The sequence below is a fragment of the Lathamus discolor genome, chromosome 9 (genome assembly GCF_037157495.1).
Source record: "Lathamus discolor isolate bLatDis1 chromosome 9, bLatDis1.hap1, whole genome shotgun sequence".
Classification (NCBI taxonomy): Eukaryota; Metazoa; Chordata; class Aves; order Psittaciformes; family Psittacidae; genus Lathamus; species Lathamus discolor.
The window spans coordinates 10442753-10586931 of record NC_088892.1 but is presented as its reverse complement, the minus strand read 5'-3'; the positions used below and the strand labels follow the sequence as shown (position 1 = coordinate 10586931).

The following is a 144179-nucleotide window of genomic DNA, read 5'->3' as shown; positions in this document are numbered from 1 at the left end:
TAGAGAAGAACTTGTTTTAGATGCTTAAATTCTGACAAATCTATTAAAAAGATATTTTTACTCTGAGCTGCTTTCTACTGAAACTTTATAAAAAGGGATTTATTTAATTTTCTAAGTTGCAGTATATCAGAGACTTTAAAGCTATTTGCTTCAGATTTCAAAAAGCAAATTTAATCTTTGCAAAGGTGCTGAGGTTTGTGAAACTCTGTGCCATTGTTTAAATTTTTGCTGAGGGGTGATAAAGAAAGTCAGCTTTCTACTAGGATGTGCAGTGAGAAACAGCGTAAGAAGATCTGCGGTTAATATACATTAAAAGTAGTATTAACTCCAGGTTTGTAAATCCTCTCTGCTATTCCTATATATACATTCCTATGTAACCATCTCTTTTAACCATTTGAAATGTGGTAGTATGGAAAAAAAATTACATTTGTTTGCTACTTTAACAAAAGAGGACTAAATTCTATCCACTGTTGCATTTAAAATGAGACATTCAAGCTCAGAACCCCCCTGTGGACAAGAAAATGTATCCTGGACTAATGGTATCACTCATGTACTGAGTATAATTACTATGAGCTGTTTGCATGTACTTTTTGGGGGGAATTTGATACTACTGTACACAGGTCTGTTGCAAGTCTGAGTTAGAGTGCCTGTTTCTCTAGTTCAAGCCATAAGGATTTAGACAGCTAGTACCTCCAATTTCATAAAAGAGCTAGTAATGCTTTACTCATTGCCAGAAACTCATTTTGAGAAACAAGAATGAAGGCAGAAATATTTAAGCCTTTGACCTGTGGGTTCTTAGATAATGACATAAGAGTACCATTCAATTTTTCCCTTTATAAGCAGGCCAAGTCCTGTCTCTGCTCTTGGGGAGGTATTAAAGAGCGTCCTTAGGTACAGTTTTGATTAGTGTAATTGTTGCACTGGTGTTGCAAAAAGGTTCATCAAATGAAAGATGTGCCATTTGTAAGAAAATCTGTCACAGGAAACTGATGCACATTTATCAAACTGTACAGGGAGCAGTAGACTCACAATAACAAAATAAAATAAAATTTTAAAAGGGAAATTAAATATAACAGACCCATATCATAAAATCATAGAAAAACACTCACTCCTGGAAGTACTCAGAGGATTGCTAACTTTAAAGTCAGATCAGCTTTATGTTCAGCTGAAGTAGAACTCAAAATGTGATCTTCATTGAGCAAATTGATGTCTGCAAATGTTTCTTGTAAGAATGACCTTTGCACATACAGTTAGAAGAAGCTAATCCATTTTCATGGTGATGTGATTTCTTGTCATTCTTTTAACTCCACACAGAAAACTCTCAAGACTCATTGGGAAATTCATGTTCTCTGACAGGGTTTTAACTGGTAAAAAGGAAACCAGGGAGTTCATGCATATTTTTTTCAACTGGTAGTTCCGAGAATTTACAAATCCAGTCACTTATGTGGCACTTTTTGTGGAAAAACTCTTTTAAGGTAAAGGTTCTTCACAGTAGAATTTACCTTCTGTTTGTGCCAGAATACTCCAATAACAGTTACTCTGTTACTTTTAAAGCCATTTATCCCCTAATCTACTACATTTGGTTAAAATTAGCTTTTCTCACAGGTCCCTCCCCACCCTAAAGCTTGTAATAACCTTTCCTGGAAAACCTGACAGAGAGCTGCCATATTGTAATGCAACAATTTTGATCCAGTTTCTGTTATTAAGGTAGATTCAAAAATTCTATTAAAGTGGTTAGCACTTCATTTGGGGCAAAAAAAAAAAAAAAAGGCAGGCCTTCAGCCTATTAAGTCAATTGATAGATGTTTAAACCAATTCGGTAGGTGAAATGATTTCTGCAATACTGCACATGCAGATAACAAGTAACTTGGTCTTGAAACAACATTTCTACAGAATGTCCGAATATATTTAGCTAAACTTTTTCATGCCTAAAGTTGTTTTGGATCTAGCGCCCAGCACACACTTGGCATTTGCTGACCTGAACATGAGCTGTAAATCAAGAGAAGTTGAAGAATTCTGCCCTGAAGTAACTAGTTACTTTGAAGCACTATTTTTCAAAGATCTCCACAGAAAAATGTTAGCCAGAAAATACAGCAAGTGTAATAAAATTACAGTGTAATTACGGCTTTATAAAGTCATTAGACTGAAAAGAATTGTTGTCAAATGTGTATGTTTAAGAGATTAAAACCCACTTACAGATGATCTGTTAATCAGAAGAAATCTTTTCTAAGTTCCAGATGTTTAAAGTGAGATGGGTATCACTGCATATGCAGTAAGAAACATCCATGTGAACTGAGATGAGTAGCAGAGGAGCACCTTTTGTCATCTAATCCCTTATATTTAATTACAATAAATTTGGCAAGCAAGTTTTATCCCCTTGTTCTGAGAAACAAAACTTCAAATAGATTATATATATATATATATATATATAAAATATGATTATATCAGTCTGAACGTCAAGGGTGCTGAATTATTAAATTACTAGCTATGACCATTTCCTTTCATTCTTCCCTTTTTGGTATGTCTTTTTGGCCTAACTAAGGCAAAAAGCCTTGACTTCTAAGCAAAAATTTAAATTGCCTCCCAGTATGGGCTACAAAGTCTGTTACCATCACACCAGCTCTGCCTTTATATATTTTCTATATTTAGTCTGAGGAAGGAGCAATCTTTCTGATTTGTGCAAAACACAGCAAAATGTAGTCTTGATTCGTGAATGGGTTAGGTGCTGGTAAAGAGGTCTACACCACTTTGAATTCCAGTTTCAAATTTTATAGCATTCTCATTCTTCTTTTGTCTTTTTATAATGCAAGCCACTATTTTTTGGAACTAGTACAAATATTAACAATTCTCCGTGCAGAATGATTTAATTTTCTTTCATCAACAGACTTAAACAGAATTAGAGTAAAGATCTGAAGTAATAACATTTGATGTAGTAACATTTTACTTTTGAATTCAAGCCCCGGAGACTTTTTAATTTGATAAATCTTTCAGTTTCTAGTTTTTCAACAATTTATCCCAGCCCATCCTTTGATAATTTTTTAGCAAATGAATCTGTACATGTTAAAAAAAACAACCTGAAACTTTGATGGCTCACATTAATCCTAACCGCTTCGGGATTTTTTTTTTTTGGCAAATACCAGTTGTGCACCTGCCATTTTGAGTGAAAAGATATCCTGTTTCTGATCAAATCAATTTAGAAGCTGTCAACTTATAATTCCTTGTGATATATGAGCTATATAAAACCCTGATGCTTTCAAGTAATACTTCAGAATATGAGTTGCTGTTCTAAAGACAGATAGTCATAATGGTTTTGATAGAAACCTTGAAGGTATGCTGCATGTAGAAGTTAATGCAGGAAGGTTTGCCAAGCCAGTAGAGAGAAAACGTGTTGATCTTGAAGTCCAATATTGGGAATATTTTCATATCACCACTGTTTTACTGAGGTGATATAGAAAAATGAACAAAGATCCATACAAAAATATGTTAGGCACAAGGTCCTAACAGCATTTTACCTTTTTAAAGTTGATTTTAAGTAGAAGTCAATCTAATAATTTTAACCTTAAGTATGCTTCAAGACTGAATTCACCTGAATGAACTGTAAGGAGTGGTATTTTAGTCTGTCTAAAATATATAGTACGTCTAAAAAATATTTTATTATAATTTATATTTAATAAATATGTCTAAGAGTTTGGAGGGATTTAGCATCATGGCTTATCACTGACCTATGTTGCAGTTGCTCCTACCTGCTTTAATGGAAAACAGAGTCTCATTGTGAAGGAAAGGAAATTCAGAACCAACAAAGTTCCAGAAGTCACAAGTACACTTTCAATGATTATTTGATCAATGTCAGAACATAGATAGATCATCTGTGTATACATCACCAGTGCAGTAACAAAGAACAGCATGATAAATACAACAAACCAAGCACACTCAATTCAACAAGTATTCTGTAGGCATAATGATATACATCTTTAGGTGACTTCTGTATTTTGATGGAAATGTATTTTCTAAATTTTATTTTTTTATGTATTTTCCTCACTATGTATGGGAGGAAAAAATACAAATAATGTAAAGAAAACTGAAATAGCAAGAAATGAAAGTTGGTGCCACTGTCAGAACAATGGATGCTTCAAGAAGTAGAATAGGGTGGGGATATGAATAACCTTAAAAATTAAGTATGTAGTCTACTTCTAATGCACTGGAAAGCTGGAAGCCAGCATCTGACTTATACTATCTTCTAAACAGTGCCAGGGCTTGCAACAGGATAGTTACATTTCTTTCTCATGAGGGCAAGCAGTAGTATTTATGAGTATGATAAAGAAACAATTCTGGAGGGTTCCTTGCAATTGTGAGTTAAGAGATGCAAGATCTCTTTTGGGAATAAACCAGAGAAGTCTTCAGAATCAACAGTTATCAGGCTCTTTATCTCAAGCTCGTCATTCATGTCACCCACATAGGACAGTGAAGTTGAACACAGTGCTGATGACTGATTGGTGATAGAGTAGCTGTTCCTTTTAGAGAAATACCTGACTATAATGTCTATGAGTAGATATTTCAAGGATGATACTGAAGGTAAGAAACAAGACTTAAGGATTTACAAACAACTCTAAGTAACTAGCGTTAAGCCAATGACTAATAAAACTTTTCACTGAGTATGGATAATTTTTTTCTTCATAAAGCCCTCTAGAAAGTATTTTATTTGAGTGGGTGTTCATGTTCATGGCCTGTGTTATGATTTCTTTGGTGGAACAATCGATGAATGCACCTCTGATTGGCACTTCCTTAAAGCACAGGGATTTAGAGCAATTTTTACAAACACATTCATTATTTTTCTGGCAAAGATTTTGTCTGCATCCTAATCATCTACTACCTATTTACTTATTTATTTCTGCTAAAGGTCTGGCACCTTTTTTTCAAATTAGAGGAAAAAAGGCCCTGTTGGGAAACACAGAGGGTTTTCAACATTCATAAGTGTTTGATGTTTGTGCTAATAGCTTGATATTCCTGTGCCCTTCAATTAGTTAATGACCTTAATATATTTATACATGCAAGAGAAGGAAACAGAAGGTGATAAGCAGTACGTGAATCTCTAAATCACAGCTTTAAAAATATGTCTCTTCCTTTCCCTATATAATACATTCTAAGAATTGAGAGGTGTTTAATTTCAAACTGAGGGAAAAAAATACAGTAGTTAAGCATGACTTATACCACAATGTTAAGGAGACCACAGCATTGTAGTACTTACCCTGAACTCTTTGAGGAAAAAATAAGATTTTATTCTTATAAAATTCTTATAAAAGTAGCTTGGGCTTTATGTCAGTGTTCCTGAAGATATTAATAGTGTGCTATGCAAGCAAAGTACTGCTCAGGTGTTATTGAGGAATTAAAGAATGATTCTCAAAAGCTTCCTAGTTCTAACATAGGGAATACTATAGATATTTCTTTAAAAGTTTTTCCAAAGAAAAGCTATAATTTTAAGCTAACTGTATCCATACAAATGACAATAATAAAAAAGTTTCAAATATGAAAATGTTGCCCCTTGGTTTTCAAGAAGTGTATTCATAATTTTTGTTTGGTGCAGAGATCCAAACAAAAGTTCACTGGATTCAGCGAAAAGATTTCTATAAACTGAAGATTATTATGTTATAGAAAGTATTTTTAAAATATTATTCACAGAAATATACCTATTTTTTGACATGTCACCAGGACAAGAAGCCTGATCTAACAAGATCAACAAGTCTGCTCCTAAAAAAGACTTTGCCAGGTTATCATATCCACTGGACACCTTTATATAATTACAATAAGAGTTACTATGGCTTTGAGAGTTCTTTTCTCCCACATTAGATTCATACATATATGCAATTTCTATGAAATTGTGCATTGATATAAGGCTTCATGGTACATTTGAAAGGAGTTAGTCTTTCAAGCATGTTAAATGCAATTCAAAAGATATGCTACTTCATGTAGAATCATTCATTACAATTCAATGAACCAAAAATATGTAAAGGAGGAAAATATAACAATCTTGTTTGTAATATTTGTAGAAATTTTTCTTAGAAGGAATGGGAAAGTAGGACTATTTATAACTTCAGGCTGCAACAAGGATTAGATTTCAGTATGGTTATACATTATAAAAAGACCTGAAACCAACAAGATACAATCTAGGAGCACACATAGACAGTTATACTTAAGAGGGTGGTGGAAAAAGGAAGTTGGAATCAAAAGCACCAGAACAAATTATCTAAATAACCATTTTTTTCACAAGTCAGCATCACTACTGAGAAGAACTGGAGTTACAACACACTGAAAATGAATGCAAGTCAGTCACTCAATGCTGTTGAACGCAAAGCTTACTTACTCTCAGAGAAAAAAATACAAACCCCCAAAACCAAAACAAAACAAAAACTCCACTGTTCTGGTTTTGGTCAGGATAGAGTTTGTTTTCTTCCTAGTAGCTGGTCAGATTTCAGATTGTCCCGTCAGATTTTGAGTACCTCCAAGGAAGGAGACTCCAAAACCTCTCTTGGCAATCTTTTCCAAGTGTGTTTCTTTCTGTTCCAATTCCAAGTGTGTTTGATCAGCCTCACAATGAAAAAGGTTTTTTTCTAATATTTAAGTGAAATTTCTGGTATTTCAATTTTCTCTTGTCCTGTCACTGGGTGCTGCCGAGAGAAACCTGGCTTTGTGACACTAAGGTGAGAGACACCAAATTTTTTGAGTATGTAATCAGTCCATTGTTACAGAAGCATTTAGTGTATACAGAAGCATTTAGTGTATACCTTGGCCATCTTCGCTTTTGAAACCTAAGACACATGGACTTGCAAGAATCAAGCAAACTGGATACAGATGTATTCTTATATTGTAGCTATGTCTGTCTTCTGCTCATAATATTGATATTTCTCCATTCTATTTGTTAACAACCAGTCCATCACCCATAATATGTTGTGTGCAAATTAATATAGTTCTTTAACTATAAACCACTGGACATTCGCTTAACTAAATTTTCTCATTCATTGTGGACTTTAGTAGCAATCAAGATATTCAAATGGAGTATTTGCTTACATTTTTTCTACATCCTAGTATTATTTCAATGAAAGTGTCCCGCTGTTTCCTACAATATTTCAGTGTTTGAGGCAAAATAAAATCAGCAGACAGCAATTTCACTAATAATTACTGTATAGTCTCTTGCAGTTTTCATCACTGAAACTCTTGTATGTAATCAGAAAACTGCCCATTAGCAAAGAAAATAACTCAGAAAATGTAAAAATTCAGAATTATGCTTTTTTCTTTTAAAGATCTAACAGACACTACCTTTTAGCAATAACAGTTAACTTAATTCAGACACACTCTTATGTTTGCTCCATCCTGTTGCGGTACAATGTATTGAAATACCACGGTTTTTTACTTCTTTATAATCTCTGTGCACACAAGGATGTCACTACCCCCCATTATTACTGTAGAAACACTCATATATCCAAAACCACTACCAAGAAACACAAAAAATTCAACCACCAGTTACAAATAAAGCACAACATTAATTTGAAAAAACTTGTGCCCTGCACTTTCAAATATGTTTTTGTTCATGGTTTGTATTATTCCTTCCTGACAGAACCTTAACCTTTTCAGGTGTTCCTACAATGGTACGAAACCCCTCCTAAACCCCAACAGTCTTAGATCTCTCTGCCTCATTTGGTAAGAAGGCTACTCCTAAAGTTTGTATGAGCTTGTATAAATGAAGCATGTGGAGGTCATTCTGTCTGTAGAGGATTCTTTCTGCCTGTTCCTGTCCCCCATCAGTATATGAGTTGAACAGGCTATGACTGGGGATCTCTAGAGGATGCTAATAATGACTGATCAGCTTTGTGGATTTTCCCTCCAGTTTAATCATCACACTCTTAACATTGCCTCCAAGGACTGGACAGTGAGGGCTCTCTGCTGACTAGCTGTGCCAGAACTGTTACAAGATAACATTGAGACAGCTGACATTAGCCTGTCCCTTAAGTCTCCAAAGTAGGGTTTGCTTTGGTTTTGCTAGTCTGATCTACAAGGAGAGTTATAGAATGTATATTTATGTAAGTACACATACACAAAGTCAATAAACAAAATGCCATTACATAGTGCTGAAGTTTATGTAGATGCAGCCTATTTTTGTTGAAGCAATGAAGTTTATTGTGTATATTACAAACAACTTCATTGGTCTAGCTTTTTTCTGCTTGTTCCATAGGCGGGATACTTCAATAAGGGGTGAGCAATACTGTTGAGCTGGGTTTGTGCTACTGAATACTGTTCACCACATGCTTACTTGCATACTGACTTGAAAATACGGGGTCAGAGAAGCACTGTAAATTGTTTCAGCGAATCAGTCCCAAATCTGTTTGTACGAGTTTATGTAAAAGCAGGTGTATGACAGAGAGCTCTTTGGAAGTGCATTTTAGTAGCGAACTGGTAGTGGAGTGCAAGTGGTTTTAAACAGATGAAAATTAACTCGCATCCTTTTTGAGTCCAAGATAGCTCTGATAACTTGAAACTTTCTCATACAGGGAATTTTATAGTTTCCAACATAATAGATCCACAGGTTATCTCAAATGCAAGTATGAACCTTTTTCAATTGGTTCATATTTACTGCTCTCTTATCCTACCAGCTGTTAATGATCTTCAAATCCTGTTGGTTGAATGGCTTTTTAGGCTGCTGAACATTCTGCAGGATTAGGCTTATTGTTTTTTGACAATACTCAGACGCGTCTATTGTCCCATTATACTCTTTTATGCAATAAAGGCCATCTGTCCATCTTTTTCATTTTCCTGGTTCTCGAGCTTCGTCTGAAAGTGACACAAGGCAAACATAGTTTTGCCTTTTAACAGTAGCTGTGTGCAAGATGATCACTATAATATTTTAAATCTTTTAGGTATTAATATTAAGTGGATTTACATTGAATAGGTCTGTCTAATGGATCAGCTTATTGTATTCACTGACAAAGTCATCCACATGAAGAAAATGCTATTACCTGTACAGCATTCTAACTCTCTTCTGAAGAGGAGCCCTTCTTAACAGTCTTTTATTCTCTTGATGTCGATTATAAATCATGAGTAGTCTGACCTCTGCTGCACATTAGCACTAAGAACTTTCTAATGGTTAGCTCATAATTATGCTTCTTTTTTGTTTTCCTTTTTTTCTTAGTTAAAAGTTAATATTATTTCAGATCTTCTAATTCCCCAGGTAATTTATAAAGACTTTCATGTGGGAAAATTAATTTTGAAAAAAAAAAAGGAAATAATTTCTAGTGTTTGTCTTTCTCCTAAACAGTCTCCTCTCCATTAAAGTCCCTTTCAGTGTGCATTACCTAACTGATTTTATGCTATCTCATTTATCCCTAATTTTCATTGACCTGCAAAAAAAGGAAAAATAAAAGATATTACAATAGCTTGATATCACCTGGCTTGAACTGTCTGATTTCTAGAAACTGGTAAGCTGCAACTGTGATCAGGTTCCTCTATTGGCAGGCAGGTCTGAAAGCCCATAAAGTGAATGAGAGTTCTGACTCCAGCACTGGTGATAGTAAGATTTCCACAGGCTGTAGGTTTCAAGAGTCTGGGACGTTCTCATACAGACCCACAATAGCCTGTAATAACCTTGAATAAGTGGGCTAGGTACCTCTATCAGATTTGGTTCCTGTTTTGAGAGTCCTTCATTTTGAGCTAGCCTGTGAAGCTGAAAACCAGCAGAAGTCTTTTTGTACAGAAAGTGACTGCATAGGGCAGCCAGCAAGTATTTTATGTAAAATGTGGAAATAACTCATAGGACTGTGTTTTGTTTAAAATATGCAGGCTCCAATTCCATAGGTTCTTTCACCACACACACATCTTTCAAATGAGATTTTGGTAGGTTTCCTAAAGAGTTAAACAGCTTCAATGGTGGATACAAGAAGACCTTTACCCCACACCAAATCAATTTATAGTATTGTAGCCCTGGCCAGGAAATTTGGAGGTAGACGTTTGAGTCTCCATAGGATCAGGTATTGATATCTTGGGTGAGTTATTTCCCATATGTGCCTAAGCATGGTATAACAATGCATGCAAGGAAAGAAGCATTGGTGTCACATTCCATTTTCTTACTGCATCTAGTTACAAAAGTTCCTGACCTCCAATTCAGATCTTGTACAAAGAAAGAGAGAGATGGTGACTAGGAATGTGCTACAATGAAGTATTAATATTGTTGAAAGACATATACTTTTCTTCCACCCCCCCTAAAATAAAATCAAGAAAAATTGTGAACAAGTAAATTTATCTCCCATTCAAATTTACAACCAACCCTTAAAAGGACTGTTAAAATCCTTGTCATCTCTTAAAAATCTATCTTTACTGGGAGGAAACCAGATCCTTCTGAAGTACTTTAATGAAAACATTAGTGAGAAAATAGCACTTGACAAAATAGCCTAAAATCTGCTCCTGATTGCATGTACTCAGCTCAGAGGAAAATTAGTAGAGATTCCAAAACTACACAAATCAAGCAGAGATATTCAACCAAAAATCTCTCATACTGCAGTGAGTCACTTTACTTCAAGAACTGACTTGAACTTCTCTGCATTGTGAGCAGAATCAATCCCTATTTGAAACTAAGAAATCTTTTCCCATTAAACTTTCATTTCAACAAGGGAGATACTGTCAGAAATTTTCACTTTTGATAGATCAGCTTTTACTGACCCTCTGACCTTCTTTATTAATGCCCTCCCCAACTAAAAGCCTCAAAAGCAGCATATTCTCTATCAGCTTTGTTGACTGTAATTTCCAAGTAACTTCACATAAACTCTAATGAACAGTAATTAACACATTCTCTTAACTCGTCTTAGAATTTTATGTTGAACTCAGGCAAGCAGCAAGGACTATTAACTTTTATGAGTGTATAATGACAGAACAAAACCTCCAAATGTAAGTGACCTCCAAGATTTGTTTTGATTCCCAGACATTAAGAAATAAATAACTAGTTCATTATATCATGCAGGGAATTTATTTGAGCAAATAAATCAGTCTAGGTTAATTAAAAGTAAAGTCCCAACTTCTATAAAATTTGGCCTCAACTGTTATCCAAGTTCTTTACGATCAAACTGGTAACAAAATTTTAAAATTCTAACTCCCCAAAAGGATGTACCTATACAGAAAGCTCCCATTTCTGCTTCTCACTTAACCTTCCGTTAGTTCTCTTGGACTAACACCTTCTAAACTTAAAATGCACTATGTGACATTTAATTGTTCTAACATTAAAAAGAAATATGTTATCTAAGGGTAGATAAACTATTAAATCTTTTGGCTTCTAACAATCAAGGCACCAGAAATGCCATTGTAAATTCCTGCTTATATGAAAGTAGAGAGAGTATTCCATATGTTATTTCATCTTCAAACAGGGAAAAAAATATTTTTAGTTCCTATTGAAGGTTAATTTTGTGCTGTCATAGTTCCCTGATCAGTGTGGTGGGTGGACCCCGGCTGGGTGTCAGTGCCCACCAAGCTACTCTTACACTCCCCCTCCTCAGCTGGCCAATGAGGGAAAAATACAATGAAAGGCTATAGGGTTGAGATAAGGATGGAGAGATAACTCGGCAACTGTCATCAGAGGGAAAAAATAGACTTGATTTGGGTAAATTAATTTAATTTATTACCAGTAAAATCAGAGTAGGATAATGAGAAATAAACCCAAATCTTAATAAAACCTTCCCCCCATCCCTCCCTTCTTCCCAGCCTCATCTTTACTCCCCATTTCTCTACATCCCCTGCTGAGTGGCACAGGGGGTTGCAGTCAGTTCATCATATGTTGTCTCTGCCACTCATCCCTCCTTACTCTCTTGCCCTACTCCAGCATGGGGCCCTCCCATGGGACACTGTGCTCCAGAAATTTCTCCTATGTGAGACTTTCCCATGGGCTGCAGTTCTTCAGGAACTGCTCCAACATGGGGTCCTCCCTGGGCTGCAGATCAATATCTGCTCCACTATGGACCTCCATGGGCTGCAGTGGCACAGCCTGCTCCACCATGGGCTGCACCACAGGCTGCAAGGGAATCTCTGCTCTGACACCTGGAGCACCTCCTGCCTTCTTGCTCACTGACCTTGGTGTTTGCAGAGCTGTTTCTTTCACATATGCTCACTTGTGTTTTCTGGCTGCTGTTGCATGATGGCTTTTTCCCCTTCTTAAATATGTCATCCCAGAGGCAGTACCATTGTCACTGATGGGCTCAGCCTTGGCCAGCACAGGTCCAGCTTGGAGCTGGCTGACATTGACTCTTTTTGACTATGTAGCAGCTTCTCACAGAAGCAATACCTGTAAGCCACCACTACCAAAACCTTGCCACACAAGCGCGATACAGTCAGCTTATCACATTTTCAGAGAAGTTCATGAGACAGGAGAGAGGAGGCAGTGGATGTATAAGTGTGAAAGAAGTAGAGAATGAAGAGCGATGCTTCCTGAAGTGGTAACTCATTAAATTAGCGTAGGCATAATGTAAAATGTGACTTTTGAGATACATGGGATAACTAATATGCTGGAGGCATTTACCTGTCTCATTTGGCTGTGAGAAAGGGGACAGATGGTTTTGGCTGAATAACTTTCAGAAGCCTAAGGTTGCAGTTAGATAAGAGAAATCCTGCCCAGGTTTACTGGACTGTGTCTTGTCAGAAGCACTGATCAGAACCACGTGCTCCATAGCTTATTATATACATATTAAAATTCCATATTTCTTCATTTGTTCTTGGGCTGTGAATGTGATTTTCTGTTAAGTTCATTCTCCTATATTCCTTAATGTGACTTTTCTACCTCACACTAAGTGTCTCTGATGACATGACATTCACAGCTTCCCTTCTGAGAAAAATTCCACTTAAGACAATTATTTTTCCATTACTGGTGCGTTGTTATGGTAATGAAAAAAGTACGAGCTTTCTGGGCCTTTTGCATTTCTACTGGTAATTTCTGCTTGAGAGTTTATTGCAGGACAGAAGCTCCTGCTTCTTTTTTTCTGCCTCACCCTACCATTCAGACCCTATCTCCAAAAAAACAGCTGACTTGATTGAAATGTTTTTGTGCACTGCTCATCTTTTAGTATAAACTCTTCATCTCTATAAATTCTTCCCATATAGCAATGCATCACATTTTTCTGCCAGTCGGGCTAAAAAATATTTGCCCAGGAATTGCTACTGGTTTTCTTCAATTCAAGTAAAACTTCTTAAAGTTAGTGGGAGATTTGCATGAGTACAGACTGACTATAACTGAGCAACAGTTTGAGAGATTGACCCGTACTGAGATTGAAATCACAGTTCTTTAGCTTTTTCACTACATGTATATAGCTCATATATTTTGTTATACTTCTTCCTACAGATAACAATAATTTTACCATCTTACAGCTGGGCACCCGCACATTACTATGGAATTTCAAAGCAGTCTCATACCAAATCCACATGAAACTTATATCTTCTTTAATGTATTCCAGTCTAGTTCTGAGTAATCGAAATCTTCTATTTCTATTTTCCAGGACTTCTCCAATATTTTATATTTTATTTGCTTATCCATTTCACAATGTAGCTGTTTTTTTCTTGGAGTTATCTATGAACATTTAAGTAATTAATTTATTCCTTGTAACCCTTCCAAGTGCAGTCAGTAACAATCACATATCAGTTTCTGTAAAGTCCACTTTTTCTGTGACAAATCTTCTGCAAAGAGCATACCTTCCATTGCCAAACCAAATGCAGATGTACTTGGCTATAATTACTACAGGAACATAAAATGACTAATAAAAAGAAATGACTGAATGAAGTATAATTATACTTAACAAACTAACCTGAAAATTTCATTTTCTCATTAATGAATACATTGAAATTCACTTACACTGCATCTTCCTTTGGTTTTCTGGAAAATATCAAGTATCATCTTCTGAAATTATGTGAGAAATGGTGTTTGTTTCCTACACAGAAATGTAATTTGCTCCCCAAACCATTTCATGGTCTTTGACCTCAGATGAGTGTCCTGAACATGGAATTTTTCCCATTAACTCTTTTACTGCAAATGGAAATATCATTCCCTTGCTGTCAGGCTGTTAGTGCCAAAGGCTATATTCTAGCTAGAGCTGCACAGAGGCAGCTACTGGTAAGGGGAAATTTGCAAGTATAATTCTGTTTTGTCACCACTCAAACCACTGAAAACAATCCAGCTAAGCAAACAGAATAACTCTTGGGGAAGAGACAAGAGGTGAAAAACATCTAATGCGTACACTTGTGAGCTGAGTAACATGCAAATCTAGGGTCTACATTTAATTAACAACATACAACTTCTTTTTAGGTCACCTTTGGCAGAAAATCCATTTAATACACAAGAAAGAAATGAGCTTGAGAGAGCGCTGCAAAACCCCACTCTTCACTAGGTGCATTGGGTTTGTGTAGCCAGCTTTTGGTAGCGGGGGGTGTACAGGAGTGGCTTATATTAGAAGCCTATAGACGATTTCCCTGTGTCCAACAGAGCTGGCTCCAAGATGGACCCACTGCTGGCCAAGGCTGAGTCAAGCAGAGACAGTGGTAACATTTCTGTATTAAGAAGCAGAAAAAGCTGCCATGCAGCAGCAGCCAGGAGAGAGGAGTAAGAATATGTGAAAGAAACAGCTCTGCAAACACCAAGGTTGGTAAAGAAGGTGAGGAGCTGCCCCAGGTGTCAGAGCAGAGATTCCCCTGCAGCCTGTGTTGCAGCCCATGGTGAGGCAGGCTGTGCCCATGGAGGTCCACATTGGAGCAGATATCGACCTCCAGCCTACAAAGGACCCCACACCGGAGCAGGGGGATGCCCAAAGGAGGCTGTGACCATGTGGGAAGCCTGCACTGGAGCAGGTCCTTGCACCCTATAGGAGGGACCCACACTGGAGCAGTTTGTGGAGAACTGCAGCCCATGGGAAGGACTCATATTAGAACTGTGTCCCATGGGATGGACCCCACGCTGAAGCAGAGGATAGAGTGAGGAGGAAGGAGTGGCAGAGGGGGAATCAGGGATTTGGGAAGAAGGGAGGGGTGGAGGGAAGGAGTTTCTAAGATTTGAATTTAGCAGGGCTTTGCCTCACTGCTGTCTTGGCCAGACATTGGTGTTCAGTGCACTTATACACAATCCTCTTTAAGAAATGTGCAACCTCTTTTAGTCAGTAAGGTTTCTGTAGGTGCAGGATTCATTTACACTGTAGGACTGGAGCTGTGCCCCTATAAAGGACACATTTTTTGAATTTTCAGGTTCTAAATCTCCAGAAGCAGATGGGTACTTGATAATGGTTGACTATGGCAAGGTAGCCTCCAGATTTTTCATAAATTCCTCACTGCTGGTAGGACCTGGGATGTTGGTAATTGCCTAGAGACTTCCTGCACTGCTGTGACACTTTATAGCTGTGTGTTTTGCACACTCAGTTTTTAGTTTCTCCCAAGGTGTTGAAAATGCTTTCTGCCTACCAGTATGGAAGGACATGTAGGTGTTAATCCTGCTAGAATATTGTTTGCTTTCAGTGACTCTGTAATTCAAGTTGCTGCTTCCTTTTCTTCATTCCTAATGATGCAAATAGAATAGGGAGGAGAGCTGAATGCAAAATTATGGATGTAAGTTTTGACAGATGTGCAAATGACAGATTTGTCTCTTTGATCTTGTACTTTCAAAAGTCCCGTGTTTCATTTTTATTGGTAAAATGGCTATAGAAAATCTGGGAAATTTGAATTCTTGTAATTGCATATTTTTTGCCCAAGAAAATAATATTCCACCTCTTTACACTGATGTTGAAAGAATTCTCAAAGGCATTTGCAAGTGATCTTAGAATATTTTAGAATCTGACTCAATCCCATGAGACAGGCTACATTTTGAAACGTGAATAAGTGTATACCTCAAACTGCCTTAGCCCAGATATTGGTATTCACAATGTGGCAACAGGGATTGGAAATAGCATGCACGGATCCCTTTCCCCATATCTCTGGCAGGTGGCATGGTGTAAACTCAGCTGCTTGCAATTCTGTTCTTCTTTCCATCATGGATTGTCACCTCTGCAGGAGACTAACTTTAATTCACATAAAGTCTTCCACATAGTAAGGCCCCAAGCAACTAATAACTTCACCTGTGGCTGTCAAGCAATTACCAGTTTTAAGGACAATCAGGTAAGAAACAGAATTAACTCAAATAAATTTCTTGCTTAAAAAAGGAAACAAAAAGAACTACATCTTTATATAATCTTAGACTTCTGATTCTCTTTCTCCTCTCCAAAAGAATAGTTTTCAGCAGTAGGCAGCACCTATATAATAATTTAAGTTTGGTACTGAAATCAGTGACATCAAGAGTTCTGGTTGCAGGGATCATTATAAAGAATTTCCCCTTCTTTGTCATTATTACAAATAACTAGATGCCAATGTCTTAGCAGTAACAATGATTCACAACTAAGAGACTGAGGCTCTTGGAAATCCTAAATGTGTCTATCATATTTTCAGCCATGACCCTGATACAGTAGTAAAATGTTAATAGTGTTAGGAATAATTGAATCCTTGCCTTATTACATATGGGCTCATTTGAAAGCTCATTATTTATTTGGCAAGTACTTAGCATAACAAATTAATCTAAAATGACACATGAGAATAAAGTAGGTAACTCAAAATGAAAGCCAAAATCAAGATTAAAGAGGTAAGATCAAGCTTATTTATATTGAACACTGGCAAAATGTTTCGATAAATGAAAGAGTTTCAAATGACTGTAGAAAACTAAAGAAAAGACAGAAGGCCACAGATAAAGGTGGATTGAATTGCAGTTTGAGAATTCATTCATGGAAGAAGGGTACAATGTTGGAGAACATACAGAATCTTTTTGCATTTGTTTAGAAAAGCTACCTGGGAACTTATCTGCACAGATGTCCTAGTTAGACCATGCCCATAACTTTTCCTGTATTAGCATTATCTTCTCTGAAGTATTGTAAAAGAGACAGAACTTAATCTTTGATTCTTCACTATGTGTTCTCTGTAGTTTCATATAAGAACAGGTGAAATGACCATAGATGTCTCAAAATAGATGGCTATGCAGGGTAAAAGACAGACATGCATGTCGTTGGGGAAGGGAAGAGAGAGAAGCGGAAACAGATTTGGGTGTTTCACTATTAACATGGGCAAATTTGAGTACACTTGCATGTTGTAGCTACATAGCTGGTGGATGGGGCAGCATCTTCAAATAGGCTTCAGGGTATTTACTGCTTTTTTTTTGTTGTTGCTTGTTCACTTTATTTAGGTCACAATTCCAGAAAACGTTTAAGCATTTCAAACAGGTAAATCCTCCTATGGAATTAAAAGTTAAGCACATACTGAAGAACTTTGCTAGTTCAAGGCTTTACTCAGAAAATGCCATAAATAGGACACTGCAGCCATTTGTGTGAATCGGCAAGATTTAGCTCTTTGAATTCCTTGAACACTGGGGTATAGTTTTCAGACAAGGCCTTTGCTTTTATTATGAGATAGATATAGTTCATTTCAGGGAAGTGCAATACCATATGTTACTGCTCTCTAGGCCACGCGGTATAGAACCATATGGAAATGAAGCACATAAACTGTATGTGAATGCATAGCAAGTTAGAAGGATGATGAATCTTTTAATTGCTGTTAGGATTTTTTGAAATTAAAAAAAAAAAAAGTCCTATATTTATCTGAAGCAACAGAGTTTGAGAGAAAAAAAAGGGAAACTGTTGCAATTTAAAGTAAATAAAGTGTGAGACCATATAAGCACAGAATAAAAACATGAAGGAGTCATTTTAAAGACCTCAGCTCAAGCAATGCTTTCTACTCAGTTCTAACTGATTGTAGTAGACATGCAGTACTGCATTAATAACGAAAATTAGCAAAAGGGTGCAACTTTACATAATGAGTCACAGCAAACCCTCTCAGCACAATGGCTTTATAAAGACAGAATGCTGTGAGATAAAATTAATAATTTGCTACAGATGTTTTATTTTAAAATTAAAATATTCAGCAACAAGTAATTTTGGAATGAATATTTTATTCTTTAGAAAGAAGGTAAGAAAAAGCCCCCATATAACACTCAATTGCATAGCTTCAAATACATTGTAGGTTCACAGCAGTTGAAATGTTAATTTTGTAATGCTGGCATTCTAAAATGTAGAATTTCAAACACATGTTTCAAAGTTTAAGCTGGCCACTGTCAGAATCAAGATGATGCATACGAATTTCTTTGTCCTTGCCAGAATGTAAAGTGATGCAACTGCGTAATGGAAGAAACAGATATTTTGGTTTTCGTCACTGTGTAATATGTGGCATTCTGAAGCATTTGCACTATGTATGCTATTAGGCAAATCTAAGTTTTGCAAAGTAAAATTAATAAAAAATGTAAATTTTCCCAAATTTCCAGTGACTCAGTTGTGAAATAGAGAAAAAAAACACATAACTGTGGGTCAGATAAAATGTTATGAAATTAGGATAACGAATTTAGATAAATCACTGAAAAAGTTGATTTGCAGCAGCAAAAGACCCATGCATTTCATTGAGTGCTATTATAGTTTTATCTTTGACCAGCCCAGGAGAAAATCTGCAGGAAATTCTGGGCAGAATGAAGAAGGATCAAGAGTGGCATTCCCACCAAACAGGAGTTTTGAAGACCATTTTGCTTACTTCCTCCATGACTAGGGATTTGGATCAGACATGCTTACAAGAGCTTTATTTGTATGCAAAGAAGCCTCTATGAAAGCTGTGAATGTCTGTGTTATATCAGAGCATGTTCCAGGAATAAATGGGAAATTTACAGTTTGTGGCAGCAGTAAGATATATCTTGTAAGTGACAAGTAATACTTTATTTTCAAAACCTAAAATTTTTCTAGTAAAGTAGTACTTTTCAAAATATTGGTGATTTAAAATATGTGCTAACATATAAAATGTGATAATTAATATTGTCCAGCATGTTAATATTTAAGGCTTTTGTATACAAATTTATACCCATTTGAGGTTTTAGATTTTAAAGAGTTAAGAGTTTGAAAAGACAAGAGAAACTCGATGTTTATCACTGGCAACCTGTGGTATGTAAAAGAAATAATGATATCATTTTCTTTTCTGAAAGTAACATTTCCTTCTCCTTGAGTTGTTTACTTCTCAAGTGATAAACACAAATACCTCATCTGGTACATTCAGCCAAAGCAAGTGGAGAAAGTGGGGTTTTTTGTGATTTCCAAATACCATAATACATGTATATATAGTGTTGTAAAAAAGGTTAAGTTAGGGAGGGAGGAGGTAGTGAAAAGAAGCATGTACCATAGGGAACTTTGCTCTGTTTCCACTGAATTGAGATTTGCTTGTGGATTCAAAGTGGTTCAGTGGTGAAAAAAAAAATGTTTGTCATATTGGTCATAATAAAAGAAGACCTGAGTTTTAGATTATCAGGGTTCTGGTTTTGGCTTGGTAAGGTGGCAAAACTGGGGCATAAAGACACTTCCACTGCATTGACTTTACTGTCTTAAAATAGAACTTCTGTTGATATAAACCATGCTGTACTGAATCTTAGGTAAATGTGAATTAGTACATTAGGCAAGTTAATGTTTTTCCACTTTTCTTGTACATCAGACACATGAGTTTATTGATTCTTCTTTATCTGCCAGTATATGACTGAACCCATATAAGGAGTATCTTTGATGGAACATAATTAATGTATCATTAATTAATGTATTAATTATTGGCCAGTGGGAAGCACGAAGAAATCCAATGAACATCCTGACCCTAGTGTAGACTAATGTGGGGCTGGAGTAAATGCATATAATCTACCACAGGTTTTAAAATATGTTTTGTTTAGTCTGCAATTCCTTTCCTTTATGTCAGTGCCAGATAATAAAGTACCTCAGTTGGAGAGCTGTGAATCCAGTTTTCTGGCCTTGTTATTTTTCGAGACACCAACATCCATCACTGGTTCCAATTTTAAAAGGAAATGGACGTGCTCAGTAGCCAGCATGGTTTTCTGCTACTTGCTATAGCTTACATTATGCAAGCTGAAAAATTAATCATGCTTTCTGCTTGTTGCATGCAATCGCTATATATCATACTATGGGGATATTAGAAGCTACTGGAGTTGGAAGAATCTTTGCTTCATCGTACTTCTATGAGTACTGTTTTCATACTGTTTCATGATGCTATGCTTACTGAAGAAATTAAATGTTATAAAACTACTTTCAGTAGCACCTTGGGGTGACATTAGAGAAATAATTGTACTAGCCAGTTTTGAAATCCATCGCCATAATAATCCACATATGTGTTTTAGTACTTGTAATATTTTAGGAGTGTCAAATGCAGAACCATCACAATGTACATGTGTTCTGCATATTTAGTTAATCAAGTACAATTTAAACTTTCTTTCAATGTAAAAATATATTAAAAGCTATGGATAGAAAGTCCTACAAAAGGAAACCATTACGTCTTCTTTAGTATGCAAGCAGATAAAGGAATAAGCTGAATGGGAATTATCATGTCCTACATTGATAATGAGAGAATAGTGAAATCCCAGTTATGGTGCCCCCAGTCTTCATGTTAACTATTTACATGTTCATATTTTTGGTGATGAAACAATTGGGCAGAGACTTCAGCAAGTGAATGCAAATGGAAAAACAAAACAAAAAAATGGAATTGGGATGAAAAATGAGTACAATGATAAGAAGATGATGCAAGAAAGGATGAAAAATGAGTACAATGATAAGAAGATGATACAAGAAAGGAGCTCAAGAGAAGTCAATTTCCTACCCTAAATTTGTTAATAAGGAAAGACAGCATTTCTCCCTTGATCTTTGTGCAATCCCTTTCCTGATATTTGTGAGGATTCTCTGTGGAAGGCATGTAATTTTGGTCCGTGTCATTCTATGAGACTGCTGCTTGTGACATGTAGAGTGCCATTCTGTGGTTATACTTCAGCTCTGGCTTTCTTATCTACATATCATATAACTTCTTTGGGTTCCAGTCAGAGCTGTGCCATTATTGTAGCCCATTTGAATTATTCTAGAGATGCCAGTCCTCTGAAATTTCTGGGCAGGCAGAGCTGTTTGGAATTTGCCTTGATTTAATTTCACTTTAATTTAAAGATGACAAATGCCCTTTAACTGGTTCTAGGAAATATTTCCAGCAACTGCAGTTACTTTTCAAGCCCAGGTTATAGAAGGAATCAGTACAGTGCGTTTTCTAAAAGATGCCACATTGGCTGAAATCCTCTCTGTCTCTGAAGAGTAAGTCACAAAGCATTAAAAATATTTTTAAACTGCTTCAACACATGCTTTTATTGTGAACTGCTGGAAGAGATGGAAGTATCTGAGCCAGTTGGTGGGAACAGTGCCCTCCTACTTCATAAGCATATAGGGTCCAGGTTCAGTTTGATCCAGCAGTCATCAATAATGCATCCAGACACTCTGCTATAATATGAGTTTTCACAAATTTTACCATTAAATCCTGTCTCTCATAAAAATAGCATGCAATATGTAATTAATGTTGTAGTTTTCTAGCTTTTGGTCATTTTTTCCTGGTACTTGGAAGCCTAGACTGTCAGGTGTCCAAAAAAAGTCTAGTAGTCATATGCAACTAATCATAACTGTTGTCAGGATACATAGACTCATGGAATCCTAGAATGGTTTGAGTTGGAAGGGAACTTAAAGATCATCCAGTTCCAACACCCTGCCATGGGCAGGAACACCTCCCACTAGACTAGGTTGCACCAAGCCCCTGTGTCCAACCTGGCCTTGAACACTGCCAGGGATGAGGCAGCCACAGCTTCTCTGGGCAACCTGTGCCAGTGCCTCAGCACCCTCACAGGAAATAACTTCTTCGTTATGTCTAATCTAAATCTACCCTCTTTCAGCTTAAAACTGTTAGCCCATGTCATATCCCCACATGCCCTTGTAAAAAGACTCCTTCCAGCTTTCTTATAGATTCCCTTTGGGTACTGTGAGGCTGTTACAAGGTCTCCCCAGAGCCTTTGCTTCTCCATGCTGAAGACGCCCAGCTCTCTCAGCCTGTCTTCATAGGAAAGGTGTTGCAGCCCTCTAATCATCTTTGTAATCTCCCCTGGACTCACTCCAGCAGATCCATGTCCCTCTTGGGAGCCCCAGAGCTGGACGTAGTACTCCAGGTGGGGTCTCGTGAGAGCAAAGTAGAGAGGGAGTATTTCCTCCCTTGACCTGTTGGGCACAGACATACTGCATCAGACATACTGTGCAGGAACACATGCTTATGCAAAATAACTGTTAATGCATAATTTCTCTTACTGGGACCACAGAGGCCCCAGCAAGCCCCAATCTCCCACATCCTTAGCTAATACAGAGTAGAAGGTTACTTCTTTTATCATTCTAAAACAACTTTTTGTGCTGCTTTTTTGCAGCTGTTAAGAGTTGCTTAGTGGGCTAGATAGACAGGCCATGGAATAATTCAGTTCAATTTTGAATTCAGTTCAGTTTTGAAATGTTTAATTGTAACACTAAGATGAAACTGCTGAAGTGTGCGTGGTCTGTTGACAGATGCTGTAGAAAAAATAGGAATCACTTAAATCAAGGTGTAATTCATAACATTTAAACAAATTGACATGTTTTCAGGACTTTGCCGTATGTTCCATGTATTCCAGAAAGGGTCTTGTCGGTCCCTTAGAGATGTGACATAAACAGTTCGGGATGATTCTGTCTATCTTTCTTGTCAAGGTTCAGACACTGATCATCATATGCTGGAGATACATAGAAATGTCTGAAAAATTAAATGAACATACACTCTTTTCAAATCTATGTTTAAAAATGTGACCTGCCCAAGGGGGTTTTGAAAGGAAAGCAGGAAAGCATGCCATCCTTACCATCTCCTTCATTCTGCTTTATGTGGAGAATTCCTTTTATTCAGGGCTGCTAATGTGAAGTATAGACACCATTAATGCAATATGTGTGAGACCTCTCTATCAAGCTTTACTGCAACTAGAATTTGTTCAACCTAAAATATATTACTTAGCCAGGAGAGGCAATACTTAATCACTAGTAATAGTAGTATCTCTTTTTCTTCATAAATCCCCTTCCATGAAAATATAAGCTGATTTAGAACATAACGTTGCTTCTTCACATGTGGCATTTTCTTGCCTAATTGAAAAATTTATTTTGTATCTTGGCTTTAATACAAATATTTCCTGCTGAAAGCTATAGAAGCATTTTTATATGTCTTTCTTGAGAATATTGTGAATTCCAAATTATATTTGCTTACAATTGTCAGAACTGTGCATGAAACAAAATGCAATATAGGGTGCCTTATCAGTTATCATCCTTTATTTTGGTGACATACAAAAGCATTCTGCTGTTATTAACCACTGTTGCCACCCTGAACTTCAAACTTTTAAGAAAAATTTGGAGCAATATCATGAAATGGGAGAATTCCTGTAAAAGAGCTAACCAGGCAGTGCTCTACTGCACGTTGAACGGTCAAGTGTCAGCTGAGTTTTCAGATGACGAAGGCATTACCTGTGCTGGGCAGATGTGCGTTGCGCTCTTGGTCTTCAGGGTGACAGGTAAAGGGAACATCCAAATAGATACACCTCTATTTTATAAACGTAGATGAAAATCCTTTGATTCTGGTTTGGTTTGGGTTTTTTTTGGTCTTTTTTTCTCTCAGTTATTGACTTCTCTTTCTCCACAGGAAAAGTAACTGAGAACATTAGAAATAAAGAGGATAAATGCAGCAGAAAGCATGAATGAATTATGTAACGCAGAGAAAGTGAAATTCTTCAAAATATGTCAAAAAGATGGTTGTACTGCACACTCCCTGTTTTGGAGACATTAGCTATTTGCCCATACTGTTGACTTCAACACTGGTAGAAGATACTCTTTATATTTGGTTCTAGGTATTAAAATTATGGAAGACAGTCTGTGATTTCAGAACATTCAGTAAATAGCGATGCTAGTTTAATTCCTGCTTACAGGATATTAATCACACTGATTTCGATTGCTCAGATATGTAATTGTGTAGCTAAATCTGAGCAGTTGTAAGGCTAACTGTACAGTGTTGCTTGTCAACACAGAATTGCCCTTTTGTTCATGATTGTGTCTAATTTGCAGTATTTTTAAACTAATTGTACATATCAATAATTTCTCACAGACAGTGGATTTTACTCTTGACGACTTTGAAGGGTGTGTATGAAAAAAACCTGACCCCCTTAAAATGGTTGAAGTGGAAAAAACTAAATATTTTATTTTAAAGTCTTAAACATTACATTTAAAAACATTGTTTTTAAAACAGGAAAAAGAAACAAGCTTCAGCAAACTTGTTCATTAAACTTTTGAAATATTTTCTAAACAGGAATTGTCTGTGAACAAAAAAATAGTGATCAACTTAGGACTTTTATTACTTGATATCTTATAATTATGTTCCAGAGTTCGAGGATTCCAGGTGAGAGAAACGACACACAGATGTGGCAACTGAGACACGGACTCCAGTTGTGGTGGAACCGAAATCCTTTATTGAGTGAGCTTGCAGGCTTTTATAGACCCCTGTCTAGTGGTTAGTAAGGGTTAGTACTGGTTAGTTCTTTTTGATACTTTTCCATCACGCAACATCATATGCTTTTTCCAGCCAATGGCATTACTGACCATGTGCCTTTTCAACCAATCACATTATTGTCCATGCACCTTTGCTTGAGCAACTATTTTTAACACGTTTCCCTGTTACCACTTCTTGCTACATTGTTACTTCCCATTCTCCTTGAACATACATTCTTTGTCTTGTCTTAAGCAACTTTCTGTTTCAATATTTACAGTTCTCAGAAATTATCTTGGTGTTCTGTCCTTGGTTCCTCTTGACTCCCATGGTTTGCATCTGATGAGGGTCAGGATGTCCGTGTTCTGCTGGCGCAGCTTCTTGTGCAACATTCCCCACAAACAGAGAACTCACAACTAGTTTATTAATATAGGAAAATATAGAGATACTAGCAGATACAATAAATATACCTTTGATGTTTGGTTATATTACCAACTCCAAAGACCATGTAATGACGATCAGGAAATCAGCTCTGAGAATCATCATCACAGTGCAAGGTTGCAGGCTCAACCTTAGCAGGCATCCCTGCAGAGACAAGATTGACCTGAGTGGTATGAGGTTCTGCCTCTCTGCATCATATGAGGCTCAGATTTTTATACTAACAAAAATGCACATTCATTCTGATGCAGGAGGCCAGCCTACTTCGGAAGAAGTGGCCAGCAGCATCTAGAAAGGGTAGTGACTTTTCTGGGGAGTCCCAAAGCAGAACTTTTTGGGGAGGAGCCAAAGCTAGAACTTACAGGGAGCAGCCAAAGCAGGACTCTTTGGGGAGGAGCCAAAGCGGACCAACAGTACTTTTCTATCTTTGTGTGTTTCACCACAGACCTGTTGTCTGACACAAATATAAAACCAGAATTTTATCAGATTCATTAAAAAATGGTTTATTCCTTTTAATTTCAAAACTGATAAATGCACATTTATGTAAAATATACTGCATACAGCAAAACACAACCATTGCCAGATAAGTTGATCTCAAATTTAATTAACAGCATTTAATGAACAGCATTTAATTAATAATACAACCATCAATTCAGTGCTGTTTTCTAGTAGAAAATTCTCATGCCCCTTCGGCTCATTATCCTTTAGACTGCTATCTTGTGTGTCTGGCATTTTAAAAATAATATCTACTTGCCCCCCCTGCCATTTCATGCACTGTTAAAGCATGGGTAAAATTATATTTGTTTTACCTAATTTGGCAGTTACATTTCAAATTTCACTCCTGATTTCTTGTCTCTTGCTTTTGTTTAATACCACTTATTTTTATTTTCAAAGATAATGTATATTTTTCCTTACTTTCCTTACCTAGAAGCTCAAATGCACTTATAGTGGTACACGTATTTTCTTGTCATCATTACAGTATTTCAGCTGGTTTTTTTTATAGTTGTTAACATATCCCAGAAATTTAACGATCTGATAACAGACTAAGGTGAACCTGTATAACATTAAAATGGAAAATTTATGTAGAATGAAAGTGCTGTTAAGCATGCATTTTTTAAGCTGTTATTCTCTTCATATCTTTTCTATACTTTGTACCCTTCCTGATGCTCACTCTCCTGATTTTTTATGTTTATTGTGTTAGGGTGGTTTTGTGAAGGATAAAATAATGGCTGAGAAGCCATAATTAATACTTTGTCATTCATTTACCCTTATGCCCATTCAGGAGAAGGAAGAATTTCTCAACTGATTGTTTACCAATTAAAGCCAAGGTACATTTGCACTGCCAGCTTAGTACAGACTAGCATTGGTCCAGAGCTCTCTGACAGCTAATTTATTAACAAAGTACTTCATTGACTCTCTTAATGTTTGAATGAACTCGCTCTTTGCACTTCTTAATGAATAAAGGCACGGTCTTTATCCCACAGAACACTTTGCTTCTGACTGATAATACAACTGAATATCAAAGACAGAAAGGCTTATGAAGCTTTTTTTTTTTTTTTTTTGTGAAGTATGAGAATAAATAAGCATGTGTTGAGGATGTTCTTTTATTTTAAGCTGTTTATCATTTTCCTTTTTATATCCCTTTGGCTTTGTAGTAGATATGAGTCATAAGGAGAAATAATGAAGGTGAAAGCTTGATTTGTACTTTTGCAGAGGTGTGACAGAAGCTGAGCTCTATCAAAGCTGGCATCTAGGGCTTGGGAAGGGCAGATGAATAGGAAATAAAACTAGTCAGATACAGAGGTAAAGGATTAACGATGAAGGATTAGAATGTCAGGAAAATGTAGGCAGTAATCAGAACAAATTAAATCTGCACTTACGTATTTGCAGGTGTTATGTGCTGTGTTTAGATGGTATGCTTTAAAGAATACATCTTAGTGGACAGTTACAGTGAAGTCCTCTGTGATGAGATCAGGTGGCATGGCTAAAGCAACACGTAAGAAGAATTATTATACAAATGGTTTGTAGTAGTGACTGGAATAATCAGTAGTAATGTCTGTGAAAATTATTTCAATGCAAAGTCTTAGTCAGGATCTTCTCTCTGATATCTAAATAGAATTGACTTTTCCTTTGTGTCAGCTTGTGTTTAATTAGTGCATGCAATTTGATCACTAATATAATTGATATGGCATGATCAGCATTTTTATTCCTGGTGCCAGAATTTACATATAAGACAGAATTTTCCCCAGCAAATCTTCGTCAAATAGCCTAAGTTCCTTAAAGGTTAACTGACTTCACTATACATCTGTGAAACTCAGCTGTGCTGGAAGCTGTCACTGATTGACAGTTTTCAGTCAAGAAACAGGCTTCAAAATTAGCAGCTACAAGCAAGGTAAATGAAATGAATTAATTAAGACTTCATAAATCTTTTAAAATTACATATGTACTGTTGTATTTTGTTTCGGGTAGAACTCCACCTGCCTAGTAGCCCAATTACACAGAACTGTGATGCTGCTGTTTAGCTTCCATTCTGCTATAGCTGTTTGTGGCAATAACCATCACAGTCAAGGCTGCAAAACTGTTATATTTCCTCTCTTCGTCGTGCTCGTAACTTCCATTTTGAGCTAACATTTTCCACGCCTGGTCTCTGTTCTTTTTAATGGACATTTTTATACAGTGCTCATGGTCATCACTAAGATGTGCATGATATAAGGATATATCCTTACAAAAAAATTAAACCATGACAGTAACTTAATCTTTGACATGATAAACTTTGTATGAAGATAAAAACTAGTGGACAGGGGTCAAGACTTTGGAGCATAAAGGAATTCTGTGCTTGGACTGTGACAAGTTGGCAGGAGTTTACACAGGAGATGAGGAGTTGCCCTTTGCTATCTTTGTGAAATGTTCAGCTAAAATAAAGCCTTTCTTAATTTCTTTGGTCCTTTTTGTTTATAGTACACTGCAAAATATGTTGAACACTCAAGCGCACAGCTCAGGTTTCTTATGCTCACAGCTTGAGTTAAGGTTTGCTTAATTGAAAAATCACTCTTAATGTGGTTATGGTGAGAGAAATAATAAAATATTTGAGACATTAAATCTCATAAGGCAAATGATTTTGTTTCTCAGTAGTACAGATACAAAATTGTGGAGGTGTTTTTTGAACACCTCATTCTACTTAAAACATGTAATTTAAACCACCTTGAAGTGGAGTTTGCTTTTCAAATGCTTAGCATGACTGCATACATTTAAAAAGGAAAAGAATCTAAAAAGTAAGGTTCTGTGCATAATTTCCTGTAAAGCTAAATACTTAGCCTTAGTACTGCAGAAGGAGATTTAGACATCTTAAGCAGGTTTGTTAATACATCCGTGGAAGCAGAAAAGATTTCTTTGGTGAATGTTCATCTTTGTTATGTGCAGTTATTGCATGTGTTGGAGCTATACTTGATGATTTCAGAATTCCAGTGCCATTGCTGCTGAAAATTAATGTGTTGTGGTTTTTGAACTTTAGTATTTGAATTGTGTTTCCTTTATGTTTGAAGACATAACTACTGTTATGCCTCACTACCATTTCTAATAAATGGTTTTAGTAGTCTGACCTTTAACATCAGTGTCCTTCTATGGAATTTTGATTTGGTGTAATTAAGTAATAATTTCAAAGAAGTGAATTTGATTACTGTGGTGTAGGTTTCCTCTGTTTCTTAAGAAGCAAAATTGTGATGAATAAAATATGTCTTTACTACTTAAAACTTTTGCAATAAAAAAGAATGAGATTTACATCTTACATCTATTGTGACTGATAGATCATTTTAAGAGGCATCATCCCTATATTATAGCCATGGAATCTTGTAAGTCTTAATCAAGTAGCTTCTCCTTACCTCTAAATAAATTTTTGGCATAGGGCTATATTTTACCTTCTTGCTATATTTTTTATAGATTATTTCAGGAATGAGTTCCTGTAGAACATGTGGTTGGACTATTTAAATCAGACACTATTTCATTTGTAAGTTAATACAGTAAGACTCTCAGGAACGGAAAACAAAATTTACATCATGAGAGGCTCATTAAAATAATGAGGGGAAGCAGAGGCCAAAAAATTGTGGACAGTAGTAGCAAAATAAATGGTTTAGAGACTTAAATCTAAAAAATATAGTTTAGGCCAAATGATTTCAGGAACAATGTGATGAAATTGAAATTTCCATAAGCAAATAGCTGTACTGAGCTCATATAAATAGGGATTGTGGGAATAAACAGATTATTCTGCCAGTGAGCCCGAGGGTTGCGCTCTAGATCCGGGTTGTGCCGAAGATTCCGAACCCCGTGCTGCCCCGGCAGCGCTCGGCAGCCGATCAGTGAGCGGGAGGCGGAGCCAGGAGCTTTCGCGGGAGATTTAAACGGCTCGAAGAAGTGCAGGGGGTAGGACGTGGCGTGCGTAGGGAGCATTTTGTGTTCCTCTGCGCAGTACTAAGTGCCCTAAGCTTCTGCCGCAATGGCGTCGTCTCGGCTCGGGGCCGGAATCACCTTGTCTGCTGAAGTGTCCCATGAGAAGTCATCAGTGCTGGTAAGGATGGAGGTATCAGTACAGGGGTGGCCTGGGATGGGCACCTAGGTGCTTCTTCTGGGGAAAAGGCTAGCACCTGCACATAAGTGTGAACGTATTGAGGTCCTCTTGTGACAGGTAGCAGACCTACAAGAGATGGTGGATAGACTGATCATTTTAAGAGGTGTCATACCTATATTATGGCCATGGAATCTTGTAGGTCTTAATCAAGTAGCTTCCACTTACCTCTAAATAAATTGTTGACATAGGGTTATATTTTGTATTCTTGCTATATTTTTTATAGATTATTTTAGGAATGAGTATACATATATGTATATACATATATAATACAGTTGTGCAGTATTAGAGGAGCTGAGACAGAGATAGATATGTGAGTTTGCAACCATGTACCTACAGTGGATGTTGCAGAGGCTAAAAAAGTCATGGAGAATGCATGAGGTGCCCTGTGATTGAGGAAGGCCCATATTATTCCCATCTACAAAAAGAGCAAGAAGGAGGACCTGGGAAACTACTGCCCAGTAAGCCTCACCTCCACTCCTGGAAAGGTGGTAGAGCAGGGAATGGAAAAAGTAGTAGTTTTGGGGTGGAATTAGTGGATTGATTTGAAATTATAACCCAGGATTTGTTCAGAAACTAGTTGCTGAGCTTGAGTAGGAGGATTGTTGTAGAGGTACTGATAATGATGCTGGAACTGTGTGAAAGATAGGGGTGCTTTCAAATTTTGTATATTTGTTTAAATTTTAAGGTGCTTAACTGGGAGGAATCAGGCTCTCTGAGTTGTATCTAAGTAATAAATGAGAGTAACTTTTCACTGTTTTAAGTTACCAAACCTGACTTTGTTTCCCAGTCAGTTCTCCATCTCGTTTGCACTGGAATCCTTTAAAAACTTTAGATCAGTGTTTTCTAGAAATAGCTCACTTGCAAAAGATTACTTTCATAGGATGTGCACCTGCTCATGAATAATGGTGCTGGAAGTGCTATAGAGCTCTGACAAAAAGCAGCCCCATTCTCCACTGAATGAACACATTTCCTATCCAGGCTGTATTAAGCTAGTCCTCCCTCTCTAGTTTTCTGTGAATGAGCTCCAGACCAGCTAGCCTTCACAAGGCGTAGCTGCAGGAAAGAGGAAAGGCAGCTTATCCCACACAGCTGCCAGCTTTATTTAAAGGGAAATACTGTAACAACACTTTGTTGATGACTGTGCTATGAATCTGATGTTCCCTTGCGTTTTCTTTCTGCTTTGTAATAATTATTCAGACAGCCAGGCTTAACATTCAATAGATAAAAACTATTGTTCCATGCATGTATATTCTGAAAATGGGCACTTGCATTGTAATTATAATTTAAAATTATCCTGTTTGCAGGTTGAGCTTATATTTGCTTTAAAGGTAAATCAGAAGAATCTGAAGAACCATCTGCTCACAAAAAGCAGCCAATGAAATTACGAAATTTCTCCTTTGTACTTCATCAATCAGCTAACCAAATGTGCAAGTAGATAAAGGGAAAGAAATCTGTTTTGAGAAGGGTTTTGTATACTTATGTGAGGAGTGTTAATATCACATAAAAAAAAACCAAACAACCCAGTGGGGATATTGTCTTAGAGGTATTTGGTATTTATGGTATTTTAGCACCATTTCCCAAAGAAAAGGGGACAAATGAATAGCCAAAAGGCCAAAACAATATTAACCCTAATTTTGCTTTTCTGTAACTTAGAAGTTAAAAATATATTTTTTAGTTGTTTTTTCAAAGAAAAAAATGCCAAAACACGGCATACATTCCATAACTGGTCTCTGGAGGTGATAGTTTTGGAGAGGTGTTGAGGGTTCCCAGCTCTTTGTAACCCTTGGCCACTGTTGGTATCATTTTAAGTAGAAAAGCAGTGGTTCAAGGATGTTGGCTGTTGGAGCCTGTGGGTTTTGCAATGCAGGAGAGGCATAAACAGGAATGCAGCAAGACCTGTGGAGGTTTGTTCTCAGCACACAGTCTACAGTCAAGCTAATTCTTAATTTAGGATCTTGAATGCATGACTGAGCTTCTAGTATGCAAGGCATACTTCATGGTAGTTGTCATTACTATTTTTTTTCTGAATGCAGTTTATCCCAATTATTACTTAATGCACCTTTCTGTTTTCAGCAGATCATAGCTTTATCTTATCTGGAACTTTTTATGCTTGCTTAAAACCTCTTCTTTCTCACCCCTGCTCCCTGAAACCTCATTTGGATAGTTACAGGTTTTGTGTAAGCTTTACTCTGAATTTGTTGCATTGATGTCTTTGACAGTGTTCTGCATTTCAATGGTAAAGGATATGTAATGCATAAACATCTAAAGATTTTTGCATGAAAAGGTATTTGTTATTGTAAGTTGGTTCCATATTCATGTCCACACTAAATGTTTCCTTGAAAGGGGACCGAGAAATTGAAGAATATGCACACTGCATACTTACAATCTCTTTCAATAGCAGCTTAAATGATTGCTGCGGGAAGACTTAAGTGTTTTTTCCTTATTTGTACTACGTGTCCCTTTTCTCTCTCCTCCCCAAGTGTAGACTGAAATGATTGAAAACAGTCTTGCCCCCACTGCATCAATAGAGTTGACCTTCATTAGAATTATGCTCTGGTCCTTCCTAGGTCTTTTATAAGAAAGAATTTCCCTTATAAGCAAAAATCAAGAAATTAAATTCATGAAAACTGATTTTTGACTTTAAGTGTCTAATGCAATGTTCAGATGACACAGGATTAACAGATACGGCTAGTGTTATAGTTGAGCTACCAATATAGTGCAGTGTTGGAAAGTTTATCATGAATTTGGGATATACAAGTGAGATACTTTAAAAGAAACAGAAGTATTGGTAATCATTCATGAATATATGGGTGGAAGGGGAATTAAACCTTAATGACAGAAAAACCCCTACTTAACTTGAAGATTTGAGAGCAAGTTCACATGGGAGTTTACAGGTACTTTTTGTAGGACCCCTAGGAATTAGGAGGCTTCTTTTAACACTTCTACAAATTCAGTTGTTAAAAGTGACTATTCATTTCTAATGATGGATCTTGACAGCTTTTTGAAGGGACCAACTCTCAGAATAGGGAATTATGGAGGAAAGGAAATTAAAACAAGGTGGCAGGTGGAGGGTGTGAAGAGTGATTTGATTGCTGTTTGTACTGCATTTGTACTCTATTAACTCAGGCTTAAGTGCTTCTGCTGGAAACCAGAAATGATTCCTCTCTTTCCTTTTGATGCATAACCTGGCTCCTAGGGTTTGTATTAGAACTATAATTTGCTTGCTTGCTTTTTTTTTTTTCTTTTTTTTAATGTATTAGAGCTTAAGCACAAATAAAGAATGAAATTGGGACTCCTCAGTCCATCCCAAGGCCCATCTCTGGCTTTCTTTGGTCTCCCTCTCATCAGGGAAAAACATGACATATTTCCTAGCACTTCTTAGAGTTTCAGTAAGCTCTTAATTACTGAAAAATATGTAATACTCTGATCTTGCATGATGGAGTGCTTTATAATGGCTGGTGAAAGGGGTTACAAGTAGTCTCTAATGGTCTCCTGTATGTCACTATGAGCTTTGTAGTCATCAACTCTTTGTTTTTTAAAAAACCTCATGGATCTAACCATATTACCCTTCCAAACCATGCATTCAAATCCTCATTCCCAGCCACTGAAGGAAAAAGACATTTTATTGTATTACTGTGGTAGGAGTGTAACCAGCACAACCCCTCCTTGTTCCCCTGTCACCTCCAGTTAAACTGAAGATCCTGGGGGCGATTAGATGAAAAAGCCAAAGAAAGAGAAAAGACTGAGTATATTTCTTAGTCCCTGTGACTTTGCCACACTGGAGTCCAGTCCTAGCTGTGTGCATCTACTTTGTGTATGCAAATTATGTATGTATACAGTATATCAACAAGCCATTTACAATGGACTAGTTATGCTGAATTTGGTTTCCTACTGCAGTCCACAGGGAATATGTGTAGGCATATATGGATCAGACTGAGTTTGTCAGTGAGACCTTAAGACTCACTAACCTGGAGCCTGTCTTTCATGTTCAATAGATGCTGTGCTTACATTGAACATACATTAAGCACATGATGATCTTGACTGCCTCAAGAGCCAGATATATTTGATGAAGTTCATGGTTAGTTACATCTAGCAAATGAAAATGGGAAAAACTATAGTGAAGTTTCTGTTAATGGGACTCCATGCTTAATCTGCTATTAAAATGCATTCTTCAGGATTAACAGTCTACTTCTGTGCTGTACTCACCCCTCTCAAAATTACTTGAATCACTGAGGTGTATGCTATTTAATATCTCCAACTGTCAAAATTCACTCAATATCTATCCCATCATACATGAAGTTTCAGCAAAATTGAGCAGTTAACCAATAAGAACTCTGAGGTGGTGTTAATTTTATTCAGAAAAGGTTGGTAATAAAGGAAAATGACTTCATTCTAGAACCCTTATTTAAATAAGGGTGTGCTAGCTCCAGTGACATGTCTGTGAGGTTACCTCTCATCAGACAGTGAAAGATGGAAGTTACAGGCCTTATGATGTACAGGAAAGGATAATTTAGGGCCCATCAGCAATCCTATTGAAGCTGATGAATATTTGCTGTTGACTTCAGTAGGAGTTGAGATAAGGAGACCTGTGTAATTTATAGTGAGTTTCTTAATGCATGCAGTTTCCTTTTATCTCTCATTGCAATTACATTGATCCAGACATTAGATTGTGGCATGCTTTCCTTTATTAATGAGTAGCTGACCTCAGCAAAGATTTTTAGCCCATATTGACTTCAAAAATGCCATTTTATGCAGCCTATAATGCGTCTGCACTATCTTGCTCTTCTGCTAATGCTCTGGAGTATTAGACAAATTAGTAATAGTAACCTTTTTGCCCTGTGATTCTCATCTGCTTAATACTATTGAATTTGGAAGGAGAAAAGACTATTATAAGTTTAGAATTTGAAACAGCACTGGGTATTTTTTTTAGCAAGGTGGACTCTCATTCATCACTCTACAATCCCTGGCTTAATTGTTATGATAGTATTAATTTATTTGGATATACTACAGATCCGTAATAATGCCCTAAACACCTTTCTATTTTGATTTGTTAACTGTTAGTGCTGTGCCATTACTCTTACTGGGTTTGTAAACTGACCCTCTAATAACACTGGGAAAAAGCATATGGTGGCTAACTAATACGTAATTTTCTTCAAGACCCATGTATTTTAAAGAAGGTTTTGTTTAAGGGAGTAACTTCAAACTGTTCTTCAGATTTAATAAGTACTGTGTGGAAAGGTTTGATTTGGATTATTGTTCCATTTTTCAGGGTATTGATTTAAAGCTTTTATTAGGTTGACTAATGACATGGCACTAGTATCTGCATGAGACTTGAGTCTAGGCCTTGATAAGAAAATTTGTTTGATTTCTGAAGCTTTAATTTAAAGCATTAAATACCATGCTTCTGCTGAAGCCTGTGTGTAAGAATGTCTCAATAAGACATTCCAATGTCCAAAACCTTACAGGTCAGAGGAGCTAGAACACAAGCAAAGGTTGGAGTATTCATGCTCCTGTTTAAAACAAAGGTCTGTGTAGCTTCATCAGAGGCCTTGGCAGCACTTTTATAAAATGCTCCTATTAAAATCCCTATGGCCTAGAATCTTGTCATTTTATTTTCTTGCTCAAGTGGAGCAGATTAAAATTCTCTTCCTTAAAAATATTCTTTCCAAGTAGTTAGTAAACAATTGTGTTTGTTGTATGAAGATCCAGGAATTATAGTGCATATCAAACAGTTCAGTGCATACCTCTTCAAACTGATCATAGTAGAACATTTGCAGTTTTGACTAGAAAAAAAATGGATTCAGAGATTAAGTTTACAAACATGTATAACATGATGCTCTTGGACAGAAACAAATCAATCTACCTGTTGCAAGTATCCTCTAAGTTATGATGTATATTTTTTTTCCACTTATTAATCGTTAAAATTATAACATTAAACATAGTAGTTGAAATTATTGGCTAACTTAATGTTCTGCCTGACCTTCCACACTTACTAAGATAGGACAATTGCTCAGTTTTTAATGAGCACTTTCCTGGAATGATGCCTTTGGGATTAACAACTTGGAGGACATGTAAAGAGTAATGCAGGATAGACAGGGCTGTGTGTCCAAATTTATGTTAAATGATAGAAGCAGAAAACAAATTCAAATTGCAGTCAAGTGAAATTAATTGAAATTGGCTATTTGTGTGCCAGATGTCACACTGAACATTTGGAAGCTGTGGTAAATATGACCCATTATGGTAAAAAAGGTAGGATTGATGTCTGCCAGATAATACATTTCTTCTTTTGGGGGGAGCTGTATATTGTAGAACTTCTTTTTGAGGTTAAGCTCTGTTAACTTGGGAAAAGCTGGGTTTGAGTGATGTATTTGAAAAGTGCTCTCAATTTGAAGGTGTTGTCCCATCCCTAAGTTACATAGTTTTTTAGTTTTTAGTTGAGATATGTAGGAAGATGGCATAAGGTCAGGATCATCAGCATCTGGCACAGATACTGAAAAGAAATGGGTTTGTGCTGTAAGATGACTACAGCTCAGTCAACATGCTTCTCCCTTATGTGTTCTAAGAATTCACTCTCATTCTGCGAGCTGTGAGGAACAGCAGCAAAGATGTTTCTGCCATGCTCTAGACTTGGTGAAAGTCAGGAGCCTCTCTCTGTCCTAGAAGCATGGCAGTGATAACTGACAGTATCTTTCTTCTCCTAAGTCCTGCTGAACTTCTAGTAATGTGTTAATGTCTAAATGAAAAAGAAAAAAGTATGATCTGGTACAGCACCTTGATTTACTGCTGATCCCTGTTTCGGAAGGATGAGTTGTTTCCTGAGTTAATTATATTTTTCTCTCAATTAGGTCCCTACTTTAAGCATTTTAAAGGCAACCCTGCTATGATTTAACTCTTTTATACTGTTATAGTGGTTTTAATTAATAAGGGTAATGCCCTGGATCTACTGTATACTGTCTGAAATTATCTCCTGGAGATCAGTTCAGTTACATTCATAAAAGATGTAGTTAAACAGCTGTGGTGAAGCTTGTTATTACTGACACATTAGCCTTTCCAGGCCTTCTCTTCATGTGGAAAAGTAGCCAGCTTCTGGGTGGAGGTTTTACATTCCAAATGTTTACTTAGCATAAAATTCACTCATGTGAAGGATTGCTTGGGTGTGACAGATGGCATATTCTGCATGATGTAAAAGTATTTTGAGGGCAGAAACAAATTTAAAGAAGAAAAGCTGAAATCCCCCCCAAACACCACTGTTATTAAGTGATTGGCAGATTATTTCTGCCCACAATTTTTTTTTTTCCTTTAGAAATTTTATGGGTTTCACACAGTTCTTTGTACTTACTTTTATTCTTCTCTAGAAATACTAGTGCTTGTCACTTTGTGGTTTTCCCCATTGTTGTGCATTGCATGCCGTTCTGTTTAAATTTTACTTAGCTTGTGCACATTCTAAGTAACTTCTCAGGCTGTATCTAGCTTCTGTCCCAAATTAAACACATCAGGCCAGAGGGAGTCAGAGCAAATAGATCTGAAGTTGTAAGTGCTGTTATAGAAACAGCAGTTTAAAGGGATCTGATCAAGTTGTTTAGTCCATCACATGTGCAATACAGGACATATTACCCTTATTCATGTCAAATGATTTCCTAGTTTGTTCTTAAATATGGTAGCAATGGAGATTTCATGTTGCTTGAAGGGAATCTGTTCTATTGTTTAGCAATTCTTGCCATTAATTTTTTTCCTACTTAAACATACATATTGCTTGCTTTTCTTTCTTTCTCAAATAGGTAAGAAATAAAGGTTATATCCTTTTTGTTTAAGCAGTCTTATGTACTTAATGCGCATTAGCTATTGCAATTTGTAAATAGAGACCTTATCGTTAGAGAGGCTTGGTCTGAATTCTTCCCATCCCTTCCATGCTAACAGGATTCATACAGCATTCAGGCACAAAGTTTTCATTACAGCATGTTAAAATTGGTTGATTCAGACTTAAATCTTAAACTAAAACATTGTTCTTTGAAGTGTCAAGACCATTTATTGAGCATGTTGTCCTGCGTTTAGCAGTAGCAGTCATGCTTCTCCTTCTTAGTGTCTGGTGCAAAGCTGTGTTTTTGATTTTTTTTTTTTTTTTTTTTTTTTTTTGGCCTGGGAACAGTGTCGATAATGCCGATGTTTTCAGTTGCTGCTCAAATGTTTGGTCTGCCCAAGGACTTTCTGAGCCTCATGCTCTGCCAGGGAGGAGGGGAGGCCAGGAGGAAGCAGAGACAGGACACTTGACTCAAGCTAGCCAAAAAGATATTCCATACCATAGCATGTCATGCCCAGGATGTAACAGAGAGTTACCTGCAAGGGCTAGAACTGCAGGGTTGGACAAGGTATCGGTCAGTGCTCGTATTAAACTTGGTTAGGGATGTTAAAGGTAACGTGAAGGGATTCTATAAGTACATTGCAAATAAAAGACAAACTAGGGACAACGTGGGCCCTCTATGGAAGCTATAAGGAGAACTGGCTACACAGGATTTGGAGAAGGCTGAGGTTCTTAATGACTTCTTTGCCTCACTCTTCACTGGCAAGTGTTCTGACCACACCACCCAAGTCTTGGAAGGCAGACACAGGGACTGTGAGAATGAAGACCCTAGGCCCACTGTAGGAGAGGATCTGGTTCGAGGCCATCTTAAGAACCTGAACATACACAAGTCCTGATGAAATCCATCTGCAGGTCCTGAAGGTGCTGGCAAATGAAGCTGCTATGCCACTGCCCGTCATATTTGAAAAATCACAGCAGTCGGGTAAAGCTCCTGACAACTGGAAAATGGGAAATATAACCCCCATTTTCAAGAAGGAGAAAATGGATGACCCAGGGAATTACAGACCAGTCAGTCTCACCTCTGTGCCTGACAAAATCTTGGAACAGATTCTGCTGGAAGGCATGCTAAGGCACATGAAAAACAACAAAGTGCTTGGTGACAGCCAACATGGCTTCACTAAGGGGAAATCCTGCCTGACCACTCTGGTGGCCTTCTATGATGGGGCTACAGAACTGATGGACAGGGATAGAGCAGTTGGTGTCATCTACCTGGACTTGTGCAAAGCATTTGACACTGTCCCACACAACATCCTTGACTCTAAATTGGAGAGACATCAATTTGATGGATGGACCACTCGGTGGATAAAGAACTGGCTGGATGGCCGCACACAAAGAGTTGTGGTCAATGGCTCAATGTCCAGCTGGAAACCAGTAATGAGTGGTGTCCCTCAGGGATCAGTGTTGGGACCGGTCTTGTTCCACATCTTTGTCGGTGACATGGACAGTGTCTCCATGGACATGGACAGCAAGTTTGCCGATAACACCAAGCTGTGTGGTTCGGTTGATATGCTGGAGGGAAGGGATGCCATCCATAGGGACCTTGACATGCTTGTGAGGTGGCTGGTGCCAACCTCATGAAGTCTAACCATGCCAAATGCGAGGTCCTCCACCTGGGTCAGAGCAATCCCAGACACAGCTCCAGGCTGGGCAGAGAAGAGATTCAGAGCAGCCCTGCAGACAAGGACTTGGGGGTGTTGATTGATGAGAAAATGAACATGAGCCAGCTTCAGTGTGTGCTTGCAGCCCAGAAAGCCAATGGTTTAGTGTGAGGCGTCCCTGCCTGTGGCAGGGGGGTTGGAATTAGACAACCTTAATGTCCTTTCCAACCCGAACTATTCTATGATTTTATGATTTTTCTTATATTTGAAGAAGCCAGGTAAGCCTCAGCTACTTTTTTTTCCAAATAAACAGCTAATTTAATAAGATTAATTTTAGTCTGTAACCCTGTGTCTTATCTGCTTAGACTATGGCAGCTGTATTAGCACTACCCTTGCAAGTATTCAGACTTTTATCTGTGCTAAATTAGCAATTCTTTTGAGGAAAGTAGCCATTTATCTGATGTGGTTTTATTGCTAGTAGATAATCATAGACAATGTCACTTAATAGTAGCTCAGTTGTCCATTTTTAACATTTATACTCTCCTGCAAAACTTCATATGCAATACTGTAGATTCTTTCCTCAAATCATCTGGTGGCATCTCCACCATATGCTTCCATGGAATACAAGCCTGTCTGAAGGTATTGATTTGTCCTTTTATTCTGCACACACCTGCTTGTGTGAGGCACTAAGTGTATTTCAGTGAATTGTTGCCCTGTTGTGAAACTATAGGTTGACAAGTCTCTATAAATGAGTGTTCAATGACATTACAGCTCTACCATTAGACTCCTTAACAGATGTGTATATATGTCATAATTTGTATAAGGGTGCTATTTTAATTGGTAAATTTCTGATTAGAGGGCATTAATAATAAATAATGTTTCCCAACAAGGGTGCTCAGGTCATTAGTTAAGTCATGACTATAGCTTGTATTCATAAATCACAAACTCCTACAGCCCTTTTTTCTAATATATATGCAGCATATTATTTGTGATAATAAAAACTTAAAACATTTGCTAATCATCTACTAACCTTTCATAAATGAACCCTTGACCTGAACAAAGATTGATAGATCATTTTTCAACAGATTATTTTTTATTATTAAAAATCGTATTTTCTACAACATATGTTTTGCTGAATGGTGGTAGAGTGTTGAATGATTTACCTCAGCCTTGTGGGCCTATTGCAGGCTTGGGAATACAGTGACTTGCATCACTCTTTGGAGAGTGTTTTGCTATCACTTTCATTGTTCTTTTTCATAGCTCAGCTAGTTTTTATTGGCTATGAAATATCTTTCTGAAACTGAAATGCCTTTAAGGAAATTTTCTTTTTTACTCAATATTTTGGTTTAAAATAGAGATAACATACAAGCTTTTATTGTTAATATCCAAAGCACACTGCATGCATGGTTTTAATAACCAAGAAAAAAAGTCTGCTAATCTTAACTACTCACACTGAAGTTACATAAATAAATACCAACGTGTTATAAAGATACCCTGTCTTGTACTTAAATCTGTCTTTTGCCAGCTGAGAAGAATTTGAGGGATATTTCACTGAATGTCATGCTTAGTACCAGCTAGCTCACTAAAAAATCATGATACAGAAATCTCAACAACTTGATTTTTTTTTTTTTTTTTTTTGTGTTGCTCTGCTTTGACTCTTGACTGAGACCAAACACTGTGCAGAGTAAAGGTCTGCTTCTTAGGTAAAATATAACAGTTGGCCTTCCTGAATAAGTTATCACTGGAAAAATAAAAACATTATTGCTCTGAGTATTGCTGCAGATGTTCTTGGTAGATATACCAGTGATGAAGGTGCATTCCAAAGGAAATCTGTAAGATGTAGTTATATCACTCCTTGTTTGGAGGGCTGTAGATATCCACAGTTTTCTTCATGTAAATGCCAGCCTCTTGTTGAATCTTGCCCATTCCCTTATTAAAATGCTCTCCATTTCCCTCACAGAAGTATGTTTCTTCAGCTAAGTTTGTTTCCCTTGTAGTCACCAGATCACCTGGTTCTGCTCTGTTTTTGAGTTGCTTGCTGTCTATAGACATCTTTTTCCTTTTGTTGATACAGAGGCACTAGGTCAGCCTTCAGGAAATAAGGGAAAAAAGAAAATGCCAATGTTGTAGTCTAATTAAAAATCAATCCAAATAATCTGATGGCTTGCAGTAAGAATAAAAATTGCTTGTGGTATATATCAAGGATCTAAATATGATGATGCCCTGGAATTATACATTTATTTTCTCTCTGATATTGTAGGATTGTGTAGACTACCCTAGCAATAGATTTTTAGGATCCTATTCATGTTCTAAGTCCAGTGGCTTCTACACAGTTAAATGGGGAATAATTTGGTTTATTTTTCAAAAGAATGTTGCTTTTTGAGACTGTTGAGTCATTCCTAGTGGACATTAGTGGGAAAGGGGAGGCTTACAGTTAGAGAATGGCAAGGGAGAGGCAGAGAGTCACATAGAGCAGGGAAATACTTGTGCTTCTGGGAAAAGACAGACAAATGTGCACTGTTTTATCTCTTCAATCTAAGCTCTTGGGAATAAGTATCACCGTAAAGCCAAGGAGTTATGGCAAAGATATAAACAGGCACTGACTGTGCCTGACTTCTGCACTGCATAGCAGTGCTGCTTTTTTTTTTTTTTAAGGTGGAACAGACTGTGATATGGTCACAGAACTCGGGGGGATGGGGGTGTGTGTTAAATGTGATTGTGTGGGGATGTCAGTGTTATGTGGGTTCTTATCACACATTAAGATTTGGCAGAGACAAGGAAGAAATGGTGTAGAAATACAGCTGTGTTTCTGATAGTGATACAGTTGGGGTATCAGCTGCACTGATTTGGGTGAGAGTTAAAATCAGAATTTGAAAACATCCTATTAGAAGTCTAAACGGTGAGTGAACATTAGATTTTAGCTTAATTTATCTACAGTATCTTTAAGGCAACTGTAGATTTAGCTGAATTTTGGATGCTGCAAATTCTATCAGTATATGTGGATGGGATCCCTTGTAGAAAGGATCATAGAATAGAATAGCTAGGGTTGGAAAGGACCTCAAGATCTAGTTCCAATCCCCCTGCCATGGACAGGGACACCTCACACTAAACCATCCCACACAAGGCTTCATCCAACCTGGCCTTGAACACCGCCAGGTGTGAGGAGCACTCACAACTCGGGATGATCAGGATAACTCATTAGTTGTATGGCAGTGCTGTGAAGACAGATGGCACAGGAAAGGCGCTCTGCTATCACAATGGTAGTCTCGAAAGCTTTTCTAGCAGGAAAGTAATATGCAAAATTAATGTTTATTCTTAAACGCAGTCTTGAAGTTGTTTCCAACTATGAGAGTCCAACCATGCTAGTGCATGTTCATACCGGCTGTCAAATCCTTAGTACTGCTCAGTCACAAGGCTTCTCCAAACTAAACTTTGAACTGGTACTGTTCGCCTGAGTGGCTTTAGGGCTTTAGTGGCTTTAGTAGCTTCTGCTAGAGGGAGAAGCTACCTTTGTACATGCAAAAACCTGATTTGAAAACTCTGTGTAGAGCAGTGGCCTGCCATGTAGTAGCTGAAGCTCAATAATGAGGTAAATAAACTGGTACTAGTATGAACTCAGAAGGGAAGAGATTTTTAATCTTTCTTCTTTCCTGAAACTGAAGGCATAACATGAGGCGTTGGATAATGTGAAAGTTACAGTTCTTCAAGGAAGTTCAGTGTTAATTTTATTCATAGAATCATAGAATAGTTAGGGTTGGAAAGGACCTCAAGATCATCTAGTTCCAACCCCCATGCCATGGCCAGGGACACCTCACACTAAACTATCCCATGCAAGGCTTCATCCAACCTGGCCTTGAACACCGCCAGGGATGGAGCACTCACAACCTCCCTGGGCAACCGATTCCAGTGTCTCACCACCCTAACAGGAAAGAATTTCCTCCTTATATCCAATCTAAACTTCCCCTGTTTTCCTTTAAGTCTCAAGTTAAATTGTTATTACTAATAATATAATATATAATTGTGTAATATGTATTAAAATATATAATATAATAATGCATAATAAAATATGATGTAGAGTTGTACTCAGCACAGTGCAGAACAGAGCTAATGAATCAAATACAATTTCTGCCCTTGAGTTCATTTCTTGAGTGTTAGTTCAGAGATCACTATGTGGCATGCTATAGAGCTGCTTCTGATTCAACAAGCTGAAGTCCCATTTTTAGCATTTGAGATTAAAGCATTTGTTTCAGTGCTCAGTTATTTCAAGACTGAAGAAATTAGCTTTCTGATTGAGAACTCTGAGCTGACACCATACTCTAGTTTTGAAGTTACTAGTTATAGGCTACCTTAAGTGTAATGTATTAGGTCTAGGAGTACTTTTCTGAGCACTTTGGAAATTCGTCAGCTGATATATTGCCATACTTTGCATCTCTAAGTAATCTCAGTAGTATATAATGTACCATGTGCGTGGTGCATATTTCAGTATCTTGTATTTGTTAGAGGATAATATATGTGCATCACTGGATTTGTGTATACTCAACCATGATACATTCATTTCTGAGCAGCAGTATTTGAAGTATGTTCTCAGCAGACGTTGCATAAATAGTGAACTGAAAAGCGGCCCGAGAGCAAAGAGCTGAGATATAATATCAGTGTGCTTGTATTCAGACATTTAACTGATGAGTAATGAGTGATTTAAAGGCTTTTTGCACTTCTCTCCTGAAAGACTGGAGTAGGAGGGAGTGGAGGGAGCACAAGCAATCCAAGTGTATGTTCCCTAATCTCTGGAGAGTACACAAACCTATTAGTAGTGAAGCTAAATTTGGAAAGATTCAGGTTCATTTGCTACACTAGCTGTTTGAGTTTTTTTATGACACCTCAAGTCATCTGCTACTTTGTGCTCATATCCATCTCTAGAAAGTAAGGATGCTGCTAACACGGAGCCTTTGAAGGCTGCTGAATGAACAGGTGATACACTGATAAGTCTCACTAAAGCAGAGGGAACACATCTGATCATGCAGTTTGTTGCAAAGACTATGTTCTCAAAGATCCTTTCCCCAGAAAACACACCAGAGAATGTGTATCTAATTCTATCTACCAATGCTGAACTGCCTTTTTTTGCACTGCTAAATATTAACAGACTGACTTATCCTAGGCTGGCTCATCGCTGTTTATGCAGACACGTAATGTACATAATGGTACCTTGGAACAGAAAGCTATGTACTCCTGTCAGCCTTTTGCTAACAGTGCTGCAGTAAAATGAATGACTTCAGTTCCCTGTTCCAGAAAGGTCATGCAAATGAATAGCTTTTACTGAGCTGATTTGATCTGCATTGTATGAAGTCTTTCGAAGAAGCTTGGTCAGGCTGAACAGTACAACAGGGTAGCAAGCGCTTTTCTGTTAAAATTGCCATCTGTCTGTTGTAATAAAAAAAACCCACTTTGTCATGATGACAATGACCATCAGCTCTCCTGGTTTTTGCTGTTATTTCCAACCCTTATTCCTTTAACTCTTGGGTATAAATCATCTTTAATGCTCACTAACTACAGCACATGTCTGGACGTATAAAATGCTGATTATTAAATTGTTTTCTGTAGTCTCATTCTGCATGAAAGGCTACTGTCTGCTGCCTCCAGTTTAGTAAAATATTTTCCTTTCAACAGGAAATTATTTGCTTTTTTGTATAGAAGGAAGATGAGATTACTTTGTCATATTCATGTAATACTGTGTTCATCTGGGACATTCCATATCTCCTTGAGTTTTGTGTAGCACAATGGAAGGAAGATAAATCGGCTTCAAACTATTAGTCTAAGATAGTGCTAAGAATGAAAAGTGGAATTTTCTGCTTTGTATAAGGTATTGCTGTGTGAGCATTTTCTTTGTCTTGGTTTGGTTTTGCTTGTTTGTTTCAAGCTCTCATTACAAGTTCTGCAGCAGCAGCCCTAGCTTCCTCCTGTTCCATATCCTTCCAGTAGAAGCTTCTTAACTATGGGGTGATGAAATGTAGGCACTGGGTAGGAACTGGCTTGTAAGCCATATAAACTGTTGTGCTTTTCCACGCTGTTATTTGTATTGTGCTATTTATTTTTCTTGGTCTTCCCTACACTACTCCTTATTACAAACCTCTCTTCTTCTTTCTTTGCTCCATCAGGAGTTTGCACCTGCATAAAATCACTGCCTCGTACATACTTTCAGCACAGAATCTTGTTTGTTTTACGAGAAAACTGGCAGAATTCAGCATGACTCACCATGTCCAATAGCTTCTACAATTTTATCAGTTTTCCTCTATTTGCCCTTTTTTCCTCTCTGATCTCTTTTTTTTACCTTCACCTTCCTTTTCCTTGTCTGTCTTCATTTACAACTGCAAATCTGCTTTACTACTTTACTCTTGAAACAACAACAACAACAAACTGCTCACAACACTTATTGTTCTTTAACCATTTTCAGTAGTGTTCTATTTGAAGCTGCAACGAATCCCATTTTCACTGTCAGGAAGCTGTGGTAAGCATTCTGTGCATCTTAAATCTTCACCATGCTTTTCTGCTATTTATCGCTTTATAGGATGGAGTTAAGCAGGAGCTTTCTATCCAGGATTTGGTATTTAGTCCATAAGCTTCATCTTCAGTTGCTTGCTCATCCTCTACAGGTGCTCTCAAGGTGTTCTCCTCAGCCAACAAAACTGAACTGCAAACTTTTGTAAACTGCTTACAAAACCTAGTTCTGTCCAGCCAAAATTCTTAGCAGGTTCTTGCCTTTTAATTTCATGCAGCATCCTCATTTCTAGGCTTGACACTTTTATGCATGTGACAGTGTATTTTGTGCCTTTTTTTTTTTTCACTGTATTGCCACTTACTCTGCTGTTCCACGGTGTCTTTTGTTGTACTAAGCGTACAGGACTTGCCTTTACTTTCATGACTCAGCAGTCAGATCAGTAGGTCCCTATATCGTATGTATTATAGCACCTGGGCAGTTAACAGTGGTAGAAATACTTGTGTATTATTATGTCGTAGTTTAAACCCAACCACAAACCTCGTTCACTCACTCCCCCTCTTCTTGCCCTCCCTCTGCTCCTGGAGGGACGGAGAGGAGAATTGAAAAGAATGCAACTCCCACGGGTTGAGATAAGAACAGTTTAGTAACTAAGGGATAACACAAATCACTACTGCTACCACCAATAATAATAATGATAAAGGAAATAACAAGAGGAAAGAATATAACACCTCAACACCAGCCGACTGATAACTCGCCCCACTCCCCCCAGCCGAGCACCGACCGATACCTCGTCCAACCCTGCAGTCCCTCTAGCCCTTCTGGGTCCCTCCCAGTTACATCCTCGGCATGACGTGCTGTGGTATGGAATACATCTTTGGTCAGTTTGGGTCAGGTGTCCTGTCTCTGCTTCCTCCTGGCCTCCCCTCCTCCCTGGCAGAGCATGAGGCTCAGAAAGTCCTTGGCCAGACCAAACATTCGAGCAGCAACTGAAAACATCGGCGTTATCAGCGCTGTTCCCAGGCCAAAAGATCAAAACACAGCACTGTACTAGCTCCTAAGAAGGAGAAAAATGACTGCTGCTGCTCAACCCAGGACATATTATTATTTCAGTAGTCTGAATGGTGCAGTAGGTATCTTCTAGTACATATTTGAAGGGAAATACAGAATTGTAACTTATTCCCAGTCCAAAGCATTTAAAGGCAATTCTACTTTGAATTGCTGTGTCCTTCTAGCTCATTGACCTGTATTGCACTACATTGCACCAGTTATGCTGATCCTAGACTGTAGCTGTCTGCACGTAAATGTTTTAAATGTGGAAGAAGTACGTGGTTTTAATGTGCTCATCCTTATCTGGCCTCATTATAGCTCTCAATGTTTAATGATGGCTCTGTGTCTTACCAGAATCCTAACCAAGAAGCCAGGTCAATCAGGTCAGTTGTGATTTACTTTTTTGCAGTTTCTATTTATAAATTTTACTGCTTTTTCCTTTTTTTACCTGTAAATTCATTTCATGTTTGTTATATTTTTTTAGTTTTCCATCTGCTCCAAATGCTTCCAAATATTTTTCAAATGCCCCATAACTTAATTTCACAAAAGAATACTTTTAGTGATTAATGATGCAGCAGTCATTCTTATGCCTCAGTCCTTAGGGACAGTGGCTGTAGGGACACCAGAACAGCACTAATGGGACTTAACTGAAACAACTCAGTTGGCAAGACTGAGAAACAAGTTATATTTAAAGAAAGCCTGCAACCAATGTAAATTATGATGCCCCACCTGTAATATCCTGCAACCTAACGTAAAATTTTCAGTGGAAAGGACATAATTGAGATCAGGAGTACTCTAACATCACAAATAGATAGCATTATATCTAGTGATTGAAAATCTGGCCATGAGGTCTGAGATTTATTTTCTTTCTTTCCCACTCCTCCCCTCATGGCAGAAAACATCTTTTTAGCATTTTATTTTTCAAATTATTTTTTGTTTTCATGTATTGGATGGCAAGTGGGGAAACACTGCTCAGTTAGAACACTGAGAAAAGCTATTTCTCAACACAGACTAAAGTGAGACTATTGCAGCAGGTGTCACCTTTTTTTTTTTTTTTTTTCTTTCTGGCAAGGGTCTTTATTCCAAACTCATTGTTTTCTGCAACTTCCATCTCCCACAAATATTGTCAGCTACTGAATGGGTAGGCATCTTCCATTGACTAAATCTCCTGTTGAGCAATGTGTGGGCTTAAGAGTGTCACAATTTAACTCTCCAACATGATAAAAGTTGACATTTTCTTTTCGCACACAACCATTAGGTAGTTTGTGTGAACTTGTAGCAGCACGAGTGCTTGTGAAGTTGATTAACTGGAGCAGATACCAAATGTACCTTAAAATTACCCTGGAAAAATGCTTTACTTCTAACCTGGATCAGTTTGTCCCATCATTATGCAAATGCTTGTGCTGACATGGAGTGGGTGTAGAAGAGACAGATATCTACGGCAATGCTTATTTTGTTAGCAGCTTCACCTGTTCATTGAAGTATGAATAAGGTGAGGAGTTCTTTTTTTAAATCAGAACTGTTCTAACTTGCTATGAGAATGAAACTAATGCTGCTGCCTTAACTGTTGTTAAATAAGTGTATTTGGAGAGGAATGTACTGTGGTGAAATTGAAGTTTCTTCGAAGAGCTTGGTCACCAATGACTTCTTACAAGGGAAATAATTGATATGTTTCATGTTAATTTGGTAAACCATAACCTTTCATGTCATCTCAAGCTCTTTTTAAGTCTTGTTGTGTATTTTAATTCTTCCTTGCCCCCTAAAAAACAAAAACAAACAAAAAAAACCCAAACAAATACTAAACCATTTGCCACTGGATCTCCCTGCTCATATTTTGGACTTTAGATCAGTTACTGCTCACATTCATTTACTACTGATAAATCTTCATTAACCTCAGCAGTGTGCCCTTTGATCCTGATACCCTGAAGAACACAGGTATAACTTTATCTTCTGTCTGCCTCACTCTGCCCCTTTCCTCCCTTCCCCATTACTCGTACAGCTGACAAGGCTGCCAGTATGTGCATACTACCTATACACTTTGAAATCCTGAAGTAGGAATTTCTGTTATTGAGACCCTTTTCTCAACACTGATATTGTTGCGAGTGTCTGCGGTGTTTTCCTTTTGTAGCGACTGAAAATTAAAGTTCAGTGAAGAGCTCTGAAAGCACTAAGGGGGTTATTCTTTGAGGTCTTTATATGCCTTAGGCTCGATTTAGCTTGCTTGCACCATTCTAACTGAGAATAACAGTGACATAGTGAGAAAAGAATCAGGCCAGAAGATGTTAATTTACATTTTCAGCTTCAGAGCAAAACACAAATGTGCTCTTCCAGGCAAATGTTAATAAGCTTTTGGTCTTTAAAACTGTAAATAATTTATGGAGGTTCTACTGCGTTTGCCATGTTTCAGAAGTCTAAATGTTAACAATTCTGCATTATAAAATAATTCAAAAGCAGTGAAAATGGATGTAGCAGTAAATAAAATGTGCATTTTGACTGTAAAATGTTAATTAAAATTAATAATGATACTAAGAATAATAAAATACAAATCAAAACATGAAAAAAGATTATCACTTCAACATTTTAAAATGGCAGCTTCAAGTGACAGACTTTGCTTATCTCCAAGTTTCTGCTAAATGTTTGCAGTTGTCAACAGTTATTGAGAGATATAATGGATGGCAGAATTCTGTATTATTTCTAGTGAAATATCCTTGACCTAAACAACTCCCTGTAATTACTATCTAAAATTATAAGTCTTTGTGACATTTCAGTGTTTTATTTCTTTTAAGAATGAGAGAATAAATGTATTTATTCTCTAGGTGCAGACTTTATTTAAAAGCATAAAAAATAAAAATGGAGAAAACCCATCTTGTTTAACTAATACATAAGTAAAATCTGGCTCTTCAGTACTCCAAAATTGGACTTGTACCTGCTGTTATATGCCAGGGTGAGTAAGGGTGATGTAGTAGCTCTGAGTCTTTTCCAGCTCTCCCTAAATTGTTAGAGTGCAGCAAATATTACAGCATTAAACCTTTTATCAAGTTTGGATTTTGGGTTTTTGTTACTATTATATCCGGAACAGTTAGAGCATTATTTATAAGTATCTGCTCGTTTCAGACATGTTATATAGCATTGACACTTTATTCATGTGAGTTCATGTGCTGTTTTATTATGATTTTGGACGCCTTTTTCTAGTGTCATGTTTATACAATATAAATTTGGTGTTGTAGAGTGAAATTGCTAATTATTGGTCCCTTTTTCAACCAAATTATTTAACCTTTGTACTTGCCCATGTCCATCAAATAGGCTTTCTTACAGTAGTAATCTGGTACTCATGGTACATCAGTACAGAAGTGCAAGGATGGAGAGTGTCAGATTGTGGAATCCTGCAGTCAGATTGTGAAAGAAACTGACTGTAGGCTCCTGTAGAAAAACTGGCTTATAGTCTGGGTATAAACTGTGGGTTCTGGTTCTTAGTGTGTCTTGTCTCACCACCCCCCTCCTTAAAGATTCCTCTTCTCCCTCCCTGCCCCCCCCCCCCCCCCCCCAGTGTAATCAGACACATAGGGTTTTGTGTGCTGGAGGCTTTTCCCTTTTCTTACTTGTGTCTGATAGTGCTCACAACTGAAGAAGCATAGAGGGGATAGTAAGCAGTGTAAGAAATATAAGCCATTTAATTGGGTGCTCCTAAAAGTCCTGCTGTTTCTCTTTGCCTCTTGTACAGGTAAATAATAAACAGCTGGGGTATGTTACAGCTTTACAATTTTGTGCTAGGTATTTCTGAATTAAAACTGACTATAATAAATTTGGTGTACATCCATATATATATATACACATATAAAAGTGTCTTAAACCTAGCTGAAGATTAGAGATTGTAAATGTACAAACTAGGAGGGACCTTTCATTGTATCAAAATTGTGGCTTTGGTTTAATCCATTTGCTCTTTGGTAGTGTCCTCTGGCAGGATGCCAGTTCGGCAGATATGTATCTTATGAACCATTATTTGCTTGAAAAAGGCTCAGCTGACCTTAAATTATACTCCCAGGACTTAATGGATTTAAACTTAACCCTGGTTTAACTTTAGAGTGAAAATTTCACAATCCCAAATTTGGAAGAGGTTTTCTCTTAAAAATAGTGTTTAGAATGTTAGTGGAAAACCTCTTGTTAGAAAGTAGTATTTTTCTAAAGGCTGTAGATGAAATTTAGATTTGGGTTTTTTTGCAGTCATTAAATTATTCAGAGTGATTGATAGCTTCAAACAGATATAAACCTTTTTGTTCCTGATTCTTCAGTAATGAGTCTGTGTGCTACTCAGCCAGTTTTTTACTTGGATTTATTCCACTTTATGCAAGTTCCTTAATCTAAATGTGATATAATATTGATTATACCTGTAAACATGTCCAGGAAAGAAATAGGTATGTTTGGCAAGAGTTAACCTGTAATGAAACTGTTCTGAAGGGGCTTAATTATATTTTAACTGAGAACTAATTCTAATTAATTTCAAAGTTTTTTCCAAAACCCTCCTGTTTCATCAGGATAAGGAAAAAATGCTTGCTTGCAGGTTTTTTTTTTTTTGTTTGTGAGGAAATGCCTATTTCTGAAAGCTTTTATTTTATTTTTTTTTTGTGAATCAATACACTTTACAGGCTTTCTTGTTTTCAACATCCATTCCTTTGTTAGTAACCTTTTGAGAAGAATTTACAAGAAAAATCTGCATTGTTAGTGTGAATTAATTTTTATTCTGTGTTGTAAAAGTATGTCATGTTTCTCTGTTTGCTTTCCTCTTGGATTTTGGAATTTTGCTACTTTTGTAATTGCTATCACTCAATACCAAGAGCAGTGTTCTGAAACTTGTAAAACTATGAAACTACAGCCTCATGTTTTGAAGAGGTTCATAATATGAACTTATCAGGTCCTCAGGTAGCATTGCAGTCAGCCTGCCAACTCATGTCATACATATTGTTGTATCATTTATTGAAGTCAAATGAAACCAATACTGTAATAAATTATGGATTTCTATAGGTGTGTAAACAGTATTGTGAGCATCTGGAGGTATAGGGTACTAGTGCTCGCAGCTTCTGATAGCTTGCATGTCCTTCAGCATAGGATTGTAGCTGAATGAAATAGTTATGTCTGAAATACAAATCACAACAGTGACTAGGTAGTAATCCTTTTTTTTACAGAGGCCTAATTCCTTACTTTAGGGATTTTGTTATCCACATTCTGAATAATTTGCAATATACCTTACAAAGGAGGATTCAATGTATGCACTTGAAGAAAGCAGCTGCCATGAATGCTTGAAAAACCACTTCTGATCCAGTGCCCTTCTGACTTATTTTAGAGAAGGTGGCACCATCACTGCAATTCTTCTTTTAGTGATGCACATCTCAAGTGCATTTTTTTCCTGTTTCTCCATCTGCCAGTGTTTACTGAAACAGACATAGCTGATCAAAAATATTTGGGATTCAGTCACTTGTGAGCGTTAGCACCTTCCCAGCTTTTTTGTGAATGCAAAATTGTGTTCTTAGAATAATGTAAAATTGTGTCCCTGCTGATTATTTTTTAAGGTTTTTAGAGAAATCTAAGTCTTTTTTAGTTTCTATTTTTCTCTTTCTTCTATATATTCTCAGCATGAATTAAAGGCTTAAGTTGTATCTTTGAAAACAAATCTTATCCTCAGAACAAACACAACATGCTGCTAGCATGCAAGCCTGTCCATGGTACATTGCCAGGATGCAACAACCCAGGGAGATGGGTCCTGGCTGCAGTTTTGGTTATCTTAGAATTACTATGGGCTCTGACTGCCTTTTACTGAGAAGTTTGCCAGTTAAGCTCTGATACTACACTGAGTTAAATGAACCAGAATCGCCTTGTAATTGTAAGGATCTTGTTGCCTGGCATCATGACCTGCAGTGTGGACTGTGGTCTTCAGTTTTGTACAGGTTGGATCTGTCATTCCCTTATTGACACTTTTGTGATATCAAAATATCTGAAGACTGAAATAGCTCAAATTATTTCATATAAGCACTCTGGTAAATGACTGATTTTTTCACTGTGTGTTAAACATTCACTGCTTCAATTTCATTTGCTGGTTAATGAGCATCCTGCTTTATATTCCTACCCCCTGCAGGCACATTTTGAACCATATAAGAACAGAGAATACACTTTTTCTTTTGTGGAAGTGAAACGGTGCAATTAGATAGTTTCTTTTAAAAGAAGTCAGGTTTATATATATATATATATATATATATTTGCCAGAATTATAAATATATCTGTTTATATAGACATATGAGATGAGTCTTTTGGGGAGTGGACATTAATCAAGGTCATATTAGACAAAACCAGTTTGAAACACGAATACTAAAAGATCTAAGGCTATTCTATCAGGACTGCCCTTCCTATGCCCCTGCCTCCCTGATGGTTTCATTGAGTGCAACAGAAATGTGATGAAACAGCTTTAGTTCTGTGTGGGTTTAGAAGAATCTGAAATAAGTAAAATTTCCTGTTTATAAAGAATATAATTTTATAATTATATAATATAATTATATAATTATAATAAAATTATAATAAAATATTATTTACTTGGTTCTATTTATATCCATATAACTAAACAATTACCCAGGGTAATGCAGAAACTGCTTCAGACATTAAGCTCATTTAAAATGGTGGTTTTTCCTGGTAGTTTTTAACTTAAATGCTTACGAAAAGGTTTGAGGGGCTTCTTAGTTCTGACTTTAGTGTACATTGGGAATGCATTATGAAGTTTTATGAATGACGTCAAACTAATGTAAATCAATTAAATTTTCATATGGAGAGGATAAATGATGTCTTGATTTCTGGCATTTTACAGGAACATTACACAGGCTTCACCTTAGTGAGTTTTAAGACATTAATTCTGTGTAGGATTTGTTATGTTTGTAAAAGTGTGCAGTGAAACTTAGCGTTGGGACCCATTTTCCTTTTTAAAAAAAGTAGCTCTCAGGCTGAAAAATAAGCAGTACAAAGTGCTTGTTGCTTCCTTTTTCAGACATAGAACATTTATACTTAGCTGTACCAAATCTTGAGGCAAGTCACATCTACCTACAAACAAATATACAGATCATAGAATCATAGAATAATTAGGGTTGGAAAGGACCTTATCATCTAGTTCCAACCCCCCTGCCATGGGCAGGGATGTCTTGCACTGAATCATGTCACCCAAAATATATTATGCTTAAAAAAATACATTTAGGCTGCTAGATGCTATTAAATTAATGACAGTCTCTTAAGACACTGTAGATGTCTTAGAGATTACTTTTATCAGGGCCTCATTGTTACTTATCTCAAATATTTAACCTCTTTTATCCTTAGTATTTATAAAGACTTTTCCAATAAATAAAATGTTTATAGTGCAAGGTGATGTTTACACTGCAAAATTACAAAACGTATATTTGTTATAACACCAAGGAGTGACTTATCTAGTTCATAAAATAAAGAATGACCACATGCTTTATGCAGGTCAGAGATAATGCTCAGCAAGTATCTTTGCTTCGCAGTCAATTCCACAAGAGGTTTCCTAAAATTCCTTATTACAATGGAATAAATCACAGTCTTAGCTTTTTCATACTCTGAATGGGTACTGCTGCTTCATTTATCTATACAATTTGCCTTCCATAACCAAAGCTTGCTTCTGTCAATTGGTGATAATGACCCCATTGGGAAATGATTGTAGTTTTTGATATGCATGGTTGATGTGTAGCAAAGAGGATAATTGTGTCAGTTTGGGTTTTTTCCATACTTCTAAAATTAACAGCAGACTATCAGTCTTGTCTAATATACATTTACTTCTACACTTGCTTCCTATCAATGCTTTTGGTTCTCTACAGCAATCAACATATCACTTCAACAAGCAAGTTGCCTGCTGCCTTTCTACACTGCCTCTTTCCTCTTGCTTGAAGGTTATTGTGGTGGTTAAGGTGATGGCTTGGTTAAGATGACTGGCCCTGCCTTAGCCAGGGGGTTGGAAAAGATGATCTCCAGAGGTCCTTTCCAACCCTGACAATTCCATGATTAATACAGCAGCAGCTACACACTCATTCAGTTAAATTCAAGGCTTATTGCTAAAATAGCAATTTAGTAATATTTTGGGTTTTTTTAATCATTTATCATGTCTTTATTTTCAAAACAAAATGTTTAATAATGTCTTTCTTGTTTAGCAACTTTACAAGGGAAGCTAAAGGTGGTAAAATCAACTAGAAAAGTCAGAATTTGTAAGTTTTTCTGTTTTATGAAGAAATCACATGATACTCCCAATGGAGGGAAAAAAAGGGCAGTAAGAAAGAGATCATAACATGTTTGTGTAACAATGAAATTGGTTTCTTGGGGTGAAGGGAAGCTTCCACTTACTAAATCCCACCACCCCCATCCTGAAAAAAATCTTGTACAAGAATAGGCTATTTTCAAACACTATTTCTACAACGCTGCTTATGTGAGTACTTGTTCTTAATTTATCTTCTAGCTGGTATTGTGCCCCTGTACTCTGTACATAATGAAGGGTAGAGCCATGAATAAGGGGCAGTTATTCTTCAGGTTGAAGACAGCAGAGAAAGTGCATATTTTTTCATACTGCAAAACACTGCATTGAACAAGGTTCTTAGCATGGTAAGTGTTGATGTGAGCGAAACAGAGCTAAATATATATTGCTTCTACCCAAACAAGCTATAGCTATTCCTATTTATGAAAGCTGCTTTTTGCTGAGATACAAATTGTCATGTGGGTGAGCTCATGCAGTGTTATTTTTCAGATGGAACTGACACTATTGGTATGAGGAACACACTCGTGCTTTCTAGTGCCTCCTGCCTCTTTGCTGTCTCCTCTCTCTTCAGCCATTTAATGCTTCTGAAGAGTTTCTCTGTAACACTGCCAAAGGCAGTGCTTTTGTGGATTGTCTACGTTATAATTGCCAGCCACAGAAAGCTAAAGCTGTTTGGGCTACTGTTCTCTGGCACTTTACATTTTAATTTCATATTTTAAACTGCTTTGTTGCATGCATGAATAGTAATGAGACAAATGAATTTCTAAATATTGGAGTGGTTTTGTGTCTCTTTTTTTTTTTTGTAGTGATGGGCTGGATTCCACTTAATCAGTGTCTCACTGGAGTGGAACAACGTACATGTTCTGTGATAACACAAGACTGAGGATTTTTATGGCTCAGGGCAGAGCAGGCAATGAGTATACTTGCAAATCTTGTGGGCTTTGATCTCAGTTATAAGTATCTTACTTCACAAGGCCATGTAAAATACGCAAGTTAGATGGGGTCTGATTTTGGCATCTCTCTGAAAATACATTACCCGGCAGTCATGAGAATTTATCTGTTGCAGCAAATACATGAACTCTCTGGAAATAGTTGATTTATATCCTTTTTGTAAAGGCGTCTATTTCCCCATTCCTATCTTTTAAAATTTATTTGTCTACCCTCCTTATTAATAAGTCTGCCATCTTTGCATACATGGTATTTATATAATGAATATATATTTTAGTATCACAGCTGGGAAGAAATGCTTGTCAAGCCTTTTAGTGACCGCAGAATTGTTTTGCACTGTCAGGATTTCTGCTGAAAGTTAAGCCTCCTTGTTATGGAAAGCTTGTACATGCAAGCTGGGAAGTAAGGGGTAGCTGCTAGACATTGTTTTCTTGTTGGCTTTGGTTTTGTACAGAAACTGAATTGCATAAACAAAATGAGTTGAATGAACTTCTGGTTGCAGTGATGGACAGTTATTTCACTCCTATTTGACCCATACCTTCTTCCATTTCATTAGTAAATACATGTAATTATAAATTTAGTTCCAGATTTTGGTTCATGTGGACAGTTACTGGTGATATATATGTGGTGACAGGTGCTGGTTAATTAAAGATATGTGGTTCAGACAAATAACATTGTTTCCATTAAATGCACTTACTTAAATCTGTAGTTGGCTTTTCCGGATTGATGTTATTTAGGTGGAAGCAATGGTACAGCATTCACATTCCTTGCTGTAAATAAAGAATCTTCAGCCTTGCAAATTCCTCTTTAATTTAGATCAAGCTTCACCGGCTGCTAAAGGCAGGAATAGCAGCCTACCCCAGCTTGGTGGTTGTCCCCAGGAATAGGTCAATGAACTTCAGACTTCTTCAAGGTTAAATGTGTATTTCATTTTTATATGAATTCTGTGCAGTCTGCGCATTCTCTCATGTGACAGGCACTGTGAAGTAATAAACCGTGTTTTCTATACAGGTTTATTAATTTACAATCAGTATAATATATCAGGCAGGCTGTATTTTTAAAGAACTAGAGCAGGTTAACTGGATTATTTTAATAACTGAGTGATTTCTGACCTCACCCCGTCTTGGCTAAAAATATTTATCAAAAATGTTGCTTCTACTGTCAACCTTTAGTTGTGCAAAGCTTGGAAAAAAAGTGATTCAATGTAATAGATGTCTATCAAAAATAGACTTCAGGAAAAATGCATGCATCAGTAACATTTTATTTTACCAGGAGCTGAAGATCTATTTTTCATACAGTGTATCTAAATGAAGAATCTTCTGCCATAAAGAAAAGCAAGCACAAATGTGTGTCATTCTGTACACATTGTTCTGCAACTGAGTACTATGTAATTCTAAGCTCAAAACTTGCTCCTTTTTAATTCTATTGTGAATTTCTTAACAGGTTGAAAGAAAAAAAAAACTCCACTACCACAAAGGTGAATATATTGCATATTGGGCTGCAGCAAAAGGAGTGTAACCAGCAGGTTGAGGGAGATGATCGTACCCCCTCTGCTTTTGTGAGACCCCACTTGGAGTACTGTGTACAGTTCTGGGGTCTTCAACATAAGGACATGGAGCTGTTTGAGCAAGTCCAGAGGAGGCCACAAGAATGATCAGGGGCTGGAGCACCTCCCATATGAAGACAGGCTGAGAAAGTTGGGGCTGTTCAGTCTGGAGAAGAGAAGCTGTGTGGAGACCTCATAGCAGGTTCCCATGTCTGAAGGGGGCCTATAAGGATGCTGGAGAGTGACTCTTCATCAGGGACTACAGTGATAGGACAAGGGGGAATGGGTTTAAACTGAAATATGGAAAGTTCAGGTTAGATATAAGAAAGAAGTTCTTTACTGTGAGGGTGGTGAGGCACTGGAACAGGTTGCCCAGAGAAATGGTAAATGCTTCATCCCTGGCAGTGTTCAAGGCCAGGTTGGACAGAGCCTTGGGTGACATGATGAGGTGTCCCTGCCCATGGCAGAAGGGTTGGAACTTGATGACTTTAAGGTCCTTTTCAACTTTAATCATCAGATTTTTCAACTGACAGTTGGTGATTATTTGACAATCAGTTGATTGATTGATGAATTGACCATTTGATGATTTGAAAGAGGAAATACTCGTTTCTGTAACCTATTTTCTAATTGCATGTATCAAACTCATTGTAGGGATATTAAATGGTAGAAGTAATTTTTGAGAATAGGTTGTTGTAGTTACTTTGTACTTCTTCAAAGACTGAAGGCCCAGTTGGAATACAGCTTAGCAGGGAGAGGAGTAATGGCATCTCCTTTGGAACTGAGTGTCCCGCAGGTTGGTATGATTTTGTGACCAGAGTTCAGCTGTTACTTTGGAAGATAGATTCTGCTGTAACAGAGCAGACTGTAGATCTCCATAGCAGTTAGGTGATGACAGTTCTCAGCTATTTCCTGTGAAACATGGTTATGATACTAGAGCCCTTTTCTAGAAGCCACAGTAAAATAAGCAACTATAGATTACATACCAGTTAGAAGGTTAATCTATGTTGGGTGCAGTGTGGAGATGAGTAATACTATTCTGTATGCAGTGTCAAGTACAGTAATCTATGTTCCCTCTTTCTTGTATATTCACCACAATTTAAGAGCCAAGTTGCTGTTCAGTCATTTGGCTAATAAGATCTTTAGCAGTGTGCCTGGGACTCAAATACTGGTTTATATTGGAACAGAGATCTTTCACTGGCAGAAAGAAACTAGTGGCTTCTAGTTTTCAGAGACCTAATTATTGACATATTGAGAATTTCTTTTTTATATCTTAAGTTCTTTCATTTCTGCTTAAGTAGTTAAATGTCTGCTGTTCTAGAGAACAGCAGAGAAGCACTGATTTTAACTTTATAGTGTTCATGGGGGCTATGAAAACCTCTCTCTGCTGCTGTAAGTATTTATTCATATAAAGTCAAATCAGACCAGTAGAAGAGATTGTTCTCAAAGAAGCCAATGGCTCATGGAGTGAAATGCAAGGCTAGGCAGGGCTGGGATCTGAATATGGCTTTCTTATTATTGAGGTGAGCCTTTTAATCTGTAATTTAGTGGTTATTGCAGGGCTACTAGAATTTAAAAGAACAAATGCGTAGAAAAACTGTTAAGAAATCTCATACATCAAGTTCGCATTTTCAGATGGCAATTCATTTTACCTTAGACTTTAACTGAAAGAAGAATTATAAGCCTTTTTTTAGCAATTGCAACCTTGAAAAGAGATGGTGGTGTTATTTAAAGGGAGACAGAAACAAACCCTATGTGTTAAGGAATAAGAATTTGCAAAAGTTGGGGGTTTTTTGTTGTTTTTTTTTGTTTTTTTGTTTTTTCTTGCTAATTCTAGCTAAAGATAGCAATAGGAAAAATATAGCACTTTTGCTTTGACAGAAACTCCAAGGAGCACTTACCTTCTGGGATGACTTACAATAAGTAATACTAATATTACCTTATCCTAATAAGTTGATTAAATATTTAAATGATTGACACAGGACTTCTGTGTTTGCTCTACGTTTGGATCTGTTGTTCCACTTCTGAGTTGTGCTGCATGTTCCTTCTCTTTATGCCTTTATGCAAGCCATTAAGTTGTGAATGAAAAAGAATGTGACACTGAGTCCTGAAAAGATCCAAGGAAATGATTGATTTTGTGCACAGCTGTAGATATATTCTTTTTCAAAAGCATACATGTTTCTAACTGGGTTGGGAACTTCAGAAACGTGGGCCTGTCTCCTTCTTCTTTCTCTTCAGGATTCAATTATCTGGTGATGGTTTATTCTAGCACAGACCCAAAAAGGTCTTTAGGAAGCTATTGTTCCTGTAATGTAAATAATGACAGTTGCCTTCTAATGAGATCATAATTTAAGGAAAATATGGAAATGTGGTAATTCTCACATTCTTGTTAATGGCTTGGAAGATGAGAAATATTAATTCTAAGTGTGTCTTTTTCTGGTAAGTTTAAGAATGAAAATAGCTTCTAAAGCTGGCTTTTATTTCTTTTCAGTTTTCTGTCTATGGACTTACAGTTTGATCTTGCAGTTCACATGCAGAATAAATGCTATGGCAGATGGATTTTAAACCTATCTACATTTATTTACTTTTTTTTTCTTTTTGTCAGGACTTTATTTTGTTCATGGAGAAATGCAGAGTTTGGACTGGTTAAATGTGAGTATGAAAAAATTAATTAATTTTTCACCCTTGCCATAAAGAATTGGGCAAACATCATTATTTTCTGCTTGTATGTGCCTGAAATCAGTGATTCAAATGAAATCATCGTATCCATCATGTGGAAAAGTAACTGTGTACATATTGGGAGATTGTAGTTGGAGTATATTAATGTTGCACATCAATGTAGATAGAAGTTTTTATCTCAGAACAGGTATGATACTATCAATATATAGTTTCCCCTTGTGGAGTCTGCGCTCTTGGAGGATTATATTCTTTGATTCTGTTACCGTAACAGTGCTTTGTTTCTCTGCACAATGGGTTTACTGAGGTAAGAGATGCAGCTATCTGACATGTAAGAATAAAAGGTTTTAAAGTTTGTTCACAGATTTGGAATATTTTTGTTTCATGTACAGGAGGATAACTGCTGTTTTTGCTTTAAAACCTCTTGTTTCTGCTTGCTTTGGCTTATCTATGACCAGGCACAGTAAGGAGTGCTAATCATTTTACTTATGTTAGATGAAAGAGTTAGCAATTAGTATGCATGAATTGGCTATAGGGAATCCTTTCATTAGTGTTATGGGTTTGCTTGTCGTCAATTTCAGTATTCAGCCTGAATAACCCTTTATGTTTGTTGTCCTTCATTAAACATGACCCTAGATGTCCCCCTTTCTTCATTTCAGTAATGATTTCTGGCAGAAAGCTGAAAAACAGCTGAGGCTATAAGTGACTGCTGTAGCATTTGGCCATTAGGGAAAATCACGAGTGTCTTAAATGGAGAATAATGGAATATTGTTTCATACATATAGATTTCAGCTGAATCTGTGATGATGTGTGACTTGGTTTGGTCTTGTATCAGTGTGCTAAACAACTTCCCGTATGGCACTGCAAACAAGGCTTGTAGATACTTCTCTGCGTCTCTCCCAGACCTTGAGTTTGAGTGGTGTCAGTTCTTTTTCACATTAGATTTTGTGCTGATAACTCTGTTTATGTCTTGATGCATCAAATACACATGGAGTTTTCCTGCCTTTAAGGTTCATAAGTGATAATCCACATGATCTGCTGCCATTCCATTGAGTCTGCTACCAGAGCACCTAACTGGTCTTAGTGTGTTTAGTACTTACATAGGCAATTGCTCTTTGACTACCAAGGCATAATGTTAGAAGTGATAAACCAGAGAAATCCTTGAGGCATCAGGAAATAGAATGTAGATTTTCTTTGCACCTTGTTATATATATAAAGTGCAAAGAGTATTCCATAGATAAAGCACCTGGATTTAAAGAAAAAAAAGGCACTCCCACTGGAAAAACACCCAAACAACCCCCGCCACCCGAAACAAAACAAAAAAGCCCTCCAAAACCCCTGTAAAAACACACACCCCCCCCCCCCACTATAGTTACTTTTGCATACAATATTCCTACCTGGAATTTCCTTTCCTCCATATTATTTTTTCCCCACATTTATTCTCTTTTACTGCCACACATTGACTTGTTTTTGGACTGGTAAATATGGAAGTGATCTGGCTTCTATTAGGTACTAAAATATGTAAACTGAATGCCTGGTCTGTGAAACTGAATGATTGACTGATACCCTTCATAACAGGTTGGCATCATTCCTGGAACCGCTTAGTGATTTGATTGTGCTCATTTGCAGAGTAAAGCACTATGAGACATAAAATATGTCCCCTTGGAAATTAATTTGGTCTTGACTGTCCAATCTGTAGTCAGGCAAAAACCTCTGAAACCTGTGTCATACTTGCTTGTCTTGCATATGTAAGAGCAGGATAACTGTTCTACAAATATCCTTTCTCTACTGGTGCTTCATACTCTTACTGCATTTTTTGTTGTTTTGCCAACATACCAATGTCTTGTTTTACACAATAATTTGAAATAAAAGTAAAATCAAAAACCCAACCTGCAAAACATTGGTTATAATTAAGACCACACAGCCTATATTATTTAGCCTTCTATGTAAACAGAACAGAGCTTTCTGCAATTGAATATCAATTGTAAATACAAATGCAGCCCTTTTCAGCCCTGCTTCTGTTCAGAGCCTTATAAGAATAAGAATCAATGTTCTCCACTGGGACAAGAATGTCTCATTTTGTGTCTAATATCTACCTCAAGACATTGTCTATGAAGGTATTTGAATGTATTGATGTACATGTTTACATTTGCTTCAGAATTCATGAAAACTGAACTTGTTTTATGTTAGTGTCATTGGCTGCTTTTCTGTGTCACAAAGGCATTATTTTACTTCAACAAAGATTTTTTCTTTAGTGGTAAATTAGCCTGTGGTAGAGGAATTCTTCCCTTACAGGAGCACCTCCTAACAGTCTGTGATTAAACAGTGAAGTTTCAAAAGTAAGTGTATGTATATCGGTGGGTGACAAGCAGCTGTAATAAACAGTGAATATAAGGTAGAAAATTATACTGCATTTCAGTGCTTGTTCAGGGAAATGAACAGTAAAAGCTTAAATGCCCAAAGGCATAGACACATGAGCATGCTCACACAGAAAATCTGAGAATAAAGTTACTCTACAGGTAACTTCAAGATGAAGCTATTTGCCTCTGGTTTTCTTCCTCTTTTTACCAGAGAAGACTTCAGGAACTCCATAAGAAATAATAAGGAGATTAGTTAAACTTCAGAGGGCTCTAAACACTGTTCACATGCTTCATCCTTTAATGACTATCTTCAAAGCAGCAGTGGCATCTTCCTCTCAGAAGAGGCTTTGTGAAGTCATTTTTTAAGCAGTGATCAGGTGTTTTTCTTTTGATATGCTGGTCAAGCAGTGATTCTAAATGCAGTCATTTAAGATTACAAGCCTCATATCAGACCACTTTTGAAGTCTTCCCATTGTTTTCAATGACTGTGGGATTAAACCATTTATTAGGCATTCTTCATTCATCCTTAAATCATATCGTTGACTTCTGCCTTCTAGACTCTGCACTGTTAAGTTCCTGCTTCTTTTGCTCTGTGTCTGCCTTTTCCTCATGTTTTTCTGTCTGTCCTTTCCTTCTGCCAGCCTCTTGCTACTGCAGGCGTTTCCAGGGAAAAGCTTAAGGTAAAAGACTCCTCTTTTCTATTTGCTAGCACTCTTCTACCATATTTCAAATGGATTTGATAGCTAGCTAATGTTCAGATAGCTTGCTAACAAACTTTGAATCTGACCTTTCAGAAGTATGAGAGCCAGCATGCTGCTTATTGCTAGATATCCTTGTACTGAGTTAGTGACAGGCTTTGATCATACAACAAGGATCACACAAATACAGTGTCTAGAATGTTTCTTTAGACCGGAACTTTAGATGTCTTGCTTTCACTACACTTTCCAAGGCCTTTGTACTCTGCTCTTAACAGACAGTAAAAAAAATAATTGCCATTCCCCTAAGTGTAAAATCTTTTACAAGAAACCAATGTCATTAAGTGCTTGTTATGTTGGCATAGTGATCTTTTTCTGGCACTTTTTTCAAGATACTGAATATGTACTATTTTGAACACAGGTATATACGTATGTGCTCACTCAAGTTCTACAGTACAGAGACATAACACTGGTGTGTAAAGTAACTTTAAGAAAAAATGAAAGCCGAATAACTATAGTTTTATAGCAGTTCAATTTCTTACTAACTTACTGTAACCCTGAAACTAACTCATTAAGAAACCTTTTACCTTACCAAAAAAGCAATTTTTTCTTTTACTATTTCAATTAATCTCAAATGTAAATCATTGCTGCAGTTACTGCTCTTGCAGTCACATGTTAGAGCATCTTATCTGTTAGACACTCAGTTGTGCATTTTTTTCTTCTTTCTATTGTTTTTCATAGAATCATAAATCCAGTACTGTAATGGGTGTAAGCACAGATTATCTTGGGTGCAGCTACCAGAAAAGTGGGTCTGAAGTACAAAAAGGTCAGGTCTGGTGTGTTAATTACACCATTTTAAAGTTAGGTTGTAATAAAATAGTTAGATATACTTTATGTGCAGTTAAAATGAAACTTAACCAGAGACTAGCAATTATGAGTAGGGATTTTGACCAGGAAAGTAATCTCAAACTGAAGCATTGTATGAAAAGTTGTTTTTAAATTTCTTTTAATCTTGGTCATTAACAAATGGATTTTCTTTTTTCCCCTTCCTCCTTACAAACCTGTTCTCTTTGACTGTTTGGGGGTTTATTAGGATTTTTAGGCAGTTTTAAGGATTTACTGATAGCAGAAGCTAAATTACATAGCTTGGAAGGGGTTTTATTAGATTTTACACAAAACAAAAAAAATGTGCCTATTCATATTCAAATCTTTCCCATCAGTCCATTTCCACCTGTCTTGTATTTGAACCTCCCATTCTATCTCTGTACCTATTCCTGAGACTACTGATCACAACTCAAATTTCAGGATTCTAGATTTGAGGGGAAAATATACGTTTGAATTTACAAATGTGGGTTCTTTCCCTGTATTTTCTTTGGGTCAGTGGAAGAGTCTGAATAGAATGCTTGACTCACAAGATTTGAAAGGAATTGCATTTCAGTGGATTGATGAGACTTGGCTGGGGTATCAGCTACAGATACAAGTGTTCATTCTGTTCTCAGTCAGGAAAAGAAACTGGATGGCAGCATTCAGAAGCAATTTTTCTTTGTTGATATGAAGAAGTAAGTATGTGGCAATCTGTCAAGGGCAAGCTTGTGGAAATCAAGTAGTTAGGCTGACAGATAGTATCAGAAAAGTCATTATTTAACAAAAAAATTGTGTGAAGCTTTAAGATACAAATATTATCCCATAATCCTACTGTTGGTAGTAGATCATGTAAAACAGCCTGTGTAGTATCTGAGGCTGCAGCAACAGCAAGAACATGTTTTTATTTCCACTCTTCAATAGTAAATAGTGATTAAAGCCAAGCAATGTTAGCAGGTTTTGACTACTTTTTGCATCAAATGTAAAGAAGGAAATGCTAGAAGGTTTCTAGACTAAACCTGACTCACAATAAAACATTTGCTTCCTAGCAAGGGTTCTTACAGAAGATGAAGATGAAGAAAAGGATTAATTCCGTCAGGCCTACAGAAAGCTGATAGGAAGCTGATGTAGTGACAGGACAAAGAGATGGCTTTTTCAGGATAACGCAAGACTGAAACTTTGAAAAACCCAAGGTTTTATGTCAAATACCTTTGCATAGCATGTGCTCTACATTTTATTTACTTTTTTCTCATTTTTTTTAATGCTACATATAACTTTTGCAATTTAATTAAAAAAAAAAAGAAGCTCTTTGCAGTTCACGTGACAAAGTATCTTGTGTATAGTGGGAAAATGGAATCTTAAGGGTTACTGTACTGAAAAATGGAATATTCAGTCATTATGAGCTAAGCAGTTGTGATGTATGTAGCAATGGGAGGGGAGAAATAAGGGTAAGAAAAATACACATTCTGCACTATTCATTTGTCCCTTAAACTTTCTGTAATCCAACTACATAGTGCAATGAAGTTGCAACTGGATGGTACCTTCTGCATCTACAGCTGTAATTTCAAATGGGTGCCAAGAAAGAATATTTCAAGGCTGTTTTGTTGGAGAAATCTAAAGATTATGATAGAACTATGAAAATAAGAGGAGACAATGAGAAACAACTTGACCCTAGAGAAGTCATCAGTCTGTTTCAGTAGAACTATGAAACACTTTGATCTAGAAAAGCAGTTGTAAACAGCAGCTGTTGAGCACATTAATAAAGAAAATAAACTGTTTCAAGTGCTACTTTAACTTAGTTATTTTGTTAATACTAATGATTGTTATTACTGATAGCTCATGAAATCAGGCCTAATTAATAAAAAAAGATTTTTAAAAAAGCCTTTGAAAGCAGAATTCTAAAACATAGTTTTAAAGGGGAAAAGAATTCCTTCACGCACCCTTTCTCACTGTTGATTTCTGATGCAGACTCAAAGCAAACTTCAAAAAACCTAAAATGCCTTTCGAAAAAATAGAATCCTTGACTCCTGGTGTAAGGTCAGCAACACTCATGTCTGTTGTGAGATAATTAACTCTCTAATACCTGGAATTAATATAATACTTTGCAAAGTATGCACTTACAAGAACAGATGGGGGTGATTAAATGGTGGCTTATTATTCAGTCCCCTAACACCAAATACCATTGTTCGATTTTAATTTAGTAATGTTGGAGCTGTTGTGTTTGTATGTGTTCAAATTTTAATTACAATCATTTCCCATGTCTGATATTTTCTTTCATTTTTAATACATCTGATTAGTGCTTCAGGGCCTACTACCTCACTTTCACCATACAAATGAGGTTTAAACCCTTCAAGGGTTGCATTATTCATTTTTTGATTGTTAAGGGACTCGGCTCTCTTATTTGTTCATTAGAGAGTATATTGCTTTGAATCTTCTTTACTAAAAATTCTTTAAGGTATTGAAGGGTACACATGTTCAAACCTTGTGCAGGATTGCATGCTACTTGCTTCAGAGCTCTGCTTTAGAAAATGTGTGGTTTTCAGTCTCTGATTTGCTGACTCACAAGCTAATGCTTGTGTCTGATTTCTAAATGTTGCTATTCTGGTCACTGCTAGATACTAAAATTATGGCACTTTGCAAGGTATAGATTTTCAACAAATCTAGGACCTTTGAAAATCAAGCTGTGAGGGTGTAATCTTAAAGGGTTGTTTTGGAGTTCCATGTTTGTAGCCTGAATATATGAAATTATATTAATAATTAAATTTTAATGGCATTAATATGTGGTGACATAACAATCCTGGCTTGGGGAAGACACATTACCTGCTCTGCAGCCTCTTATGAAACTTTTAGTAGAGGGACAAATAAACCACTGTCCAGAAGTTCATATCCTGACAGTCTCTAAATTTCGTTGAGTGAGTGAGTTGGATCAATTTGGCTCTCAACAAATTATTTGTAGCTAATCATTTCAGAAAACCTTGAGGATATTGCTTCTCTATTGTTGGTGACTTTTTTTTTCCCCATATGCTTTTATACTTCTGTCTCGTACTGCAGAAGAGATCAGTGCTTTGTCACTGTGTTTAGAGCCAAGTGTTCTGTTACCTGACTATGATGTTTATCATTGGTACTGGACCTTGTGGTTAACATTGTAAGGACAAATTCAGGGTTTGGGCAAATTAATTTACTCAGTAGTTTGCAATATTCTGCTTCCCAGTACTACCTGTATAGGCATTAATGATTTTTGGTCCTGTTGGTTTAAGTCTCTGAATATTGCACAGCACATCTTTAGCCTTTCGTGAATAGAGCTCTTGCAATACATTAGTCTAATCCACCCAAAATCTGCTAGTACAAGAGAGTTCTTCAGATAATTCTTGTAAATTGGTTTACTTATCTAATTAAACAGATTCTGGTTAAGGATTAAATGAGCAAATTTTTATAAAAAAAATAGAACTAAATAAACTCATGTTTTTAATTTCAAAAAATTTATGGTGCTCTTTTAATTATTGCAGTAAGGAGCAAGTAGCTGAGAAATTAAAAAGCAGTAGCCAACTGGTGAAATAGCTCACACTTTCTAAATGGACTTAATTTGAGCAACTTACTTGGAATATATTTAGTACTAAAACTCTAGAACAAAGGTAATTTGTGGGTTACTATGTTTGTTTCTATGCAGTTTGCATTTCATAAAATATTTAACTCCTACTGTCTTGTTTGCTAACATAATTCTGTTTGGCTATACAGGTACTCTTATCTGACTATTGCTGTAATGCACTGATCAATGGTTGAATACAGTTTTCAAATGTGATGAAGTATAATCTCCAGGCTACTTGACAATGCATAATTTGCCTTAAGTGTGATCAAAGTGTATTTCATTATAAATTATAACCTAGTAAAATGTTTAGAACAGTTTGAATTAAATTGGTGAGAAGAACAGAGGAAATAAAAAAAGGCTCTTCATCAGTAACGCTTTTCAACTTAACCCTACTCTCTAAGGTCCCATTAAATAAATGGTAGTCATCTGTTGACCAGATATCTCATGAAAGCACTGGTCAGGAACGGTTTACTTTAGGATGCTAGAAAACAATTCCTACATTTCTTGTGGAAGCTGTCAGTTACCATAAATCAGCGAGATGTATCATGTCCTGAAATAAGTCTTCTAGCACAGCTATTATGACTTGAATAGGGGACCAAAATATGCCCCTCTGTGCACCTTTCATTGCATAACATGTCAGCAGCTGGAAAAATGTCAATCTTGTGGAAAAATCCAAAACACAAAGAATCAAAATTGGCAATAAAAAGCCTCACAGACAGCCTTTATGAAGTACAGGAGTGTACAGTACAGGCAGAGAGTAAGTGAAAGTAGACGTTTGACCAAATTATGGCATTTTAGTTTATTATTAGTCTTCAGCAATCTACATCACTTAATTCACTATTCCCCCTTTCTTGCCCTTCCCCCCCAACCCCCTTTTAAAATTTTATTGGACAAAGCCAAATGTTTTCAGTGAAGTCAGTGTTGTATTTTTTGTCACGTTGCTATGCCTGATGTTTTGTTGCCTTCATTTTTAAGATCATCTTTTCTGCTGAATCACATGTCATACCATAAATTGTAGTTGCTGTTGGTCATTATTTCCACTCAAGGTAAATTTCCATTTTTAATGTTTTCTGCCTTTTTTTCCTGTGCTTGCAGGTAGATTTTCCTAAACCAGATCCCTTGCAAGCATATAAGCCCCTTTGAACAGGCAGATCTTGACCTGGTGCGTGTGTACTAGGTGGCTATACTGGATGGCTCAAATAGAGGGATTCCTGCCGAAGCCCAAGCCTGGAAAGTGAGCTTTCAGCTCACTTTGGAGTGGGAAATGTACATTGTAGGAAAGATCATAACATAGAGATTTAAGGTAGCTACTGAAATGTAATCAGATGAGGCTAAGTTTGGCTTAGCATTATCTCTGTTCTATTTACTGTGTCAGATTGTTGATATAATTTCTTAAGGGTGAGTTTGAGACAGTAATGATTTAATTACATGGTACCTGGAATTAGAGTCAGAAGTTTCAGCATTCTTTAGAGAGAAAATTGAAGGGTCAGACTTCGAAAAAGTGCTCATATTCTGTCTCTCTCCTACTCTTAAGATGCTTAATGACAAGAAGCTGAGCTTACTTGACAATCTGCCGATTTATTCAGGTACTAAAATAAGAGCTAAACTCCTTTTGAAAATCTGGCCCTAAATACCAACACTGTGAGAGCTACTTATGTATTTAAAAGGCTTAAAAGTCCAGGAATAGAGAGTTGTGGATCCTTTTGAAGGAAAAAGGTAGAAACTATGATATTTGCCCTGTTAAGTGATGTGCTCAGCTTAGTTTTAAAGGGAGGGAAATTGGCCAGACACTCTAGTGCTTATTCAGTTTCTGTGCAATTTAGGGATTCTTCTTGGACTTCCCTGTAGGTGCTTAGGAATTTCCTATCTGTATTCTCAGTTCTGTGCTATGAGAACAGGTAAAATACTTCTTATATTTTGGCAGAACACTTAACACTGGAAGATATGAATTCTTTGCTGGCTTGCCTTGACACAGTTGTTAAAATTATTCAATGCTACTGAATGCTTGTCATCTTGCTTACACCTACATATCTGTTAGGGTAAATATGTTTTAATCTGACAAAAAAAAAGAAATTACATGAAATTTTATTAGTGAAACCTATTTTAACTAAGAAGTGATCCAAGGCTTTTAGCTGTCAAATATCTATGCATACTTCTTTAAAACACTTAATTTTGAATCTTGTCAGTAAGATAATCTTAAAATAGATGTTTCTGTTGGCTAGCTCTGTACTTTTCAGTGTAGCTATTTCTAATTTGCATTGTTGTGAGAGGCCAGCCTAACCTAGTAATTGTTGTCATAGTCTCAACTACACCTCCAAAACCAGTGATCCTGCTTTCTGAATTGGAATATATTTAATATGGCTCACAATCTCTTTGGAGAGACCTGCAATTTAGTCAATATTTTATTAATATTTGCTAAAACTCATGCCACAAAGTGAAGCAATCATAGAATATAATAGAAATAAGTACTTCTTCATAATCTAAGACAAATATGTTGTCCTTTAAGTGCAGCACTTCAAATGTGACTTAGTTGTGATACATCCTTGAATTTAAACTGAACTGAATTAGTGCACACACTAATCTGAAAGGTTCAACAAAAAAAAAGAGTATTTGGTATATATACAGCTGACTGGAGAACAGTAGTTCTGTTTTGTGGAAGACTTTATTTTTCACATGTATTTTCTTTGTGCGACCCAAGTGTGTTGAAACTCTCTGGGAAAGAAAATGGTGTTCTAGTTTGAAGCTGTTCACTTGGCAGCCTGCCTAGGAGCTGTCAATGTCAGGAGCTCATGCTTAGCCTTCCAGGTCATCCAGGCTTTCAGCCCACCAGGTGAGCTGCTAGGAGCTAAACAAGCAAGCTAGTGAAAGGAACAGAAAGAGGTTTTGCATAGAAAAATGGTTTGGCACATGAATCTGGAAACATTACTTAGAATCTGTCAAACACTGCCAAAATTAAACTGTTTAATGTGACATTTCAATTCAAATAACTCAGTAAATGCCATAGAGTAATATCTTTTTTTTCCAGACATCTTTAATTTTAGTTTCATCTTGTACTGGGGAAGGCTATAGAAGTGTTACAATTCTTACTGCATTGATGCAGTTTAGGCCTAGCTTTTGATTTGTGGATTAGCTCTACTTGTAGAAGTGGACCAGGAAAAGTGTTTGCTATTCACACACTGTACTTTTACAGCATATACAGAGAGGCATAGCAGTAAACCAAAATACTCATCTGTGTTTACATCCTATTTTTACAGTAAAACTGTGCATCTTTGATACTGTGTGCAAAGTAATTGGTACAGATGCATGGATAATGGAAGACCATCACTGTTCTCTGTATCAAGTGATGTCCAAGATTTTGCCAGATCATTATCAGATGGATAGCTGAAACTTGTTGCTGAGTTTGTAGGAGCCTGAAGACATCTTTCCTCTTGAATAACAATTTCTTCTAGATGAGTGCTTAAATTCCTTCCTGTCCTGGTAGCTGATAGGATGATGGAGAAAGAGTATCAAAGATGACAAGTAGTAAGGCAAAAGGAAGACAACTATGGTGGAGATGTTGCTGGAGATGAATAAAATTGTGACAGCATTGGGAATTTGCTTTTTTAAAATTGCCACTTCATTTAAAACTCAGAGATTTTTAACAAATAGCATTAAAGGGAATAAAAAGGACTGAGTTGGTGTGGTACGGTCAAATGCAAATGAGCGAGGGAGTAAGTGATTAAGTTATAATGTTTGCTCCATAAACATTGTTATTAATCACTGTACATACACATGTATTTTGCATTAAAATAGCTCATTAATGAGTAACTAGTTGACACAATGTGCATTTAGGGGAGGGCAAAGGGACATTAACCATTTGTAATAAGACTGTGAATCCAGACTGGGTTCCTCAGCATGATAACCAATTTGTTTAGACTGTGGGCAAACATTCAAATTGCAGATCATGAAAAGACTGCATGGTTAAGTATATTTCAGTAAAGTAAGCCTGAAAAATAGAAGAGCAGTAGACTTTTAGCAGTAGAGAAGCATTTTTTTATCACATAAACAGAGTTTGGGGGTTTATAATGCATTGATAGGGTTGAGCTAATGGTGATTGCATTCAGTAAATAAAAGAAAAATTAATTCCCCCAGCAGTAATTTCAAGACCTTCTGCTAATACTGGAATATATATACACATTTTAGGAAGATTAAAACTATAAAAAGGAAGTTAATCAGTTTGCATTAATCATAGTCAGAGAGAAACTTCATTCACAATTGTAAGAATGAAAGTATGCATTACAATCCATAATCAGTATGGTTTAACTTTGCAGAGTTGGCCTTTGACTTAATGTATCAGTTAATTAGGTAAAATAATTACAGCTTTGTGTTAAATAAATATTCTAGGCATATGGTAGATGTTAATGGGAAAATGTGAAAATGAATAACCATACTGTAGAGAGTACTCTTGCTCAGAGCCAATATGAGATAAAATGTTAGCCAGTTACTTTATTGGGCCCTAAAGTATTGTCAATAGTTTTTCCTTTCAAGCTTGTTGAAATTTTGTGTCAAGTCTGACCAGATCACATAAAAATACATGTGCTTCATAAAAATACATGTCAAAGAACTAAGTTATAGTCCAGTGTATAAAAGGAACAATTTTTTGTGTTGGTCTTAATTTCAGTAGTTGACTAAACAAGAGCAGATCTATGGTAAAGAAAAAATGTGGATTCATTAACATCACCATGCTACATAGGGTAGAATTTTCCTGAAAGGGAACAGAATTCAGAAAATATTTATTCTCTTTGGGCAGCTTAGGTTTGAAAGCAGAAAATTAGGGAACTGCCTGCCTTCAAGATCTGGAGTTTCTTGAATTTTAAAAGAAATGTGTCTGCTTCTGGTGTCATAATACCACCTTTTGTCAAAAAGGAAAGCTACAACTCCTTTTAATGCTTTCTTTGTTGCCTGCTTAAGCCTCATTAAGCAGTCAGCTATTTGGATCTAATCTTCCCAGAATGAATTCCTGGCTCTGTTGGTCTTAATTTGCAAGACTGCCATCCTTCAGAGGAGGTAATGTTTCTTCCCAAATATGCCACAACATTATTATATGATTTCTACAGCACTTATAAAGCCATATTGCTCTAAGTTTTTACATGGATAGAGCAAAAAAGAGCCAGTACAGCCTTTAAAGGAAGCATAATTTGCAGGACTAGCTGCTCTGCAAGGTGTGCAATCCCTACTCGGTAATCAATTTTCATGTAGGACATTTCACTTGTTGATCCTTTTGAGTTTCTCATCTCTTAGCTCAGAGTCCTGAGCAGAGTCTTTGTGCACTTTACTGGTGGTGGTTTCCTTCAGAAACCTCATTACCATGTCCAGAGGAAGTAGCATTTTTGTTTATGAAACACTTAATATTTTCCTTAGGCTCATAACTCAATGCTGAAGATATGTTACTTGTATGAATTCAACAAGTGGTTGATATGCCTGATAATGTACAAAATACTCTGTGACAAGTAGATGGTCACTTGGCTTATAGCACTGATCTTTTGTACAGTTATGTCTCTTATACTGTTTATCTTGTTAGTGTATGTGGTAGATGCACCCACCCTAACATGCACATGAAAATTTCCTGCACCTCTCTCATCATGCAGACATGGTGGTGGCCAGCAGGTACAAAGGTGAGGAAGTGAGGTCCTCAGCCAGTGTGGGTCTACATGACCATATTTGACCACAGATCAGATTCAAACTGGGTATAAACAGAGCCCTGCTGGAGAGCTATTTTGAATTGGTCCTCCTTGGAGCAGCAGGTCTGCAGTCAGAAACTCTGCCTTTGGGCTGGGACACCACCCAAGGTAACTCTTAAGTTTGATAGCTGTCCCTTTATTAAAGTGAGTGATCATTTTGAATAGTTGGCCATAAACCTTAGGAATTAATTCTTAAAATGCCAGTGAAATGATGAATCCATGTGACATCCTGAATCTGTAGTTGATGTTGATGTAGCTTTGAGTTTGAACAGGAAATTTTATTTGGTTGTAATTTACTGATTCTGTGACAGTGTGCAGGGATCATATATGTAGCAAAGCTTGTGTTACCCTGTATCTAGCTCTAGTTCTTTTTTTTTTCTTTTCCTGATCAAAAGCAGAATCTGCAAAGAGTATTATTTTTATTAAGTTGAATTCTGCCTGCCTAGACATTGTATTTGCAAATTCTGTAGATCTTAAGAGTTCTCAACCTGTCAAGTTCTTTGCAAGCACTTTGAATATAAATCTGATAAGAACTAAAGTATAGCTCCAACTTTTAAGTGTAGCACAAAGTGTTTATTTCAACAGGAAAATGTACAGCGATGGTGGCTTATACTAATAGTATAAGACATCTAGGCAGACTGTGTAGATTTACTAGCCCAGAGGTCTTGAAAATAGAGTTCTCAGGTACATTTGGTTGTCTAATGGAATAATATTTATGTTACTGCACAGACGTATTTTGCATAAAGTAGGTGACTTCTTTTTACTATGTTAAAACAGGTAAATGGAAAGTATATTCTAGTCTAACTAAGAGAAAAAGTGGTTTGTGGTTGTTTGTTGGGTTTTTTTTTTTAATTAGGAATCTCTTCCAAGGTGGCAATAAAAATTATTTATCTTTATGGTTCATGAAATAGCTCAACAGATCAACAATTTTTTCAGTATTGAAAATAATTGGTAGTAAAGCCAGGAAAAGCATGCTTCAGTTCAGACTTCTTTTTTTTTAAAAAGAAAACAAATCAACAACTGTCATAGTATAAATAAGGTGGAGAATTTTATTTCCTTATATATTATATATGTACATATTGAAAAAGAATGTTTTTCTCTATTGTCAGTACTTCATAAAGGTTCTGTTTGACTGAAGTTCTTTTCAATCCCTTCCGCAGTATAAACCAAGCAATGCTATGCTTAATACAAAACACCTTTTTAAAAAAGGTATTTCCTTGTTGTGCAGTAATGCTGTCAGTGATAACTGCCTAAAATAAAGACCAAAGTGTAGAAATTATTTTACTTTAAACATAATGGTTCATATTCTTGGGGTTTTCCTCATGTTTGTACTTATGTTTAATAAAAGTAAAAAATACAAAATATATGTAATAATATATAATTTAAAGATTCAGAATTTAAAAGTATGTCAACCAATATAAAACTTAGTTGAAATTCAGAGTTGAAAACTGAATTGGGTCCTCATTCTTCAGTCCAATCCGGATTTGCTGTTTCAAATTTGATACCATAAAAAATGTTGACATCTTCTGGTGAACCGTGAAGCAGTATTTAATGAGAAGTTTTCTGTTCGTATCTCATTACAAAGGACTGATATTCTTGAATGTGCTTTTAACTTTACATTGTTATGAGTTATGATATCATGAAATGAAAAGGATTATCACTAGAATTTTCTTTGTTTGCCCTTCCCCCTGCGGAAAGTGTGGCCACATAGGGATAAAATTGAAATTTTTGCTTTTCTTTTTCATGAAATATAAACAATATGTCATATTTTGGGTCAAATCATAGAAAATTAAACAATTCATTGGACTAAATCAAGAAGCACGTAATCATAGAATCAGCTACCTTGTAAAAGACCTTTGAGATCATCAAGCCTAACAGTTATCCCAGGACTTCCAAGACCCAGTAAACCATATCACTGAGTGCCTCATCTACACAGTTTTGAACACTTCCAGGGATGAGGATTCTGTCACTTTCCTGGCAGCCTGTTCCAATACCTGACCACCCTCTTGGTGAAGAAAGTTTTCCTGCTATCCAAACTAAACTTCCCCTGGTGAAGCTTGAGGCAGTTACTTCTTGTTTTGCCACCTGTTACTTGGGAAAAGAGATTGACCCCACCTCACTACCACCTCCTTTCAGCCAGTTGTAGAGAGGAATAAGGTTCCCCCTGAGCCTTCTATTTTCTCCAGGCTAAACAACCCCAGGTACCTCAGCCATTCCCCGTAAGACTTATTCTCCAGATGCTTCACCAGTTTTGCTGCCCTTTGGACCCATTCCAGCAATTCAATGTCTGTCTTGTAGTGAGGGGCCCAGAACTGAGCACATGGTTCGAGGTGCAGCCTGACCAGTGCAGAGTACAGGGGGATGATCACTGTCCTGGTCCTGCTCGCTACACTACTGCTGATACATGCCAGGTTGCTCTTGGCCGCCTTGGCTGCCTGAGCAAAAGGTGGCTCATGTTCAGCTCTGTCAATCAGTACTCCCAGGTCCTCTTCCTCTAAGCAGCTTTACAGCCACTCTGGCCAAAGCCTGGAGCATTGCAGGTGATTGTTGTGACCCAAATGCAGGATGCGGCACTTTGCCTTGTTGGATGTCATACCGCTAGCCACAGACCATCAATACAGCCTGTCTAGATCTTTCTGCAGAGACATCTTGTCCTTCAGCAGATCAACACTCCCAGCCACCTTCATATTGTCTGTAAACTTACTGAGGGTGTACTGGATCCCCTCATCCAGATCATCAATAAAGTTATTGAGCAACACAGGCCCTAAAACTGAGCCCTGAGGGACACCACTAGTGACCTGTCACCAACTAGATGTGATATCATTTCCCAGCACTCTTTCGGCTTGGCCACCAAGCCATTTTCCAACCCAGCAAAGAATCCACCTAATCAGACAAAGAGAGGCCAATTTCCCCAGAAGAATGCTGTGGGAGACAGTGTCAAATGTTTTACTTAAATCCAAACAGACAATGTCCATGGCCTTATGGATCTGCCTGAACCTAATTAGTGCCTGCCTAATGAGGAGGTGCCAAAGTACCTCATGGGAGTTGTGTAGGTGTGTCATGCCCTCCTTTTCCATGCTTTTCCTGGATGTCCTACATTCTTTAAGCATACTGCAGTTTTCCTTTGGCTAACAACAGCAGCAGATCACATGCATATTGTCTGCCCCAGAGGCAGAGCAGGTCTCAATAGAAAGAACAGCTCTGTTAGCTGTTAGTTATAGGGGAGCATCAGATGTTAAAAGCCAGTAGCTCTGCCCTTAAGAATTTCAAACTATCTCCTCTAGTTTGACTCTGATTGCTATGGTTACATGCAATAAGAGTTGTAAGGCAGCTGTTCCATGCTTAATTAAAATAGCGACCACTTTGGTGAATTACTGTGTTCCTCCTTGCATGGAAACTATAATACTGATCTTACTTGCTATTTTTTAACCTTCTGGAAATACATTTAGCTGTTGTTGACCTTACAAGGTCAGAAGTTGGACCTTGATTCAGCCTTATCTTGAATACCGTGCGCAATTCTGAGCCCCAAAATTAAAAAAGGATGTTAAGGCCCTTGAATGCATCCAGAGGGCAACAAAACTGGTAGAAAGGCTTAAAGTAGTGTCCTATGAGGAGCTTTGCCTTGCATTGCAAAATCGTACTTGCATTTATTTATTTATTTATTTTTAATTCACAGGCTTTAATGGACAGGATATTCTCAGAGGTGAATTACAGAGTTGTTTGAACAAGTGTCAGAATTTGGCAAAGAAAAAGCTATCTTCAGTTGTTGGGACTGTTTCATAGTTGTATTCAAGTGTATTTTTAGCAGTTTGGTTTCATGCGCCAGGTTTCTCTTTCACTCACTTCACTCCCTCCCAAGAATCAAGCAGGGAAATCCTGTCTGAGGATAATTCTTGATTATACTTGAGAATAGTTTTTAATTACTTCTCTTCTGTGTAGATCATACTTCTTAGGTGAAATTAAAAACATTACTTGGGTGAAATATGTACATTATTCAATTAAAAACTCAGCATAAGTTATCCACCTTGTGTTAATGCCAGCTACATATACTTTCAGCTACTGAACTGACAAAATAAGTATTCTTCCTGGTTTATATCAAGAATCACTAATCCTAAACAGATAGAATACAAGTGTTTTAGAGAGAATATAAATAAGCCTGATAAGTTACAAAGATTCTGAGTGGAACCTGATGTTTTGACTGATTAGCTTTTTTCTTTTAATAAGGTGCTAATATTTCAGCACCTCCAAGTTTCTTTTGTTGAAGGTAATTGTGGTACTTGTGATTCTTTATTAGAACAATTTCATCGTTTTGTAATCCCTGTTTTTGTAACTTTATTTTTTTCATCAGTATTAAATTATTTTTTGCTACATTTCAGATTTTGAGTCATAAATTTTAGTGAGCTCATGTAATGATTATTTTTAAAGAAACCTGGGTGAATCAATAAAAATACTTGCAGTTGTCAGCTACATTGGTTTCCTAGAAATGTAGGAATTTGCCCTTCTCTAAAGGAAGGAGGAAAGAAAAAAGGGGAAAACCAAACAAACATCGGCACTCCTCAGTCACCTCATTGTTAGTAATTTAGAAGTGGACATGGCTTTCTATGTCTAAAATTTAAAGAGGCTTTTCTTCACTAAAACATCAGAGGGACAACAGTGTCAACTACAGGTTTTATAAGGACAATAATTATGATGGTGTGGTTAATTTAAATGAACATGTATGATAAAATAGTGAAAGAAAATCACTGAAATAGTGGGGAACATAGAGAAGGAAACTGTATATGATTCATAATTAGCATGCTTTTTGGGAAGCCTAAAATTTTGCATTTTTTGACTCTCTGAAATGAGATTTGAAAGATCTGAGACTAGCAAACTTGAGCCATAAAATTAATTAGATTAGAGATTAAGGGGTGATCATGCAAGGAGACTAATGAGGAGCAAAGTTTGTAACTAGGCCAGATATTCACTTTGGGATATTTAGATTATGGACAAGTTTTAAAGCTAAGAACAGCTGCAAAGAATGGGGGATAGGTATCCTAATAGTATAGGGGTTAATCTCTCACCTGAGACAGCTCTGATTCCAAAGTTATTTAGTAAAAAAATGTATGTAGGAGATTGTCTTGGGACACATAAAGCATTGCAATTTTCCATTTGATCTGAATAGAGAATAACATCATTAACTATACCAAAAGTACTTTTGCAGTGTATTAAGCATAAGACTCTTCAAAATGTTATAACCAAACATCTTTGGTTGAAGATAACATTTTTCATATAATTATGTTTGCTATTCTTTGGAATGGATATTACTTATTTTAGTATGACCTTGAGAAACTAAAAGGTATGAGCAAACTAAGTAGGATTAAATTTTCTCTGTAGGGATAGAAGATGTATCTAGATCAGAATAAAATAACTAGGAAAAACCTATTATATTTTTGCATTCATTAAAATTATTTTAATTTTGTCTGAAGCTCTCTGATGTTAAGTACTAACCAACAAACAGAGCAATGAAAATAATAAATATGTCTAAATGGGAAGAAATTTAATGGGAATTAAAAGAATATGTGTCAGAGACATAAACGAGAGCTTAGAGTGAAAATGATTGATTAGAAGGGAAGTTTTATGATCCATCACTTGAAAGTGAGCAATGTAGGTGTTCTTATCACCAGGCTGATATTCTGATGTTAACACAATTTTAATAATGAACTTATGTTAACAATTTTATATTCCTGTGTAGTCAGTATTTTAATTCTTTGTTGATACACAAAATACCACAGCAAAATTGTATAAATATCTAAGTGTCTTCTATTCCCAATATTTATAATCATTAGTTCTTTCTTGTCTAACTGGGAGCCTTTTGTTACATGTAAATTAGGTCAGAAAAAGAAATATCAAGTGGAATTAAAATAGATGGCTGGAAGAAAATGTATTGGAAAAAGAAAATGGTGAAAAGATAGATTAAAAGAAAAGCATTCATATCTACCATTAGAATCCAAGAAAAACCTACTAAAGCATATCTATTGAAGGAAAGAAAAAGGAGATGTTTTTGTGACGATTAAAATTGTCATGAGCAAAAGAGTTTTGTGCCTTGGAATTAGTGGTGAAAGGAAGGTAAGGAACTCTGTCTGGTATGTAATAACAATTCATACAGTCTTCTACATTAATCTTGTGTGTCAGGTAGTTCCCTGATAATGCATCTCCAGAGCAATCCTCTGCAGCATGAAGATATATACTCCAAAGGAAAACTAAAACACAAAAAGGAATAGATCAGAAGGAAGGGAAGCCTTACAAAAAATCAAACCCCCAAGTACCCATGTGATGAAAATACATAAGGCAATAAATAATGACAGGGAAAATAAGACCCCTTTTAGAATAATTTTGAAAAATATCTTCCCTTAATATGAGTAAACCCTTCCTGCAAAGCCTGAAGAATGATTTAAAAAAACCAGATATGAAATCAATATTTAATTTCACAGAAGGACATAGGCACAGGAAGTCTCTTCTTTAAGATAGTTTTTAAAGCAGAAAAAAAATAAAACCTGTAATTGAAAAATGTATATACATCTCTTCAGTCTTTTCAGGCTTTGTTTAAAGTACTTTTTGCAGTTTTGATTAGTGAAATTGAAGAAAATCTCAGACCATTTTGCCTGCTCCCTAGAGACAGTCTGGGGAATGTCCAGTGGAATACAACCACTGGACATTCCTCATTCATATGTGGTTGTATTCCTTATCTATATGTGGATCAGGTGGATTTTCTTCTATTTAAGTGTAGTGCTTAACCATTAGGAAAGAAACCTTTTTCTGAGTGGTTTCTTTCCTAGTTTCATGGCAAGATATGCAAATATTTTCCTTTGGTATCAACAAAATCTCATGCTTAATGATTCAGTATGCAATACAGGCAAAGCTGCTCTCCGAGATGACTAGTTCTGGAGCAGACACATTCTACAGAGGAGTAGGGGATTGTGGCATGCAAGAGGGGTTTCCTGAGCTGGGAAAGTGTGGGTTTGATAGTGTCAAATGCTTTGCAAAAGTCCAGGTAGAGGATGTCTGTTGCTCTTCTCTTAACAGTGCTGTAACCCTGCTTTAGAAGGCCACTGAATTTTTCAGGCATGATTTGCCCTTAATGACGCCACGTTTGTCACCCATCACCTTCTTATTTCCCATGTGCCTTAGAGTAGTTTCCAGGAGGATCCGCTCTATGATCTTGCCAAGCACTGAGGTGAGACTGACTGGCCTGTAGCTCTCCTGGTCTTCCCCTTTTGCATTTTAAAATATATTTTTATTTCATCTTATTCCAGAGGAATAATATTATTATTATTAATATAATCTTATGATTATATTTCTTTTTCCAGTCAGTGGGAATTTTATCTGATTGTCATGACTTCTCAAATATGATGGATAGCGGCTTACTTACCATCTGCCTTGATTAGAGTAAGCATTATTTAACACACCAATGTTTTAGTTGTTGCTATCAGCATTGTTCTCAGACTAAAGCCGAAACACAGTACTGCACCAGGTACTAGGAAGGAGAAAAATAACTGTTACAGCTGAACCCAGGAGAGGGCTTTAGCTTTCCTAACCTGATACCTGGCTGCTCAGACAATTTCTCCGTATTCCTCCCAGGCTACCTGTCCTTGCTTCCACTTTCTGTAGGCAGCCTTTTTGTACTGGATATTGTCCATGGAAGTCCTAATCAAAAGGCAGAATTACTTCTAGTACAATGAGTGAGACTGTACTATGAATACAAAAGACAAACAAAATGTAGTGTTCCCTGGTTTAGCTCCACTGGAAAAAAAGAAAAAAATATAATGCTGGAGTTTTGCGCATCAGTGGTTTAGCTCAAATCCAAAGAATACCTCAGGAGCTAGTGGAAATCATAGCTGTTCATTGAAAGGTGCTGAGCTGCTTGCTTGCTTGAGATAGGTTAAGCCTTGTTCAGCTAAGTGATAGTATGTGATAAAACTTTGCATCTACTGCTTTCTATCTGGCAAGTTCTGCTTGAGTCTTGCAGGACTGGGCATCTTTTTAAACAACAAAAATACAAGAAGTTAAAACACTACATACTTTCCCATCCATTTCTTCTGGAGTTGAAAGAAAATCTTTTTGTGGTTCTCAGCATTTTGCAGGACTTGGCCTTGAATGTAGAATGTGGCCTTTTGGTTCCTTACTGAAGTAGAGTGTGAGTTTGAGAAAAATGCTGGACTGGACTGAATATCTACTGAAGCATATTTTGAAGTACTTCTCCCCAAAATGTCATATATAAATAGAACTACTTTAAAATATTGCAGGCATCTAGTTTTGTAGAAGACCTTTTTTAGCCTCTCTTGTATGCTACAATTATTTTAAATGATCTCTGTAATTCCTGGATCATTAACCATTTTTCCTTAAGCAAAAAAATATCCTTATTCAGAGGTTGCTCAGTGTACAATCTGGTTGCTCTGGTTGCTCATGGAAAGCATGTAATGCTTTCATGAGATTTGGAGGAGTATTTGTTACCATGCCATTATTATTACTGTGTCATAAGTTGTTTACTGTCCCCTCAAGATGCTCCCATTTTTAGTGTGTGAATGGGATTGAGCTGTTCTCTAGAATAAGAGCAGCTTTGGTATCTGGCAATTATATTAATGAGTAAATATCAGGAATTTACTAAAGAAGTCATTTCATTTGCATATAGAGTTAAGGATATTGTGGTAATATCAGACTTCATGTGGAATAAAAGTATTCTCTGAGATTACAAATGTTTTGGACTTGACAGAAAAAAAAATGAGTGGTTCAGCATAATTTTCATAGTGCTGAGAGTTTTTCCCTTGGTCATTGCAAGGTAGTGTTTTTTGCAGGTGAGGTACAATGGCATACTAAAAAATGTAGCTCTTCTTTTAGAAAATACACCAGTTTTGTCCACTGAAGAACTAAAGTAGTTTCAGAAATACGTTCTTGTATTTCAACTACAAAAGGTTTATTCTCCCGGGTGTGTAACACTCAGTTACAGGTACTGTCAAATGGTATAAACTTAATGAGAAGGATAAATAGTAAACCAAAGAGTCTTCTAATGTGTTTTTTAACTATGTAAATGTAAATTGTGGTTATTGTATTTAATAAAAACAGTGTATATGGAATGAATAATGCTAATGAATATTTTTGACTACATAAATATCAGAGTTAAAGCTCATATCTTGTTTCTAGAAGCAGACATTTTTCTCGGATGTATTGATCTAAGCTGATGTTACATTGCAGTTCCTTAGAAAAAAAAATACATTAACATTTCAAATTGCCATCTTTCACATCTGCTGCATCATATTATGGGTAGTGAACAATGTAGTCTTTTTTTGCTTTGATTTGTAGGACTCTTTCATCTGGATAATGTTTCATACTTTTAGAGTTTTAATTTTCAACTTTTAAAGTAGTAGCATTGATGAGGTATAGATCATATTCTTATGTGTGGCTCACTGATCTGGTTTACTGTTGATTAGTGAATATGCAGGGGTAATAGGTTTTAATTTCTGTTTGTCTATCTTAGTTTCTGTACTTCAGTTTCTTTTGGCTAAATGGAGATACATTAGTCATCTTGATTGTAAAGTGTTTTATGAAATACTGATGACTAGTATTAGTGATTAGAATTAGTGATCGCTAACACTTACTGATGCATTTTTCTTTGCTTCTGTTAGCAAAGAGAATGTTTTATTTTGTTTTCATTTTTAGTAGGAAGGCTGAATTATGATATTTTTGAAAATGGTCAGTCAGCTCCAAGAAACCTAGGAGCTATTTTTCCTCTCCTAAAAGTTATTTAGTATACAGAGTGCTTCTACTTTTTCCATTTCTGTTCCCTGCAGCACTTTATAGTAGACATTAGTTCTCAATTGTGGAGCTCCCTTCAGTCACCCACATACTTCTGATATCTGCCCACTGCTAATGAATATGAATGAAATGAAAAGCAGTCCCTCATAACTTAAAATAATTATTATAGAGTCTAATAGAAATGGGCAGGTTTACATAAAACACTGTAAAGTATATTATTTAAGAGCCCTCCCTGTAATTCTTTGAATAACAGATGTCACAATGTGCTGCAGTAATCTCTCTGAGAAAGGAAATTGTATTGAATTGGAGGCATAAAAATCACACAAGAGGCAAATACTTAAATTCTTAAATTAAATTTTATACAGTATTGTGCATATGAATAGATCTGCTTGCATTATTCATTGTACAAAACTCATTGGCTGAATTTAAGCCCTTTATATTGAAGCACATTATGATTTTGATAGCTTTATTTTTTGGTTATTTATAGCTCTCTCAATTAAGTCTTTGCGAGAACAAATGTACAGTGCATCTTGTTATGAAAAATACTTGGCCAAAATGATGGTATGGAAATCTGATGTGTTTCAGAAGTTCATTATTAATCCGTTTCCTTAGAAATAAAAATATAAATATTAGCTTTAGGTATATAGTAATCAGTATTGGAAAAATTTGCATAATGACCAACAGCACACCTACATCTATTCTTGGGTTAAACATCACCACACAAGTGTACAAAGAGAATAGATTTCAGGGTAACCTGAAATGCAGAGTAAATATGGACAATATGCTTAACTGGTTTTTGCTGGATAATTAATGGCTAAGTTTTGAACTTTCTTATTTTAAGAAAATTCCTCTAGAACAATTAAGTGGACTCTGATAGCAAGTGGGAGTGTGTAAAGCCAATGTGAGTGTAAACTGAAAATCTTTATTAACATATTGTCAACACTATAAACCTACATGAGAATCCACATAGAATCAGAATGAGTTAAAGCTTTAGCTTGTCCAGGTGAAGGCAGATGGAAAGTACAAATGCATCCCTTCTAATGATAATGCTGACACTACTTGTTTATGCTAGGAGTAATGTTTGTCTTCTCTAGGCAGAATATGTATATAGGTATGTACCTGTAAGTATGAATAAAAATGAAAAGAAGCATCTCATTACAGGTGTCTCCGAATATGACACACATACACAAAACTGCTAAATTGTTTTCTTAGCCTGGTTACTTCATTTGGGTTAATGACCTTGTGTACTCAGATTTAGCAATAATTAGACTAGTTTCTCAAATTACAGTCTCTAACATTCAAAGCTGATGTCTAGGCTGAAGGAAAAAAAAAAAAGAGATCCAAAAAGTTCAGAAATAACATAGTGAGAAACTTAGCCGTGTCAACTCTGAAAATTGTGGCACAATATCCAGTACTGGAGACATGTAGTATATCACATAGTGTGCACATAGTGTCTCATTGGAGTACAATATGTGTAGATTATGTTAACAAGGTCTGCGAAATTGTCCCAATATACCGGGACTGTGTTAAAATAAAATATGGATGGAAGACTTTTTATAACACTTATACTGTCTTATCGTGATGGCATTAAGTGCATTGTAGGGCTTAATGCTTAGGTATTAACCTGTCCATTCAACAGGTAAATATGTCGTGGTCACTAGGATTTGAAATACTCTGACACAAAGCTGAACAGAGCTAAAGTCAGTTTCCATAGCAGAAGTGGAATCAGCAGTTTTGTATAAAAAGATGAGATAGTCATCATGATACTGATGCATCATTGGGACAGAGAAGAAAAAAATCCATTCAACAGTGTTATTAATCAGTGGTTGGGTCAGGATTTTAATTGTAGCTGGATGACATCATAGCCACGCAGGTTCCTGCTGGAGAGTCAGTATTACAGTATTACTCGAATAACATATTGATTTTCTTCTATGTACAGATATCCTTCAACAGGAACAGGAACTGTAGATGAGCAGTTACTAGTGTTCTTAGGTAGCTGTTATGTACAACTCTGGATAAGACCTGATAACTCTAAAGAGTCTTTGATGTAACAACAAGCAAATTAACAAGTACTGAAAGAATGGAAGCATGCTTTGTAACTGTCTTCAGTGAATATATAACACTGGCTTGTCCTGAACAAAGTATTCCTAGAGTTCAAACATTTGGTTAGACTGATCACCCTTATTAAGTGCTATTGAATTTCAGCTCTCTTCCTTTTAGACATAATGAAAGGGCATGCTTTTATATGGGACTGTTAAATGCGTATCTTGTTCATCTTCAGGGAGATCCTTGTGGGTTCATCCCACCAGTATAAGTGGACAAGCACTACTCTATTGCTGTTGTAGTCAGTTGCCTTTCTTTGAGACACCAAATAAAACCACCTTTACAAAAGCAGTTCTGTCTATTTTGAAATAGAAGTTTATTTTGAAATACAATCTGCTTCTGAGGGAGGCCATACTTAGCTCTTTGAAGTTACTCTTGTCCCAGATGTCTCTGGAGTAAATTCACTTTTTGCAGGTATGAATACAGGTTGCTATCCGAGGGACTTAAGGCACGTAGCATTATCAGGATCCCTAACTGGTTTTGCTATTATAATCAAACATCTTTGCAGCTTCACAACATTTTCTCCATCCCAGTTTCTCAGAGGGCTTGCAGCAGGCATGTTTTCCTTTTGGAATGTTATTATTTGGTGTGGCCCACTGTCAGGAAGCTGTAGGTTATAATTTCTGTTTTGTCTCAGTCTAGTTTTTTGCTACTTTTCTACATCCATATTGTGATCTCAGTGTTGAAAATTCATCAGGAACAGAGGAAATCTGTTGGCTTGTTTTATGGGTTTTTTTATTATTTTTTTTTAAACTGGAAGAAAAAGATCCCTGTGTTCACCAGTTTCTTGTATATCTAGTCCACATAAGATGACAACCCCCCCCCCCCCCCCCCCCCCCATGAAAACATCTTATTTAGTAGTCGTATTCTCTGTGCCAAACTACCTTGGAGACTAATGCCTTTTTATGGACTTAAAGATGAAACAGTGTTCTGAGCGATGTATTTATATTTTGGATTAATAATGACATCCATGACAACCTCCGGAAGAGAATGTAAAATTGTTTTTTGGATTTAATTCTTCTTTGATATAAGTGTCTTGTTAGCCTAGAACATCCTGAAAACCTTCAAGGTGGCAGACTCAGAAATGGGATCTGACATGTAAGACTATTCCATGGAAATAATTAAAAGTTTTGATTCAGCAAAAGGCTTATGAACTAAGGTGATTTAAGCTCCATGGCAGGTCCTTTTGAAACCAATGAAGCACTTGGAAATAATCTTACTAAGTCTCAAACTAAGTGGTGTTAGTGTTCTCTTATTCTTAAAATGGCAGCCTTAGCAAAAGTATTCCTAAACAGAATAGAAATGCAAGACTTTGAGGACAGTGTTGCTAGTTGGAGTCTTGGTAGACAAGGTAGTTACTTTTTATTCCCCCCCCCCTTTTTTTTAATTGTTGATTGTGTTATAAATACATTTAATTTTGTGATGCATGTTCTGATTTTAATTGTTATTTAAGATAATAATTAATGCTAGCAAGTTACTGTATATTTTATTTTATTAGCATAACATTACTGTACTGGTAAATCCAGAATAAACAGTGTCCACATTTTAAGATGGTTACAGTGTTAATTATTTTACACTGAAGTTTGCTATTTTATACTTATCAGTAAATTGGCTCAGCTGATACATATTAAAACCAGATTCTTGTGAAATATGCTTGCTTAAAACCTTGTTTCAGTATTTCAGAGAACGTATTGCTGGCAAGTGTGATTAGTTTATGTAACTGAATTAACACCTACCCAAGTAATATGCGCAGTTGCTCCTTTTTATCTGCCTAACAAGATTCCAGTAGAAAGTAGAAATGGCAATTGTATGTTTCCCCATAAAAGGCCATTTTAAAAATTAAAAAACTCAGCAAAGTTGACCTTATTTTATTGCATTCCTCTTTATGGAAATGTGAGCTTTTTAACTTAAAAAATATCCTTAAAAACATAAAATTGTGTGTCTATAGTTTGTCTGCACAGGTTTACATTGTGGAATGATGCAGGATGAGAGAAATGTCTCTGAAGCTATTACGTTTCCACATAGAATGTGAATGCAAATACATTTGTGCTTGTGTATGTGTACATGCTACTACTATTATATGCAAGTGTTTTTACCCAGTTTTGTGCATTTTGAAATGCTGGCCAGTTCCTCTCAGTGATCTCTGACTCCTGAATGTATCTTTTTTTTATGCTTCATTGTTCAGCATCTCATTCTCAGGAAATCTCCTTCCCGGCTTTTCAGTTTCTTTGTTGTTTTCTTTAGACATGCTAGTGAAATTTGGTACTATTAATTGCAGTTGTGTTTTAGATTGGCAACTGCTGCTTATTCTTTACTCTGGGTCAAACAGTTTTTTACAATCTGGAAAAGTTGTGCTTTGTATATTATCTTTAATGGACTTCTCAGTCTTTCTTCAATAGAGATAGACTTGTGAATGATTACATACCACTGCTAATGAAAGTGCAATAAATGGTAGTCTTTTGTTTGTCCTTTGACATCATGAATACATTTTTGCCCGTCAACATTTTTTGTAAGTTTTAAAAAGATTGTGGACATCTCTCAAAGACACATCACAAAATTTTTGTTAGCTTAAAAAAAAAAAAAAACAAACCAAAAAACGAAAAACACCCACACCAAAAAAGCTAACCAAAATCTAAACTGAAAAACCACTGATGATCCACAACTTTAAACAAGTAGCATCCTTTCTTTTAGGCATTATAAGGAAGAATTACTGGACAATAGTCCTTCATTTCCTTAGATAACACTACTGTATCAAAACATTATTCTTAAAATTTAATTTTCCATATTTTTATAACTTTTCCTCTTTCTAATGAACAGGAAATAGAGAATAATTATTTTTTTAATCAATGACAAACTTCTAAGTTCAAATATATTTATAAGAAAAGTTTCAAAATGAATACAAAGTAATTGTGCATGAAGGTGGTGGTTTTTTTTTTTTTTTTTTTACAATTGAAAAGTTTTAAAAATTCTGTTTTTCACTGCATTGGCACACAAAGTTTATAAAGCTTGCTAAAGTTAATACTAGGAAAATTTGTCTCTGCTATTTTGGTAGTTGTAATTTTAGAATACAGTCTCTTTCAAAAATTGTAGCACATTGAATCAGTCATATTTTTGCATTATACTTAGGATAGCATTTTGCATAAATCTGTTCACATGGAGAAAATTTTTTAGCCAACTTGTCAGGTGCACATTTGTGTCCCCTATCCCTTCCAATTATTTTCACTCTATCAAGGATTTTCCATCTTTATTTTGTCACAAATTGTATGGCAGTGAAAGCTGAGGAAGTTAAACCCTAGTAAGTCACTGATTTGATTTTTCCAACTGTACTGATTGATTACCTCCAAAAAAAAAAAAAAAAAAAAAAAACAAAACTAAATCCAAAATCCTCAAAGAAAAACATAAACCTGTGTGAGCTGAATACACATTTTTGTATCTTCTAGGGACATAGTATTTATGAGTAAGGAAAAAACATTTACTTTCTCAACTTAATTTTCCTAAAATCCTCTTATGGACCTTCCTAAAGAAACTGTTAAATTCATATATGGTACATTTTAATACACATTGCATTCTTGGATATATGGAACGTAGGTGGAAAACTAGCTCAACAGCAATATGAGATGGTACATGAAGCCTGACAGTCATGCTGCATCATTTATTGTATATGAAAGTTGTTTGAGGGGGAGGCAAAATAAAGCCAGAGAATATGGAAGGAAAGGAGGACTTGAGAGGTCATAGAAACAAGGAATGCAGATACATGGCTGTAAAGTCACATAGCAAAAGAAGAGTGAGGAAGAGAAGTATAATTTCAGCCACACAGTTTCTGGCATTCAAACAGACAAAATCACAGCACTGCGTCTATCTGTATTTAAGGAACTTCATGGTTAATAACTGGTAAACAGTAGCAAAGGGGACAGAGGAGATTGAAGATGCTGGGAGGGGTATAATTTGACTCTTAATAATAATAAATAAAAAATAATAATAAAAAATAAAAAAAACAGAATTCATTTTAGAAGGGGGTGTGTTGGACCAAAAGTGAGCCAATTTATGTAATCACTTCAGGAAAATCCAGAACACTCAAGTACATTAGAGGGAAGGAAAACCTGTACTTATTAAGAACTTATTTATAAGAAAAATACTTTTTTTTTCTCTATTTTTTTTTCCCCTCTTTATTATGTCTGCATGGTATCAGCAGAAGTGTGAGGCAGAGATTCAGCCAGGAAAGCTGGGACTGGCTGTAGCTACAGGCAGAGTAACATATGATGGAATTTGTAACAGGCCCCTTTCCAAAACCGCCAGTGAGAAGGTTTCAGAGCACTGTGACAGCGCTGCTACCTAGGCGTGGAAATGATACTGAATATCAACCTTGGTCTCTGTCCAGATTCTTTGGGACTATACTATACACACACAGGCATTAAAAACAATCAAAGGCAACAAAACCATACAAACCCCTCACAAACTACCCCCCTGCCCCCCAAAATGCACTAAACAGCATTGCAGCAAAATTGCAGGAACAAAGAGCAGTTATGACAGTGCTCTTTTGTATAAGTGTTAATTGTTTTTGCCTGAGCTTTTGCAGCATGGGATGTTGCTCTTACTGCCTAGTGGCTCTGATCTTTCCTGAACGACTGGGGAATTTGCTCTTATCTATCACATCGACAGCCGTAACAGCTGACTTGTATGTCTGCAATATTTGAGTAAAACAAAGATTTTGTTGCAAATGGATACTCTTAGCGAAAAAATAGGTGATGACAATCTTCTGCACCTTCTCAGACTTTCAGAGTTTCCTCTTCCTATTCCCTTTGGAGGGAAGTAAGGTGAGGAAATATTTTGCTACTTCTTTTCAGGCATAACCTGTAAGTTCATTTAACTTAAGAAACACTTCAATTAAATTTTATAACTGTCCTTTGCTCACCTAGGGGAGGGGAGTATGGCTGTTTTGCCACTATTCTGTCAATAATACACTTCAACAAATGAGATACATTTATTTATTTAATCTGTGCCTTTGTTTCTCTTTGTGAACTGTGTCTAGTCAGTAACTCCACTGATATTCATTGCACTGAAAGCAAGAGCCTCTTCAATGTTATCTCTGTAAATTCTGAATTTATATATTAGACTAAAAAAAGGCCAAGCACCCAACATAAAACCCCCAAACTCTGTCAGCCTAGTAACAGGCACAGAAAGTCTGCATAGATACAGATTGGAAATAAAGTAGGTGTTTTGCATTACAAAACCCAAAACCTCTAGAAGCCTAAATCTTAATTGACTTTGAAAAGTGTTGTGAGAATAACTGGGGAGGGGAGGGAATTTTAGAGTAATTACTTTTAGTACTAAAGTTTTTAATTTTGGAAGGAGTAGCTATTGTGCTGGAAGTAACTCTAACAAGATAATTGAGAGAATGTTATTTGTACTGCAGCAGTATCAGGATTTTCTGGATAACTTGAGCAGTGTGTCCTGGGTTTAGCAGTAGCAGTCATTTTTTCTCCAACACACTCTGTATACGTGCCAACATGGTGATCCCCATCACAATCAGCAAACAGGTCTCAACAGTATTAAAAGGCCATTCAAAACCTTCAAAGCTCTCAAATGATGCTGTAAATGGTCTGGGTGGGGGACAGGACTGGGAGGGTAAGAGAATGTCTCCTTCACAGGTTGACCACCTGAGAAGGAGAAAAAAGATGTGTAATTGCTAAGCACTTCTATTATATAACTCCCAAAGTATAAAGGTGATAACCACACTGGGAACATAAACCAGATCAGTTTCATGATCAATGATTCTATTGTATTGCAAGTCATTATCATAAAGTACAATGAGACAAGAACCTTAGCCCAAGGCCCCCAGCCGATAAACACTAACACAGCAAATACCGGCTCTAAGTAAGGTACAATATGTTGGAACTGTGAGATCAAGAGAAACAACTTTGAGAGCCAATAAATCAGCATTGTGACGAGTGACTATTAATCCAAAACACTGAATGCTTATCCCAAATACAATTAGACACGCTCCGGTCAGATCTATCTCAACCCTTCATTCCCCACGTTGGGTGCCAAAAAGAGCTGTCATGGTTTAAACCCAGTCAGCCACACAGTTTCTCCTCAACCCCCCCGCCTCCCTGCTCCTGGCGGGACGGGGAGGAGAATCAAAAGAATGTAACTCCCAAGGGCTGAGATAAGAACAGTCCAGTAACTCAGGTATAACACAAATCACTACTGCTACCACCAATGATAATAAGGATAAGAGAAATAACAAGGGAAGAGAATAAGATACCAAAATGAGCCCGATCGAGAAGAGCGTGCCCTTCTGGGTAACTCCCAGTTACCTCCCCGGGCATGACGTGCTGTGGTATAGAATACCTCTTTGGCTAGTTTAGGTCAGGTGTCCTGTCTCTGCTTCCTCCCGGCTTCCCCTCTTCCCTGGCAGAGTATGAGACTCACAAAGTCCTATGGCCAGTCTAAACATCTGAGCAGTAAATAAAAACATCAGTGTTATCAGTGCTGTTTCCAGGTCGAAAGTCAAAACACAGCCCTGAACCACCTACTAAGGAGAAAAAATGACTGTTACTGCTAAACCCAGGACACAGTGCTACAGAAATTTTGGATTATAGAGATATTGGGTTAGCATTTAGTATCTACTTAAGGACTTACCAGCAGCTTCATGAATGCATCTCAGAAAGACTTCTGGGCATGTGTTTTTTCTGATGGAGAAGCTGAGGTTCAGATCGGTGAATGTCGTGTAACTTTTGACAATGCCAAAACCGGTGTATCATACGTCCTTTTCTCCAGCTAGTTCTTACAGCTGTACTACAGACTGTGACTTTGCAATTTACTCTGTAGAGACCTACTGCTTCAGTTCTGGAGGCCTGTGAGTCAGTTCTGCCTGTGAGTCAGTTCCCTCTGTGATAGCCAACATATTGTAAAAGTAACCATGATCAAAACTTGCCACTGGTTGTCAAAAGAATTAGTGATGTTAGCAGTGTTTCATGAAGCACCCACACCAAGGTTGTGTGAGTATGGGAAGAGGCAGAGCTTTCCTTTCATTATACTCCATCTGCAGCTGATCCAGTGAGAATCTTGTTCATTTTATTAATCAGTACAAGTATATTATGCCGTAAGTCTGTCTAACCAGAATTTGAGCAGTATAGGAGATTTGCTTAGTGGAGATAAATTATAGAAAACAATGGTAGAATAACTGAACATTGAATAATGGTTTACCTTAGCATTAAACTCTACAGTATAGAGTAGCTTACAAAAATTTTTTTAAGCAGCTTCCATCTGTCTGGAATTTTATAGTGAGGATATGATGACCATGTATAAATGCTTGTGGAAGCATATCTGCTGCCAACGCTTGCAGTTGCAAACTGTTTATTTGTTGCAGCAAGCTGTGATGTTGCAAAATCACTGAAGCTGGGAAAGTCTTTGTGTGAGTGCTCTATAATGCAGCTGAAGGATTCATTCTCTGGCCTTTTGGTAGTAAACAAGTATGGCAGAACATTTAAAGTATTCATTGGAAATAGTTTTGTACTATTACATATGTCCCCTTCCCTGGGGGCTTCTGTTTGCTTTAACTTTTCAAGTTTTGTTTTTGTCAAGCCTAGATGGTCTGTGATACTTAAATAGCTGAGAGGATGCCACAGACAAATACTTCTTTTTGTGAGGTTGAAAATGAGGATGCATGTAATTTTTGAAGCTAATTTGCAAATAGTGATGCTATTCTCTACCCGATGACTAACTAAAGTGTAATTAGTTCATAAGCTAACTATTTTTTTAATGAACACTTTTTCATCATGCTTTAAACCAATATATAAAAAAAATAATCTGATTCAGTCATAACTTTCAGGTGAGCTGTATATACACAATCCAAGATAGGTTTTGCATAGATTGCATGAGCCCCTTTCACATACTGTCGAAAAGGAGCTCGTATAAGATTCCTGATTTCCTGTCCTCCCCCTAGTCTTCTCCTTTCTGAGACTGACCCAAAGCTTACAAAAGTCAGTGAAGATACGCCACTGCTGTATGGCATCTTTCTCATCAGGCATCCTTTTCACTGACTCATATATATCCAACTATAAATAACAAACTTTAAATTTTACGTTTCTTGAATTTTAAAGTGCTGAAGATCTGGTAACAGATTTTCCTGTCAAGCAGTCTGATTTATCTGGCTGACACCAAACCATCAACTTTGTACAAATCAGAGTTGCAAGGGACCATTGGGGATTTTTGGTACATTTTCATATAGAGAATTACTCTCAGATCTGCCCTGGCAGAACAGCTATCCAGAAAGTACAGTGGCAAGATGTTACATTTATCAAAGCAGATGGTTTCTTTGCCATCATGGGCAATGTCAGCTGGTAGCTGCTGAGTGCAGAATCTATCCTAAAGTAAGCAACAAAGGTGATAATGATGACAGAGCCGATTTCATCAGCAGTATCAAACTAAAATATTGTTAATTAAATTATCAGTCCTAAAAACTGTAAGTGAGCTTTATCAGATATTTTAAGTGTCTCTAAAGCAGGCATACTTTTTGAGGGAGGTATAGGATTTTAATTTAATGTTCATGTTAAATTGGCAGTTATCAATCAAATATCCAAATACCAATGTTCTTTTATCTTTCCCTTTAACTTTATAATTTTAAACAGATTTATTGCCTGGAAAGCTATCGCTTATTTTCCACATAAAAGCAGACATAATTACTAGAGGATAGAAATATTGGTATGTCAATTTCATAAAAATTCATACCTCTAATTTACCAAAGATTAATTTCCTGTCTCTCAGTACCATCTTCTTAATTCTTTGCATAGCCTTTTCAATGCATGGTAGCTTCACAAAGCAACAGATTAATAAAAAAACATGTGGAATGGGTTCTCCATCAACAACACCAATAATTATCTCTCTTGTCAAATGAGTTCTGCTGAAAGAGATTTTGTATAATATTACACTTTGTACCGTTTCTTTTAACATAACATGTTTATTATATAACTGATACATTTCTTCCATACCTTACTCTGTCAAAGTCACCTGTCCCTGTGTATAATGAGAAATCTTGTGCAGAAGGCTAGGTAAAAAGTGCCAGAATGCTTCAGGTTTGCTTTTAGTGCCATTCAGAGGTTATTAGGGACTGACAAATTAAATTCAAATGGCTTCACTGTACGCATTCATTCTTCACAATTTTTTCATCTTTTTATTAGCCTGTTTATAAGTTTACATAATTACTTTTATTGCTGCTGCTTTTGTCTCTACATTTTCATCATATTTCATATTGATTTATATTTTTATCACCTTGAAAAATGTTGAGAAGGTTTAATTTCTGTTTAAAGCAGTAGCTTTTTTTTTTCCTTGCTTTTAAAACAAGCCTGAACATCAAATTGATTATGGATTTATAGTCAGAATTTTTTTTTTCTATGTTTTATTTCTTTCCAGCATAATATGAAGAATTATTTGAATGCGGAAATTTCTACAATCAGGAACAAAAGTTTTGCTTTAACTAGTACTAAAAGATTGTGTTTACACTAACAGATTTTAAAACCCTATCAGGATTTTATAATCCCTACGTAGATTATAATTCTGCAAATAGCTATGCATGTACTTAACTAAGATGCACAGGAATTCAGCTATCATGACTACACTCATGGCTAATGCAAAGCGCAATGAACAGAGTGATTTTATGTATCATTTCAATCCATAAACCCACATTATTATTTCAGATTTTTTTTTTTTTGTGCATCATAAGGATGATTTACTTAAATTTTTAGTCTGTACTATATAAGTAATTAAAAGGAATTCCCAGAGGTAGAAAATTAAACTTATATTCAAGTATCCTGTGGATTGCTAGGGTCTCCCAGGAGGTGAGCTGAGAAGAAATTGAACCATTTCTTTGCATCACTGTTAGAAAATATTAGTTAAATTCTTTCAGGCCAGCAAGGAATTATTTTTCATTGTGATACATAACTTGCCTCTCAGTTTTTATTTTTTTTTTTTCACCTTCATTGGCAGTTTATAATGTGGAGACCAGTCAGTCTCATGTCTGTGCCTGCAAAATCTTAGAACAAATTCTACTGGAAGGCATGCTAAAGCACATGGAAAACAAGATGGTTGGTGATAGCCAGCATAGCTTCACTAAGGGGAAATCCTGCCTGACCAATTTAGTGGCCTTCTATGATGGGGCTACAGAACTGATGGACAGGGATAGAGCAGTTGGTGTCATCTACCTGGACTTGTGCAAAACATTCGACACTGTCCCACACGACATCCTTGTCTCTAAATTGGAGAGACATCAATTTGACAGGTGGACAACTCGGTGGATAAAGAACTGGCTGGATGGCGGCACACAGAGAGTTGTGGTCAATAGCTCAATGTCCGGCTGGAGACCAGTAACAAGTGGTGTTCCTCAGGGATCTGTGTACAATTTTTGTGTCCTCAACATAAAAAGGAGATGGAACTGTTGGAACAAGTCCAGAGGAGGCCATGAGGATGATCAGGGAACTAGAGTACCTCCCATGTGGAGATAGGCTGAGAAAGTTGGGGTTGTTCATCCTGGAGGAGAGAAGCTGCATGGAGACCTCATAGCAGCCTTCCAGTGTCTGAAGGGGGCCTATAAGGATGCTGGGGATGGACTCTTCATTGGGGACTGTAGTGATAGGACAAGGAGTAATGGGTTAAAACCTACACAGGGGAAGTTTAGATTGGATATAAGGAGGAATTTCTTTCCTGTGAGGGTGGTGAGGCACTAGAATGAGTTGCCCAGGGAAGCTGTGAATGCTCCATCCCTGGCGGTGTTCAAGGCCAGGTTGGACAGAGCCTTGGATGACATGGTTTAGTGGGAGGTACCCCTGCCAGTGGCAGGGGGGTTGGAGCTGGATGACCTTAAGGTCCTTTCCAACTATTCTATGATTCCATGACTGTAAATAAAGAAAGAGTAAGGTTAATATGAAATCTGTTGGCTGCAAATAAAGCCTACATGATGCTGGGTTGCATGAACAAGGGCATCACCAGCAGAGGTAAAGTCATTATCCCACTCTATTCAGTGCTGGTTAGGCCACACCTGGAATACTGTGTGCACTTCTGGTCCCTACTATAAAAAAAACCTTGTGGACAGGCTGGAGAAGGTCCAGACAAGCCACAAAGATGATCAAAGCAGGGGGAAGACTGCTGTATGAGGAAAGGCTGAGAGAACTGGGAATAAAATAAGAGAAAAAGAAGTCTCAGGGGAGACCTGATCCAGTATTTAAAGAGTGGCTACAAGGACACTCCCTTTTTTACAAGGAATCACGTGAAGATGACAAGAGGAAATGTGTGCAAGATAACCCCAGAGATGATTCTGACTGGACATGAGGCAAATTTTTCACAATGAGAGCAACCAGCTGTTGGAGTAATCCCTGAAGTCCCTCCTAACCTGGTATTCCAGGAATATTTTATGAATGGAAATTCGGAATTTCTATTGCCTCATTGTTTTTATTTTTTTTCTCATGAAGTCAATGTTAAATTGTGGGAGGGATGTGGTGGAGAATATCTGTGTGAATCACTTTCAAAGATCAACAAGAAAAGCTACTTGGCAGTTTCTAGACTCTTGGCATGACCAGAGATATCTATACTCTTGATTGCTCGTGTTTCCTTTCTGTGGCACGCTAGTTTTGGCTTCTGTTGTTCCACTGGCTCTGAAGCTTCTGAAAATTAAAGTGATAGAAGTGTTTTCAGGCTTTGGTGACAAGGTAAATGTTTTACAAACCTTCTGGACTGTTGCAGTTGCATAAAATTGTAGAGGACTGCATGGTACTGACTCCCAGTCCACTAGGATTATGGGCAAAATACAGGGATTTATTTGTCCCAGTTATACTGTGTTTCAGTTGCTGTTTGTTCTTGCATCTCAGCAAGCATACAGAATAGCATATAGCAGGCTGCTGGCCTGGAAGATAATCTGTCATGCCTATAACTTTAACTGAAGTATCCTTTGCAGGACTAAACTCTTGAAATAAGACAAAATTATATATCATACTCAGTTTATAAAAGCTTCAATCACTGTAGGTGTGGGGTCAAGTAAAGTTAAGTTTGAAACAAATTAAGAATAAAAGGAAGATAAAATCATCCTTAAAGAAGGATCAGAGACTAAGCACCTTGTTTGAAAAACATTCACTTATCTGAAGAGTGTGAAAAGCATCTATCATTTACCAAAAGAGGGAATGGGGGAAAGACAAGCAAGTGGGAAAAGATGTCTTTATAGGTGGTATATAATTTATGGACAGAAAGGGACTGGGACAATTATTCCATTAAGTGCAGGTATTTTTCTGGCTTAAGCCTCTGAAAGGTATGCCACTAATCTCATAAATAAAGCAAGATTTGACTTTGAGAGAATTAATGCTACCCAAATAGGACTGGATATAGATTTAACAAAGCAATATACTCATATATCTAAAACTATTTGACAAACTAGTCTAAAAATAATAACAGTCCAACCTGGAACAGGAAGAATTGGATTGATGTTAACAGGCTTTATTTAAACTCAATGAAATCCACAAGAGAGATTTTCTTATGTGGAGGATTACCACATACAACAGGAATCTGTATGAAACTTTAACTAAGAGAAAGATATTCTAAAGGGAAACATACTAATTTAGTACTTGCCTAGCTTTTTGGAGCAAAGAAGTATTAATATAGTTTCATAAAACAGATTGCATTCTATACAGCTCCTTCTTAGAGAAATGACCCTTCATTTTCCTCTTTGGAAGACTTTATTTTCTCAATTACTGAAACATACCTATGCTTTAACCATTCTGTTCCAATATCCTTTGAGAAAAGGTAGCACTTAGAATAAGTCCTTGCTAAACAAATATCATAGAATCATAGAATAGTTAGGGTTGGAAAGGACCTCAAGATCATCTAGTTCCAACCCCCATGCCATGGCCAGGGACACCTCACACTAAACTATCCCACGCAAGGCTTCATCCAACCTGGCCTTGAACACCGCCAGGGATGGAGCACTCACAACCTCCCTGGGCAACCGATTCCAGTGTCTCACCACCCTAACAGGAAAGATTTTCCTCCTTATAGCCAATCTAAACTTCCCTTGTTTAAGTTTTAACCTGTTACCCCTTGTCCTGTCACTACAGTCCCTGACAAAGAGTCCCTCCCCAGCATCCTTATAGACCCCCTTCAGATACTGGAAGGCTGGAAGGAAATGTGATGCCCAGTGAATGATGAGTGGAACACTTCAGGATAGGAAACAGAAAAGTAGCTTAAGTATTTTGGATTAAGTTTTCAACCATCTGCAGAGGCGAAGAAAACCCCACAAAATCTCTGAGATTGAAATGTATTCTGACTTATTAGCAAATGCCTTGGCAGGGAAAATGTAAGTATTCTTTTTGTGATGCCCTTGAACCATGCAAGCTGCTGACAAATTTTACCTCTGCTTTCATGCTTTCAAAACAAGAATAATCAACTCAGAAGACAGCGGAAATTCCTTAATAGTTGTTCAGCTGGTTCAGTGAGGAAAAGCAGGTGTTATTCATATGCACTCTGGTATGATTAAATTCATGGGACTGCTCATATGGAACTTTTTTCTAGCTGAAGTAATATCATATCTTAAAGTAGAAAAAAAAATATGTAAAGAATCATAGCAGTAGAGAGTATTTCTGCAACCAAAGCAGAAGTGTTGCTCTGAAAGGCAATTGTATGAATGAGTTTCAAAGTCCTTGTTGTCCTATATTTACATTGTAAGTTTTCTAAAGGGAGGGTCCTGTCCCCTGCTGTGTATTGTGAAACTTGATGTTCTGTTCTTTGCAAACAAGAGCAATTAGGATGAAGATCATGCAAAACATTTCTGGCTGTACAGTCATTAAAAATGATCTCTCTGGCCCTGCACGGCGCTGCTGGGAATGTTCAAAGGCTGCTGCAGTGACATCAGAAAACAATTCCAATACTGCCCACCTCTGCCAATGTTAGGGGGTTACACGAGAGTGCTGATCTCTCCAAATTTTATCCTTTTTATTGAGAAGATTAAAAAATATTGAATCTACTGGTTTTGTAGATATCTATTGTAGATAGTTATCATTCATTATTTAAATTTCATTCAATTCCATATTTTTGTTCTACATGGTTAAAAAATCAAATTAAAATTGTATTTTATGACCTAATTATTTTAAAGCATAATGTAGACAAAGCAATGTAATAGTATAAGCGGCTTTAATGTAGTCTGGCACCTCTGTGTGTCATATGCTTTAGAGAGAAACCTTATGTATAACAGGAACCTACAGCCCTTGTCTCTATAAATACGCCTCAAAGTGGTTTTACCTGATGTGTTTAGATGAAAGTGAGTTCTTTATTTCATTTTGTTGTTTGCTCATAGGTTTGAGGTACAATGTGAAATCTGTCTCCTTTTACTAGATGCTGTCCCCAAGAAAAATATAGATGAAAGGCAGTCTCAGATTGAAGTTCTATTCCCCACTTAAACCTGTGAAACCATGGAGCAAATGATGGAAATCCTGTGTTAATATTTTCAAAGGAGCATTACAGCACAAGTGCTTTTGCTTCCTTCAGCATCCCCACCTGATGGAGGAACTTGTTACAACAGAATGGCTTTTCACACCATCAGACTTAAGGCTTCTATATTGTTCCTAAAGCAGGCGCATAGGCTCTGAATATAGCAAAGAGGGTTTCAGGTGACTACTAATTACTAATTTTAGTAACATAACAACTTGTTTGCTAGGCTATTTTCCAAGATTTTTGTGTTATTTGAACTTGTGGTCAAGCGTACAGGTGTCTCAATATCAGCACATTTGGATTTTCTTCATTCATGTATTGTAATCCACATTTTTGCTAATGCGGTTGAGTTTTGTGTAACTGAAGACTTTAATTAATGTCAAGAGCTATTCAAAGGCTCTCAGAAGAGGAGTAATTGTGTTTCATTTGACGTTGTTGAAATAAAAAAAGACAGCAAGAAATATATTACATGGTTATATTTAATGTGCAATAGCTTTGGGGAGAAAAATTACATAGTATCTACAAAGCAAGAGAGAAAATAGTGTGTGTCTCAAAGGTATTTTGATAAATAGATCTACAATTCCAAAAGGCAGTTCATTGAAAGGTTCTGTGATGAGTTTATTCAACCTTTAAGATCCCTAAAAGTTATCAACATCTTTCATCTGCACACTTAGAAAAACAGTAGCAGGTTATTTCATAACCACCCATACAGAAAATAATTTATTACTTTTTCTCTGTGCTATTGACATCTTTAGTAACCTGAATATAGAATCCCTTCTTCCCTACAGAGAACCTGACATACTCTGAGCACTATGTTGTAAACTTCTTCCTGGTGATGTTCAGGATATAAAGTACTACTTCTGGGAATGAAACAATATCCTGTAAATTAGCCTTCAGTTATGCTCCAGTATGAATCCTACAGGAGCTGACAGCTCAGGCATGGTCCTCTGGGACCTATGCTGATGACAAAGCAGGGGGAAACATAAATCTAATACTTCCTTATTGGTACATTATAGAAGTTACAGATAGCATTTTATCTGGCTCATACTTTTCTCCCCTGCCCAGTTTCTGTTACCTTCACTTCATCTATTTTTTTGTCTCCAAAGGAGTCAACCACATTTTCTGCAAGCATTCTTGAAACTGGACCATAGTACACAATTGTTCTCTTTCTACCAAACTGACTGCTGTAAAAGTTTCAAACCAGCATCCCTCCTTTCTTCAAAGTCCCCAAAGTGTACTAACATCACTGCTGTTTCTTTTATACATTTTTTTCCCTGTTGTTCAGATGCTCTGAATTTCATCTTCAGTTTGGATACTGACACTTTTTTCTCAATTTCGACTTTCCTAAAATCATAATGTCTCTGTTTCTCCTAAATGAAACTCAGAAGTCAGATTGCCCTTTACAGTTCTAATTCTGTTCAACATGCTACTCAAGGTCATCTTATCAAGCCTTTATTTTCCTGGACAGTTTTCATGCATCTTCACATCACAAAGGTCATAGTTCATTGATCTCTGTCAGTACAGTTGACAGCTTCTCTTTCCTTCCCTCACCCCCATTTTCAAGCAATTTTATGAAGTGCAGAATAATTTTCTTAGCCCAGCTTGGCTAATCAGGTTCAATCCTTTCTGAAAGCTGCTACACAAGAAATGAGAGAATTATGAAACCAAGAAATCAAGAAGACAGTTTCTAGGATGAACAGCATGGTGTAGTAGTCACAAAAAGTTTTAAACAACTTTTTCCAAATTATCCACTGGATTTCCCAATATTGCCTGCTTATTGCATATATCTTTTTGTCCAAATGCTGACACTCCAGGGATTTCTATACTGTCCTACAGAGTGTTGAATAATCCAGGTACCTGCTCATAACTGTAAAGAGCTGTTTAGTAGGATTCAGTGGGACTGTTCCTATAGCTTCTTCATAAGCCTTTGGCATTGTTTTGGTTTTGAGCATATAATTGCCCTCCACCCATCAGCTTTCTCGGAAAACATCCCATAATGCTTCAAGTAGGTGTAGCAGTTCATTGTCAATTGTGTACATACTTTTAAAACTCAAATCTGTACTTCAAATCCATCTGCTAATGAGCTGAGCCTATTTGTGTTGAATTTATATTCTTTCTGACACCCATCATTTCTCTCTTGCTGAGTACAGAGTTGTTTTGAAACACCACCATCAGAAATATACTAAGTGGACTTGCTGTCATTCATTGGTAAAAGGGCCTGTATGAATAAGACAGTTTTTTTCCCCACCAGAACTGTGTACTAATGGTGCCTGCAAACACAATGCAACTCTCATTAAAATTAATGTGAATCAGCTTTCAGACTTGTCTGACAATCGGCAATTGACAGGACACCATTTAGTAAGAAAGTTTGTGTATGAAGAAAAAAAGTTACCATAACATGTAAGATGCTTTAAATATTTGTTTTTCCTCTTTCTACTTCCCCTATCTTTTGTTTTCACAAAGATCTTTAAAAAAGGCCTTCTAAAGTATGGCCCTTAAAGCCCTTCGTTCATTTATTTATTCTCACTTTCCTTAGCACCCAGGAATGAGCATAAGCTTTTGCTGAGCTTCATACTGCAGCTTTTATTTTTTTTAAATGGGAAAATAATTTAACCATTCAGAGCAACATTTAGGGTGAGGCATTGGCTGAAATGGAAGGCTGAATTTTTTTTTGCTACTTTACCATGATGTTACTCTTCAGAACTACGGTGCAGAAGATATTGTAATGCTGTGATGTTTTTATTTTTTCTTTCTTTTGTGCTTGTTTATTGCTTCTTAGCTTGGTTATGTCCAGTTCAACACTAAGTAGGCATTGCTATTAAATTCTAATCACTTGGTTGAACAAAAGCCTGCTTCATAAATCATTCTTTAATAGCCTGTCTAAAATTTCTTTAGGGTGTTGCAGCTGCATTGCAATGCTGCTTAGCCACTCAGACTCCAATTATAGAAATTATACATCTAGCAGTTAAACCAGTAAACAAGACTACTCAGATTGGTGCAGTAATCCTGTGTCAGTTAGCATCCTTCATGTCGATTCTGGATTTCTGTCACTCTCTAATCCTGCTGTGCCCTGAAATATCTTCTATTACATATCTTCCTTGTACCACTCGGACTTCAGATAGAGACCTGTTTTGATTGCTGTTTATAGGCTGCCTTGCTAGATTATTTTTCTAAAAATGCACATAAGTGAGTTAGCAATTATTCAAAAAATATTATCATTAAAACATTGTGTGGCATGAGGCAGTACCATTGTATACAGTACAGAAGAAAGAAAAAAAATCATAGTATTTTCTGAGTCATTATTTTATCTCCTGGTCATGTCATGTAAAAACTAAATAATACAGTAAATAGTGCTATTGTTTTAGAACAAGGAGTAAAATTAGAGTAGTTATAAGGTTCTTGTCAAATTATTTCTGTGCCATCCATCACCTAATCATTTTTCCCTATTTTTTTTTTCTTCCTTTTTAATAGCATTTATTTCTGTCACAAACTCTGGCAGCATTACAGTTTCATCCCAAGAACTGGTTAAAATTTAAAGGAATCATGTAGTGTACCAAATGTAAAGCATTGACTATTTTCAAACTTCTTATTGTTACTATCAAAATTTCCTTTAGCAGTACGAGATGCTCACTAAGATAATGATAGGAAAGAGTTGCAGGTAGAGGGAGATACAGAAGACAGCAAATATAAAATTAAAATCGATTCTGTTTTTTCTATCTTCTGCTATATCTTAATTCCTTTTTTTTTTTTTTTTTTTTTTATGACACTATGACCTGGTTTTGGGACAAAATTTCAGTTTCAATGCATCAGTTATGGCCTACCTACACTAAACCAAATAAAACTCTTATCAGTTTTATGGGATGCAAATCCTACTGAACAGAATGAGTAGATGTCTGGCAGAATCATGGTTCAATCTTACTTTTGTAGAAACCAGCATATTTAGCAATCAATGTATTTAATTTAAAAATCTCACTCGGGATATGTATCTGGGTGTTGATAAATGGGAAAACTGACTGCTGTTCTCCAAGACTTCGAAACAGAAATGTGGGCAGACTGCTTCCTTGGTGATTTTGTTGAAGAGCCTTGCACCTGTCCTTATGGACTGTAACTGAGCTGTATTTTGTAGGATCAAGAACCTTCATGTTTGTTTGAAGTATTTTTTAACAGTTCTCTGTATGTTTCTTTTACCTCAAGGGAGGCAATCAAGAAAAAAGTTTGTCTCAAATTAACATCTTTGCCTACCCAGAATTTCCTACGTTGTCATGTTTATAGCTCAACAGTCTTGAACTGGATGAACTGTGACTTCCCGTGGCAATCCGGTATTACCAGTCAGTGTTAGTTTCAGATACTACATTGGCACAAAATTCCTTGTACTCAGTCATAAGGCTTAACCACAGTTTTATCATCTATGGTTATAGGACGAAGGACAAATAAAAGGCCTATTTATATAAATAAAATAATATAAAATTATATATAAATAAATAATATATAAATATATTTTTATATATATAAATAAATTATATATAAATAAATAAATTTTATAAATAAAATACATATAAATAAATAAAAGGCCTCCCGCCCCACCCCCATTTAAACCACTGAGGAGGCTTTTTCTGAGCCTCGTTCCTGAATCAAGCACTTCATGCACACATGAGCCTTCCCTAACCCTACCTAGAAGCAGCAAATCCCAAAGCTCCCAATATTGCCATTGTCTCTGTGGGCTTTAGGCTTCCCACACCAACACACTCAGCTGTATGGAGATTAGGGGGTAGATGGGGCCTGCTGCCATAAGGATGAACTCAAAACGATTTGATCCACTGGCTGTTCATCCTGATTTAAGTCCTGGCAGAGGAATTACTAACAGCTTACTTTTATGTCAGCATAATCAAAAAAAAGCTGTTTGAAGGTAATGGCTGGAGCCATAGTTAAGAACCTGTCAGAGAAGCAGTTGAAGGGAGATAAACGCAATACTAATTATTTTAGGAGTAATTTCACTAAATATGATGCCATGAAAAAGAATCATGCTTAGCAGTAATCTAATTCCCCAGAAAATTGGACTCAGTCCAATTTATGTTGGTCTGTGAATTTGTTTACTACAAATTTCTTCAGTGCTTGATAGTTCATTCATTCAAAACTTTGCAGAAAATGATTCAGCAGTTCTTAAAATGTTTTGAAAAACTTATATTGGTGAGCTTTTGTGAAGCCATTTAGCATTCTGATAACAACTAAACAAGGATGATACCACAAGCTGCTTATTAGCAGTATAAATTTTTCAAAGGAACAAGTTCTTTGGTGCAGGAAGATGAGATCACATCTTTGTTAGAGCCCCTAAGCACTGCTGCAGTGTAGGTAAAATAGATACTGCAAGGTTCTGAAAGACACTGAACTCATGTAATTCCTGTGAGCTTTGAATCCATTCTTAAATATAGAATCCGTGCAAAGAAGGAATACAGTGTTTACAGAGAAGTGTAATGTAGCCCAAGTTGCATAATTCAAATCAAAGTACAAAAACCTCAAGTGCTCGGCAGTTTCTCATTGTTCACAGGATCTTTTTTCAGAATGCCTGTTGGCTTGCCTGTGTCAGGTAAGGTTTGTCATTTCTGCTTATTGACCTCTATCATAGGTAGGCAGGTAAAAGGGGTTTTAGTTAAATGATTCTTGTCTGCTCTGATAGTCTTTGCATTGGCTTGCTGATGATCTGCAAGCTGAGAATTCCTCGGATGTCCTAGCAGAAATGCAAATTTTTAAATTCGTATTTATTGCAAATATTTACGTAAAAGGCTACGTTTTGCTGCAAAGTTCTACTTGGATTGCTGTTTTGACAATTTTATAGTAAATTAACAAGTTTATCTGATGTGCATAAGGCACCAGAATACCTTTAAATAATGTAGCACTAATCAGATTTCTTTCTTTTCTTTTTTTTTTTTTTTTTGTTTAATCTTTGTTACGAATAAACTGAAAAAGATACTGTGTGAATCCTAATGTATTCCAGTTCAACGAGCATTTGTTTCTTATCATGTGTTACAGGAAATGATGTGTTACTAAATTTGTTTGAGATATGACCTTGGGCAGAATGAGCACCATTGCATAAAATCCCAGAAGTCTATACTAGGTATACAGAAGTCAGCGTGGTTTGTTGGTTTGATGTTTTTTTTACCTTCAGCTTGGTCTTTTTAAAAGCATAGTTAACACCATAAGCATTACTTTTATTTCTTTAGTGATAAACTACTATTAAACCAGTACTTTGTCTGAAGAGTTGTAGGAGCATCACAGTCTGATGCTCACATTGCAGAAATCTCTTCATCACACATTTCTATGTACATTGTCTGACTCACCATGGCTGCTCGTAGGTCCTTGCCGCAAAGGTTTCCTCTCTTGCTACAGTTCCAGGTCTGTTTTTTGTTGAGAACATGGATCAGTAGTATTATGCTGTGCTGACACTCATAAATGAGTTGGCTTTGTCTCTGTTCTGGAAGATGCAGTTTATATCAGGTCTCCTGACTGTATGATTCCTCTTGCTCCCCTTCTTCCCTTTCTGCTCCACATTCCTGGGAGAAAATGCAACATAACAAGGCACAGGCTGCAGCCAGCAATGAACAAACTCTTTAAAAGCCTTCCATTAATTATCCATTTCCTTAGATTTTCCTGCTTGGTGACTCATATCCTTTCAGAAGTTGTGTGCTCATATGATTGACACCTCATTTTTATACCAAGAAGTACAATTTTGCTTGCAGCTTAGTTTTGTGGGAATCTGAAAGAGAATTTCTTCCATTCAGCGGTCATTTAATTAGCAAGAGCAGAGAAGTTTGCAGTAGGTATATGTAATCAAATGCCATGAAAAGCAGTTTGTCTCCCTGCTACAACTCCACAAAGCAACTCAGTCCCGCAGAATTGACATCCCTGCTATCATGATGGGAACTAGAGCAATCCAGGTAATGCAACTACAGAATAAATAAATAGCTGCTTAAAAACACTGGCCAAATGCATGTCCTCCAGTACCAATATATTGTTGGCCTGTTTTCTACAATCTTCTACAGCGTTTTTACCTGCCTCCATCAGGGCTTGCTTGACTACAGTGTTTTGGTATTTGACAGCTGCTTGTGTATTCAAGTCAAAAAGAAAATGAGAAGGAAATAAAAGACTATTGATTTGTCTAATAACAAGTCAATTACACTCAATATGTGCTCTTCCTCAGGTGAGTATAAAAGGGTAATCAATCATAATTTAAAAGGGAATGATTAATCCAAACTTGTTCTATGCTACCATTTTTGATACATAAAACAGCTATGAAGTGATCTAATATCAATTTACACCCACTTCTTGTGTGTTCCAAATGCTGATGAGCACACAGTTGTTAAACAATACTTGTTATTTTAAGGTATCCAATTATTTTTAATTAATATAGCTGCTTTTATGTAATGAGAAATAAATAGCAACTTGTTTTTTTTCCCATTTCTTGTATATAGTTGCACAGCCATGCAAGCATTTTGTATCCACATTGGAAGTGGGGTCTTTTCTTTGTATACATAGTTATATGCATTTACTAATCCACTGAATAAGTACTGAAAGTTTAAACTAAATGAAAAGATCAAAGACAGATTTGGAGTGATGCATGATTCATAAGAAATAGAGTTATAACAAGGAAAATAATGAACACTGATGTAATTACAGGCATGTATAAAATCAGTGGATAGATACTGGGAATATATAAATGCCATATCATCATTTATACTTTCTAATGTGTGATTCTGTTGAAAAAAGTTGATTAATTAAGGTGTAAGCTTGAAACTCATTTTTTTAGTGGGGTAGGTTTTTTACATTTTAAATGCAGCCGATTCATTGTTGCATTTGGTTTTAGGTTGGCTTGGGTTTTGTTGAGTTTTTGTTGTTGTTTTTTTTTTTTTTTTTTTGGGGGGGGGGTGTTGGCTTTTTTTCTTGTTTGGGTGGTTTTTTTTTTCTTTATTTTTGTCTCCCAGTTAAGTTTTTGCTAACTTCAAGAGAAATCTGACTTCCAAAATAATTTTTACTTATTTCTATGTTCAGATACTTATTAAAGTATATCAGATGCATTCTGGCATTTTGTAGACTTTCCTCATTAACATGGACCAGGTTGAGAATCAGTGTGTCTGATCAAAATTGTCAACTAAGTTTCTATTTATATTGTTTACGTGGTGCATTAGTGCTAGCCAAAAAGCCTCAAGTATATTTTCTGTCTTGCTTTCTAAGAAGTGGCAAAGGTGCATGCTTTCTAGTTGGTTTCATTCCTGTTGCACATGAAAATTTTTTCATGAAATTTTCCTTAATGATGAAAAGAATCTCTTGAGGGACTGCTTTCCAAACTTAGACCATTATTTTCGTGTTCATTGGCTTTGTTTGTTTAGGTGAATAAGCAAAAGAGGAGAAGGAAGTTAGGTGGGGAAATTTCAGCATCTGCTGGAGATTGGTCTTGACCAGTTGCCCTCCTGAGGAAGTTATGAGCTACAAGAAGCTATTTCTTATATTTTAGGAGATATGAAGACTTATTATACACAGTTAGGGATTCTTCAGTAATGGTAAGGATTACCGATTCTGGGAGCTTCTTAGGGGTTTTAGGAGAATTTTGTTCCCATCCCAAGTGGGGAAATGTAGAACGAAGAACTTAAAAAATGTGTTCCACTATTCCTACCTACTTTATTTTTCTATTTTTATCACCCAGCTTACTTTTTGTTCCTCCTCCACTCCCTAGATGTTTACCCTCTCTTCTCATTACTCTCTATTTTAATCCAATCTTAGGGTTCTCAGTAAGTTTTGCTGTTTGTTCTTTCCTTCTCTTTCCATATCGATTATGCTGCAGTATCCCCCATCTTGCTTTTTCCTCTTGTGATATTCTCTAAGCTGCTTCCTCACCACTCTTTTCCTTTGTTCTGTCTCTCCAGTGCCTTTCTCCAATTCACCTTTCTTACTTCTGTGTCATTATTGTGCTGACCTTTCCAAGTCAATTCCTTTTTTTGTATCCCAAAGAAAATTTGGGCAGCTAACAGGGAATTGGAACTGAATATCTTGTTTAACTAGAATTAAAACAACATAGTTCTGCTTTTCAACTTAAAATTAATTTGATTGGCTTGTCTTAAAATTTTCCTTCCCCCTTTTTGGGGGGCGGTGGTTTGTTTTTTTGGGAGGGTTATTTTTTGGTTTTGTTTCTTTTTCTTTGTGTGTGATGGGTTTGGTTTGGTTTATAACATTACTGCTATCACTGTTTTTATATTCTGGAAGGAACTAAAATCACCATCCCAATACATTCGAAGTCCTTGAAATATTTTAAGAGCTGTGATGGTGTACTCAGCAGGAGAGGCCTGTTTTACTACTGCTACAAGAGCAAACAATAACAACCTGGGTTATAAAATCTGATAGGTTTTAAGAGATTGTGTTTTCCCCTCCTCCTCTGGAGCTTTTGTGCTATTTCTGAGGCTGCAGAGGAAAGTGAAAGGATTCTGGCAGGATGTAAATCATGAGATCATTAACACTTCAGCCCAATTTCTTTCCAGTGATGTGTAATCTTAGCAGAGATGATTGATGGGATTGGGGATCCACAAGATAGATATTATGGGTCATTCCTTCGCATTTCCTCATTTTCTTCACCCTTTTGCTAATCTTAGTTTCAGATAACACCATTCAATCAATTTCATTGCTGATATAGAACTGTATTTTTCTAATATCAGATATTATATATCAGATATATCTCTGGGCATATGTATGTTCTACCTCTATTGCTTTTTGTGCAGTCCCTTTTATTTTTTTATATGCTCCATTATAATAAGTGGCAGAAATATTTACATTAACATAATTGTTTTAGTTTTTGGTATAAAATACCTCTTTATTTAGTTGCAACATTTAAACCACAATAAGTATCTATCTGCATTGTGTGGAGAATGAAAGGAAGGAAATATTCTTCCCCTCCCTGTGGGGGGTCTCACGTGACATGATAAGAATATATTCTACTGTGAAGTGATCTTATTCATTTCTTTCTTTTCATGGAGGGGAGAGGAAAATGTAGAGGAATGGGAGACATGGGACATTTGATTGTCACGTATTTCTTCTGTGTCTATTCAAGCCTAAAATATTAAACCAAAACAAAACAGGATGCTTAACTTGAGGGTTTGTTGGGGTTATTTATCTATCTATCTATTTATTTATTTATTTTTATCTGAAACATAATTCTCAAACAAAATAATTGGTTGACATTGAAAAGTACATTGTATGTGCTAGCAGCATGTCTACAATAAAAACGATATTAAAAAAAAAAAAAAACAGAAAAGGCACACTGCGGTGGAAAAAAAAGGGATTTTGCTAGATACCAAAGCTGTGTCCATTAGAGGCAACAGTTTATGTGCAGAGCTCTCCAGTCTGCTTGCTGTAGTGCTACCCCATTTGTCAGAATGGAAGCTTCCTACGGGTATGTATGAACCGTGCTGTATGCGGAGAAAAGAGTTTACAAGTTATTCCATCATCTTTCCAAAGAACAACTGCATGAAGACTATAGCAGGAAATTGAAAGAGAGCTGGTTTATATGCATATTAAGCCTCTCTGCAGATTGTAACTATTAAGGTACAGATGTGTGTATAGGCAAATAAAGGGTAATCTTAATATACCTTTGATCCACAGTTAACTTTTGATTCAACTAAATACCAGTGCCTTAGTTTCTCTGTGTTTTGTTGTAGCACCGCATGCTAATTAATTGAAAGAAATAATTTAGCTGCTGGTGGTTTTATACTATCACTTCAATATTTAATGAGATTCATTGGCTGATATTAAATGCTATTTCAAGAATCCTTCCAAGAGCAAAATAATATATTCACAATATTATGAGAAGAGTTTCTGGATTGGTGTATCTTTCTGACAGCTTTTTATATTCAGGTATGAAACTATCAGTTTAATCTTCAGTGGGGTTTTTTTGACAGAAGAAAAATTGGTTGTGCAGCTGCGGTTATTATCTTTTTTTTTTTTTTTATTTATTTTTGTCTTTAATAAGAGGTGAAAGGTGTATTGAATCGGAGGAAAATGAGGTTTGGATTTAATGTTGCATATGAAGAATGGCATGTCTCAATGAACCAGCAATTCTTGATGACTAGTTCTTAGTAGTGCTTTGGTACTGAGCTACCAGCATCCCAGTTCAAAAGGACAGTATCGCATACATACCCTGTCTCTCTTACAAATCCAGCTTGTTAATCAGCGGTGTAAGGATGACCCTGCTAACTCCAAAGTCTATTGTGCCTTCATATACAATGACCTACAGTTAGTCTAAATGCCATATCAAAAATTTGTTGGTGAACTTGATTTTTCTTCATTTCAATCCCACTTAACAAAGTAGATCTCAAAATGTAAAGTCTAATGCCAGAATGTTCTATTGTACTCTGGCCAGTGCATTCTATGTAGTTGCCAAATATAAGGTAGATACTGAATATAAATTAGCTGCTGAATATAAGGGTCAGACTGATACAGAGAGCAATACTGTGTTATTATAAAAGTGTGCGTCATTGTTGTTAATCATAGAGTTCAGGTATCAGTCCTGTTTAACATGCATAAGTTTGTATTACAACCACACAGTAATCAACTAAAAAGTATTATAAATTTGTTACTCCCATTCCATTCTCCTCTAATGTATATATATAACTGGACATGAAACTGGCAGGAAGTAATTTTTTATATTTTTTTCCTAACTAAGGCTTCCACAAAGAGATTTTATTACTATCAGAACGATCTGCTGAAAGATATCTGTGTTTTACACAACATTTTAGTTGACTGCACTACTAGCAGCTTGTTTTAATATCAGTGCAGCAGTATGCAGCAGAATAATATGTCATTCCAGGGAAAGCCAGAAAAGGACATCAGATTAGGATTTTTCTGCTCCGAGTTTTCTAATTGAGAACAAGGATGCAGAGGGAAGTTCCTCCCTGTTTGGTTTTGGGTTATGTAGCTGAAGCAGCAGGTCTCTTGGGCAAGTTGGTAGTTTATTTGCTAGGAAGAGTCACTTCAGAATTGCTTCAGGCAGCACCTGAGTTTGATGGATCTTTCTCTTCCACTGAACTGCCTCCAGACTGAACAACAGTTGAAGAATAACATTCCTTGGTTTTAACAAGTTGCTCCCAAGTCAACTTTACAACTATAAATGACTTATAATAGGTACCTAAAACTTTTCCCAATGTGAAAGCAATCATTTTCCCTTTCCACCTTGCTGGAATCTCATGTTTTAAGCTTTTGGACGCTGAGCTCAGATTCTTTCAGTGTTCAGTGTACATTACTGTGTATCAGTGCCCCTCACTCAAAACCTGTTGTACTTATAGCTATCTTGACAAAGAGGAAATGTATGCTAATGTGCTTTAGCTCCAAGAAAATGTGCTATAAAGAAAAGAATGTTTGTTAGAAAGTAAAACATGTACCGACATTAAACTAGAGTTGTGCAAATCAGTCCTCTTTCTAGTGAGGATAGATTAGACTGGAGAAATAAGATGGCCTGAAACCAAGTTACAAAGAGCAAAGAAGCTGAGAAAGATTGATCTTATTTCTAAAAGGATTAGATTTTGAATTTAGGAACTATGAAAGTGCCTTCAACTTTTAAATTTCTTTTTAAGTATCATTCCAAGATATTTTGCATTAAAATTATAAAAACATGTCCTGGGTTCAGCAATAGCAGTCATTTTTTCTCCTTCTTAGTAGCTGGTGCAGCACTGTGTTTTGACTTTTGGCCTGGGAACAGAGTTGATAACACAGATGGTTTAGTTTGACCAAGGACTAAGCTTTTATAGTGGGAAGACACTTGGTAGACTTTAGGCTGAGAACCAGTACCTGAATTTGATGCCCACCCTAGCCCAGTTGACAAAAAGCACATCCATAGAAGGTGGATAAGAACTGGATGGACTTCACAGAATCACAGAATCACAGAATCCCAAGGGTTGGAAGGGACCTAAAAAGATCATCTAGTCCAACCCCCCTGCAAGAGCAGGGTAACCTACAGTACATCACACAGGAACTTGTCCAGGCGGGCCTTGAATATCTCCAGTGTAGGAGACTCCACAACCCCCCTGGGCAGCCTGTTCCAGTGCTCTGTCACTCTTACAGTAAAGAAGTTCTTCCTGATGTTAACGTGGAACTTCCTATGTTCCAGTTTACACCCATTGCCCCTTGTCCTATCACTGGATATCACTGAAATGGGAACAGTAACTGTGAAGATGCTGTGCTCTACTCTCCAGGGGATATTACCCTAGTCACTAGCCTTTCACCAGTCACTGCCACAGGGAAAGCTACACTGCTGCAGGTTCAATTTATGCTGGCTGCTATGGAGCTGGCTTGCACAGTGACCCCTGGCCAGTGCAGAGCAGATTCAGTCTTTGGGATAATTTTACAGAGTGCTCAGGTCAGAGAAGCTGGGACTATTGTAAAGACTCTGGATCCAGAATTTCAGAGCCATTTTTGTCTTTGCTATGGTAAACTTTGCTTAGAAACTGGCTTTCACACTGGTGCACATTTGAGAAATCAGCTTGTTCCTAATGTGATATTGCTGTGGGTTTTGTCTGTGGGTTGTGGATTTGGTTGGGTTTTTTTTTTCTTTTTTTCTGTTTGTTTGTTTTGGTTTTATTTATATTTTTTTCTTTCCTCTGAATTGACTTGTAAAACATGGCTTGTCATATCTCTGGACCTCATTTCTATCTCTGTGAAGTACGGAAAATTTTGTAGCGACTCATCAGGGACCAGATTTGAAAGGGGCCCCTGTATTAGGCTGAATCATAACATTTTTTACTAGTATTATTAACATTACAGCCATTACCATTGCTTCTGAAAGAGAAACAGAAGAAACAGAAAGAGACTGGTTTTGTGTACCTGACCCTTCCTCTCCCACTTTGGATGAGTTTCTTTAGAAAACAAAGCTCCAGACAAGTCAAACCTCACGTGCACAAATATATGATGAAGATCCTTCAAAGCTCTGACACTATATTCTGTCTTTAGCTTGGTTTAGACATGTTCACCTTTAGTAATGCTCCAAGGTTTAAAACTGACAGCAATACAGCCTAACAATAGAAACAATCATTCAGGGGGACGAAGCAAATACCTTATAGCACTGGAGAAGCATGACTGATAGGTGCCATGTGGTTTGGTAACACTGAAGATCCATTTAAGCTAAGTAAGATCTAACTTTTTTAGATGTTATCCTTTACCTGATATGCAATGAGTATTTGATGAAGTGGTATGGTAACTGCTCTCCTTTTTCCTCTGCTGGTTGGTGTTGCAGGAGCTGTACATTACATGCTGGAGTTTTCTTTCTGGCTGGCTTTCTGTTTTAGTTTGTGTGTGCAGATCTAAATCTGAATCTTTTTAGCGAGAATATGAGAATGACTAGTGATATCAAGTCTCTTAGTGATCCTGCTGAGATAATTCAGGCTGGTTGGAAGACTGTGGTATTAAAAGTAATAAAACCCAACAATAACAAACCCCATTCTTATAGCATTCATTCTCCCTGTTTTTTAGAAAGCAGCATATGCCTGGTTACATTTATCTGTACAGTATTCGTTATTCTCTAACGAACAGCAGGCTGCTGTCTCACCCTCTCGGCTGGGTACCACTCTCTGCACTTTGGTTAAGCTCACAGCACGGCAGTAGCATTGGGTTGTGCTGACAGCCTTGCCTGGGGGGCAGAAGGAGCAGGGCAGCCTTTTTGTGCTCTGTCACACTCCCAGAAGGGAGCAGGGCTTTTCTTTCATTAGCCAACTGTTCTGTGCCTTCATTCCTTTCTCCAGTCTAAAATTTTAGAGATACAGTTTGGGAAAAATAAATTATTAATAAATGCAAATTAAATGCCAAGTACTGTTGTTGGGGCAGAAATATATTACAGAAAGCTTGCAAGCCGCTGGAGGTTTTAGCTAAAGAAAGTCTATTACTGAAAGTCATTATCAAATATAAATACATAGGCCTAAAGATGAGCCCTCTAATATCTAGATTTAGTTTTCCAGAGTATTTACTTATTGTAATCCACATTATGCTGACTTTTTAGACTGGCAGGCAGTTGATTGCTTATTTCCCAAATGGATTTAATACAAACTACTTTAGCCATATTTATTTGGAATTGTGAATTTTCCATTACTACCTGACGTTACTACCTGATGTATAATCAATTTAGATTACTTCAACCTTACCAAACACAGAGCTTTTACTCGTGACTTCCTCCTTCCATCCTTCTACCCATTCACCGCTCTGTCTTTCTTCTCCACATTATACAGCATGAGAGGCTCTCAACCTTTTGAATGCATGCACAGGCAAGAAGCTGCTAGCATTCCTAGGTATCTGTGTTGGGATTTGACATACAGGAATGGGTTTTGTGAATATCCCTCACTGAAACAAGAGGTAGGGAACTTTATGTAAGAACTGAGTATTCAACTAGGAATGCGTTTTTCACAGGTCTGCAGCTGCCAGCATAATCTTTCTCAAAACCCATCAGGGGCTCTTTAAAAGTTTCTCCAGTGATTATCCAAAAGCAATTTATTCATGTCTGGGTGGGCATGTTCGAAGGTTGGAAATAGAACAAGATATTGCACTCAGTAACACATTTCATAAGGTAGAGAGTCTCTGAAAATATTTCTTTATTTTATTTTATTTTATTTTATTTTATTATTTTATTTTATTTTATTTTATTTTTTTATATTTTATCTTTATTAGCAGTAGTATAATCATCAATCCCAATGGCCACTCTTGCTAATGGGTATTTGCCAGTATGCTGTAGTTTTGTTATCAAAAAGCTAAGGTAATATCGTCTGTTAACTTGATGACATTTATAAATGGCTCTACTGAGAAAGAGTGCAAGAAAATGTCAGTTCTTCAAAATCTAATGATGGTCTAAAAAAATAAATTATTCTCAAACATGCCTTTAGGTTTTTTCCACACATTTAGTACTATATAATGAGTGCACCTGACCTGTTGTATATGTGTAATGTACAGGTAATGCACAAAAATAAATTATGTTCCAGTATTAATTTGTTGTGCTTCGAAAATGCATCTTTTTTTATTAGGTATTATTTTTTCTTTCTATCTGTCTAACTGTTACCACTAGATTTACTTATCCAAGACAAGGTGCTCAGGTGGTGTCAATCAGGACAATTCGTTGACTTTGGTTCTGCCAATTTAAACCAGTTGAGGTTATGGCTCTTACAGTATTCTTTAAAAAGTTAAAGTGAAACATTTCCTTTGTGTTAGCTTGAAGGGCTGCACTTCATTTTATTTCTCTGAAAGTGATTGTAAGGGAACATGTGTCACCTAAAACTAATTATATCGCTAGTTAAGGCTTCTGAGCTGGTGCTATAGGGAAAAGCTTTAAAAAGTGCCTATGAGACTTAGGAACCTGATTTCCACTACAAAATTAATGTTAGCACTAAGTTTCAGCTGAAATAATAATACACTGTTATTTTGCAAAGCAGCTCTGCACTCACATTAGAACTCTCACTTAAGACTTTAGTAGGAGTTTTATAAAACAGATAGAGCACTGTATATCCTTGGTGACCTCCAAATTTGGAGGGATAATAATGACTCACTAACTTCTAGCTCATGGGAAAACATACACTTTTCCACATACTTCGTTTCTCTCTCTTCCTTTACCCTTCCTCCCCCTAAAGAAAGGAGGGTAGAGAATGTCATGGTTCATTTCTCTTCCTCTCCTGCTTTTTACAGCTTGTGTGAGCTCTGGCGTTGAACCCAGGCAAGAAAAGGTCATCACTGTAGGAATTAACTGCACATGGGACTGCATTTCTTTTAAACAGATGGAAGGCATGTACTCCTGCAAACAGACAAAGCTGTCTCACTGCATCCATGTGCAAATGGGATGATTAGGGCGGTCTTCTGGCACTTGAGAGGAGACATAGTTTCCTTCAAGCTGAGGAGGGTAAGAGGCCTTGTTTCCCACTTCCTGACTCTGTGCTTCAGCCAGAAAGCTGTTATGTGGAAGATAAACACAGGCATCGCTACTGCTACCATATTTGCTTGAAAAGAAAGGCGCGACCCTTCTGCTGTTTAAACAAAGAAAAAAAAAAAACCAAAACCCAAAGACCACACGGTTTTAGGTAAATGGTTATTCTGGAGAGAAGATTTTGGAATCGGGATCCTAAGCAAAGAGCAATGCCTGAGAGCAACCCCAGGTAAGGCCCTGAAGTTTTGAAGAGATGTTATGTCTGGTTGTAGGCTTCACAGTTCCTGGTGCCAGACTATGGATTTGCACTTTACTTTAGCAGGAAGATTCCTAAAATGTGAGGTGTTGCACCACCTGACTTCAGACACACTGCCTATTCTTCATATGTCTGGCCTGAGATGATAAAACTACCAAAATTTTCAGTAGTTATCAATCAAACTAACAAGGCAAAGCAGGAAGGCTAAAAAGCCACCCATAAACATAAACAAAAGGAGTTTTTTTTGAGTTAGCTGAAACGACATTTTGATTTAGGGCTAAGGAAGCTGCCCATTTTCTAAGCATGGTAAAAATGTCATTAATTAAGATTCCAGCCCTCAAAAGTTGAAAAAGCAGTTAAATACGAGCGTATATAATTGCCTGCCTTGTTTCTGACATGCCCCATATAGATTTGGTTCACCAAGGACTTTATCTAATCTGACAAGAGTCCAAACTGCTTTATGCAGACTAAATGAAAGCATTCATGACATAACACAGTCTGTGTTCCCATGCCCTGTGTTATTTTTCTGGATTTTTTTTTTTCTTTTTTTTCTGAGATACTTGTGCCCAGGTGGCTGAAGAAAAACGTAATTGTCTGACGTGAAAAGCAGCAGCTAGTTTGAATCCAAAATGAAATGCCAGTCAAAATATAAGACAACATTATGGAGTGGTAGCATCCTCACTATGACTAAGCTTTGAATTGAATTTTTATTATGAACTACTGATGATTGATACAAAACTTTCAAGACACTATAGAGAACCTTTACAATCCTAGCACCCAGGTAGGCAAAATCCTCTTGCAATATTTGAAGGCACTCCCTCAGATGTTACCAGGATGAAGGGAAGCACAAGGGATTATGAAATTTTCGGGTTCTTTTTAGGTCAAAATTAGTATTCTAGATGTGACATAATTCTTATTCAGTAGCCACATAATGTTGCACAGGTATGTGCTATGTTGGAACATTGATTGAATGAGCACCCTGCAGAGCAGGGATGAGTTTAATGTGATTTTTTTTGCGTTGCATCTTCCAAAACAGATATTTGACTTACTGAAGATCTTGAGAGTTCTAGCATCCTAAAATACACTGTACTGTTACTCTGATCATAGCAATCTCTCAGTGTTAAATATAGCATTGTGTCTCTCTGGGCTTTTTCAAATGTTTTCAGTACCTTTTTATTATTATCTGACTGTACATCACTAGGTCACTTTGTGTCCTTTATGTAAACTCAGAACTGATCTGAAGCAAATGGGATTGCTTGAGTCTTACCTCCCATTCATAAAAGTATGTGTGACCAAGCCACAGAAAAAAAAAAATCTTCCAACATCACAGTCATCATGTTTTCTGTTATAACATTGAATTGCTAGAACTTAAATTACATTGCAGTTGTCATTAGAAAAAAATATTTCAGCTTTAATATGCAGCAGGTTGAGTGACCAGTATGACCTGGAAGCAATTCCAGAACAATGCCTTTGTGATGACTGTTTGCCTCACAGAGAACATAATTTGGGAGGCATCTATCACCAAGGTGATTATGCTTATCAACATATTTTCATCAAAGCCAGTGGCCTAATAAGCAATGGTTGCTAGCGATATATGATGCAGTAAAGCACTTCAGATTTGCACCATTAATCCAGTCGCTATTGTTCTTTGGTAAATTCATAGACTCAGATATACTGAGATTTGTATTTGTATTTAATCTGGTGGGAGTTAAGTATATTATTTGTGATTAATTATGCTGTCTGTAAGAATCTGGATATTGCCACCTTGGGGCTGTTCTCTCCCTGGGGGAGATGGTGGAGAATGAATGTATTAGCCATCATAAGATGCTTAAAGGCTATATTCAAGAGATATTCAAGATAGAGAAACAAAATTAATAAGCTGATTAAAAACAGGTCATGTCTTGGTTGCAGCTATTTTGTACAACTTTGAATAAGTTAAAATCCAGTAAGTTAAAAGCTTAACGAAAAGTACAGCTTTGCAGGCTGGAGGCATTCAGGAGCTTCTTTGGAGTTACTAGCTGCATGTGCTTTGGAGCCAAACATTTCAAATACTGTCTTCCACTTAACTGAAACAACCTGGGAATAATTGCCACATTTGATGCCCACATCCGCTCTCTCATTCTTTTCCTATAGCCAAAACAGCACTGATGAAAGATGTATGCAGCCTTTCATGTTCCATCTAATCAGGAATGTTTCCACTTGTTTTTTGATAATATTGTCACCCATGGTAGTGGTGATGACATTTTCTTGGAGATACGCCCTGTGATTTGGTTCATTTGGACCCATTATCAAGGTTTAAGGGGTTATACAACCTACTTTCCTTCTTGTTATATTCCCCTGTTACATATTAACCATCTGGCTTGGTAGAAGCTGCCTCCTAACAGTTTTTCATAGCTGTGCCAAATTTCTGTTCCCATGGAAACTGTTTAAGAGTGCTTTAAAATTTGAGAGGTGTACCATTTGCTACCTAGAATGGATCACATTTCCTTTTTCTTTTGTCTTTGTATTTTCTTTTGTTTAATAACTGGTTAGTATTGTCACTTGTCCTGAAAAAGATGAGTGTCATGAGTTTCAGGCACTAGTTTTGTATCTCAATTTCCTATTTTCCACGCTCCGAAGAGCAACTCTAAAACAGTTTAAAGCTGCATTAGTGCATTATTTAAGTACCACCAAGGAAACTGCACACATTAATAGAAGAACAACAACTTAAAAAATGTGTAGTTTAAATTTTATTTAAAGGGGATTTTGGAAAACATTACAAATGCTTTTACCATCCATGATTACATAGGTTATTAAATATTAAAGGAATTGTTTTGACTGTATCTCAAAGTATGTTCAGTGTCTATACTTGTGCTTAAAAGAGTTATGTAGGCGCATTTCACACAAAGGTTTTCAAAGCTATTCAGCTTTGAAAGGTGTTACCCCAGTTCCGTCGAGGAAATATATCTTTGTTTTCCATTCACAAGAAACTGATCTGCTGCATTTGTTAAATATTTTCTAGAAGGAGATTAAATGTCACAGTTGCTGAGGTGTACTCAACCATTGCACTAAACCAATGCATTGCTTAATAATCCCATCCTAGATTCTACTCACGCAGCCACAGACTTGGGAGTAAAGAGCAGAAAAAAGCATACAATTTTCAGAGATGTCTTTCATTCATAAGAGAGCAAAGGTTTTGAACATTTTTGTTTACATGTTGCCATAAAATGCTATTTATGGTACGCCATAAAAATGTCATCTGTCTTCTACTGTCTGTTGACACGTTTGCTGTGAATTATTTACATATATGCAGGCTTCAGAGACGCTATGAGGATTAGGAGGGCAGAAGTAAGCTGTCATGATGGTATCTCTATTCGGACTTAATATTAAAAAGATTTTAACATATTGTGTATTTCCTAACCAATATAAAAAAATGCTGCTCACTGCTAGAACAAAGGTTTGCTGAAGATACTTAAAGGGTAGAACGCCGTTTTTCAGATCACTGGCTTACCTTAGTTTCTCCCATAGAATCCTTCTTTCATGTAAATGCTCCATCAGGGAGTTGAATTAGAGCCCAATTAAAAGGAGGTATGAGGTTTATGTATGTGCTTAAATATATTTCTTAAACAGGGATGAAATTAGGAATCAAGCCCTTTGCTAAAGATTCAGTTCTGTGAGCAATTTGTGCTTATGTACTCCTTTTCATCAAGAATGCAACACGGAAAATGATAGGCATATTGGCTTTGTAAAGGTGTCAAAAGCTGATTTTTTTATTAGCTTTAGCTAGTAAAAGACAAAACAAAATACTTCTCTGTGTTTTTCTTTTCCACCTTTAGCATGTTTCAATTAGATCCGAGTTTTTTTTCTAGGAATCCTGGGATCCCTTCACTTCTCTTTTGCATGGTTTCTTTACAGTCAAACTTCTGATTTTTTCTGTTCTGTTCTTCTACCATAAAATTGCCAAGAAACCTGACTCAGTTTATGGAGAGGTTCTGAGACCAGCCTCACTGCAGTTACATTTCACCTCAAGCAGTAGTGTCTAGTTCCCTCTTTTCTAAAAGATCAGAATTTAAACATTCTTTACCTTGAGTTCTTTCTGGAGAGTGTTACCCCTTAACTAACTTATTATAAAAGTGGGGAGATGTTTTATTGTTAGCACAAGATACCAATACAAAAGCAGTAGAGAAGGCAGTCAAGATCAAAGCTCAAAATTGAGTTTGTGTACCGAAACAGAGTACCTGATCTCAGACAAAAATAAGCTGTACCAGGATTTCTCAAGTCATCAAATTGTTACATCAGACTAAAGGTCAACAACTGCTATTTAATCTATTGTGAAGTCAGGATCTGATATAAAACTGAAGGGCAACACAATATAATTAATTATTAACCTTTATAAAACTGTGTGTAAACTGGGAAAAATAATATGATTCCAACAATCCCTGAGTAAAATTAGACATTTCCATCCCAGCACAAAATGTTAAGAATAAGATTAAGCAGAATATAAACTCATTTTTCAACACATTTGGAAGCAGGGACAAAAATGATATGAAAATGTTTATTAGACAACTGATACAAATCTCTTGGAAAGGCCCCACTAACTTCACGGAGCTTTATATCAGACTCTAAGTATGTCTGATTAACTGCATGAGACAGGAACTCATAAATCGTGGCATTTCACCACACGGACTCAAGCTGATGTAGAGACTCAAATCTTTGTTTATTACCACCAAGCCCTTTTTTTACCCCCTTTTTCGGTACTTTCCCAACCTACACAAGCATGCCACGTTCCATCTCATTGGCCACTGTAAAACTCTCCAGATAAATAGTCCAATCACAATGTTGCAGACCCTCTCACAATCCCCACATCCTCAGCCTTCAACTGGGATTCCTGCCACAGCTACATCCTGGCCTGTCCTCCCAAGGCTTGCTTGTTTACCTTTCCTGTCCTTCAAAGTTCCAATTCATCACCCCAGGGCTTGTCAAAGCACCAAGGCCTCAGAGCTCATTCCCAAACTCTTTTTCATGCAAATTTTATCAGCTTCACTCCCCACATTAAATAACAGGTGCAAAAAATTAAATAATCACTCAGGTTGTTGTCCAAGATAAGAGTTGAATAAGGTACAGCCTGACTCTTTGCAGTTTTATTAAGGGAAAGAATGAGAAAGGAAAGCATCCTTAAAAATACAGTATATGCCTTTTTTAACTGAGAAGGACACACACTGCTTGTTATCTCAATGAATGGGAGAGGGCAGGCACTCAGGGTACAAAGGCAGTTCTAGATGCACAGCTTTTGTTTCTGCATCTTTTCCTACCATGTTGTATAGAAATTCCAAGCAGATTTTATATGGCTGTTAAGTTTTAGGAGGAAGAGAATAAAAATGAAGGACAATAAAGTCCAAAAATTACAAAAAAAAAAAAAAAAAAAAACACCAAAACCCAAAACCACCTCACTAAAAGTACAGGAAGAACAAGTGTAGGAAGAAAATTGCACTTGGTGTACCTCAGTCATGAGTCAAGATTTGTTACATAGTCTGGTTTGCCTTACTAGACTGTATTGTCTCTGAGCTGTTCATGTGGGAAGTACCCAAAAGCACGGAGCAGCCTCTAAATGAAAAAGTTAATTGATGGACTTGTTATATGGCAAAAACCAGCAGTACACATCTGAAAGAACAGAAAACCTTTCAGTCTAAATTTAAATTACAGTTTACAGACTTCATAGAGCCTTTCTTTTGCTGCAGCAGTATCTGCTTTAGGAAAAAAAAACCAAACAAACAAAAAACCCAACAAACCAACATAATAAAAACAGTTGATATGAAAACAGTTGAGAAATTCTTGGTAATATAAAAATGCATGGGAAGATCACCCAAGAGTGAAAAAGAAATTAAGAACAAAAGTTGAGGGAAGGAGGAATAGTTCCAGCTAAGGTTAAACTAGAGAAGATTCTTTGGTGTTGAATGGGAGAACCTGTTGTAATGACTAGGACTTGCCAGGGTAGAGAAAAAAACAACATTGCAGTATATTTTGTAGTAAGAAAGATATCTGAAGGTAGCTTCCTTTAAGAACTGACTGCTGTTCTCATCAGTTCCTGTCATTACATGCTATTTGATGCAGTAATCAATGCCCACTATATGATAGTATTCATATTGTATAGTGTAAGTGCCCCTTGCTGAGTGTTAAGGCAGATTTTCCTAATGAAAAGGCCAATCTTTGTGGGCTATAGAGACCTTTGTGTTCTCCTACCAAAAAGCAAAATTGTGCACGTAAGAATAGCATTGAATTCTGGGCAAATAGGTTAGATTTGTGGAAAGGGTGTCCTGAACAACATGCCTGAGAGATGCCTCTCTGTGGTGCAAGAACATCACAGCTACTGACTGTGTTTCAGCTTCAGTGACAATCACTGGATTTCCAAAGCAACACAAGTCTCTGACCTCATTTAGGCTCTGCTTGTAGGAATAAAAGTTGTTCCTAAGTTATCAGTACATGGGCAGAGATGCTGCTTCAGGTTGTGGGCAATTTTTAATTTCTTAGAAGGGACACTTCTACAGAACAATTCAATTTTCACTAAAATGATCAGTCATTTTATCTCATCTGTGTGCTGTTACTCTCCTACCCATGGGCACCACATAGACCAGTACTCTCCTGGTTCTCTGCAGCGGAGCAGACATGAGCTTGTCTGGTGTATAGAAATGTGACTACTCCTGAGCCCTCTCCCTTGACTTTTAGAAAGTGAGGGTTGGTTTACACAGTCTGCATCCTCCTTTGTATATCAGCATAATAAGACTGATGCAAAAGTAGCCCACTGCTCTCAGAACAGCAGTGGTGATTGTGGCACTGTGGAGTGGAAAACAGCTTTCATCAAGGTGGAAGGTTGACAGAACCTGGCAGGATATTCTGTGCCAAGAGAGTAATAGAATAAATCACTGAAGCTGGCACTGCTGGAGATGCCAGGTATTTTTTTTCCCAGGGTTCATACCCCAAGCCCAGGAAAGACTTGCAAAAGTTTGACTTTGTAGAACATCTTATCCTGCTGTTGGCACAGACTGACCATTTAAATTCGTGTCATTGTTTGAAGGATCAGAGTCTTGATTCCCAACAGATGAAACTGCTGCCAGAGGAAACAACTGTGCAGTGCTGAGAGATTAGGATTCAGAAGGTGCCATGCCAGTAGGGGAGGAAAAATAAAGGGATTCAGAGCTACTTAAAATGGTTTCTCTTTCCATGCGAAGCTTGCTTCATCCTGTTGTTTGGATGTATTTTATAAAAATGCAAATCTGGCCAAAGGGTTGGACTCCAATATGTACAAGATACAAATCAGTTCTTTAACCTGTTCCTGATGTATAAGCACTATAAATATGCCAGCATATTTACCTCCCACATATTTTTTAATTTATACATGTTTCATGCAATTATCATAATTATAGCAACTAAAGATATCCTTTAAAAATAGTAGATTTTCTCATTTAAAGTACCAGTCCCTTGTAGGAATAGTTGTAAGTGTAATTTAAGAGCAAATGCTGGGAAATATTATTCTATAGAAAAAGAATGCATTATCATACTGCAATTACATAATCATGAGCGAAAGTGTATGACAAATTGGAATAAATTGTAGGTAGAAACCCCTTCCAAATGAGAAATAACCGCTCATGAGTAGCATACCTAATTGCTTATCTGTCCTATGAATCCCTATGGAATAGATGGATGGAAAAGAACTAAATAGTTGCACCAGATGCTCTGAATTCAGAAGATAAAAAAGAAGGCTGGAAATTAGATAGAAGATAAAAACTGAAGTGTAATGAAAACATAAAAAGTTTTGTTCATAATATATTGTTTTGGTGAATTGACTGTAGCTTAACTGCCCCCTTAGGGTGATGATGGATATAGCTATAGTTAACAATTCTACACAAAATCAAAATTTAGGATAAGAAAACATCCTGAGTCAGGATAAGAAAGTGACTAAAAGTAAAAAAAAAAAAAAAAAAAAAAAAAAAAAAAATTAAAGAAATAAAGTAGCCTTTTTTTTTTGTACTAAAGGATTTTTATGAGAGACTTTTCTGAATAGATTCTTCAGTGGGCCACAGCAAGCTGATTCTATGTGTTCCAAATATGGTTTTCAATTTTTGTACAGAGGTATCCAGTTTCTGAAAATCCACTCCTGCCTTAGAATGAAAATAAGTAGAAGTACCCTCTTCCACTATCTCCTCCTGTACCCAGTCAGACATCGTTTTCCTTGGCAATGTGGCTGATGACTTCCTAGACTGGGGCAAAAGGATGTTTTGTTAACTGAAATGATTAGAATGAACAGCTTAATTTCCAGGAATAAACTTCATACTGTGCTTGAGTAGGGAGCTTTGATTATAATGATAGGAATGGAAGAAAAATCAAATTCCTGTCCAGAGGAAAATAATGATCCCAGGTGACTGCTCAGGCAATTGAGTCTTCTGTGCCAGCTGGACAATGCCAGTAATGGCCGTTTCCCCAAAAGTGGTAAAATCACCTGCCAAGGTTCAGCCTTTGGTGGTCTCCCTGTGGGCCAAGCCAATTTTTGCACCTGGTCACCACATGGTAGCATTGGAATTAATAGAAGAAGATAATAGTAGTCAGCTGCGCACAGACGATTGTCATTGTCCGTATTCTGTCAAATTCAGTTCCTAATGTTAAACCCGTAAGACTTCTGTAACAGTATCTAGAAACTGGGAAGAGCTTGACTGACTTCCTTGTGTATCAATTGTTCAAGCTAAAGGAATCACAGATAAACATGAACAAAATGAAGGAAAAAATATTAATTTCTTTAACTTTTTGTAATATTGAATAAAGGAATTCTGGGTACAACATACCACTGAAACCTGTAGCTTCCTTGAGCCTATGAAAAAAATATCTGCAAAGGAGAGAGCTGTACAAAACTGAGGTGATGCTGACTTTCCCTCTGCCCCTGCCTTTGATTTCAGTACAATGGGTTTCAAGGACCTGTTTTTTTTTTTCTCGGAGGCTGCATGAACATAAAATCACAATGCGAAACCAATTTGACTACTGAGTCTTACCGGGATTAGTTTCAGAACCTTATGAAATGGCAAATTTAGCATGTTTTTGCAGCCAGGGTTGTAAAATGCACCAGCTTTATTTGTAACTGGATATTAGGTTGAAATTCCTGTAAAGTAAAAAGAGTGACAGGGAGGTGTCTTTATGTGATTTCATATATTATTGTGCACATGGTGGATTTTTATTACTGATGTCAGAATAGTTAAGGACATTTCATGTTTTCAAATGGAATCAATCGACAGAACATTCTGGCACGGTCTAGGAATGGTGCTTTAAAAATAAATGTGATTCGCATGGTTTTAGCTGAAAGATATGGTGACACTAAAGTCAAATATTGTATACTTCTATTCACTGATATTTTGAAGTCTGAGGCTAGAAGAAAAGTGAAGGCAGCGGTAAACTTTTCAGCCTCCTTGTTTTCTTGCTGCTCAGTGACGTTGACTTCTGAGGAGCTGTTCAAGAGAATGTTTGTATTCTCTGGTGCGAGAGGCTGTGTTTGCTGACATGAGCCTTTGCATCATTGCCACTGAAAGTGTGTCAGCTATTTGAGGAGTTTTTACAAGCACTTGAAAAAAAAATTCCTGCTCTGAAATTTAACTGAGGGTTTGATTTATGCACCAGATAGCAGAAAAAATATTAACCTTTCTGTGTCTATTCTGTCACAAGCTCTGTTTATTTTAATTGATTGCCTCATTTCATCATCCTGTGAGTAGCTGGCAGACTCTTGTTCCTGTACCCAGCTGAAGTAAAGAAGAATTTAAGCCTGCATTTGTCACACAGGCTTTGTTTGAGCCTCTTGTGTACAACTCACATCAGCTAAGCTAATCTCTCTAATGTGATGGAAATTACTTCACCTGACAAAATCTGCTTTTGGCAAGGTTACCAGAATGAAAAGTGAGTGAATGTGAAGTTATGAATAGGAACTGAAAACATATGTCTCTAAATAGTTAAGGGAACCCATGCTGTAATAAAGAATGAAAAGGAAGGACTGTGTCATGGGCCAGGAAGAGGAAGCCAGGCATTGTACTGATTTTGGGGGTAGCCTCATACCAAAGTGTTCAGATGGAAACAGTACATGCCTGATTTCAAGCTTTGTGCCTTCCTCCAGCCCTCAGGAGTCCAAATGAATTTGAAGGGAGTGTGTGGTTCTTTGGTGCAGCACCACCAACACTCAGTTGAAACCAGTGTCACTTTGAAAAACTGACTCTAAAGGCTATTATAAAACCAGTTTGTGAACGTTAGGTGGTTTCACTATAATAAAAGAGAATAAAAGGAGTAAAGAACAAGAACAAAAATGTCTTAATAGTTCAGATTTCAATGTATAAAATTACATCTAAATGCCACGTACATCCCTATTGAGATGCAAATATTGTGCCTGATCAAAGTGAGGCAACTTTTGCCTTCTCAAGGGACTGCACAGGTCACTTCAGTCCATACCACTGGCCAGAGGAGCTTTGATGATAGCATAAGTGTACATGCTATTATAATTTGTCTCTTGTCCAATGCTGAATGCCAGAGAGCCTAGGGTACCCGGCTCATACTACCTTCCATGACTATCTTTCTTCGGTCACAATATTCACACAATATTCAAAGTGCTGTGTGGCAAGAGAAAAGTGCTGACAAAAATTTCTTTCTCTAGGGAAGGGTTGGGAGAAGCTCCAAGGCTAATCTAATTCTTTTTTTTCTGCTATTGTACCATCTATCGGCAGTTTGATCTTACACCATGGGGGACAATGAGGTTTTTCTTTTGTCTTGATGGAAAAGATTCAAGTTCCATAAGATGATTTATTTATTAATTTGTTGGGACATTTTGTTATTTTCAGTTACATTTGAGAAGGCAACACATGTGATGATAGCTTGATGGTTTGATGCACAAGGTAATGTAGAGATCAATACTTGGCTCTGCAAGGCAGAAAAGTTCCTGCTGAAAAAGATTGAAAACCATTTGTTTAACTTCTTCACATTGAATAAGTGACTATTTCATGATCTAACAACTCCCAAGTAGGTATGTGAAAAGGTATACAGAAGAATCACGGATTGTACACATTGATGTCTCTACATTGTGGTTTTGGAGGTAGACATGTAAACCTTCTGAACTGACAAGAATTCTTGTGACTTCAACTAGTGTGGCAGCGAGCCCAGCTCAGCGTATCGCCCTCTCAGCTGAACTTGGTCCCACTATCATGCCAAATGTGTATGCAGCTTCCATCTGACTCAAGTCACAGGCAGATTTCCATCTGTCTGCTGAATTCTGGATGGACATTCAAATAACAATAGCGTGCAGTAAATGGACAGCAGCAATTCTTGAGATACTTTTGCTGGAAGTGCCTGAATGTTTGGATTATATTGAATTAGACAAAGGGATATTTGTTCATTTGACTTAATCACCCCCTCTTTTGGGAGTGTAGCTAAGGGAGACAGGAGAGTGAATTTCATCAGATGCTATAAATGCAAATGTCTGACCCCTTAGGAACCTTTACAAGAACTGCTTGTTTAGTCCAGCACTGAGGTCCATCTTGTCCAGTATCCCATCTGCAGCTGCAACCTGAGACACTAAAAAAAAAAAAAAACAAACCATAAATATCTTATGTATACAGTGATCTTCTCTGCTTCCAGTTTCTGTTGATCAGTGATATGGAGAAGGGGAAAAAGCTGATGGTTTTGGCCCTTTTGATGAAGGAAATATGGTGTTGACCTACTAAGGACGTTGTATTTTCTGCTTGCTTGCAGATTTGGTGGAAAAGTGCAAAGGTTAGAAGTGTATAGACAATTAAATGTTAGAACATTGACCTTGAATTAAGAGAAAGGAAACATGTATCTTTATTGATTGTTAATGTAATATTACTAAATGTCTTTCTGTTGGTCTTATTAATAACAAAGCAAAAAACCACTCGCTTCCCAAAACACAGAGTGTGTAGTTCCCACAATTTATATTTATACCACCTTCTCTATGTTCCCTTATAAATAACACTGAATTAAGTGTATAGTAGATCTTTTATAAGTATTTTATAGCTAAATGTCATCTGCATGCTTGATTTCTAGGTCTTATTTCAAAGGCAAATTTTATATATAGTTCAAGCAAGATCACTTGTTTTGCTGTCCAGTCTTCTGTACTTGTGTCTGTAACACTAACATGATTTTTCCAATAGGATGCTTAGAACTTCCTAATTCTCTCAGTGTGTTTGAAAGCATAAATTGCTTATGATTGTCACATATTAGGAACTGCATAGTGTTTAGCAGATCTAGGCCAGTAACAGTGCTAATACTAATTATTTTGCAGTAGCTCCAAATTTCCTCTGTAGAAGACCAGAGCTTTTTCCCTCTTACATGCTGTAAAAGTTTAGCGAGACCTGCATATTTTTCTTGTTCTTAAATCACAAAAAGTATTTAGCAGTTGCATTCCTGTGGGTACACTGGGTCCTGAACTGCAAAGGAATCCATTATAAAGTATTTTAATGCTGGTTTATGATTTATTATTTCTCTATCTCTTTCTGTACAGCTTTTTTATCCTATTGTTTTTTACTTTCTAATACAGGAATAACTTCATTTTGAAGATAAAACTAGCAGAACAAGAAGTATAATTTTTTTGTTTTTCTTAAGTAATGTTATTATATGTTGGGTTTGTTGGTTGGTTTTTGTTGGGGTTTTTTTTGTTTGTGGGGTGGTTTTTTTGGGTTTTTTTTTTTTTTTTTTGGGTTTATTTGCTTACACAATAGATGGAGATTGGCACAAGTTCTACATTTGTTTTACATCTCTTTCTACTGATAGTCTGTTCTGCTCTGGAGTCCTAGCTTTGTTCCTCTGTTTCTTGCACTGAACGGATTTCAGATTGTGGAAACAGAGGCATGGAGGGATATTGTTGAACGTGTACGACATAGACCTTCTGGTATTGTTTTCAGTTCTGTCCTCTTTTAGAAAGTGAAGACATGTAAAGAACACATAGTATCAAAACAACCCAACCAACAGAAAAACAACTGTAAAAATGTATACAATGAGGCTGATACATGATTGTCACAGTTCTAGTCTGGGCAACCAACAGTTTGTCAAATGTTTGCAGTGAATTGGAGTAGGTGTGAATCAAAGGGACCTCATAGCTTTGTATTTCTATTTGATAGTGCTACAGCAGCAAACATAGCAAAACCAGAAGATGGGCATAACTATCTGTGTGATTTTCTGAGGTTGTAACCCTGAAAAATTAAACCATCAAATAAAGACTATTTTTTCATGAGATTTTTGTATATCTATGGCCAGCTCTTAAATACTATTATATACAATTAATAGTTCAGGTCAGGGATTTAATGCAACAGAAATATCCATCTCAAAGTAAATCATTTTAGTGTAGATGAACCATCTGAATGGTAATGGACAGCTGTGCATGCATATGGAATGTCTACCTTGTTTGATAAACTTGTTAAATATACCAAAATTCAGAATGCTTATCAATGTACTTGGACTATAAGGAATGTGATTTTTATTTATTTACCTTTATGATAAGAAGGGTCATTACAAAGCCTTTCTTTGTGTCTCTTGCACATGCAGAAAACACCACTGTTGGAAAGATACCTTTACCCATTAAAGGTATATTCTCTGTTCACTGTAAGGGAATATAAGCCCATCCGCAGCATCCATCCCTGTTGAAACAGAGGCTGTAAGGAAGCAAAATTGCTGCCTACCTCAGCTGAAGCAGTACAATTAGCCCAGCTAATGAACTGTCAAAATATCATAGACTTGGTATTTAATGGCCATAGCTGTTGCTAAGACTTTTCCAGCAGGCTAATTTCTAAAAGAATCCTGGTTTTTGATATGTCCTTTGGACATGACTGTGAGAAGCCATCTCCTGGACAGACACTAGTAACTGTCCTACTGTAATGGGTCTGTCAGCAGCTTTTCTACCCTTGTGAAAGCAATTTCCTCATCAGAAGGACAGGTTAGAGTTTAAACATCATAGCATCATTTTTGATGTTGTAAAGCATGTTAGTTCACAGCTGTATTTCATACAAGGTTATAAAAGGGAACAATGCATGCCATCTGTCTCCAGCTGCCAATAGAGCCTAAACGTGACAATAGCTGAGCAAATCCACGGTGATAAAGGGCTTCAGGGAATGGCTCGTAGCCTCACTTGTAGAGATTGAAGGAGACTGTGGCATATGTCTTATAATTTTCTGAATAATATATGATGCCCTAATGTTGTGTTAATGCATAGGAAACCATTATTACTCATGTCACAGTGATCTTGCACTCAGCTGGATAAAAAGGATTTTGAGAAAAATGTTATCTACCTGGATCAGAGATACTAAGACACATTCTTCTGGTAAAAATTTCTATTAATCAACAGAAATCTTCTACTAATCAAAAAATGCATCAATATATTTAATCTTTATTTTTATCACATACTAAGCAAAGGTCAGGTTATTATATGTTTTGAATCAAGATTCTGAACTACTTTATCTCTTCGTTATGTGGAAATAAGAAGTTTGGGGTTTTTTCCCTTTTCTTTTTGGGTAGCAATTTTTAAACAAATGGAATGAATTTAAATGCTGACAAATATTAATGGTGTATGTTGACATTTTAAAGAAATAAAAATAAAATCCTTCTTTGGAAAAAGCCCAGTGAAATCAGTGGAGATTAATTAGTAGGAGTTAATTTGACCCAGTGAACCCTGAGGGAATAAGTGTTCAGAAAGAATATTCCAATAACCTTAATTTGAGTAGATCTGGGCACAAAATTAATTTTTAATTTCCCAATATTTTTTTTTTCAGTCCTGAATTGGAATGAATAATTTTTAAAAAATATATTTTCTGCCAAACAAGTTTTAACTACTAGGGGGATCGGTTGAAACATTTTTGCATCGTAAGAATAACACAATTAAGGTTTGCCTTTTCAAGACTTTTGCTCTTAAAAAAAATTAAGCTGTATGTTTTTGTTTAAATAATTCAAAAAGAAAAATGAAAATGTATGTTGAAGTGTTCCATTTTCTTCTAGATGTAATTTCAAAGGATTAACATTTTTTATTTATATACATGTATTTTCAAATAACAACATTTTTAGTCAGTTTTTTATGTAAGCTTTAGAGATTTAGGTCCTGGATGTGATTATATAAACCTATCAGATCTGAGCTTCTGTTTTAGAGGTTTTAGTTCTGTTTATAGGATCTGTCAAGGAAAAATTGACCATAAATTCACACTTTTGGTAACAGAACAATTATTGACTTCTGAGATAATGGGCCAAGTTTTCAGCTGATGTCAACTGTTTGCAAAAGAGAAAGTCTCTGACCCAGAGCTGATTAGGATTTGGGATCCTGGAATTTCAACTCAATGTTGGAGAATTTTCTGGTGAAGCCTCTTTATTGCTCAGGAGTTGGTTATGATTCATATAAATGTATGCTCTGTCAAAAGAATAAAATGAATGATTTAGCACAGAAGTGCTGTTACAGTAATAAATGTCATGGACTTCATTCTCCATGTAAAAGGATCTGTGAAATCAATGTTTGCCACAGAAGTTCTCTGACTGTGGTCCACGGAGCCCTTCCCTGCGGTCTGGGGAGAACCAGCTGGTCAAAGAGAGCTGACTCTCCTGGTTTCAAGCTGACAACAGATATCAAAACATAACTAAAATAAATTACTTTACTTTTGCTTCTAAGCAGTTGCTGCAGTTGCTACAGGCTTATTATGCAGCCATAGACAGCAAAGGGGAAAAATATCTGCAAGCTTGTGTGTCAGCACTGCTGACTGCAAAAGTGTGAAGACTTCTGTACTTTCAGGCCACCTTTGTTTATGCTGATGAGACTTCACTTTCTAGCACTGAAATCCCAAACTGAAATTGCTGTGTATTCCTATTAGCTCACTCAAGCTTCTAAATAAGCTCATTGCAGAATCAGACTGAAAGAGGCTTCATTTATAAATGAGTGTATTTTTCCCCTGTAGAAAGCTTTATGGATCCTTGTTGTCAGCAGTTTTAAGGGTGTCTGAAAGCACAAAATGGATATTTACCTAATGAGTTATCTACCTCCTTGTCCTTTATTTTCTGCATTGGCTATAAAGAAGCTGTTTCCTGCACTGTGAACCAATATCATATTGATAATCTACCAAAGAGGAAGATGAGATATTATATGCCAAAGATTATGTTACCACTTTTGTTATTATTGACAGAATTACCCACTTTCACTACCCTGAGTTATCACAGAAAACAAAACAAAAAAACCAACCAACCAACCAACAAACAAACAAAAAACCAACCCAAAACCAAAAAAACAAAACAATCAAACAACCCAAAAGCAGGAGGCAAAAAAAAGGCACGAGAATTCATGGACCTCACATCACTAGTCTCAGCATCCAGACTGGAAGAAATTGGGTGCTCATGTCTAGACTTTTAAATGTATAGTGAACACTAAATAAAGTTTATCATCAGTGGAATGCTCCTCTCAACTTCTAGTTTCCATGCACAGATCTCCAATTGTTTCCATTATATCCATATCCCGTATATTGAAGAATCTGACATTAGCTTCTGCATTTGCATCTTCCCCGCTGTTGTTAGCAGGGTTCTGCGAGCATTGGATGCGGTGAATCATTATCTGACCTACTTTTTATCAGCTTTTATCTGGTGCCTTCTGGCTTCTTCAGAATATGAGCTTTTCCCTATGTGTGCCTCTCTCACTCTCTCTTTCTCTCTGCTTAGTCTTCAAAGAAAGATGTTTTTCTCCAAAATATTAACAGGAACAAGAGGGACAACAACATCAAAGTCAGCATATGTATGTTCTTTGTTTTTCCAGCTTTAGTTGCCCTTAGGTAGTTTTTTGAAATGACTAGTTGGTAGTGATAAGAGAGGTTATAAGCAAAACATTGTAAGGTGAGTTATTTTGGAAATTGAAGTAGTTTATGGTTTAAATACTGGCTTCATTGAGAGAATCGCCTGTACACACCTAGGGCTTGTATTGTGTTCACTCTGTAGTCTTAAAGCTTGTATTGTGTTCACACTGTAGTCTTAAAGCTGATGGCAGTTTAAGTAGAGGCTGGTCTTTGTAAATTACCGATACCTGAAAAGGCTTTTTCTCTGCAATAAATAATTCTGTTAGTATAGTGTGGGTGTTATACGAGTGCAAAGCTTTGCATATGGCTGTCTAATGCATCCCGCTGCAAGAACTTGCCATCAGGGTTTCCTAGTATTTAAAACTTTAGTCACTCAGACTGAAAATTGCATTGTCAGGTATCTGCCTGAGGCTGTATTTTTCCAGTGTCAACCAGAATGACTCATCTGTTTCAGATAATTTATTCAGTAGAAAATGTTTTCTTCTCCATGAATATATAGGTTAAGACAGGCTAGGACCTACATGCTTTATAGTAGGCACTAGAAATTTAGCTAAAGTTTGCTTTCATGGCAGAGAAGCACCTCTTGTCTTCAATAGGAAAAAAAACTTGTATAGTGTTGTTCAGTTATGAACCTGTGTTAAGGGAGGAACAGTACAGAGTAGCCTTCATGCAGACTACACAGATTTTGTACCAGCCCAAGGCACCAGGAGCAGAGGACATGGTTTCTCTGCCTTTCATAATATGAGGTGTCTGTGGGAGAAAACACTGCAGAGAGACCTGGTTAAGGGGGAAGAGTAAAACTGAAAGCTGCTGAGGGAGAAGAGTTGTTACTAGAAACTGGAGATCAGAGAAGAAGACAGGTATTAACAGGATAGAGAAACAAGGATGGAAATCTGTGAGGACAGGGGGGAATAGGGTAGGCTGAAAATATAGATTAGGAAGTAGAAACCAGAGAGTTAAGGTGTAAATGATGAGGAATTTTATCACAAACTTCAGGATAATCCACAATGAGTTATTTTGGTGCTGGATAAAAATCTTGGCTCTCCTGTATCTTGTGTCACACTTCACATCCCCAGTGTAGCAGCTTCCATGCTCCGTTACTCCTTGGCCACCTTTCTCTGGCAACAGCTCCTGCCAAATGCAATCTCTTGCAACATCCGTGGTTTGAGCTGTCACAATTGAATCTCTGCCATCCCAGAAAGCCAGGCTCCCCTGGTCTCCCATGTTGCTGCCCCTCCCGTGGGGAGTGAGGAGGGCACTGGCCCCAGCAGCTGCAGCATCTTCCCATCTGTGCTGCTTGGCCTCCAGAGGCATTGGCAGCCACTGCCACATCCCAGCTCTGGGTGTTACAAGGCTGGAGACAGGAGAAACCTTTTTGCTTAATTGAACAATGTTGGCTGCTCTGCAGTTTCATCCTCTCTTGGGAAAAAGATATGGTCTTGATGGAAGCCTCCAGCAGGTTGGATTCAATGTCCCAGGCCACCCTAGACTAGATCTTGTTAGACTTTATTTACTGTTCCTTTCTTGAACCTTAAAGTGAATCCAGGAGCCTTTAAGTCCTCACAGGCTTTCCTCTTGCCCTCAGCATTATCATGTTTGAGTGCTCAAGCAAAAGAAAGTCAAAGTGAGGTTATGCAGGCTACTTTAGAGACAGCATTTCCTAACTCATGTGTGCTTGACTTTATAACCCTCATGCTGTTGCAACACAAAGGTTTTTCTCATGTTATATGCCTAGAGCTGTAGCTGACTCATATTGATAAATCTCTACAAAAAAAAAGGGCAGTGAGTTTATAGAAGTCCTCCTGTGACCTGTTTTTTATAGTACATATGCCACTTACATGAAGACACTATTGTCTAAACAAAAAGTTGAACATAGTATATGATTATCCTGGGTATGTAATAAATATGTCTTGAAATTTCCTACAGAGTGATGGATACTTGCAGTTCTCTTAGTATAAATATTTAAAAAATGAACTTTCTGTATTTTATCTACAAGCAGGATATTATGGTAAAAAAGTCATCAACTGTGTTAATGCAACGTAAATGAGCCAAAGATTGGCATATCATAACTATAATGTAATTTGATTTTGTTCCAGTGGCATGGTTAGAAATCAGAGGCACACATTTAGATTTGCCATTCTGAATTTTATTTTATTAATTATTTTTATTCTTTTTTTCTAGCTAATGATCTCTGTGTAGAACTGTTGAAATTTATGCTACTCTGGAGGCAAGCATAGCTCTAAGAAACCAATCAACTATTCAGAAACAAGCAGCCCTCTGCAAGCTTCAGCTCAAAAATATGACTGTCTATGAAACAGTGGTGTATTATTGCTTAAAATTTGATGAAGTTTAGAACACTAGTTGCCAGAGAAACTTAATTCCTGCCCCGTAAGGCTGATTTTTACTGAAGAAAATATAAAGGACTTTGGAGTAGATACGTTCCTGCAAATTCAGAAATTCAGCAAAAAGTTTTTTTTCTCTATTTATAAAAAAGGGGGAATGAGGGACACATGGCAGCTAGGTAAATAATAAATAAAACTAATGTTGGATTCAGTTCTGAAATAACATCAGTGTGGGCAAACAGGCAAACACCTACCTAGTCAGCTCACACAGTGAACATGGCACATGAGCACTGTTCTTACCTTTTCTTCCTTCCAGCTAGGTATGTCCAGCTATTTGCAGCAATGCTGCAGTGCTCTCCTTGTACATTTTTAAGGCAGATGCAATAGATTTCCTTTGGCCATACTCATCTGAGGTTTTCTGGACTTGTAAATTCCATATTCCCCTTGCAGGTGCATATGTTATATTTTAGGAAGACCATACTGACTGTCACCTCTAGGAAAGTGAAGGCTTTAAAGTTCAGCTGTTGATAACAGACCGTGGCTTAATTGTGTTGCATAGCTAACTGATCAAAAGAAAATCCTGACAAACCTCATTGTGTATTTAAAAAGAAAATCCTTACAAGTCTGTCTTTAGATATTTTAGTAATGTGTATTCTAAGGAGAGGCAATGAAACAGAAGTCTAATGCTGTGTTTATTTACATACCATAGAGGTTCATAATAAACATTGATTAGCTCTTCTGGATGAATAAAATGCATGAAATGTAAAACATTCTTTCTAGAGGAATTGACTTTGCTAAAACACCTTGAACGAAATCCAAGACAAAAAATACTCTTCAAATGTGCATATGCTACTGTAGGAATTATGGAAATGGCACAGAGAAAATCTTTTTATGCTGCAGTGCAGTCCCACACGGTGCTTACTAGTAGTGAAAATTAGTTTATTAAAAGGTTTAATTTAGTTATATTACTATTTAAATTATACTTTTTATTTGTGAGATTTGTCCTATCACCGTATCTCGGGGCGTTTTACTAGCATTAATAGAGTCTCAAGAGAGTTGGCATCTTTTCCAGTAGGGCTTCTCTCTTCCTGTATTTGTGCATGATATAGCATAACTGAGCTCTAATGTTTGGGCACCACACCACACTAGGCACTACTGTAGTACAAATCATTATCATCAGTAACATCCACAACATTTTAAACATCACTCTGAGATAAATACTGGGATTACCATTTTAGCCTGAAGAAAGTGAATTGCCTTTATTTAAGACATTTGTGAATCAGACAAGGAAAAATATAAAATTGACAATGATGAGTAGAAATTTGTCATATAGAAATTGATGCTGACTGAGGTATTAGTTAGGAGATACATTGATGTAAAAAGACATTTAGTAAACCGCAGAAAAGAGACACTGAGATATACGTAACCCCTACATGAAGGAAGCACTTTCACCAGCCATATGAAGCTTCTATCAATCTGAAATGCAGGTGAAATAAAACTGTTAAACCTACCTTTTGGTTAGCACACAAAATTACTGGTTGCTTGAGATTCAGCTCATCCCAAAATCGTGGCTGTCGCCAGTGGCTGGGAATTCAGAAGCAGGTCGTTGTTCTAAAGAATGTCAGACTTCCTCATTCCCTTGTCTTTCATTTTGTCCTGTTCTTTCTTAGTTAACACATAAAATTTTGGGGTTGAGTCTCTATTTCCCTTCAACTTTTTAATCATACTAAGGTCTTGGAAAAAGTAATGAAAAATCAGGTGGGGAAAAAAAAGTCAGTTGTTAGCTCTGAAATTTCTCTCCTGTTGTCATTAATCTTTTTATGACCATACCTTATTTCACATGCTGTCGCTGTGTTCTCTTTTCCATTTTCTTTGAAAAATTCATATCAGGGAAATACAGTTCATTTTGCCATTGCCTCCCTTCCCTTAACCGTTACTTATATTATGATACATTCTTGACCTATGTTCTTATATGTTAGTGTCCCATTTTGTTACCATCATTGTCAATCAAAGAGATATCAGACACAAAACAAAATCTCCTTAACCAGACTAGTTCTAGTAAGCATGCAATTTTCCTTCAGTGATATTAGGTGAACTATTTACATACAAAAAAATTAAATTACATTACTATTGAACTATTCTGATATGTCAGAGCAAAGCTCACTTAAGGGTTAAGCAAGATATATGATGCACATGTGAAGGAGAAAAGAAATCTCTCTTCTCAGCTATTCCTTTTGAGAGCCTGGACAACTTCTGTAGTTCCCATAAATGCCCATTTCCTACCTATTATTACCATGAGTTCTTATTTAGAATACATGCCTATTCAAAACATGCCAGTAACCCCTTATACGGGGTACTCTGCTGAAAGTTTCAAAATTTGAAAGCTTAAAATCAAGTGATTATCAAAGTAATTTATTGAATGATGGCCTCACTTTGTATTTTGAGGCAAAGACATACATAAACTGAGAACATGAGTTTCAGCTACCCAGGTAAAATGAAAATTTGTTGAAAACTATTGAGACTTTCCTCTTACTATTAGTTTAGCAGTAGAATTAAGTGAAAAACCTTAATACACACTTAAGAAATATTGTAAAGTTTAGGGTCAGACACAAATGGGAAAGACTTTTTAGCTGGGTCTGTTGTGATAAGACAAGGGATAAGTTTAAAACTAAAAGAAGGGAAATTCAAGCTGGGTGTGAGTAAAGAATATTTACAGTGAGGGTCATGAAACACTGGCACAAGTTGTCCAGAGAGGTGGTAGATGCCCATCCCTAGAAATATTTAATGCCAGACTGGAGTGATTCTGAGCAACCTGCTCTAGTTGAAGATGTCCCTGCTCATTGCAGGGGGATTGGACTAGATGACCTTTGAGGGTCCCTTCCAATCCAAACTATTCCATGATTCTATGACTTTGAGGTTAATTCTGCATGAAGAATACAATGAGGTATTTTAAAATATTTTTAATCTTTGTGAACAAAGATTCTTATTTATTAGCCAAATGTTAAATAAATACCAGTTATTCAAGTACTATTTCTGAATTTGCTTTTCCTAAAAAAATCAACAATTGAGAAATATCAGACTGTGAGACTGTGTATTTTTGTTCACCTGTAGATATGATTTGTTGTATTATTTGGAGTAGATATCACATGCTGCCCAGAATAAAGCCATTTTAAGTTTGTGGTCTTTTCTGAAGATCACAATGTGACTGGTAATGGTACGTAGATGAGGCAAAGGCTCTGCCATGCTGCCTTTCCTTGTCTGTTCAGTCAGTGAAGGAAAACTGTAATTGATAAAGGCCACAATCCATGATCCGTATTCATGGACTTGTGAATAAGAGGTGGCGGGTAGCTCTTCAGTTTGAACACAGTAAAGATGCAAAGAAAATTAAACAAGTTAGAGATAAGGGCATAATTAGCTTGTGGGTTGGGGAAGGAGTCATTATGGGAAGTGTCCTGGGTTCAGCTGTAGCAGTAATTTTTCTCCTAAGAAGTAGCTGGTGCAGCACTGTGTTTTGACACAGAGCTGATAACACAAATGTTTTAGTCTGACCAAGGACTTTCTGAGCCTCATGCTCTGCCAGGGAGGAGGGGAAGCTGGGAGGAAGCAGAGACAGGACACCTGACCCAAACTAGCCAAAGAGGTATTCCATACCACAGCACATCATGCCCCGGATGTAACAGAGAGTTACCCGGAAGGGCTAAGGCACTGTGAGGCTGGACGAGGCATCGGTCGGTGTTCGGTCTGGTGGGGTTGGGCGAGTTATTGGTTGGTTGGTGCTGAGGTGTTGTATTCTTTCCTCTTATTATTTCCTTTAGCATTATTATTATTGGTGGTAGCAGTCATGGTTTGTGTTATACTTTAGTTACTAAACTGTTCTTATCTCAACCCGTGGGAGTTGCATTCTTTTCGATTCTCCTCCCCATCCCTCCAGGAGTAGAGGGAGGGAAAGAAAAGGGACAGGCTGTGTGGCTGGGTTTAAATCACGACAGAAAGGAAAGCTATGGTCTTTAGAAGATGACAGACTGGAAAAAATGCCGTGTTCAGCAAGTGAACAGATTTATCTGGCTTCCAGTGTTATCCACATCCTTTTTTCAATGGCTGTGTATTTCCCATGTATTGCACATCACTGCATTGATGCATGTTCACAGCCTTTTCTCTTTTAAAGTTAATATATCATATTCAGACATTAAATTAACCTTTCTTATTTCTTACTACACTTTTCCATAGGAAACAACAAACGATTAAATGCAATAGCTTTGCTAGCTCCTTCATAGTCCTCATCCAATGCAAGGTATCTATTATTACAAGGACAAAACATTTGTTGTGAGAAAAGCATGCATAAAACAAACCAAAACAAACAAGGTTCACCACATAATATCACCTGAAATCTGTGAGTTAGTTTTAGGCCAGACAATCAAAAGTTAGTTGTCTGTATGATCAATCTGTTTTACAGAGTGCAGTGTGTGCAGTGCAGCACCATGGATAGTTCCTCTTGTGCTTGGAATTAGCAGTTGCCTTCTGAAATAGTCCCGTTAGCAGGGTTGTTCTGTTCAGCTACCTCCATGGCTTAGCATAACCCTGACCTGTTTTGCTTCGTGGCTTTATGAGCTTAACATCTTGGGCTGAGAGATTATCATTGTGAAACAGAGATAAATAAGTGTGTGGTAAAGGGAAAGAGATGCCAGAAAAGTAGAAATGGTAAAATTAATTTTCATTTATGTAATACATTCATCTAATTTTAAACAGCTAAGATGCACACAGAAGAATAACAATGCCTTCAAATTCTGGCACCCTTTGAGCAGTATGGTTTAGAAATGATCAGACCACTTTTTCCAGTTAGCTGTAATTCAGAAAATATTATGAAGGAAGCAGGAAAATGTAATTAGGCAGCCTGAGATACTTTATTCGTGTGTCATACTTTTGAAATGGAAGTATTACAAAATCACTTGCTTTTGTCTAATATGAGATTTGAAGTCCATTTATTTTGCCTGAGAAAATATTCTCCTGGGTACTCACTTACAGGAGACAAAATTTAGAGAGCTGTACATGCTAGTGTAGATTAGGCATGGACTATACATTGATTAAAAGTCTTTTGGGAGCTGTCCTTACTTCAAACAGTCTGTATATGGCTGATGCAACAAACTCTATCTTAGCCATTAAGGTTAAACTTAAAACAGGTTTAAGAAACAGAAAGATATTCAAAAATAATACTGAAAAGTACAAACTTTCTAATGCAAAATCAAGTCTTATCTGTCTCAAAAGTGCGAGATTCCTGTTTACACTAGAAACTGCAAAATTGCATGAGTATCTCCATGAAATAGATGGTGATGTTGTGCAATGAAATTCAAGGAATGAAAAAGGTTGTCATATTTTGGCTGCTACCCAATGGTGTATGTTTATCGAAGCCATGCGTATGTTGAAGGAAATGTTGAGATCATCTGTTAGTATCATTCTGCCACTAACATAAAAAAAGTAATAGCTAAAAATAATCTTATTGACATTTCATTTGCAAAGAAAAAAATAGAGACAGACAGTGTGTGGGTGTTCACATGTGTGACAGATCTATCAGTTGGATTCTTGAAGTTCATATAAATTCTAGAGAAGTGCTATTTAGCCCATGGCCTGTGGGCCACTGCTGGAACATAAGACAGCAGAAGGCCATCCACAAATTGATTACAGGCTGCTAACTGCTGACTGTACCAACTCATTTGTAAGTCAAACTATTGTGATATTGGTTTAGTTATGAATATTTTTATTTAAAATATTTTTAATAGAAGTGTAAACTGCTGAACTGAAATCAACAGAGGGTATTCTTCAGGTTTCATTTGTTTGTTTGTTTTTATTTAAGTGGAATTTCAGTTAAATGTTGAAAAACCATGATTTGATGTACTGGGCTCCAAGAGTATTGGTGGATATTGTTTTGAAGGAGATCACTTTCTCTAGAAGAATAAAAGAATAAGAGAGATAGTAATATTATAAATGAGCATAGCTGTGTTTGGTTTGTTACAATGGAATCTATTATGTAAGTTAAATTTCTGTGTTTGCATAATTGATAAATATAAGGATAAATTGGTGTTTTCCCTAATTCATCTCTGAAATATCAGGAGTATGAACGTCCTTACCTTCACTGCATTAAGGGTAGCACAAGCGTAAATAAATCAGATGAAGAGCCATCTTCCAGGCTTTCCAAAGTGGAGACTTGCTTGGTTTTATCCTGGTGTAAGAGAAGTGAAACTTCCAGCAAGAGAGGTGTTCAAGTTCTGTGATACCAAAACTCAGTGAAGCATTTGTCATTGAGAGTAAAACAGACATTTTCTTTTCTTGTTAGGAATGTACCATATTTGTGATAAAAAAAACCAACCACTTTTTGCAAGTTGTTTGGTTATTTGGTTTTGTTTTCTTTATTTTTCTTAAAAAAAAAACAAAACCAAAACAACAATTACATGCATTTAAGAGTCTAAATTTTATGAGCTGAAAACCCATGTTTTTTACATATAAGTCCAGGGCCAACACAGTGATATCTTCTAATGTCAGGAATAAACCAAAACTGTAATGCATACAAAGGTCTCATAGCAGCAGCTCTACTGTTGAGTATGATAGTTTGGTATAGTCTGTGAATCCTACAGACAGTACTTCATTTGCCACTCAGGAAGTCCTATTCTATTAATATATTAAACAGAGAAATGAGAAATGTGTTATATATACAATAGATTTAGAGTAATTTGCAAGAAACCTTCCTAAATAAAACTTATAAACTGTCACAGCCTCCTTCAAAGCAGAGTTACTCTGTATTTATATGCTCATAAATAAGAACAGAATTTAACACAGTGAATCTGTGTCAATGAAGTGCTGAGAAATCTGCAGTGTATCTTTGCTGATTCAGGATCCTTACAGAATCATTTGCTATCCCTGTGCAGAGCATTATGCATAAAATAGAGCTCAAAACTGTACTGTGTTCTGAACAATAAAGTCAGTAATTCTTTGTGATTTGTCAAAATGAGAAAGTCTCTCGTTACAGCTTCGTAGAATCACAGAATAGAATCATAGAATAGTTTGGGTTGGAAAGGACATTAATATCACCAAGTTCCAACCCACCTGCTATGGGCAGAGATGCCTCACGCTAAACCGTGTCACCCATGGATGTTTCTTGACTTTCCTTTGTGCATGTGGGTAAAATACATATATCTCCAGAAAGGATACTATTCATTTTGTTGATATGAGTGTGTGTATATATGTTTCACTGCTCTTCAGTTATGTTCAACATTACAACCACAACTTTCAGCTGGTTCACTCTGGTAATCAAAAGCATCATGTCATTATAACCTCCACCTCTTCTACAGAAATTATCTCTTTCCTGTGCTCTCGCTTTTTTCCTTGTAGAGATTGTTGTTGCAGCATTTCCGATTCTCATTAACAGAATTTTCATGAGACTAAGCTGAATTTTGATCTTAGCTATGCAAGTAATTTTACCGGATATCCTCCTGATTTCTATTTCTGGGTCAATAGTGCTGTAAACCACTTAGATAAATGTTGGAGAACTGAAGTAACAGGTTACATGGCACTGTCTAACAGGGCTGAAAGTGACTGTTTCTCTGTCATAGTATAGTATCTAGTCTGCCATCTTACTGTACATGTGATATCTTGAAACCAGTATCCGACAGTCTGTATAGTGTTTGGAGCAGATTTTTTTGTAGTCTTTAATATAGCTTGTGGACTCTTCCATATTTATAAGGTTTATCATCTGTGTTTTGTTATGTTAAAGTGTTTTTTTCCCCTGGAAATTCTTAATTCATAAAACATTATGCTACAATTAGTAAAATATTGTTTGTAAGTACGGTACAAACCACTTCTTTCTCCAACTCAGAATATTCAAGATTTCTCACTTTTATTATTTGTATAGTTTCATCAGGCAATCTACTCCAATGGTGCTGGTCAAAGTCAGGCCAAAAAGATGTATTGCAAGGAGCTGATAATCTTAAAATATGAGGTAGCTGTTCTCTGTGGGTATGAGACACCTATTCCTAACAAACTGTGGCTTCTTTTTCCATTTCTAGCCAGTGGCACTACATTAAAGATGTTAAATTGCATATTACAGGCCATAGTCTTTCCTTTTGCAAGTTAATTTTGTTCTTAAAGTTTGCTATGTGCAATCTGGTATTTCAGCTCTGTGTTTATCTCAAATTAATACCAGGTAGATTTGTTCCCCTGATGGCAGATGGTTAGCTAGAATACGTGCTTTTTCACTTT

General features: G+C 36.8%; 1 long non-coding RNA gene across 3 annotated transcripts; it reads left to right on the top strand.

Annotated features, from left to right (window-relative positions):
• Window positions 1–29378: 29378 nt before the first annotated feature.
• Window positions 29379–116728, top strand: LOC136019464 (uncharacterized). Of its 3 annotated transcripts, XR_010614895.1 has the most exons (4): window positions 29379–29497; window positions 59940–59986; window positions 63012–63050; window positions 64976–65449. It is a non-coding gene; the product is annotated as an uncharacterized LOC136019464 (long non-coding RNA). The 3 variants fall into 3 exon arrangements; XR_010614893.1 differs by lacking the exon at window positions 63012–63050; XR_010614894.1 differs by lacking the exons at window positions 29379–29497; window positions 63012–63050; window positions 64976–65449 and adding exons at window positions 57244–57268; window positions 116280–116728.
• Window positions 116729–144179: the final 27451 nt, after the last annotated feature.